Genomic DNA, 137548 nt, shown 5'->3' on the forward strand with positions numbered 1-137548 from the left:
AAACATCCACATGAATGACTGACTCTAAGCAAGGCCAATAGAAGAGTTGCCTGGTAAACCCAGCCCAAACTGCTTGCCCACAGAATCATGTGTAAATAAATGTTTGTAATCTTAAGCCATAAAAACAAAACAAAACAACACAACAACAACAAAACCCTCTGCTTTAAGTTAGAATGATTAGATTATTTGTGTAATAAAATTTTTAATATGATTGGGTTAAATCAACCATATATTCCCATAGATCTTTTGCTTTTCATGTTTTTTCCTGTCTTTTAAAAATGAATTGTGTATGTTCTTGCATTCCATTTTATCTTATTTATTAGCTTATTAGCTATACGACTTTGACTCATATTTTTAATAATTGTTATCACATTTTGGTTTCTCTAAGAAGCAGCCTCTGAGACAGAATTTAAAGTTTATTAGGGAGTACCTGTAAGATTAACACCTGTGATGGAGGAAGAAGGATGGGGCAGAGAAAGAAGCCAGATGTGATATAATAGACTTGATAACTTCCCCTGACCCCACAGAGAGTTATGGAACTGAAATAGTCCATCAGAATTGTCCTGTTTTGAGCTGAAATTCCCAGAAGTTTATAACTACACTGTGGTCAGCCATGCTAGACTATTTTACATATGCCACGAGGTCAATAATAAGGTTCTGTTTTGTTTTGTCTTCATTTTGGATAGTTTATTTTACTGTGTATTTTAGTTCACTGATATTTCCTTCTGCAATGACTAATCTACTTATAAGTCTACCAACTGAATCTTGCATTTTTAGATATTATATTTTTCATCTCTAGAAGTTCTTTTCAGTTCTTTTTTCCATGTGTTCTTTTCGCCCCTCACTCTGCTCCCAAAATATCTTTAAACATATTGAGCATACTTAAAACATATTCTTTAGCACTCTAGTCTGCTAATTTTATCATCTCTATTATTTCTGGGAGTTTTTATTGACTAAATCTGTATCCAAATGTGCTTAATATTTTTTTTATTGGATGTATGATATTTTGATCATTACATTTTGGGGTGTTGGGTTTTGTTTTCTTCCTTTAAAGAGTTTTGGGAGTTTAGATTTTGTTTTCTTTCTTACAAAGTTTTGAAGTTTACTTTTGTAGGTAATTAAGTTACTTGCAAATCAGGTTGATCTTTTGGAGGCTTATTTTTAAGCTTTTCCAGAGCAGATCTACAGCAGCCTTTATTCAGGAATAAATTAGCCTTAATAATAAGGATTGACCCTTCTTGGGGTTCTACTGATTGCTCTTTGAAAATTGTTCAAAGTGGTCTCCATACTAGCTGGACTTCAAACTTTTCCCAACTCTGCTGAAGACTGGGAATTGTTCATATTTATGAGTCCTGTCATCCCCTTTCCTTTATGAGGCTTTACCCATATATGAGGTATTCAGCTAAAGAGTCAATGGGACCCCTATTGTGATGTCTGGAGCTTTCTCCTCAAGGTGCCCTCTTTTCAGTGCTCTGCCCAGCAAATTCTGCCTGTAGCAGTTTTCCTGAACCTTGATCTCTATCCCCCTCAACTCAGCAAAGCATTGGCTCTGTCTTAGCTCCTTATCCCTGCATGATGATTCAGAAATTGTCTCTGAGCAGAAATCTGGAGCAATCACAAGGTTTGCCATGTTTGTTTCCCTTCTCCCAAGAATCAGTCCTACACTGCTTATTGTTCAATATGTGGCAACAAGTTTTATTATGTTTTGTCATATTTATTTTATTGTTTAAGGAGGGAAAACCTGGACCCCCCCAGGTCTAGGAGTAGAAGTGTTTACTAATTATTCTTTTTTCTTCCTGTTACCTCCTAAAAGAGGCATGCAATGTATCCCTCAGAGCACTATAGTGGGTTATTGGATTTCTTTTCTTTTTTTTCTTCCTTCTTTCCTTTTTCTTTCTTTCTTTCTTTCTTTCTTTCTTTTTCTTTTTCTTTCTCTCTCTTTCTTTTCTTTCTCTCTTTCTTTCTCTCTTTCTCTCTTTCTTTCTCTTTCTTTCTCTCTTTCTTTTTTTCTCTTTCTTTCTCTTCTCTTCTCTTCTCTTCTCTTCTCTTCTCTCTCTTCTTCTCTTTTCTTTTCTTTTCTTTCCTCAGAACCCTGAGATCAAGACCTGAGCTGAGATCAAGAGTCAGATGCTTAACCAGCTGAACCAATAGGCACCCCTATTTGGTTTCCTTTTATTCCACACATCTACATGTCTCCTTTCCCCAGTCACTAATATCTTCTTTCTTAATTTCAGTGATCAACTGCCCTACTGCTAGCCTAGGTCTTCATTAAGGTTTTTATCTCGGTTAGTTATTGTGGCATAATAAACCACCCTAAAATTCAGTGGCTTAAAAAGTGGCTTTTATAATTCTATAGGTTGACTAGGCTCGGCTAGAGAATTCTGTTCCAGATGATATCAGAAGTAGCCTCAGTAATCTGGAATTCCAAGTCTGCCTACATATGGGGATGTCTTGAAGGCTGAGCTAAGCAGAGATTCTGGTATTGAGTCTCTCTCTCCTTCTTGCCCATAGTTCCATATGGTCTCTCCAGCTGCGACTAATTATTTGAGACTCATGACTCCTAAAAGTGAAAAGAAGAATCTGACAGCCTTTCTTAAGGCTTAATCACAGAACTGGCAAAGTTCGCTTCCACCACGTTCAATTATTAAAGCCATCAGAGATATCAAGAATTACTATAGAGCTTCAATAATTAAAGCACTACACTATCAATGCAAAGGAGGAAAAATAAAGCAAATAAGCAGACCCCACTGCTGAAAAATCAACCATTTATTTTGGAATAATTTCAAATATAAGAAGAATTTGCAAAGATAATACAGAAAGTTTCCATATACCTTCACTTAGTTTCCTTTAATGTTAACACCTTACATTACTGTGTTACATTTGTCAAAACTAAGAAGCTAACATTGGTGCACTACTATTAACTAAACTCCAGATTTTATTGAAGAATCACCAGTTTTTCCACTAATGCCTGTTTTCTGTCCCAAGATCTATTCAATGCCTAAAAACCCACTTCTATATGGTTATCTGATTGGGATAACATACAACGACAACCCATAGGGCATAGAATTGTCTTTCAAAAAGTGACATTGAACCAATGGATATTGTAGAGAAACATGAACCTTGACCTTCCTTTATGCCTTATACAAAAGTTAATGTGAAATGGATCATATTGTTAAGTTTGACGTTAAATTATAAAGCTCTTAGAATAAAACATAGGATACTTTCTTCATAACCTTGGAGTGGGCAAAAGTATCTTAAACAGGGCACAAAAACATCAGACATAAAACCAAAAGATAAATAAATTGGATTTTATCAAATTAATAACTTCTGCTAAATAACAGGCAGCATTAAGAGATTGGAAATGCAAATCTCTCACTGAGAAATGATAATTCAATACATAGATGAAACAAATGACTCATATCCTAACTCTATAAAGGAGTCCTAAAAATTATCCAAATCCATAAGATATAGATCAAAATGGAAAGTAAGAGGGCAAAAGATTTGAACATATATATCATAAAGGGGATATCTAAATGGCCAGACTATGAAACATCAATACTCACCATTAAAATGCAAATTAAAACTATAACATACCACTACACATCCACACAAATGACTTAAACCAAAATGAAACCAGTGGTGGTGAGAATGTGAAGCAATTAGAATGGTAATATATTGCTGGTAGAACCATGATATGATAGAATAACTTTGAAAATTTATTTAGCAGAATCTATTAAAAACTGAACAAACTTCTTCCTTATGACCCATCAATTCTACTTCTATACATATTCTTAAGGGCAATGAGTGCATAACTTCATGAAAGGACAAGCTTTCATGCTTTATAGATAATAGCAGTTTTGTTCATAATATCCCCAAATTGGAAAAATTAAAACAAATGTCCACCAATGGTAGAACGAATTTTTTAAATGTCATATATCCATACAATGAAATACATTTGGCAATAAAAAGGAACAAATCATTCATACCCAAGAACATGGATCTATCTCAGAAAACATTATATTGAGCAAAAAACTTCAGAACAAATGTAAATGCTACATAAGTGTGATATCAACAAGATGGGGGCTTAGGAGGTCCCAAAGCTTGTCTTCTCAACAAAGACAATAAATAAACAACTGCAAAATGAGGAAAATAGCTCTAGGAAATCTCTGGACTCCAGTGAAGAAGCAGCAAAAACTCGTGGAAATGAAAATCCAAGGATGGTTGCATGGAAAATATAGGAAGCATTTTACCCGCAACACCCTATCCCCTGGTCCAGAGAAGCTTGGGGCCAAGAGAGATCCCCTCAGAGGTACTTCACTCCAAAGGGAAACGGAGAGTAGGAGAAACCCTAACAATTCTCACCACCACAGACTTTTGTAAACTTTGCTACTGAGGACCCCCACAGTCTTTACAAATATTGAACCCAGCTGATAGAGCTGCCTGGAGTCCCTGCCACTGTGTCTCTTTCCTAGGGCTGGAGATATCACTGGGGTGAGACTGACCTCCAGGACCCCATTAATTGCTGTGCCCTGCTCTCCGGGATCAGGATGCCATAGAACCTCATGATCTACAGGACTAGAACTACCCCTGCTCTGCAACTCACTCTCTGTGTCCTAAGTTGGGGTTCAGATCTGCCATAACCACACCTGAGCTACTGCTGTTCTGTGATTTTGTCCTAGGCCCACAGTCAGGACTTTCACCCACCATCCCCACGGCATGCTGCTACTGCACCTGTCTCTGGGCCCAAGCCACTGCTGCACCCTGTCAACCTAGGGTCCATACCACTGCTCTCCCTCAAAACTCCCAGAACCTGAGTCACTGTGGCAAACCCAAGAGACTCAAATCATGGTTCCGTGGGAGAGCTATACCACCCATACCTCAAATACCAGCACCACCACCACAGCAACTGTACCAATGCCCAAGACCCAAGTGCTACAATAGTTCCTGATGCACCTGATCCCAGAACCATAGCTCAACTGCTGCTCTAAGTGCCAACATACCAAAACTGGTGCCAAAGGGGATCTCCTTGGCTACAACTTCTTCCCACAGGCAAAAAGAGAGAACAAGAAGACCCCAGCCACCTTTGCCTCCAAGGACCCTAATAGCCCTGTTCACCAGTGCCACACACAGGACCTCTGCAGTCTTGGCCACAGAAGACCCCCAGAATTTTCACTGATGTTGCCCTCAGGTGATGGAGTTACATGGAGAGTACCATCACTATGCCCTTCTAGGAACCAGAGATGGTGCACCCCACCCAGCCAATATCCTTACAGCCACCCTTAAGGTAAAATCTTTCCCCACAAAAGCCAGTATAAAAAGGCTGGAAGATATGACTGCTTCCTCAAATGTGTGGACATCAACACAAAGCCATCAGAAACACACACAAAAAAGCAACATGACACCACCTAATGAAATAATAATTTTCCAGTAACTGACCCCAAAGAAATGAAGACCAATGAGTTACCTGAAAAAGAATTCAAAAAATCATTTTAAGGAAGGTCATGAGATTCAACAGAACACAGACAGACAAGTCAATGAACTCAGGAAAACAAAGCATAAAAAAATGAGAAGTACAACATGGATAGAAATTATAAATAAGAAGCAAATAAAAATTCTGGATCTGGAGAATACAATGAATGAAATGAAAAATGCAATAGAGAGCTTCAACACTGGGCTCAATCAAACAGAAGAAATAATCTGCAAACCTGAAGACAGATCTCTTCATATTATCCAGGTGAAGGAAAGAGAAGAAAAAAGAATTAAAAAAGTGAAGAAAGCTTATGCAAATTATGGGATTCATTAAGCAAAACAATATTTGCATTATGGAGTCTTAGAAGGAAGAGAGAAAAAGGGACAGGAAATTTGTTTAAAGAAATAATGGTTGAAAACTTCCCAAATCTAGGGAGAGATATGGCCATCCAGCTACCTGAAGTTCAAAGATCCCCAAGCATATTCAACCCTAAAAGATCTTCACCAAGACATGTTATAATCAAACTCTCAAAATCAAAGAAAATAGAATTTTGAAAGCAGCAAGAGAAAAAAGACTCATCACATACTAGGGCATCCTACTAATGCAATCAACACATGTAAGTACATGAAAATGTGCTTCACATCATTAATCATCAGGAAAGTGCAGATCAAAATCACAATGAGTTATCACCTCACACTTGTCAGAATGGCTGTCATCAAAAACACAAGAGATAACAAGTGTTGGTGAGAATGTGGAAAAAAGAAAATTCTCGTAAACTGTTGGTGGGAATGTAAATTGGTGCAGACACTATGGAAAATAGTATGGAGGTTCCTCAAAAAGTTAACAGTAGAACTACCATATGATCCAGCAATCCCACTTCTGGGTAGATATCCAATGGAAGTGACATCATTTCAAATCATATCTGCACTCCCCTGTTCACTGCAGCATTGTTCACAATAGCCAAGATATGGAAACAACCTAAATGTCTTTCAGTGGATGAATGAATAAAGAAAATGTGATATATATCTGTAGATATTTAGATATACATTATTATTTGGTCATAAAAAAGAAGGAAACCCTGTCATTTGCAAGGCCAATTTCATAGAAACAGAGAAAAGAATGGTGGTTGCCAGGGGCTGGGGCAAAGGGCAATGGGGAGCTACAAGGGTACAAACTTACAGTTTTGAGAAGAATAAGTTCTGAGCATGGTGACCTAGTTAATAATATGGTTCTATCTACTTGAATATCACTGAGAGTACATCTCAAGTGTTCTCACCACAAACACACAAAAAGTTAACTCTGTGAGGTGATGGGTATGTTAATTATCTTGATCTTCGTAATTATTCCACAATGTATATGTATAAAAATCATCATGTTGTACATTTTAAATATCTACAGTTATTATTGTCAATTATTCCTCAATAAAGTTGGGGGGGAGTACATTCTGCATGATTCCATTAATAAAGTTAACAGAAAAATCTGATCGGTAGAGATGGAATTCGTGATTAAAATCCACCAACTCATCCAGATCTTCCAAGATTGTTCCTAATTTTTGTACTAAAGTCTCACATCCAAAGAAACTCTCACTTCGTGGCAGACCAGGGCAGATGGTCAATCTGGGTGATAAACTCTGGGAAATCATATTAGTTACCTATCACTGTATAACAAATTATCTCAGAATTTCATGCTTAAAACAACAATGAACACTTATCTCACATGGTTATATGGGTCATAAATTGTGGAGCACTTTAGCAGGGTGGTTTTAACTTGGGGTCTCTCATGAGGTTGCAGCCATGCTATCAAGCAAGGCTGTAGTCATCTGAGGCTTGACTAGGGCTAGGGGATGTGTTTCCAAGAATGTTCACTCAGGTGGCTATCACTTTGGTGACCTCAGTTCCTTATCATGTGGACCTCTCTAGAGAACTGTTTGGATTTCCATGTGATCTGGCAGCTGGCTTCCCCAGAATGCATAATCCAGGAAAAACAAGAAAGAAGACCTAATGTCTTTTATGGACCTAGTCTCAAAGACAGCACACCATTTTATCTGCAATAAAATAATAATAATAATAATAATAAAACCTTCTTTTTGTGCAAGAGGACTAGACAAGGATAAGGATACCAGAGGCAGGGTTCACTGGAAAACATCTCGAGGCTGGCTGTCATCGGACCACTGACTGGGAAAGAACATGAAGGAATCTCCTGGAGTGCTGGAAATGTTTTGTATCTACATCTGGGTGGTGGTTACATGAATGTATTTAGATGAGAAAATCCATCAAGCTGTGCACTTAGGATTTGTGTACTTTATTCTATGTATGATATGCCACAATCTAAAAAATAGAGATAGAGAAAGAAAAAAAAGTGGAGCTATGTAAAAATGTACATATCTGCACATCTTGCTCTGCTGCTTAAAATCTTTGAATGACTTCATAATTACATAGAAATGGAGACCAAATCCTTACCATTGGCGGTAAAGCCACAATTAGGACTTCATCTCTTCTGACATGATTTTACTTTCCTCATCCAGCCCTTACTTCATTCTGCTGTTTACTTTTATGAACTATATCCTTTCTAAGTCTAGACTCTGAAATACTGTTCCTTCTGTCTGAAAAATTATTTTCTACTTCTTGTTCTTCCTTTTGGTCCTAGTTTAAAACTGTTGCATCAAATGAATTAGGAACTTAACTACTCATTTAGAGAATTGGTAATTATAGGGGAAAAAATAGGCATTTGTGATGCTTTGTCAGTAAAAATTGTGTTTCAAGTTTACCAAATATCCCCAATTGATATTGGAAAGGACTTCTTCAAAAATTAGCAGCTAACAAAAACTACTGAGTAATAGAAAACCACATTTTGCAACTGTAATGGTATAATTGGTAATTGCATAAAATCATTGGACACTACAACTGTATCAGTACCTGGACATTTGGCACAGGAGTTGAGTATTATCCCAGTTTACTTGCTAGGTTTGGATATATTTATAACCTCTTATTGAAGACATTTTGCCAGTTTTCTGTTAACCTGGAAATCAAGCTTAAAATAACTGATAATGAAAAAAACTACATTATGCATTATATACCTTTTGAAATGATACAATAAAAAGTACATATAATTATCTATGGAGTGAATCTTATTCATTCTGTAGACTTAATTTTAAATTTACATAAAATACAGGGTATAGGAAAACAAATTAAATATATGAAAAGGAAATGATTTAGACCTATCCAGAAGGTAGAATATTGCCCATGCCAATGTCACATGCATGCACACACATGAAGGGGGTGATATTATAGATTAAAACAGATCACTGCAATGCATGGCTTTGACTTTAGTCTGCATTTAAAAAAAAGAAAACAAAAAACCTTTAACCATTTAAAAAAACAATTTGAGAAAACTGAATATGACTGGGAATTATATGATATTAGGGAAATACTGGTACTTTCTTAGTTTTAATAATGACTTTTAAGATTATGTAGGAAACATGCTGATATTTTAGAGATATCTACTAAACTAAATAAAATAAAATAGTATATAAGTATTTGACTTTCAAAAACTCAGCAAAGGATGACATAAATATAGCAGAGTATAAACAATTTTTATAGCTAATGGAAACATTCAAAAATCACTTTATTGGATATATTCCTCTGTCCTCCACCTGAGTTGACTGAGTAAGAACCTATGAATACACAGTCACAATATTTTTTATAGCATTTGTCACAATTACAATTATTCATTTACTTAATTGTACTCAATGCTAGGCTGTAACCATTTTAAAGTAAGGACGATGCTATCTTATTCAACATTGTTTGTAAATACTCAATAAATATTTGTTAAATGAAAAAATGAAGCACACGGATGATTCCCAATTCTTTGATCATTTGTTTCTTAATTTTTTCATATTTTTTTCCTTTATGTTAGACAACCTACTCTCCTAATCTCAATTCTATCAGCTGAAATTATGTAAATCTCCACTCAAACACTACTGCTTCTGTGAAGTTTTCTCTTATTTTGCCAATCAAAATAATTTCTTCATCCTCTGCATGATTATTAGTCCATCATAACAAAACTAACATGCATAATTTCTATGTAACTAGCTGTTTATTTGTGTGTATTATACTGTATTTACATAACAACAAGGACTATGCATTTCAGTCTGTCTTTTTCTCTTAAACACTTTTTAGTTTGTAGGGATACAATAAATACCCTTTAAATTGGGTTGATATCAATATGTGCACTGTGTACCTTTTATTGTATTATTACTTTTTTAAGTTCTGGTATTCTTTTGTGACAAAATATTGAGGGTCTTTTCCCAGGTGTTTTGCACTTTCATAAGTATTCAATAATGTTAACTAACACAATAGGATTAATAACTTCCTTAGACAAATTCAATCTTTCATACTGATGCTCAGAACCAGGCTGGATCTGTGCCAGAGTCTAAGCCCACAGAGTACAGAAGCAGGGAAGCCAACAACAAGAAATTGAAAGAGAACTTTAAAGCATGGGACTTCATCTGCCACAGAGAACTCAACTGGATGTGTTATCCTAAAGATAATAGTAAATACTGGGATAACCCATTGGATGTGTTATCCCAAAGACAATAGTAAGAGATTGGGAAATTTTTGAGCCAAGGAATTCAAAAGCACATGAGATGAAAGGAAAACCTATAGAAATTGAAAGGCAATCACAGGCCAATACCCAACATGCACAGAGTTGGCAGCTAAGGGAAGGCTCTTCTATTTACCATCTCTGTGTTAATGCCTGGTAATCTGTATAATAGTGATCATGTGTGTGAGTGCACAAACATTAACACGTATTCTCCAGCTTTCCCCTGACTGCTCTCACCTACTCCTGCCTCCTACCCACCTCTAGAACAGGACATGGAGAAGAGAAGAGGGGTAAAAAAAAAAACCAAAACCTCTCAACTGGCTTTTCACAAAACAAGTGTCTAAAGGAAGGCAAAGCACACTCCCCTTGGTCTCTGCCTGCTGGGGGGCATGGCCCTTCTATCACACCTCGTTGTGAGGGGCCATCAGGCTGGGATTCACATCTGAGTGACCAGGGGAGGCCAGGGAAGCATGACTCGGAAGGTTTTTCAAGGAAGTGAATTATCCTTAAGTCAGTGCTTTACTAACAGGGGAGAGTCAACTGCTCCATTCTTATTCCTAAAATAGCCTTGCTTTTATCTTAAAATGAATAGAAACCTTTTCATTCTATAAGTATGGAAGCACCTGCATAATATACCTTTGTGCTTCTGGTTAGATATCACTATTCTATTATTTGGTTTCCCCAGGAGCATCTGATTTCTTGGTTTCTTTTTCTTGTCTTTTGTGTATCCTTAAAAACATACTTTCCTTACACTGTATTTTATACAATACCCCATTCAATGTTTTGGAAAAAAATGTGATGCACCACAATACTTATTAAGTAGTTTATAACATGATTGGTCTGGAAAGTGGAGACCAAGAAAGAAACTCGGAACCAAGCCTAAGCCACAGCTTTACACAGAATAGCTGCTTTACAAATGTTAACTCATATTGGAATGAGAATTTAACCAAAATGAAGACGCTGCACAACACTAATACCTTTCTTTGGATTATCCATGTTGCCCTCACTACAGAATTCACAATTATTTGGAATCCAAAAGTTTTTATGAATGTTAAATTAACTGGATGACTGATCATCTACAAATTATTTTTTTTTATTTTAAAGATTTTATTTTTTAAGAATAATTTCTATACCCAACATGGGGCTTGAATTCACAACCCCAAGATCAAGAATCACACCCTCTACAACTGAGCCAGCCAGGGGCCCCTGATCATAAGCAAATTAAAATATTAGAAGTACTTACACGCTATGACAAATCTAATTTTGTATTTAAAAGTCATGATGATAAGAACAAGATCCACAATGAATTTTATACCACTAAGATCTTAAGGAAATACTACTTTTTAGATAATATTTTCCCCTTTAAATTTCATTCTTTACTCAAAGCCGTATTAGATTGTAGTTTGGAATTTACCATGCTCTTTAAGTACAGATTTAAGCTAATCTCTTTATTGATTTGAAACAATTTTAATGAAATCTGATTGGTATATAACATTATATTAGTTTAGGTGTACAATGTAATGATTCCGTATATGTATAAATTGTGAAATGATCACCACAGTAACATCCATTCCCACACATAATTACAGATTTCTTTTTATTGTGATAAGAACTTTTAAAATCTACTCTTAGTGACTTTCAAATATACAATACAGTTATAAAACATAATCCAGTTAATGTATATTAACTATATAGTCACCATGCTGTACATTACATCCCCAGGACCTATTTACTTTACAACTGGAAGTTGGTACCTTTGATATTTTTCTTACTACTGATTATTAATTATGGTCAAATCTAACATGTACTTAGTATTTTGTGGTCATAAGGAGCTTTTACATTTTTTTTATTTGCATTTTAGGAAATCTCTTTAAGGACAATATCATTATTATTATATTCTTCTATTTTATTGGAGTTAAGTAATTAAGAAACTTGCCCAAGAATCTGGTCTGGCTGGTAAATATCAAAATCTTCATGCTCTGAAGTCCTTCTGATTGACATTATAGCATGCCTAACTCTTGGCACCAACTTACAAAGACACATCTTCACAAGCCCCCAAAATTGTAGGTTCCAAAGAATCTAATCATCATTTCAATATTCAAAAGAAACATATTATCACTTCTATACTTGATTCCCCTTCCTCAAACACGAAAACTGTACACAGCAAGAAGTTAGAGCCGAATTATTCAAACTTTGTGAGAAATTTAACCAATCTGACTTGCTAAAGAAAGATCTGTTCAGGTTATTTAAGCAGGTGAAAAAAAAAAAAATGATCTTCTGTCTGGTATCCTAAAAATATGTTCTGAGAATATTGTAGAGACACAAATGCTTAGCTATCTTCTGGTGTCAAAATAAATTTGCTCTTGATTTCTAGTGGAAACTTGGAAGGGAAATACAGAATTTTAGGAAACAAGGCCCTGAATCAGTATGTAGTTCAGATCCATAGTGTACCAGGGAGGGGCTGAGTCCAGTCACTAGTAAGACAAAGAGCAATGAAAAGAGGAGAATTTTAATAGGCCCATGATTTGACAACATGCCATATTTTGAGTTCTTCCTTCTCATCAGGTGAAGTATAATTTCAATCCAACTTTATACAGGAATGATGGTGTTCAACTACCACCCATATTGCTCTAGAACAGTAAATTCTTCTTCTTCTTTTTTTTTTTTTAAGATTTTATTTATTTATTTGAGAGAGAGAGCATGAGTAGGAGGGAAGGGCACAGAGAGTAGTAGACTCCCTGCTGAGTGGGGAGCCCAATGTGGGGCTCGATCCCAGAACCCTGAGATCATGACCTGAGCCGAAGGCAGACGCTTAACCGACCGAGCCACTCAGGTGCCCCTAGAACACTAAATTCTTATAAACTACAGCATGTAAAAAAAAAAAAATCTGTTCCATTATTTCATCCTAAAAATTTGGCAAAATAAAAGCTTCTTTGTCAAAAACAATAAAGATTAAAAAGAGCATTGTTGGCCTTAAAAGCTCTAACTGCCACCTCTCTGCGCCTGAAATCATTGAAATGAGGGATACATGCTTTCCCTCTTCAGAGAACATCCTTAAATCCATGGCCTGAGAAATCACGAATTGAACCCAAAACGTTAGTTCTTGCTTATCAATCTTTACAGAACCATGCATTGCCCCTAAGAGGAAAAGGGTGTTTTAATTAAAAGAACTTTGCTTCTATGGTGGGCATTGACTGCTAGCAATTTTAAAAGTTTCTATGCAAAATCTGAACCGTGAATGAATCATCATTATCATAATATACCTGCATAAGATAAAAGAGCACCTTAAGCATAACTTCTGAGATTTTTATTGAATTACCCACTCATTGTATTTAAAGTTAGATGAAGCACAACTATGCCACTTTGGGATATAATACGTTCGCTTACAGCAAAGCCATGTTCTACCGGAAACAATCAGAGGAGTTGGATAAAATACACCATTTGCTTGAATACATTGCAGAGTTGCTAAAGAAACTAGCCTTTTGAGAGGCCAAGATCTTGGAGAAAAGGGAACCCCAGAAATGTGAACATTTCTGCTCAGGATATTTGCTGATATGTAGCATAGAGCCAGAGGCTGATAAACCACTCCTAGGAATGAAGCAAAGATGCAGCAGACCAAGGCAAGATTTGACAATCTCCTAAGGGGAAGGGAGGCAAAAATTGGAGTTTGCTGCTGGCCAGGCATTCACGATTCAATGAGCCAAAATCTTGAGAAGGAAGGTGAAGGGAAGTAATGCCAAACTCAGGGGCTCTCCCCCTAACACCCCACCCCAGTGAATTTTTAACCAGGAAAGAGCAAGATGCTAAAAACTAAACATAAAGCCACCAAAAAGCCGAGGGAAGTTGTCCGTAGCCTCAAGCTGATTAAGAGATGAAAATGAAGTCATACTAAATAGCAAGGGTCCTATAAAACAGCTGGTATCCCTGGAAATCTATACCCTACAATATGGGGCAAAGCAAAGGTAGAAAAATCCATGCTGAAATTGCACCCAATTTTGAGTTAAGAACCTGATTGGATTAAGGTGCTCCCAGTGATTCCTTTTTTTCCATATTCAACACTTCTTATATTTTCTCTATTTTTATATTTCCTATATTCAACATTTCCTTCTCAACTGGCTCCTTCCCCATCAGCCTTTCAACATGCTCAATTATTACCCATTGTGGGTGGGGCACACGGGGGGCAGAGGGACTTTTCTTATCTTCCCACTCTTATTTCCCACTACAGCACTATCTTTGCTCCATCTCCAATTCTCACATTGTACTTACTCCTGCACCCAAGGTAACCTTCCTTCCGTGCCTGCCACGCCACTAAAATTGTTCTTGTCAAAGACTCCAATAACTCCATAACCCTCCATGTTCCTCATAATGAACATTTTCCATCTTTGTCTCAGTAGCTTTCCATATCATTCCAATTAAAAGATTTACTACTCTTTGTGTTCTGTTCATTTTTTTTTTTTCCTTTTCTGCCTCTTCTTTCTAATCTCTATCAGGCATTCTTCTTTCTGTTCCTCAAACTGCTACTATAATTTCTTTTCTTTCCAATTTCTACATGTTTTGGGCTAACTCTTACACTTACACAGTTTCAGATGTCATTTATATAAGATGTTGACTCCTAAATGTAAGCCTCTAGCCCAAGATACACTCACCATTTCCAATTATACACATCCAACTAGTGTTTTGAATCCCCATTTGGACAATTTAAATGCCCTTCAAACACAGTATAACACAAATACCCCCTTGCAGTAAACTGCTATCCTTCAAATTTTACTATCTCAACCCAGTACCTTATATGTTGTCCCCAAAATATCTTATAAGACTGACCTGTTTCACCATCTCTAGTCTGACCTACTACCAATTTTTCCTTGGTTATGGTAGTTCCCTGCTAATCGTCTTGCACATCTACTCTTGGGATGTTCTAGTCCATTTTCCACCCTGAAATCCCAGGGATGTTTTATACATCATAGATCTAATCATGCCACCCCTCCATTTAATACTTTAATAAATAACTTTCCTTAGCATTAAGGACCAAATCTCGTCACTGTCAAGCCCTGTGGCATCATGGTGTGCAAGTCTTCTTCTCTTCGTTCCATTAAATTGCCCAAATTTCAGTTCCTTAAAAGAACCATGCTCCCTTCTTCCCCAGAATTTTTTGAAATGCCATTCTTTCCTCCCAGAATGCCTTGTCTGTTGAGCTAATTAACTCCTACTCATCTTTCCAGTCTTCACTCAAATGTCATTGCCGTAGGAAAGCTTTTCTGGACATCCTCTGGCCATATTATGCTTGTCACACATTTTCTGTATGTTTTCCTGAAGGAGAATATATTTTTGTATTTGATTATTTCCTACTCATCACACATCCAACACCTCAAACCCAATCAGATTGATAATTCCATGAAGATAAGAACCATGTCTGTTTTATTCCTACTGTATCCCCAGTATCACATTAGTTCCTGGCAAATTGTAGATAATAAATACATGTAAAATAAATGAACACAAATGAATGAATGAATAGATGCCTAAGAAGATACAACATATAAGTTCTTTGGGTATCCCCAGTTAGCTAGCGTATTAAGGTATAGTTGTTTGCGCTAGGCTTACTTGGATAGGCAACTTTCCTCTACAAACACTAAATCCTCTCCTACACTTGCTCCACTATGATAGCACAATGGAAACAGAGTAAAGATCCGCCATCATATTTTTATGGATTTAATTAGTAAGTCAGATTTCTCCCCTTCATATTCCCAATGCACATGCATGTATGCACACACACACACACACACACACACACACACACACATACACCCAGAGTCAACTTCTGGGAAAAAGAAAATTGCATTATTGTACTTAGGGTATAATTTTCCCAGAATGCTGCAATTTCAAATTAGTCTAGAACCAACAAATGAGTTAAAATATAGACTATTATTAGAAACTTACACTGACTCATTAACTGACTGTTCAGTTTCTGGAAAGAACTAATCCAAATTATTTTGTTGTTGTTGTTGTTGTATTTTCTCACAATTCTTCCTCTTTCTCCTCTCAAAACTAAAATGTGTTTAAAATTAAGATAAAATGTTGAAAATGATAGGTTTGAAATATAGCACTCTTAAAATCCTCAATTTCTAAGTACTTCAGTCTTCTGAAAGGTTCCTAAGAAAATGCTTGGCTGTCATTCAATCTTCAAGTGACGTTAAGATTCCAGAGCAACTTATTTAATATGCTTACTTTCATGCAGTGAAAAATGGGTAATGGAACAGAGAAAACAAAACAGAGAAAGTTATTTTAATATTTTACATTGTACCGAGTGCATTTACTACTGTCCCAAATTATTTGGTGCAAAATGTTGAATATGTAAATATTCTTCATATTTGGCCTGATAAAATCAATATTTCTTTACAAATAATTGGCAACTGATGAGTTTCTTAATACAGTTAATCAAATTATGTTCTGGAAAGAGGATATTCAGAAAATATATTAATAAAACTGCCATTATTATCTGTAAGGACACCTATATTTTAATATCATAATTGCTACAAATAGAATATAATTTTGTCTCAGAAAGAAAAATCTGAAAGTGTCATGATTTAAAAGTGAAATATGTTTTCAGAGAAAAATAAGTCTTTCATTGAAGTACTTAGAAAAGGGAAAGGTTTTGATGATACTGAAAGCATTTTGGATGATTTATTCACATATACAGACAGTCCTTTGGAGGCAATCTTTGGAAGATTCAGAAAACATGCATATTTGCTTCTTTCGGAGGCAGTTGGCTTTTGTACTCTCTGATATCTTAACAACAAAGAACTGCTATTCAAATGTATTAGTGGCAGAAGGACCTGCTATTTGACTTTTTCTAAAAATCTTATTTCCTAAAAAATTAATTTAGTATATTTCCTTTTGTCTTTAAGACCATAAACCCCAATATAAAACAGTCTTTATTCAGAGTAGGTATAGAATTGATGTTATTTGAATGCATATTGATATTCCCTCCAAATCAGTTTATTTTCTCATTATCCACACAGTTTTCTTGTAATCATTGCTCATTTGTCTTACAATAACATCCAGCACTCCCAGTAATATTAGTGCCTTTTGTATTTGGATTCTTCTGGTTATTCCATCTATAGTATAATTTTAGGGCTGTTTAATGTATGTGAAAGACATTAAGAGTGACATTTATGTAAATATTTATTAGTATATCCAAAGTGGGTCACCTAACTTAGGAGCTCAGAGTTTAAACACTTGTTTGCCAACGTAAAAGCTGCTTTCACATCTTTACCTAATTGTGTGGTTCCTTACCCAAACACTATCCTTAGGGAACTACAAAATCAGCGAAGTGTGTTTTTAGTGCCCCCAGCAACTGGTTTTGGAACTTCTGCCCTCTTTCAAGGATCCCAGTGCCTGTCTGTTAGATACTACCAATAACAACCTTCAAACTCTACTAAAATTTTTATTTATCCTACCGGATAACTGACAGCTTAAACTGTTCCACTTCTTAGGCCTAATTATGTTTTATTAGCATTAGCAATAGTAATAACCAATTTTTATTCATTGCTTCTTATGTGCTAGACAATCTAAGTCCTTTCCAAGTAATAATAGAAATGTGAGCACTTTCCATATTTTCTTTCTATATTTCCCCAGCATAAGCTTCATGGACTGCAAAACTGTCAGTAAAATATTTTCAACATTTTAAAGAGGTACAACATTATATCTCTTCTGAACCACTGCGTTATAGAGCTGGTCGAAAGTATGTTATATTCTCTATTAGACTATGACTGTAGTTGATGCAGTTTTTTAGAAAGCTCTAGTTCGGTACCAAAGACATGGATTTTATTTTTCCTCATAAAAAATGCTGAAGAGAAAAAAAATGGTTTTATGTTGACACACATTAAAAAAAAAGAGAGACAAGAAAACAAAGCAAGAGTGAAGCAAATAAAGAATAAGAAATAGACTAACGGGAAGCCAAATTTATCTTGGAAAATTAACTTGGATGTACCCCCCCACTCCACCTACTCTCTTGTCAAACCTTACAAAAATATCGGTGGTAATAAGAAAAAATATCAAAGATGTGACATAATCCTAGAGCTAAAATTGTGCTTCAGATATAACCTTATCTAGCCTAAATCGCATCCAGAGGCCCACAGAGGATCAGTGGCCATAGTCACAGGCTAATTGTAAGAGGAACAGAGAGTGAACACAGGTATTCTGAATGCCAGGCCAAGGTTACTTTTTGGCCACAGCCACTGTCTTCTTTTTAACATTGAGTTCTTTGTAGGCATTTTATAGTAAACTAATTATGATTCAGAGTATAATAATTTGACTTCTGACTCTATTGCGTGCTAACTATATGACCAAGACAATGGCATTTATGTTGGGAAACAAATTTGCTTCTCTATAAATGTTAAAGATACTGACTTCAGAAGATTGTTTTGCTGATTAAATAAGTCTGCAAACGGCTTTTATGGGGCTTTGCCATAAAAATAAGAGCTGATATTTATTGAGGACTTACTATGTGCTAGACCCTGTTCTAATTTATTGATATGTATTAAATTATTTTATCCCAGCATCAGTTTGAAGCATATACCTCACAAAACTGGAAAGGATTATGCTGGAAATTGAAGATGCCAGGTAATCTGCCCAGAGTCTACATATATTAACACAATATACATGGAAAGGATTATATATAACAATAATGTCATAAGAAAGAGCAACCTTATATCCACCTCTGAGCTTAATATAAAGAATATTACCAATAGCCTTAAAGACTCCATTGTGCTTTCCCTCATTGTGACCTTTTTCCTTATGTCCAGAGCTGATCACTAACCTGAATTTGAGGTAATCATTCTTTTGTTTTAACTCATGGTTTCCCACATCTGTGAGAAAAGGAGAATTGGGGGCACATAGATTGTTTCCATTTGTAATTTACCTTTTTTTAAGGTGACCTTTGATTTTTAAAAATTTTAATTTTAAGATAGACACATTAACCAAAAATTTCCATTACGGTCAATGCCATTTTGGCAACCTACAAATACAAACAAACATTACACATTAACACCATGACACTCTCATTACTGGTCCATGCATAATCACTCTAGTTTCTTACCTAGTTTTTGAATTTATTATGTGTTATATTATATTAATTATATTTTATCATTATGTGTGAAATAATCACCCATAACCAAAGCTGGGACCTGAACCATAGCCTATATCTACCCACCTTGCTTTCACTATATCATCAACTTTAAGTTTGATAACATTAAAATAGCAGTAATACACATTTTTGTCCACAAGTGGATAACCCTTACTATAAAACTACAGTTTCAAAGACCTTATTAAATCAGTAGTAGCTTTTTCTACTCCTTAGCCTCTGAGTGATAGTTTAACAAGGAGTATTTTAATGATCCTGTAAGTCAAAACGAAGCTCCATTCTAACTAAACTCCATTCTAATACATAGCACTTTCTAGAAATTTTTTCAGAAAACTTTTTACTTAAATGATTCCATGAGTCCCCACTTATGTAAACACACACACACACACACACACACACACACACACACACACTTTTACAACACTGCTCTTGGTGTTAAAAAATGACACTTTCAGAAACAAGTTTCATTTTATTTATGAGAATGATGTTGCTGTGAAAAAGATGACATTTGAAGAATTGCTGGAAAAGAATGATGCACTTAACCATAAAATTTAAGTCAAGGAATTTGACTCCAACATCCCAATTATCTGTGCAGAATGTTCCCATTGTACAATATCCAATATGCTTTGTTTGCTATGTTTCTTCCAACTTTGTTTCTTTCCCTGTTTATCCAAGATTTGGCAATAGAGCTTTTCAGCCCTTATTACATGAAGCTTATAATTTCTGGGACAAAGACTTGGAAAGCATTAGGAACCATACTAAATCACACAATAACTCTCCAGTCAGAAGTATTAAAACGTAGGTTATTGCAATCATGTTTAGCTTTTTATTTTGTCATTTAGGGTAAATAGTTCACATATTTCTCTAAGGTAAATTCATGTCTCAGAGGTCTTTTGGCCTAATGGTAAATCATTTTGTTCTGAAAGCTGTATTACCTTAGGTAAGAGTAGGAAAACAGATTGAAAACTTTCCAGTATTTCAATGAAATAACAGAAGCTCATGAGTCAAGCATGCCTATACATTTTATTTGGGATTGAGTCATGGGAAAAATATACCTTACAAGTGGAATTAATTCATTTAACAATGGATCTACTATATTCAGGAAAATATGTTAGGCACTAAAGTCCAGACTTATTAAACTTCAAATAATCTTAAATTCTAAGAATAAAGACTATCTGGAAAGCTCTTTGATATCTACTAAAAGTGTTTAGAAACATGATAAGTGGATCAATGTAACATTATATTGAGATGGAGGAGAGCAGCCTATGATGTACAGGGGCTGGTCTGCCATGCACAGGGAGGCCATGGTGGCCACACTTTCATGGAACATCAACATCAGACAAGGCCACTCTGTGACCATGAGGAATTGAGACAAAAAGGATGAGCATTCTGTAATTATAAACACTGTTCAAGCTACAAGAATGACTGAATATGCCTCTATCCTGGATACTATGAATGACTACTGCCTCTTTACCAACTACAACTTTGTCTTGGTCTACACCTCCCATCTTCTGGCTGAGATTGATTAAGACACCCAGTCGTAAAATTACACACACTTCATGACAACATCCAATCGAGAGCAAATATCCACATCTATAAACCCTTCCCCATATCTGCTGATACAAACCCAAATCCTATAAGTCATTTTCAACACCATTTTACTCTGTGTGCCTTCTCCCTCCCTGAAATGTGTAATAAAAACAACGTATTCAACCACAGGTTTGTTTTTGGAGCTAATTCTCTATTTCTTCAAATGTAAGACATAATAAATTGCAAGACATATTCTGATTTCATGGGGATTAAAGTATAAAAATTGTGCATCTTAGAATTGATGGAAAAATGCATTTTTACTACATTTACTTTCTAGATGTAGGTATGCATTTAGCATATACATTAAACCTAAAAAGTAAAGAAAATCTTTCATGTTTAAGGCAAGGCACTCCCTCACAGAGTTTCCTAAAATATTCTCTAAGGAAAATGAATCTATGCATCATATGAAGTAGAAGCTCGGTAATTTTTTTTTTTAACTTAAGAATACACGAATACAGGGATGCCTGGGTGGCTCAGTCAGTTAAGCGTCTGCCTTCAGCTCAGGTAATGATCCCAGAGTCCTGGGATTGAGTCCCACATCAGGGTCCTTGCTCAGCAGGGAGTCTGTTTCTCCCTCTGCCTGCCCCTCCCCCTGCTTGTGCTCTCCCTCTCTCTCTCTGACAAATAAATAAATAAATAATCTAAAAAAAAAATACACGAACACATAACAGATTTTTAAAAATATTTTGGATCAGAAATTGGTAAATTATGGCCCATGGACCAAATCTGGCCCCCTTTCTATTTTATAAATAAAGTTTAATTGAAATATAGGTGCATCTATTCATTTATATATATTTTCAGTGGCAAAGTTTGTTAATTGTTACAGATCTGGTGGCCAGTTAAACTTGAAATATTTACTGTCTGAATCTTTAGAGAAAAAGTTTGCTGAACAACCATCTTCTAGAGTGAAATTTAAGCAATTACCTAAAATTAGGATTGAATATATTCCAGGTTCATAACACTTATGAAATACATTACCACTTACATGTAAACCACACTGATAATGTAATAAACAAAATACTGTGATCCAATCTCCTCATCTATAAAATCAGCATTATACTCATAGCACCTACTTTACATAGTTATTGTGAGGATTGTGTGTATTAATATATCTGAAGTGCTTGGACCAGTACTAGCATATAAGAACTGCTAACATAAGTGTTTTCTGATTTTTAGTTGTTTACAACCCTGTTTACAGTACTGTTTACAACAGTAGCAGCCCTTACCTTTAAACATTAAAGCTCATTTCTGGAAAATAAAAAACACTGATAAGCACAAAAATAGCCAAATGAAGGCAAGCTGATTTGTATCCTATCATTGGCCAAAAATCATCCAAAAATGGGGAAGAAAAAGGAGAGAGAGAGAAAGAGAAAGGAAAAAATAGCATTACATGAAAAGTAATGCAATGATTTTATTGAAAACTAGGAAACAATTAATAAAACTGATTAGAAACAACAACATACATGATAGCTTTTCTGGAGTGAATGTTCCACCATTGGATTATGAACAGATGTGAATATAATAGAGTTTTGAAACACCCACGTGCTAATTAAATAGGATAAACCTAAACATCCAGCCACACACCCGTCTTCTGCAGAAATACCAGTGTGGTAATTAGTCTGTCCTCAGACTGGGAGTTAATTTCTGTGTCTTCCATTCTTACTTCACAGTGTTCCTTGGAGGAGAAAACCCTCAAGTTGAGGCAAGCCAATTGAGCAAATTAAGGAAAATGTAGGGTAACTTCCTGTGAAATTTTATTATATCTATATAATATAATCTATCTATCTATCTATCTATCTATCTATCTATCTATCTATCTATCGATCTATCTATCTATCTATCTATCTATAGCTCCAGGTAGATTTTCTTGGAAATTCATGGGACTAAAGAGTCACACTACAACCAATGAATGTTTGTTTTCAAAGATGACATTTTTACACATTAAAGATTTGCTTCAGCATTTCTGTTTACCAGATATCGTTTTCTATTATTGAAGAGTGATTATTGGAAGGTGATATGTGATATTGGGAATTTAGTAGATTTCCTATTTCTAAAGACAAATATAATTTTTCCAGATCCAAGAAGAAAGTCTTGAAATAAACTAAGTGTCATCTTTCTCTACTTCATTTAACAGGAAGGTATATGAAACATGTGGCCAAACAAAGGTTTGGAGCCAAGAAATCAGATGAGCAAAAAAACGCAGTGATTCACAAGCAGGTTTCTGCATGCAATGAATCAACCAAGCATTCAAAGTGCAATGCTTCCTCTCTCCCCTTGTCATAGTTTCAAAGAGCTTTGACTCAAATATTTGACCCATAGAAATTTCTACATGTTCTTTTTATCACTAAGTGACACCAGCTCTGCATTTAGATTCACAATATCTAATAGTTCTGTTAGATTAATACAGTTATTGCCGTTTTCAGGTTTGACTTCATTGTGGTCATATGATTAAGCCTTTAGAAAGCTACAAATTAAGCTGAGAACACTGCCAATAATTTAATTCTCTCCACTAGGTTGAATCAAAGTTTGGGAGAAAAGACATAATAAATGACAAGTAACAAAGGGCTTGTCGCTTTTATTGCTATGTGGATTTTAGTCTGGAGAAGACCATAAGGATTTCTGAAAAACAGTTCTGTGGAGTAGAATAAATTCAGTAAAATATGTTCACTTGCATATTATAGAGTTATGAAGCCTATTCATAATAGATTTCATGCCTTTCATTTCCATTGAGTTTTCCTTTATAAAATAATACCAATCAAGGATATTATACATGGAAAGACTTATTTGTAGATAAAAATATTAAGAAGCCATTTTAAGAAAGAGATATATCTATATATATTTATATGAAAATGGTTGTCAAATTATATATTTGGTGGGAAGAAAATGATGGGGAAAATTTTGGCGGGCCAACTCTAAGATGTCCCCAAAGATTTTTGCCTCCAATATTCACATGCTTATGTAATCCCCACACCTTGACTGTGACTTGTTTGTAACAAATAGAATATGACAAAGGTGATGGGATATCACTAAAATTTAGGTTATATATGATTGTAACCTCCATCTTGCTAGTAGATTGTTTCCTTGGTTTGCATGCTTTGCTATAGTGAGTAGCCATGTTGGAGATATCCCCATAGGAAGGAATTGAGGACAGCCTTGGGCCAACAGTCAGCTAGGAACTGAAGACCTCAATCCAATGGCCCAGAAAGAGAGCTTGTATGTAGACTCTTTCCAAGTTGAGGGTTCAGAAGAGACCCCATGCTTTATTAATGCCTTTGAAAAGCCCAGAAATAGAGGACCCAGCTAGGCCATGTCTGAGCAAATGACCAAGAGAAACTAAGATACTGAATATGCATTGCTTTAAGCTGCTTACTATGTGATAATTTGTTACCCAGCAATCGATAACCAATATATATTTTGATACCTAGAAATGGGATGCTTCCAGAAAGTGTGGAAGTGGCTTTGCAACCAGACAGTAGTTGAAAGCTAAAAGGATCTGGAGAAGCATAATAGAGAAAGCCTACATTCCCTTAACCGGGCTGTTAGTAGAAATTTGAACATTGAGGACACTGCTGATGAGGACTCAAAAGAAATGAGGGATGTATTCCTGGAAACTGGAAACTTGAAGAAGGGGGATCCTTATTATGTAGTGGTAGAAAGCTTGGCAAATTTTTATCGCAGTTATGTGGAAAACAATATTTACATGATAAACTTGATTATCTAGTTAAGGAAATGTTTGAGCAAAGTATTGTATATGCCACCTGGTCCGTTTGTGCTATTTATAGTAAAATGCAAGAGGAGACAAACTGAAAATGAATTGTCAAACAAAAAAGGAACCAGAATTGATGATTTGCAAAGTCCTCAGCCTCTTCGGATGGCAAAGGCTGCTAACATTAAGAAATGACTTCCAGGCACTCTCAGAAAAATGTATTCTAGAGGTAAGGCCTGATTAGAGAAAAAGTTGAGTGTGTAACTGGACAAACCATGGTTAAAACTTCAAAAGATAAAATAAGAGAGTATTAAGTCACACACACAAAAAAGTCATTTAGAGAGATTAATGATATGCATAACAGAACCCATCAATCAAACCTTAGGGCATTTAGGACCTTTAGAGCATTGTTCCTCAGCCTCTACAGGAGCCCAAAATAGAAGAAAGCTTATCTAGAAGACATTTGGGGTGTGGTTTTTGTCTAATGGAGGGAATCTCAATGAAATCCATGGAAGGGTCACAATTTTTTTTTATTATGTTATGTTAGTCACCTTACAGTACATCATTAGTTTTTTTTTCTTTTTAAAAAAAATTTTAATTAACATATATTATTTGTTTCAGGGGTACAGGTCTGTGATTCATCAGTCTTACACAATTCACAGCACTCACCACAGTACCTACCCTCCCCAATGTCCATCACCCAGCCGCCCCATCCCTCCCACCCCCCTCCACTCCAGCAACCCTCAGTTTGTTTCCTGAGATTAAGAGTCTCTTATGGTTTATCTCCCTCTCTGCTTTTGTCTTGTTTCATTTTTCCCTCCTTTCCCTTATGATACTCTGTCTTGTTTCTCAAATTCCTATCAGTGAGATCATATAATACTTGTATTTCTCTGATTGACCTATTTCACTTAGCATAATACCCTCTAGTTCCATCCACATCACTGCAAAGGGCAAGATTTCATTTTTTTGATGGCTGCAAATATTCCATTGTGAATATATACTACATTTTCTTTATCTGTTCATCTGTTGATGGGCATCTTGGCTCCTTCCATAGTTTGGCTATTGTGGACATTGCTGCTAAAAACATTGGGGTACACGTGCCCCTTCGGATCACTATATTTGTATCTTTGGGGTAAATACCCAGCAGTGCAATTGCTGGGTCATAGGGTAGCTCTATTTTCAACTTTTTGAGGAACCTCCATAGTGTTTTCCAGAGTGGCTACACCAGCTTGCATTCTCACCAACAGTGTAGGAGGGTTCCCCTTTCTCCGCATCCTCGCCAACATCTGTCGTTTCCTGACTTGTTAATTTTAGCCATTCTGACTGGTGTGAGGTGGTATCTCATTGAGGTTTTGATTTGGATTTCCCTGATACTTTTTCATGTATCTGTTGGCATTTGGATGTCTTCTTTGCAGAAATGTCTGTTCTTGTCTTCTGCCCATTTCTTGATTAGATTATTTGTTCTTTGGGTGGTAAGTTTGATAAGTTCTTTATAGATTTTGGATACTAGCCCTTTATCTGATATGTCATTTGCAAATAACTTCTCCTATTCTGTTGGTTGACTTTTGGTTTTGTTGACTGTTTCCTTTGTTCTGCAAAAGTTTTTTATCTTGATGAAGTCCCAATAGTTCCTTTTTGCCCTTGCTTCCCTTGCCTTTGGAGATGTGTCTAGGAAGAAGTTGTTCCACCTGATCTCAAAGAGGTTGCTGCCTGTATTCTCCTCAATTCCTGTCTCACATTTAGGTCTTTCATCCATTTTGAGTCTATTTTTGTGTGTGGTGTAAGAAAATGGTCCAGTTTCATTCTTCTGCATGTGGCTATCCAATTTTCCCAACACCATTTGTTGAAGAGACTGTATTTTTTCCATTGGACATTCTTTCCTGCTTTGTCAAAGATTAATTGACCATAGAGTTGAGGGTCCATTTCTGGGCTCTCCATTCTGTTCTGTTCTGGGTTCTCCATTCTGTTCCATTGATCTATGTGTCTGTTTTTGTGCCAGTACCATACTGCCTTGATGATGACAGCTTTGTAATAGAGGTTGAAGTCCAGAATTGTGATGCCTCCAGCTTTGCTTTTCTTTTTCAACATTCCTCTGGCTATTTGGGGTCTTTTCTGGTTCCATACAAATTTTAGGATTATTTGTTCCATTTCTTTGAAAAAAGTGGATGTATTTTGATAGGAATTGCATTGAATGTGTAGTTTGCTTTAGGTAGCATAGACATTTTCACAATATTTCTTCTTCCAATCCATGAGCATGTAAGGTTTTTCCATTTCTTTGTGGCTTCCTCAACTTCTTTCATGAGTATTCTATAGTTTTCTGAGTACAGATCCTTTGCCTCTTTGGTTAGCTTTATTCCTAGGTATCTTACGGTTTTGAGTGCAGTTGTAAATGGAATCAACTCCTTAATTTCTCTTTCTTCTATCTCATTGTTGGTGTATAGAAATGCAACTAATCTCTGTGCATTGATTTTATATCCAGCCACTTTACTGAATTCCTGCATGAGTTCTAGCAGTTTGGGGGTGGAGTCTTTTGGGTTTTCCACATAAAGTATCATATCATCTACAAAAAGTGAGAGTTTCACTTCTTCTTTGGCGATTTGGATGTCTTTTATTTCTTTTTGTTGTCTGATTGCTGAGGCTAGGACTTCTAGTACTATGTTGAACAGCAGTGGTGATAGTGGACATCTCTGCCGTGTTCCTGACCTTAGGGGAAAAGCTCTCAGTATTTCCCCATTGAGTATGATATTCGCTGTGGGTATTTCATAGATGACTTATATGATACTGAGGTATGTACCCTCTCTCCTTACACTGTGAAGAGTTTTAATCAAGAAAGGATGCTGTACTTTATCAAATGCTTTTTCTGCAGCTATTGAGAGTATCATATGGTTCTTGTTCTTTCTTTTATTAATGTATTGTATCACATTAATTTATTTGCGATGTTGAACCAACCTTACAACCCAGGAATAAATCCCACTTGGTCGTGGTGAATAATCCTTTTAATGTACTGTTGGATCCTATTGGCTAGTAATTTGGTGAGAAATTTTGCATCCATATTCATTATGGATATTGGTCTGTAGTTCTCCTTTTTGATGGGGTCTTTGGTTTTGGGATCAAGGTAATGCTGGCCTCATAAAATGAGTTTGGAAATTTTCCTTCCATTTCTATTTTTTGGAACAGTTTCAGAAGAATAGGTATTAATTCTTCTTGAAATGTTTGGTAGAATTCCCCTGGGAAGCCATCTGGCCACGGGCTCTTGTTTGTTGGGAGATTTTTGATGACTGCTTCAATTTCCTTGGTGGTTATAGGTCTGTTCAGGTTTTCTATTTCTTCCTGGTTCAGTTTTGGTAGTTGATACATCTCTAGGAATGCATCCATTTCTTCCAGGTTATCTAATTTGCTGGCATAGAGTTGCTCGTAATATGTTCTTATAATTGTTTGTATTTCTTTGGTGTTGGTTGTGATCTCTCTTCTTTCATTCATGATTTTGTTGATTTGGGTCATTTCTCTTTTCTTTTTGATAAGTCTGGCCAGGGGTTTATCAATCTTGTTAATTCTTTCAAAGAACCAGCTCCTAGTTTCGTTGAACTGTTCTACTGTTCTTTTGGTTTCTATTTCATTGATTTCTGCTCTGATCTTTATTATATCTCTTCTCCTGCTGGGTTTAGGCTTTTTTCACTGTTCTTTCTCCAGCTCCTTTAGGTGTAGGGTTAGGTTGTGTATTTGAGACCTTTCTTGTTTCTTGAGAAAAGCTTGTATTGCTATATACTTTCCTCTTAGGACTGCCTTTGCTGCATCCCAAAGATTTTGAACAGTTGTGTTTTCATTTTCATTGGTTTCCATGAATTTTTTTAATTCTTCTTTAATTCTTCTTTCTTCTTCATTCTTTAGTAGGATGCTCTTTAGCCTCCATGTATTTGAGTTCTTTCCGACTTTCCTCTTGTGACTGAGTTCTAGTTTCAAAGCATTGTGGTCCTAAATAGGCAGGGGATGATCCCAATCTTTTGGTACCAGTTGAGACCTGATTTATGACCTAGGATGTGATTGATTCTGGAGAATGTTCCATGGGCACTAGAGAAGAATATGTATTCCATTGCTTTGGGATGGAATGTTCTGAATATGTCTGTGAAGTCCATTTGGTCCAGTGTGTCATTTAAAGTCTTTATTTCCTTGTTAATCTTTTGCTTAGATGATCTGTCCATTTCAGTGAGGGGGGTGTTAAAGTCCCCTACTATTATTGTATCATTGTTGATGTGTTTCATTGATTTTGTTATTAACTGGCTTATATAATTGGAAGCTCCCATGTTAGGAGTATAGATATTTAAAATTGTTACATCTTCCTGTTGATAGACTCTTTAAGTGTGATATAGTGTCCCTCCTCATCTCTTATTATAGTCTTTGGTTTAAAATCTAATTTGTCTGATATAAGGATTGCCACCCTAGCTTTCTTTTGATGTCCATTAGCATAGAAATGGTTTTCCACCCCCTCAGTTTAAATCTGGAGGTGTCTTTGCATCTAAAATGAGTCTCTTGCAGACAGCATATGGATGGGTCTTTTTTTTTTTTTTTTTATCCAATCTGATACCCTGTGTCTTTTGATTGGGGCATTTAGCCCATTTACATTCAGGGTAACTATTGAAAGATATGAATTTAGTGCCATTGTATTGCCTGTAAGGTGACTGTTCCTTTCTGGTCTATGTTACTTTTAGGCTCTTTCTTTCCTTAGAAGACTCCTTTCAATATTTCTTGTAGGGCTGGTTTGGTGTTTGCAAATTCTTTTAGTTTTTGTTTGTCCTGGAAGCTTATCATCTCTCCTTCTATTTTCAATGACAGCCTAGCTGGATATAGTATTCTTTGCTGCTTATTTTTCTCATTTAGTGCTGTAAATATATCATGCCAGTCCTTTCTGGCCTGTATATATATATATATATATACAAAAATAAGGGTAAATACAATGAAGGGATGGAATATGTCTGTAAAGATGAAAATTAAAAAGGATTTTAAAAAAGGAATTGATAAGATAAGAAGTTGAAAAAAGAATGAAAAAAAATTTAAAAAAGAGAATGTGATCAGGTGGGAGACTAGGACAACATCATATACTAGATTTAGGGTATATTTTGGTCTGTTAGAAGAAACAGTATCCCAAAATTTTAAAGAAAGAAGAAGTTATATATATACAAAAAATAAGGTTAAATACAATGAAGAGATAGAATATGACTGTAAAAATGAAAAATTAAAAAAAGATTTTGAAAGAGTCATTGATAAGATGTTGGTTGAAAAAAGAAAGAAGAAAAAATCAACCAAAAAATAGAAAAAGAGAAAAATAAAGAAAATTTTAAAAATTAACTTTGAAAGACTAAGGAATCATGGGGGAAAAAGCCATGAATTCTATGTGCTGTATTCCCCTAGCACTGGTGTTTTGCCATTCTCTTTGATCGGTAAACTTGGTCTTGGTTGGATGTTCTTGCTAATCTTCTGGGGGAGGGGCCTGTTGCAGTGATTCTCAAATGTCTTTGCCAGAGGCGGAATTGCACTGCCCTTGCCAGGGGCCAGGCTAAGTAATCTGCTCGGGTTTGCTCTTGGTAGCTTTTGTTCCCTGAAAGCTTTCCATACAGCTTTGGAGGACGAGAGTGAAAATGGCAGCCTCTCAATCTCTGGTCCCAGAGGAACCAAGAACTCGGGGCCCCACTCCTCAGTGAGCCCCCAGAGAAAAGCAGTCAATCACTCCTGTCTCCCTGGTCTCTGGCTGCACTCCATGCTCACCCAGCCTGTGACTGAGCATTTCTATCTCTGGCACATGACCCCATTTGGAGTCTCCAAAACCAGCAGATTCCTGCTGTGGGCTCCCACACTGCTCCTCCTGGGGGGAAGAAGGGAAGTCTCCCCAGATCTGCTGCTTGTTGGGTCCCTGCTCTTTGAGCAGTGGCCCGACTGTGCTGCAGATCACAGTTTATGGCAACACTGAGCTGAGAGCCCACTCCTCAGCTCTGTCTTTGCATCCGGCTTCCCTGCTCCGATACCTGGGAGCTCTGCTGCACTCAGGCACCCCCAGTTTTTCTGTGACCCCGAGGGTCCTGAGACCACGCTGTCTAAGCAAGGGTTCCACCTCCCACTTAGCCACTGGAGCAACGTCCCTCTGCGGAGCAGACTTCTAAAAGTTCCAATTTTGTGCTCTCCTGCTCTATTACTTGCCGGTAGCCGGCTGAGGAGGCTCCCTCCCCGCCTCGTTCTATCTTCCCAAATATCACCTTGGATTCATTTCTTCACATGTCGTACCTTCTAAACAGTGGTCGCTTTTCTGTTTAGAGGGTTGCTGCTATTCTTTTCTTCAATCTCCTGTTGAGTTTGTAGGTGTTCTGAATGGTTTGATAACTATCTAACTGAATGCCTGGGACCAGATAAAATTTAGGTCTCCTACTCCTCTGCCATCTTGCTCCTCCTCCCATCATTAGTTTTTGATGTAGTATTCCATGATTCATTGTTTGCATATAACACCAGTGTTCCATGCAATACATGCCCTCCTTAATACACATCACCAGGCTAACCCATCCCCCCACCCTCCTCCCCTCTAAAATGCTCAGTTTGTTTTTTGGAGTCCATAGTCTCATGGTTCGTCTCCCCCTCTGATTCCCACCCCCTTCATTTTTAAGAAAATCTTGTCACCAAAAACACTGACAGTTTTAACTAAAAGAAACAAAGAGAATAGAAAAGGAAATGACACTGTTGGTCTCCCCTAAATTTCTACTGGCAGTGGAGCACACTGAGAAAGCTATTCAGGTGCAAACACATGCTACTTTACATGAAAAAAAAAAAAAACGGGGAGACTCAGAGGACAAAACCAAGAGCACAGAACACAGAGCCAGGAGCTCTCAAGACTAAGACCAGAACAATGAAACAAACCAAGGGAAAACTTGTTTCCTGCACCTGCCCCATCTACCCATCTTTGTAAGGGGAATATTTTAACACCATGTTCCTCAAGTATATACTCAGCTAGTCTAGAATGAATGTAAAAGGATTAAAGAGGAAGGTGGCCTGTGTGGGACTGTCACTTCTCTTACCTCCACAGACAGACGTTGTTAGATGTAGAAATGAAGACTTTCTCTAGCTTCATAGCTGCAAAGGTATGTGTTCCATAAGCTGTCTTAACTTTTGGGATATGCCTTAACAGGTGGCAAATTGAATAGCCAGAAAACCATTCACTAGTAGTTAATTTTTTTTCCTTCTAAATTTGCTAGGTAAGGCCATTGGGATTTTGAAAGGTAGTAAATGTAGTAGAGCAATTAACACCTTTGAACAACTCCTGGAAAAAAAAATAAATTCTAAACTGGATGCATAAACTTACAAAAAACAACAACAACAAAACCAGTTTCAATGGTTACTCCCAAACCTTGAACATAATCAAGGACCTTCTAACATTTGCCCAGCTGGATTTCAAAATTGTTATAGATTCTTATTTACCTCTCATTTGCCCTCTTTTGAATAGGAATGTATGTGGCTACTGTCCTATGCCTCACTCATCACTGTATGCTGGGAAGACAGGCAGGAGGTAACTTGTCTCTTTAGTTTTGAATGTCAGATCAAGAGAAACTGTGTTCCAAGATTTCTACTTAACAAACTACACTTGTCTGCACCTGAACCTGATCCTGAAGATGAGATTTTGGACTTGGAGCAAAGTCTGTAATAGGTTAGTACTCATAAGGACTTTGGGGATGGGGAGGTTAATGTGTTTGGTATGGGAAACTGATATGAATACTTCAGAGTCAGGAACCAGACTTCGGTGGGCTTCAATGATGGCTGTTCACAGACTTTGGAAACCCCTCCCCTCAATAGGGTACCACAGAGTTGAGGGTTTATAACTTCTCTGATTAGAATTTCATAAGACTTTAACTTCTGTCTGACTGTCAGTCTCTCCTTATAAGTCTTTTCAGAGACGTCCATGTGCAAGAAACTGAGGATGGCCTCTGGAATACTACCAGTTAAAGATTGAGACTCTTCGTCCCATAGCCCATAAGAAACTAAATCCTACCAACAGATGTGAGGTTAAAAACATCCTTCACCATTTGAGCCTTCAGATGAGACCCCAGCCCTGACCAACACATTAACAGTAGCCTTGTGGGAAATCTTACAGCAGCAGGTGCAGCTAAGCCATCTTTAACTTCCTGATACACAGAAACTGTGAAATAATAAATGTGAGTTGTTTTCAGCTGCCAGTTAATTTGTTATATAATAATAGCTAATATAGTATTTCTATAAACGCATGCTTTAATATGTAGAACATTTCTGATATAAATACAATAAGTGGAAGAGGGTGGGTATCTCTGAAGAGAGAATAGGGCCTTTCTGAGGTGAGAAGTCATACTTTTCTTTGTATATCCTTTGTAGTTTTTGAATTTTTTTCCCAAATTTTGTGTTACTAAAGATACTATTTTTAAGAAAATGGGTCATTTTATACTTCATTTAAAAATTAACTAAGAATTCATCTTATACAACACTTACCCTATTAGTTCTATTTTAGCAAAATGAGACACCTTGAAATCTCAGATGATGAATTTTGAGTATAACAAACTTTCAAATCAGAGAGCAATCAAGGTGAGGCCATACCTCTGTTCAATCACTTGACAGTAAGTGTCTTGGAGCTAAGAAACCAAATCTGTGATAATTTCTGTATAATCCCTTTGTATCATGAACAGGTATCTGAATGTATGAGGTTTTAGTAAAGATATAAGTGGCATGTTGTAGAACCCTTGTGTTCTTGTTATGGCTTAGTACATATAATGGTGAAAAATCTTATTTACTTTTTCACTTCATAAGTTTATTAATAATTTTTATATCACTAGTAAAATTCTTAAATCTGAGGTAAAGTTAACCTGTACAATATTCTTTCCTTCTTACACACACTACATCAAGAATGAAATAGTCTCCTATAATTTAGTTCCTTATAAAACATATACTGTATACATATTGTGTACCAAGCACCAGTGATGAACAAGAGAGTTTCTACTCATAGGAAGAGAGTTTCTACTATTACATTCTAATAAAAGAAATAAATAAACCTTCAAGAACATGTCAGTGTGGTAGCTGTTATAATAGGTATGTGTATAGGAAGGCTAATGGGAAAAAAACAAAACAAAACAGGGAGACACCCGAGTCTATGAATGGGGAGACCTGAAAACTTTCCTAGAAGAGCAAATACACAAGCTAATGTTTTCTATCTCCTTCGTGACTAATAAAATTTAGAATTTTACTTTCATTTGGTTTGGAATTTTACTCTTTGCTCTTGCTTGCTGTTTTGCTTTTCTGCCTGATAATCCCATTTTATTTTCAACAACACACAAGCTTGTTGGTGTAGATATCAGATTATGCCAGTAGCAAGTCCTGAAAAGACTGGACATCTCTGCAATGTTGGGCGCGTGGGTTGGTGATACTAAGCCATGAAATAGGAGAAAAGAAGCACTGGGGAATAAAAAGGAGCTATGCCAAAGGATCTCAAAGAATGTCAGAGAGTTGGCATGGGGAGGACTTGCAGGAGCAGGGGAGGCACAGCAGGAAATGTTCTCACTGGACTAGAGCAGATGGCAGAAGGGAAAAAAAATTACATACACACGCACACGCACACACACACACACACACACACTCACATTTAAAAGCTGTAGAGAGCAGCCTGAGAAGATTGAGTAGGCTGACAATTACCATACCATATTATCTATTATTTTTAGTTTGCAGATCCCTATTTATTTCACTCAGGGAGTGTGCTGCAGTATACCACATATTTTGAAATGCAGGATTTTAGGGAAGAGTGGGTGAGTTCAGGAGAGATCAGAGTGAGTCAGTGGAAAGTGAGCACAGATGCTATGGCAGACTGCCATCCCATCTTCCTGGGAGTGCACATAGACTGACTAATGACATTTCCTTGGGGGCTCGCAGTTGCTCCAAACTCAACCCCATGGAGCCCGCATTAAGGCACATCAACTGCTTCACAGACTTCCTCCATCTCTGTGCACAAGAACAATCACAGCTGAAATTGTGACATCTCTGGGCACCCTCACTGGATTCTGTGAGCTTCAGTATGAACACAGTTATGTCATGATTCTTGCTCTCTAAATGAAAAAAGAAAAATTCGTCCTTAAAAACAAAACCGCATGCCACAAGATAGAAGGCATCTGCTCCCAGCTGGAAGAAAAATACTTCACAAATCATTAGTTCAACACACTTCTGGTAGTCCGGCATCTCATACAAGGGCCTGTTACAGGCTGGTATGATAAAAGAGGAAACACGCAGAACTTTATTGTTAAAACACATCACTTACTCATAACAAGCTAATGAGAGCAGAAACGGGAGATAAGTGAAACCAAGGGATGAACTGGGGCTTGGGCGAGTATTTTTGAATATTAGTCTTATCCTTATATGTACCTTTGGTCCTTCATGTGTTTGAACTAACCTCACCTCAGCTATCCCGCCTTCCCAAAACATTGAAACTAGTTTAGCAAAATTAAAAGCTCTTATGGAAATAATAAACAAAGTGTCAAAAATATGAAAAGTTTAAAGACATTGTCACCAACCCATCATCAAGCTTTGATTTAAATGACAGGCAGGAAAAGGTTATGTGATACAGATTGTTTTTGTTTTGTTTTATTTTCTGTTTTCCTGTTGCCTTAATCTTCCTCATTTTCCTTTGCCAGGTGAGTTATTTTTCTCAAAATCTCTCACAAGCCAGAATAAGAGTAGAGCACTGTAAATTAGTGAAATCATTCAAGCTATATTTTTTTGTCTGTGAACCCCAAATTATTATAAATCCGAACTAACCATTACAGAATACTCTTGATATGATACACAACTATCAGGAAAATCATTGACCTGTTCACAAGGATGCCAAAATGAGGGTGGAGTAAAGTTGAAATGTAAAGGTAGAGTGTGATCATAGTTACAGTTGAAATAAATACAAATGAAATTTATTTATTCATTTATTTCTCAGTCATGCAAATTTTGCATTTTATTCTATAATAATTACTGCTACTAATAATGGCAATAATTATAACTTAATATTTACTGACTATCTCACTTGTGGGCAATTACAAACTTAGTATTCATTATCGAATTTAAGCCTCAACACCCGAAAAATGAATAATCCAATTAAAAAATGGACAGAAGACATGAGTAGACATTTTTCCAAAAAAGACATACAGAGAGCCAACAGACACATGAAGATATTCAACATCACTTATCATTTTAGGGAAATACAAATCAAGACCACAATGAGATATCACCTCACACCTGTCAGAGTGCTTAAATCAACAACAAAAGAAACAGCAGGTGTTGGCGAGGATGCGGAGAAAAGGGAACCCTCGTGCACTGTTGGTGGGAATGCAAACTGGTGCAGCCACTCTGGAAAACAGTATGGACATTCCCGAAAAAGTTAAAAATAGAGCTACCCTATCATCCAGCAATTGCACTACTAGGTATTTACCCAAAGAATACAAAAATACTAATTCAAAGGGATAGATGTACAGCATCTATCCTTTGCAGCATTACTTACAATGCTTATAGCAGCATTATCTACAATAGCCAAATTATGGAAACAGCCCAAGTGTCCGTCGGACTGAAGAATGGATAAAGAGGGTGCGTGTGTGCATTAGAATATTACTCAGCCATCAAAAAGAATGAAATCTTGCCATTTGCAATGACACGGATGGCGCTAGAGAGTATAATGGTAAGTGAAATAAGCCTGTCAGAGAAAGACAAATACCATATGATTTCACTCATATGTGGAATTTAGCAAACAAAACAAACAAGCAAAGGGAGGAAAAAAGAGAGAGGGAGCCAAACCAAGAGACAGACTTTTAACTATAGAGAACACCACCAGAGGGGAGGTGGGTGGGAGGATGGAGGAAATAGGTAATGGGGATGAAGGAGTGCCCTTGTCGTGATGAGCACGGGATAAAGTATGGAAGTATTGAATTACTACATTGTACACCTGACACTAATATTACACTGCACGTAACTAACTGGAATTTAAATAAAAACTTTAAAAAATAAACCCTTAAAAAACTCTTTGAGATGCATGCTATTGATATCCTCATAATACAGGGGCGTCTGGGTGGCTCAGCAGTTAAACAACTGCCTTCGGCTCAGGTCATGATCCTGGAGTCCGGGATTGAGTCCCACATCCGGCTCCCTGCTCGGCGGGCGTCTGCTTCTCCCTCTGGCCCTCTACCCTCTCATGCTCTCTTTGACTCTCTCTCTCTCAAATAAATAAATAAAATCTTTAAAAAAAAATCCTCATAATACAGATATAGAGAAGATAACATGAGATTTTGAGAACTTCACCACACCTGATGCCTAGTAACTGAAAGATTTAAAATTAAAATTCAATTCCAAAGCTATACTTCTCTGGACCTTAATATACACACCATAATTTACTATAAATTTTAAGTGATATTTATATGCCTGTTAAATATATAAAGTTTTTTTTCACAACTCAGGATTAAATATTTTTCTTATATATACCTATATGTATGATGCATATTTCTATAAATATATGATATATATATGATGAACCACAATCCTCTTTAGTTACTGAAAACTCGTGCTTTTTTTCCCCATGTTCCAATTTTGTGTTAACATTTTTCAATAAGTCTGGTAGGAGTATTTTAACTTTTGGTCACAATGGTACTTAAACAAGATGTACCTTACTTGTAGGTCATTACCGTTACACCTGGTCAGGATGAAGTATAGTGGTGACTGGTACCCTAACATGAAAAGCTGCATCATAGATATCCAACATAGAATTGGTGCTTCAGCAGGGGGAGCAAGGTTATGATGCCAAGAAAGGAAACGAATCATTTTCACAGAAAAGAAAAAAAAGAAAAGCATGAGACTAGCATCAAATACTCACTGTCACTGAGTAATGATACTCATTGAACTATGCTATCAGAATATGGTTCTGATCCAGAAGTCAAATGTAATAAAATTTATTACCAAGAAAAATGAAACTCAACAAACAAAACCAGTATTGCTTGTTTGTCATTACTAGAAGTAAGCATCAAAACTACACTTCAAATACTTGAGAACAAATGAGCTCAACAATATTGCTGAGTGAGAAATTAAGCTGTTACAATTCAATAAATTTCTAATAAAAAGGCAAAATCAATTAGCACTCAGTCTTCAGATTAAAAAAAAAAAAACTCTATATATTGCCTGAAATGTATCAGTGGGTGACAGATTTTATTTTCAGAATAACAGTAATATAAGTAGGAACTGTCACCTACTTCCTATTTTATTCCTCCCTTAATTCTTTTTGAGAAGGAAAAACAAAATAAAAAACAAAAAACCCAAGTGCCCTCACTGGTATGTTTTCAAGGATTTTCAAGTAAAAGTTTAGAACTCTGATTTTAACACTGATAATGTCTGTGAGGACTCAGACTTGATAGAGAATCTGGGGTGGATTTGGGCTGGAGTGCAAATGAAAGACAAGCCATTGTTGAATCAAGAGTAAGTGACATGCACGGGGCACCTGTGTGGCTCAGTCAGTTGAGCATCTGACTCTTGATTTTGGCTCAGGTCAGGATGTCAGGGTGGTGAGACTGAGCCCTAAATGGGGCTCCACGCTCAGTGTGGAGTCTGCTTGTCCCTCTCCCTCTGCTCCTCCCCACCACTCTCTCTCTCTCTTTCTCAAATAAATAAATAAAATCTTTAAAAAAAGAGAGTAAATGACATGCATATTTGGAGAAAAATAAAGCTTATTAACAAGGCAAATTTATTTATTTATGAATTTTTTTTTACCAAAGCAATTTTAAAAGGCATCTGATAATTCATGTCTAAACTTTGAGTAGGTGCACAGAGAGACTAAGTTGTTCAGTCAAGGTCATAATTATAAAGATGCAACATCTCCGTGCAGATGAAAAAGGGAAAGGCCTATGTGGGATACCTTGGATTATCAGAAGGATTTGACGAGAAGAAAAATCTGGCACAAGAAGAAAACCTGGCATAGGTAAGAACTGGGGTAGTTCTCTTAGTCACACCTCCTGGGGATTTTTCTAACCAATTCCTTTTGAATATATATGTAAATCAACATAAGGAAAACTTATGTCAACATAAGGAAATCAACATAAGGAAAACATATATCACAAGGAAAACATACATCACAAGGGAAAACATTAAGTAATTATGTTACTATGCTATGGCAATCCATTAAAAATCAAATCTAGCAATAGACAGATCTTACAAGGGAAGAAACTTCAGTGAATGTAAATTTATTACTATGAAAAAAAGTCATCATTTCCTAAATAAATACAAAAAAAATATAAACCAATAAAATAATCATAAACTATTTCCTGAAAAAAAAAAAAACTATTCAAATGGCCTTCTTTTGGGGCACTTGGATGGCTCAGTTGGTTAAGTGCCCAACTCTTGATTTCAGCTCAGGTCATGATCTCAGGGTTGTGAGATCAGCCCCTAGTGGGTTCTGTGCTGAGCGGGGAGTCTGCTTGAGATTTTCTTTCTCCCTCTCCCTGTGCCCCTCCCCCTGTTTGTGCTCCCTCCTTCTCTCTCTCTCTCTCTCTCAAATAAATAAATAAATAAATAAATAAATAAATAATTAAAAAAATAAATGGCCTGTTTTACTTAAGTGATTATGTATTAATATATTAATTTTAAAATATAGAAACCAAGAATCATCCTTCTCACATAATCAAAAATAATTTGCTTAGGATATATATCATTTAAGGATGGATGGGTCCCTTCCAATAAACACTCAGTACAAGTGTAAATCCATTCAATTAATGGAACTACTTACCTAAGATGTGATATGAAAATGAACATTCTGCCAAGACCTCTGATCAGATCCAAACAGTATCTCAGGAATAGACAAAGTTTATTTTATTTTATATTTTACTTTATAGTATTGTTTTGTATTATAGCAAACAAGACAAAGCACCCACTTCCAGCTATTGGTCAAGAATCTAGAAGTAATCTTATTTAAAAATTTGTGAGCAACTATGTTCTCAAGGTATTTTTTGAGCCATATGCAGGTTTCATTTATTTTCATACTTCCTCAAACAATGCTCAAACGTTCCTACTTCCTGAAACAATGTTAGAACCTCAGAATATGTGTTTTTTTTGGTGTAAGCTTTATTACAAACTTGTGCTGGAATGTTATTTTTATGTCAGTGCTATAATGGCTTTCTAAAGTATACCCTTGTACACTATCAGCTTTATAAATTATGAGCCCAGGGATTCTGTCTCTCTCAGGAAAGTAACTTCTCAGAAATATGCTAATAAATAAGTTCATATTTGACAGAAAATTTGTTCTTTTTATTTATATGGAGCTATACATTCTACAAGATTCATCTTCCTGAAGTATTTCTCATTAAAAGGAAAGAAATATATTTGGCTTTTAAGAACAGCAAACCAGAGAGAAGATAATTTTTAGTGTGTGAAAAACTTTCCTTTGAAATAAAATTCTACAAAGGGAAAGGATCATTTTAGGAACTATTCTTTTTGTATTAATTTTTGAGTATTGGCTGATGTGCCAGAACCTATCAAATAGGAATTGTAAAATTTAATTCCACGTGAACAATCATTTAACCTAAACAGGAAGATACCAAAATTACTGGAGCTTCTTTTAATATTAAACTGTTCTACACAATTTGAATCCATCTCTGAGAATAATTAATACTATTATGTTGAGAATATTATAGAAGATATTTTTTTTTTAAAGATTTTATTTATTTATTTGAGAGAGAGAGAGAATGAGAGAGAGCACATGAGAGGGGGAGGGTCAGAGGGAGAAGCAGACTCCCTGCCGAGCAGAGAGCCCGATGCGGGACTCGATCCAGGGACTCCAGGATCATGACCTGAGCCGAAGGCAGTTGCTTAACCAACTGAGCCACCCAGGCGCCCCTATAGAAGATATTTTAAGGTGAAGAAGTCAAAGGATATTTCAAGGATATTTAAGGTGAAGAAGTCAAAGGGTATCTCATAGATGCCACACAACTTTATGATGTTATCTTATTCACTGACTTCATTTCAGATATGCCTCAGACTCCTGGCATAAGCATATTACTTGCTTTGTCAGCATCACAAGTGGTTGTAAAAATATGCATTTTCTATTTCTGTCCACTGTGAGGGACTGGACGTAATAGCACCCCAGTAGCCATGAATGCACCTGGCACACAGGTATTAATTTACAAATGCCATTCACTTAACATTAGCTTGGCTCCTTAGAGAAATTATTTCAGCACTGGAGCAGGAAATACATGATGAGCCTGGAACAGCTTCTTGTTCCAGAAAGTAAAGAGTTGCTCAGAGAATGACAGGAAAGCCTCATAAGTACACAGACATCAGCTTGAAGAAGCTCCCACTAACCAAGTCTGGGATAATTTCAGTGTAAAAGTAAGTAATTACATGAAAGGATTGTATCACCTTGATTAGAATCTACTGAATGAAATAGGAATAGACAAGTCTATACTGAAATAAATAAATGAACTGAAAGAAAGACATGCTCTTCCTTGTAATAGAATGCCAACTGATAAGTCTAGTAATAACAATGTGGTTAGAAAATTATTTGACGCATCCTAGTAAAAACTGACGATGGATCAGATATCTACCTCTTCTCAAATATGCTCCTGAAATATTAAAGTTAATGACATCAGCAGTGGGGTGAACCAACTACAGCTGGTTCCTGATACCATGCACTGAGGACACAATCACTTTTGCGCTATGTCTGCAAAAATGCAAAACCTCTATTGAATCCTGTAAAAACCTTAGGCAAACTCCAAATCAAGAACATTCTAAAAAAATAATAACTGGCCAGTGGTCTTCACAAATCTCAAGGTCATGCAATAAATATAGGGTGAGGAACTAAGGAACTCTTCCAAATTAAACTAGAAAGAGAGGACAACCAAATACGACATGTAACCTGAGAGTTTCTGTATTTATTTATTTATTTAAGATTTTATTTTTAAGTAATCCCTACACCCAATGTGGGGCTTGAATTCACAACTCCGAAATCAAGAATTGCACGCTCCACTGACTGAGCCAGAGAGCCAAGAGAGTTTCTGTTTTTATGAGGGAATTTTAAGGATAATTTATGAAATCTGAACCAAAGCTGTACATTTTATTAGCATGTGAATCATTAAATGACCTTATTTGAATTTAAAGTTGTTTAAAAGAATGTCCTATTCCTAGGACACATACATAATATTTACATGTAAAGGGCAGCATTATGTCCTGAAACCTCAACTTATTCTCAAATGGTTAAAATATATGTAAATTTTATTTTATAGATATATTTTATATGTAGGTGCGTGTATGTATAGAGAAAACACTATAAAGCAAATATAATTAATATTTTTAAAAAGGAATCCAGAAAATTGTATGTGGGAATTCTTTTCACTATTCTTGCAAATTTTCTGAAATCTGAAATTATTTCCAAAATAATTTGAAATAATAATTGAATTGAAATAACTGAAACTTACAAAAATATTTTTTATGCTACTTAGATTTGAGTACTCTGGAGTCATAGAAATTTAGTTAGCATCCACTCTAGGACACACTTCCTTTTTTTTTTTCCTCTAGAGCCACTCTTTTTTTTTTATTTAGGTATAATTGACATGTAACACTACATTAGTTTCAGATGTGCAACATAATGATTCAACATTTGTATATATTGCAAAATGATCATCATAAAAAGCCTAGTTAACAGCCATCACCATACATTACACAAACATTTTTTTTTCTTGTGATGAGAACTTTTAAGATCTACTCTCATAGCAACTTGTAAGCGTGCAAAACAGTGTTATTAACTGTGGCAGAACACAGGGCAGTTTTAGCTTGCACAAATGCTTTCTAAGTTTAGTTAGTTTAATGTCGCTTCATTTTGCTTCTGATGTACATAGCATGAGATAAAATAGAATTCATTTCAATCATTTAAAAGAGTAAAATTTCATATTTAAGTGCAATTTCCAGCTTCCTTAGAATATAAATATGGAAAATCAAGGCCCACAATTCCACAAGACAAGAATCAGCGATGAATAATAATTTCCCCTTTTGATTGTGCTCTCCTATTATCACTGTTGTGTTACTGACATTATGATGCTGATGAGACTGCCAAATGATCACCTTAAACACAATTTTTACTTACCCAGTAATGGAAGAAATTACTCCTTAGTGGATGTGTGTCCTAATGAATACTGAGAGAATCAAAACAATCTCTCCTCCCTGATCTTGGATTGCCATCACAATTTGTCTTCACCCAAATCTCAAAAATGTCTCTACAGCATAAAAATAATGGGCATAATATGTTCTGACTTGTTAGGTAAAAAAAGCAAATATTTTTATTTTAATTATCACTTATTTGGTTTTCTAATGAAGTTACCATTTGCATACCTTATCAAACAGGCTATGTCCTTTGTCAGGTTTCTAATAAAGCATTTGGCTCATTTTGTTCACTTATTTCTCTTTTCTTTGAATACAGAAGTATCACATAGAGTTTTAGAAAAGTGAAAAATATGAAAGCCAAATGAACTAGATTATGCACAGACACTATTTGCATTTAATGTGCATGCTTCTAGGTGTTTTGCTATATGCAAATATATATATATATATATATATATATATATATATATATAGCACCAATATGTATGTGTATATATATGTATATATGTATACATATATAGCACCAATATGTATATAGGAGGCACTTAAAAGTTTTAGTTTAAGGAATATGTAAGTAAAGGATTGATGACCCCATAAGAGATATGCAGAAGTGTGAGCAGAAGGAAAGTAAGTAAAGGAGCTAAGGTAGGATCCATGGTTCTGTAAGGCCTGCCCATGGGGCACAAGGACCCTGGAAACTGCAGATTTCCCAGCCAAGTGATACTGAGGTAGTAGTAGGTAGCAGCACACCTGAATGCTTGTAGAGGGCAGGAATGTTGGATCAGAGGCTGAATCTCATTTGCAGTAACAGAAGCAGTATAACCAATCCAAGCAGCCAAAGGGATTGCCCCTCCATGTTCGAAAGATCAAGTGGTAGATCAGTCTAGCTCCACAATAGTCCCAGGAAGATAAAGTGAACACTACAGGAATCCTTAGGATCTGGTCTTTTCTCAGCTGCCATGAGATCACATAAGCTAGATCCTTCCCCAATACATACCAATACTCTATTAAAGAAGAAAGGGAGGGGAAGAAGAGGTCTGGAACATTCACCTTCTAACAGCAAAACAGTTACCTAGAGAGTCTCTTTAAGTTCAGGAGTCAAAGTAACATAAAATTAGGCTATTTTTAATTTTGTGGCTGTTTTTCCTCCCATCATTGGATATACTGATCATATCATTAACAGAACATTTTAAAACTAATATGATTTTGTAATGAATAGTTACAAAAATTATCTGTCCTATATTCTCTTTAACATGCATAACCGGATGATCCATGTTAGCATATCATCACAGTCATACCACACTCTTCAGAACTTTCCTGAAAATGTGATAGCACATGTGATACTTCTTCTATCTCACAGATCAGTTAATTGACCCTATAACATGAATGACCACTCCATATAAATTAAAATCTTTAAAAAGAGTCTATTTATAAGACCCTCTCTGCATTCCAGTATGGAATCAACTCAAAAGCTCTTGAATTACAATTATAGGCCCTCGGAAAAATGAATCTTATTTGGAACTAAAGCTCTATTCTACAGACATCTGGGTCTTCTCTCTGAGGGGAAGCATTAAGCCTACTTATTATTTATATGAAAGATCTATTCCCAGAAGGAGAAAAGGCACTTTTCCAAAGTTTAAAACAAGTTCTTGGGTTTTAACAACCACAAGCAGTTTAATAAAGTCAAGTGTTTAACCAATAAAGCTCAGCTTTACATTTCTCATAAAGTACAATTTTGTTGCAACTCGTGATTATTAATATTTTATATTATAAATAGTACTTATCAAGCTCTAGCCTGCCCTTGCTTCCACTGATGGAAGATATTTCAATTTGGGGAAGTAATGCTCTGTGCAACAAGAGCCCTGGGTCAGGAATGCACCTGAGTTCTACAGTTATATATGACTCCACACCCATTTATTTAACACAATCAAATTTTACAGTAGAGTCTAGAGATACATTTCGAGAAAGAACAGGAACACAATCGTGAACTTCATGAAGATGATGTCCTAGAAAGACAGATATATATGTTTTCTAAAATATTTATTTATTTTATTTATTTATTTATTTAGAGAGTGTGAGCAGGGAAGGGCAGAGAGAGAATCTCAAGTTGGCTCCACGCTCTGTGGAGCGTGACACAGGGCTCAATCCCACGACCCTGAAATCATGACCTGAGCCAAAATCAAGAGTCAGATGCCTAACTCGCTGAGCCACGCAGGTGCCCCCTGATAGGTATGTTTTTAAATATAGAGTATTCTGCCTATATTGATGGCGTATTATGTAATGTGCACCAACCTTTTTACTAATAATGGTGAGAAATACTGGAAAATATGTTTTTAAAATGTCTTTGAAGACACAGGAATGCTGCTGCATAATGAAGAATATAAAGCAATGAAGTAAGAGAAGGAAACACAGGTAATTGAACATAGCATTGGGACATCGTTTCTACATGGGACATTTGCCATTTCCTGAATAGAGGAGAGGGTGAGATACTGAGCAATGATTGTAGCAGGCTCCAGGGGCTGGAGGACACAACTGAAATCCAGATCATGCCAAAGGGACAAAGCTTTATTGACCCCCATCCTTTGTGTAGACCATAAAGCACTGTATCCTAAAACAGAGCTCAGCAAGTATTTTCTGTAAAGGGCTGGGCACTAAATATTTTAGGCTTTGTGGGTTGCACTGTCTGTAGCAACTACTTCATTCTGCTTTTGTAGCACAAAGCAACCATTGACAATATAAATAGATGGACATCACTGTATTTCATAAAACCTCATTTATAAAAGCAAGCACCTGCCATATTTGACCCACAGTCTGTAATTTGCCAACCTCTGCCCTAAAGAAAGCATGAGGCAGAAATATACTAGACTTAAAAGGAAATGAAGCTTAACCTAAATCATATTATTCTTTATAACTGGGTTAAGGTAAGAATGCATTTCTAGCATCCCTGGCTACCTTCAAAAGTCAGACTTAAGTCATGTCAAGTGGAAGGTAGTAAGATCCTACAAATTACGATTATCCACAAATTATCTCTAAAGTTTTTTCATGTATCTCATAATCAAATAAAACAAAGTCCCACAAGAAAATAAGATAAATAATAAACAAACAAACAAATGCAATTACACAAAAATCTCAGTTTTTTCTTTTTTTTAGAACTTGGTGAATTCAGTCTACAATTTATGTGGAAATTTAAAAGACCAAAAAAGAGAAATGCTCCTGAAGAGGAAGTATAAGGTGGGAGCAGATTCTTTACTAAATATTCTTTTGAAAATAGAGTATTTAAGAGTGTCCTATTGAAGCAATGTTAGATAAACAGACCGACAGAACAGAATAAAAAGCCCAAAAACAGATCTGTAAAAATGGACACATGATTTATGACTGGGGTGACACTGGAGTGTATATGAAGATATCAAAAATGAATTTCAGATGAATTGTAGCACCAAGTGTAAATGCAAAGAAGGAACCCCCCCAAATACCATATGTGAGAATATCATGATGTGGAGGAGGGAAATATCTTTTAAAAATACATAACTATAGTTAATAATGCTGTGTTGTATATTTGAAAGTCAATAAGAGAGTAGATCTCATCACAAGAAAAAAAATTTGTAGTGATAATTTGTGATATATATAAATATCAAATCATTATGCTGTATACCTAAAACTAATATAATGTTTTATTTTTATATTTTATCAAATTTCCTAATATAATGTTATATATGTTCTATTAAAAAATAGAAGATTGGATAATTTTTTTTTTACATCAGTGAGGAAGAACTACTTACAAACTGATTAATTATGCAAAAATAACATTCAGTGTAAAAATAAACACAAAATAAAATAAACTATAAATTTGAAAAGTTCAAAACAATCATACCTACACTGTGATATAAAAAGAAAAGTGGGTAACCCAAATCACTGGGGAGGTAGTGATTAAGACAGGCATGTTGGGTGGATGTTCTGCCATGTCCTTTGGAATGCTGGGTGGATGTTCTGCCATGTCCTTTGGTATTCTCTTTCTTGAGAACTCTTGGAGGTTACATGAATGTTCCTTTTTGATAATCCTTTTTTTTTTTTTTTTTTTTTTTAAGTAAGCTCCACACCCAGTGTGGAGCCCAACATGGGGAAACTCACAACCGTGAGATCAAGACCTGAGCTGAGATCAAGAGTCGGACACTTAACCAACTGAACCACCCACTCACCCTACTTTTTGATAATCTTTTTAACTGTGCATTACTTTTTATTTCTTTTTGTTATGTGTGCTACAATGCAATAAAAATTTAGATTTAGGGTGCCTGGGTGGCTCTGTCGGTTAAGCGTCTGCCTTCAGCTCAGGTCATGATCCCGGGGTCCTGGGATCGAGTCCCGCATTGGGCTCCCTGCTCAGCGAGGAGTCTTCTTCTCCCTCTGACCCTCCCCCCTCTCATGCTCTCTCTCTCTCTCTCTCAAATAAATAAATAAAAATCTTTAAAAAAAGTTTAGATTTAATTATATGCTTCATCCAATGATTCAGCAAACTACAGTAATAAATCTATGTAGTTCTATGAAGTTCTATGACAGGCACAAAAATATCAGCATCTAAAACAAGAGACATTTACCTAATCCAAAAGGCAGAGAAGGCTGAATTCCTAAAGATTAACAAGATTAGAGAGGCTGAGTAGAAAGAGAGGGCAAGGGGGTAATTTAGAGACATGATAATAAGAAGCAGGACCAGTTGACTTACTTGCAGGGACACATGTGAGGCATAATAAGTTAGAGAGACACTTCTACCACATGGTTGGGAAAGTCAGGGGCCAGACATGCCAAGTATTGCAGACCATGGTCAAATTATTTTTAGGTATCATATTCTAAGTTGAAAATCAGTGAAAGTTTTTACACAGGAAAACATTATCAGATTTGCATCTTGAAAGATGATTGGCTGTTGTGTGTGGACCATTCCAGTAAGGTGAGAATGCAGGTGGAAAGACCCACAGAGGCTATCCTGACCATCCAATGACAGTTGGATCACTTTTGCTGGTGTGATGGCTGCAAACTTGGCAAGTATTAAGAGCTCTGAAATTAAGATGTACTTTAAAATTTAAGGTGTGCCATAGTTTATTTAGCAGCATTTTTTAATTTTAATCTGTCTTAAGGATACATATGATATTTGTGCTTCTTACATGAAGACATCTTATATTCAATGAACATAACATTTCAGAGGTCATGGACCAGAACTTCAGATTAGATTGGATAGGAATGATGATGGCAAGCCAGTTATCATAGACCCATCCCAGCCATTGGCAACTGTGCCAGTGTGATGGCATTTTTTTGAGGGGAGAATATTGAGGAGAAAAGCTTAAATTGAAAGTTAATTGGGGATCACATGTTACGTTTTGGACATGCTATGTTTGAGATGCCAGTGCTTCACAAGAGGATGATACCACAGAATCCACTGAGACCCAGTAGAGCTTAAGAGAATGATCCAGTTTATTATCTAAAAACATTTAACTCTCTGGGCAACAATGAAGGCCTAGCTGAGGTAATGATCTAGTTACATATTTGATACTTTGTTGAGGAATTCTCATAATCTGAATGCTGAAAGACGTGTTTTTATAAATCAGTATCTCAGTATATACTAATATATGTTGTGGCATGGTATACAATCATTCCATGTGCCCAAAAGTTCCATTTTGACAATTACTGATTGAATCCATATTATTTTGGTGTTTATCATATAATAATTTGTTTATTATTTATAAATTTCTAAATTGTAGCAACTCGAATTATTTACCTAATCTTGTTTCAGACTCTCTTTTCTGTCCCATGATATTGTTTATTCTTGTCAATAACACAAATGTTGATAATCTGGAGTTTGTAATTTCTTGCACTTTCTTTTTTAAAGATTTTATTTTTAAGTAATCTCTACACTCAACACGGGGCTTGAACTCACAATCCCGAGATCAAGAGTATGCTTTACCAACTAAGCTGGCCAGGTGCCCCTTTCTTGCAGTTTTATATTGGCTAATATTGTTCTAATTTTCTTCCCATGTCTACTTTTAAAAATAATTTATTTCATTTAAATTTTTTCCATCTTTATTGAAGTATGATTGAAAATTAAAAATTGTATATTTATACGTTGTACAATGTGATTTTTAAAGGTGTGCAATGTGATGATTTAATATACATATATATTGTAAATTAACATATCCATCACCTCACACACATACCACTTCTTTGTGTGTGGTGAGACCATTTAAGATTGACTCTTTCAGCAAATTTCAAGTATGCAATATAGTATTATTAACCATAATCACCATTTTGTACATTAGCTCCCCAGAACTTATTCATCTTTGTGAACGTTTATACTCTGACCAACATCTTCCCATTTCCTCCACCCCTCAGCCCCCTGGCAACCACCACTCTACTTTTAAAAGTCCCCATTATATTAGTCTTTTTATCATTCAGCATAGTATATATTTTCTTCATAGAGTCCTACACATTTCTTGTTTATTTTTTTTTTAGAAAATTTGAAATCTTTCTTGCTATCAAGGATGAACATTTTTATTTTTATCCTTTAAATTTATTTCTATAGGAATGTAGCTATTTATCAAATATGAGTTAAAGAGGAAACTACTGAAATTTGATAAGATTTTAATAACTGTATAAAAATGAATCTAAAAGCGCTTATATGATTTTCTGTGTTTATAAAATAGTTTATAAAAACCTGCTTCTGTTCTTTAAAATTGTGATGAATTTACCTACAACTTTTCTGGTTTGGATTCTGGAACTATTTATTAGATGTTATTCCTTGAAAACTTCTTGAATTTGTGTTAGATTCTGAGATTTGATTCTTCAGTAAGTTTTAATGATACATCTTCCTCTAAAGTAGTAAAGCCCATACTTTTGTCTATAGTCAGCTGTTGAGCTGGATACATACTAATCACCTGGAAAACTCACAAAAAGTACAGATTATCTGGAGCACCTGTGACTCAGTCAGTTAAGCACCAGACTCTTCATTTCAGCTTAGGTCATGATCTCAAGGTTGTGAGATGGAGACCGGTCTAAGGCTCCAGGCTCAGTGCGGGGTCTGCTTGATATTCTCTACCTCCCTCTGCCCCTCTTCCTGCTCACTCTCTCTTTCTCAAATAAATAGATCTTTTAAAAAATTACTGCATAGTTTGTCATGCATTAATCATTATTACTGATGTAATACTGTAAGTAAGGTGCTGCTAGGATGTACTTTGAGGGGCTCCAGGAAGATAAGCCAGGGGGCATGGTGTAAAGGATGACTATAATAACTCACCCACCTATAGTCACTGAAAAAAAGTACTATGATGGGAAACATTCTCTACTCTTTGGAAATACTTGGGAAAAATTCTTAGATGTCTTAACATATCTTAACATTATACACACACACACACGCCTACATACAGTATACACACGCCTTATATACAGTATAACATAGATAGAGACATATAAATGTTAATATACATACCTGTGCCTATGTAGATACACTTCAGTGATAGATAAAGTCATCTAGCCCAACAGACACAGTTTTCTTTTTTCCACCATGAGCCTAGCAACTCTTTATTTAGAACCTGATTTTAACTGGAAAACAGTTTATTTTTATTCTGGAAATCAAACAAGGAAATTCTAGAATAGTAAGCATTAGAAAGCCAACAACTTCAGGAAAATGAATCCAAATTGTCTGGTATGTGTGATTTTGCCTTAGAATCCTAATTTCCTCAGGCTTTTCTAAGAAATTGCATTACCTCCTTTAATCAATGATTTTAACTTAGAAAGGAAAATCAATACTAATTTAACCAATTAAAGTCAAATTAATTTACCTCAGTTGCTGGTATATTTTAGTGGTTTATGTTTGGATGACCAAGTTTTCCATATGGTCATTTAAATACTCCACTTTAGAACACAAAATTATTTTACAAGCATTTCAAAAAACAAAATGTAAAACATTACATAAATAACTCATGTTTAATTTTCCTTAAAGAGTAAAAGATAATTTGGTTTTAGAACTTAGAAAAGTACTCCCAAGACATTTCAAGGTTTCTGGTTTGTTTTTCATTGTGTCTCCCTGTCAGTTTTAATATAATCATTTTTAGCTGTCCTTGCCCTGTTGGATTGCTTTCCATGTCAGCTGACCCTAGCCTGAGTCTTTTAAGAACAAAAGCTTCAGAGAGTTCTGTGAATTGCATTTAGGTCAGAAATTAGGATTCACTGTGGAAAGTATTTACATTTTTGTTTGAGTTAGACCTTATGGAAAACTTTTACTGAAGAGTTTAGAAGGGTAGTAACTCAAATTTGAGCTCTGTAAACTCAATGTTTTAGCTCTGACAGTAACCAACTTTTCCCTATAAGGATTTATATTTTAAAGGGAGGAATTCCAAATGACATAGAACAAAAAAATGATATAAAAGCAAATGCAATTTTTAAATCTAACTAGGCATAACTGTCTTATTCTCCACTTTTTTGATGGGTCAAAACACCAAGATACTACTAGCTGTTACTTATTTCAGTTAGTTAAAGCATGGGACTGATGAAGCCAAGGTTTAAGTTTTTTTGGGATCCAGTTATTTTTCTACTTTGCTATAGTCTCCAATTTCAGCTGCCTACAGAGAAAATAGAATATTTAGTCATAAGGGACAGAGTGTTGGTGCATTTGCTCAAATATATTTTCTCTCCATCTATAAAAAATGTAATCTTTCATGACTTATAAAAGCTGGGAGCATCACCTTTATTGAGAAGCACCTACTACAATGGAAGGGGTCATTATTTCAGAGTCTAAAGACATTTGTTTGAGCACTAATGTCATCTCTAAACTAGCTGAGTTCCCTAGGATACATACAATTTGAGCCTATCTTTCATCATCTGAAAAATAGAGTGTTAGTCATGGTTCTCCAGAGAAACAGGAATATATATATATGATTTATAAATAGAAAGATATAGATATATAGGTAAGCAGGTAGATAGATAGATAGATAGATAGATAGATAGATAGATAGATGATAGACAGACAAACATAGCCATAGATATATAAAGAGATTTATTGTAAGGAATTAGTTCATGTGATTATGGAGGCTGAGAAGTCCCACGATCTATCACCTGCAAGTTGGAGACCCAGGAAAGCTAGTAGTATATTTCTAGTCCAAGTCTGAAGACCTAAGAACCAGGAGCACCTATGTTGTAAGCAGCTGTCCAAGGGTGCAATACCAATGTTCCAGCTCAGGCATTCAAGCAGAAAGACAGAATTCTACTTTCCCCCATCTATTTGTTCTATTCAGTCCCTCAGTGCATGATGCCCACCCACAGTGGGGAACAGTCTGCTTAAACTCAGTGTACAGATTCAAATGCTAATCTCTTCCAGAAACACACTCACAGAGACATACTGAAATAATACCTAACCATATATCTGAGCAACCTATGGCCACGTCAAGTTCACCTATAAAATTAACCATCACAAACAGGGTTGATAAAAATGGTAATAAGGGCCACTCTGGTTTTTTCAAGAGTAAGTCAAATGAGATAACGCATGTAATTTTATTTCTGTATGTTAAATTTTATAAAAAGGCTACTTACTTTGATTAAAGTACACAAGTACTCTATAAGATGGTTTCTTTATGGCAGATTCTAAGCTTGAGGCATGATGTCAATGTAACCAGCCAGGGAATGTGACGATTTCTGCCTTTCTGGTAAAATGTTCCATGTAGGTGAATGAATTATGCTAGATATAATTATAACAACTCATTATTTTCTGTGAACTAAATATAGATTCTGAAGTTTAACTGACATTTTGATAGATGTGTGGGAGAAAAGGGTGATATGTTTAAGAAGCTTTGATTCATTTATATCTATTTAATTGAGTACTATTGCATTATCAGTACACATTATAATGAAAGATCATCATCTTCCATTCTTTTAGAATATATTGTTGCTTTTACTACATGGTTATAACACATGTATTTATCCAGGTAATTTTTTTCCTCTGAAGAACTAAGAAAGCATTTATGAAAATATTTAAAATATAGTTAAAGGGGAAATACAAATCAATATTTTCTGTGATATGTGAAAAAAATTGTGTGGAGGTGGTCTGAATCCTACTACGTAATGTTTTAAAACAGAATGTAGTGAAATATGAGATGATTTTAAAAACAGAAAAACTATAATGGCATAAAATGACATACAAGAAATAAAAAGTAAAATCAATAGTGCCAAAATTTGGATCAATGATGAGGAGAATGGCATTGAGAAAATCTCACACATAGAGAGGAAAGTAAGAACAATGTGGAAGCCATTATGGAGAAGACATTAATGAAGGGTTACAGGCAATGAAAAGCTAATATACAGATACAAGTTTTCTTGAAGAAGAGGGAAGACCAGATTCACAATATAAAGAGCAATAGTAGAAATATAAATCTTCCTGGACTATAAGTTTGAAGGAGTTCATTGTATAAAATTAATCATCAACAGGTAGCACCTAGATTATAACTTAATAATTAATAAAGTATTTGGTTTCAAGAACTAACAGAATTATTGAGATATAGAGAAAATTCTGTTAAATGCAGAGGTTAAAAATAATAAAAGTATTTTTAGATTTCTTTACAAAAGTAGTTGCTAGTAGACCTATTCTAAATCAAATAGATATGACCTGGGTAGACATATGGTATAGTAATATATGTATGGAAAAACATCTACCAGTAGAAAGTGGGGTGTTTCTCAGAAAGATGGGAGGACTAAAGAAGGGACTCAATTATCCCCAAAATAAATCTAAAAATTTAAGATAATTCCAGTTATAATATCAATCTAATACTGATAGACCTTAAAAATACAGATTAAATTTATGCAAAAGAATAAAAGTGAAAGAAAGTCAGGAAATTTCTGAAATTTTAGCTTAAATAATAGGTGATAAGCTCTATCATTTATTTAAAGTAGAAAACTAATTAATCAAAAGAGTATGTTCTTGGCTCATAATATGAAAATAGATCAATAAATAAAGTCAAGAAGCAGATTCAAGAATATACAAATTTTAGTCTACAGTAAGTCATCATGTTAGATTAAAAGGAAATGATAACTTTGTCAATATATTTCATTAATAGTCTTTAGTTATGCTATTTTAGAAAATACATCTCCAACACCAAAATAATATCCAGATAGACTGAATATTTATATGTAAAATATGAAGACATAGAAGTAGAAGTAAATATGTGAAGATTTTTAAATATTATGATAAAAAGGTCTTCTTGAGCATAATTGAAAAGCTAGAAATGAATAAATAAGATTATGGTATTTATTCAGTGTAAAACCCCATAAATAAAACTGAAAGACAAGCTCCTGGTAAAAAGCATTTGTTATATGTGTCACAGATAAAAGCTAATAACCCCAATAAATCAAAAGATCATACAAATATGTAAGGAAAGAACAAGTGCCCAGTAGAAAAATAGGCAATTGGATAGATCTATCACAAAAGAAGAAATACAAGTGGTCAATAAACATAAAAAGGTATTTCCATAAACATGCATTGTAATAAATATAAAGAATGAGGTCATATTTTCAGCTTTCATGTTAGTATAAAATAAACATAATCTTAATGCATAAAGCTGGACATACATGAGCAAAGTATAATTTATTAATAAAGTTATCTTAGAGGGACAATATTTCATGTTGTTTCTTTTTCTTTCTTGCTTCCTTTATTATCTCTTTGTTCCTTAGGTTTGGGTCCATTTAATAAAAATTAAAGGCCTTACTTCAAGTTTTCTATGTAATGGGAATTGTAAAATATTGAATATTAACCAGCAAGTTTTCCAAGAAAACTTGAAAGAATATTTGGCATTTGTGATCCGGTATTTCCTGTCCTGTGCTACTGTTAACTGAAGGTACTTGATTACACTCCTTATAGCCTTTAATAACAATTTATCTAATTTCAGTTTGGCCCCTCTTGACTAAGAAAATGTTACATTCACACTTAGCAATACTCTGCAAGCTTTGGAAATAATAGAAGAACAGTGGTATTGTCCCACTTCATCATAGGTCCGTGGTAGCACAGTGTGAAAGGTCTGACACACATTTCCAATAAAAATATCAAAATCAAGTTTATATTTAATAACCCAAATCATCCCCAACATGCTGTTTTCAGTGATTCCTAGCCTGGATGATTCTGAAAGGCTCCCAATGTGCTAAGTGGCAGAGGTTAGCCCTCCGAGGTTAAAACATGAAAGCGGGTAAACCAACCATGTATAGCCTGTCGGAGGCATGCTACATCATGGCCAAGTTTTACTTAAAAGGACGGACAAATGGTAAGAAAAGGATGTTAGCAGTTCCTGCTGGATTATTTTCACATATATGATTCCCACCAAATTACAACATAAATTTATCACCTATCTTTGATTCCCTTAAGACTAAACATTGTAGGGGGCACCTGGGTGGCTCAGTTGGTTAAGAGACTGCCTTCGGCTCCGGTCATGATCCTGGGGTCCTGCGATCTAGCCCCGCATCGGGCTCCCTGCTCAGCCGAGATCCTGCTTCTCCCTCTCCCTCTGCTGCTCCCCCTGCATGTGCTCTCTTGCTCTCTCTCTCTCTGTCAAATAAATAAATAAAATCTTTAAAAAAAAGACTGAACACTGTAAAAATCTGTAGATTGTTTATCATTTTTCTATATTCAAATACTGCCCAGTGTTTTAAGTTACAACTTATGAAAAACATGTATCAAAAAAAATTTAGATTAATTGTTCCCTTCAGAGATTTTCAAACTTTTGTTTCTTTAGCAAAATTTATCTCAAAGAGAGATTTGCCATATAATCCCATCTCTTCTCTGGAAACCCACAAGTTTCTCAGAAGAACTCGAACCAGCTCTCAATGATGTGAATACAATCTGTTGAGTCAAGGATGTTCAGATCCCTATCTCTCCACATGTTTTGGTGCTAGCTCTTTTTCTGGCTACTTCAGTACTACCTTGCATTTCGAAGTGAGTCTCGGTGAACTATATTTTAGACTGATTCAATTGATCCTGTTAAATGTATAATATTAAAATTTAACTATTTTTATTGAAAATAATTACATATGGATATAACTTATTGAAATTCTTGGTCTCAGCACTAAAAATCTACAAATCTAACGGCTCAGTCAGTTAAGCATCTGCCTTTAGCTCAGGTCATGATCCCAGGGTCCTGGTTTCAAGCCCCATGCTAAGCAGGGAGCCTGCTTGTGTCCCTCCACCCCCGACTCATGCTCTCTCTCTCTCTCTGAAATAAATAAATAAAGTCTTTTGAAAAATTTATAAATCTAAGTACTTAAGTGGAAATATTAATAAAAATGATGGATTAAAGTTAAATACATATTCCTCAAAAAAAATTAATTGAGATAATTCACTGGCTCTATCACCAAATCTCCCAAGCCCTAAGAGAGTTCGGGTTGAGGCTAAGCTTTCTACTCCCATTCAAAAATCACAGATTATTTGGTAAGAAAAATCGCTGCCTGAAGATGTCCACACCTTAATCTCTGGAATCTGTAAATGGTTTCATTACAGTGCAAGAGGGGATTTGTAGATGTAATTAAGTATGTGGATCTCAAAATTGAGAGATCATCCTGGATTATCCAGGTGGGCCGAATCTAATCACATGACCTCTTCAAAGCAAAGAACTTTCTCTAGCTGCACGCAAGACATATGTAACAGAAGGGAAGTCAGAGAGTTTCAAAGTGTGAGAGGAACTTGAACCACCATTGTAGGAAATATAGAAAGCTTGAAAAGGAATATGGGCATCCTCCATAAGCAAAGCCTGGCTGAAAGCCAGCAAGGAAACGGGACCTTGGTCCTACAACTGCCAGGACCTGAGTTCCGCCAACACCCAGAATGAGCTTGCAAATGAATTCTTCCCCAGAGTCTTCAGTAAGGAATGCCTGATAGCACCTTGACTTCACCATTCAGAGACCCTAAGCAGGGAACCCAGTCAACCCACCAAGACTCTTGACTTATATAAACTGTGAGATAATAAATTTGTTGTTTTAAGCCACCACATTTGTGATAATATGGCACCAACAGAAAAAAATGCAAATTATCAAAGAGGCATTCCATCCTGGCAAGCAAGTTTTTGTGTATTTGATCTAAAGCCACTTATTTTGTCCTATCTTATTTTTACTGCAAAATAAGAAACAACTATTTACAATCTCATCTTGCTTTCTAAGAGTTTCATTTTTAAATAAGCTCCTTCGAATTCACTGATAAAGTGCATTTGAATTTTGTAAGCAAGATTTCATCCCACAGTTTCCGTCTCATACAAATATCTCATATGTCTGACCTTTCATCAAAATATAAAGCTTAACTTAAAGTAATAGTTACCTAGGGGATTTTACTATCAAAAATCATTTATGAATTTGGTAAGTGTTCTTCCCTATTGAACAAAGAGAGCATGTGCGAAAAAGGTATGACTTCAATGGTGTAGAATACTTGATGCAGTTCATGGGCCTCTATCATGAAAAATAGCCACTACTTAATTAAGAACATTCTGGGGCGTCTGGGTGGCTCAGTCCGTTAAGCATCTGACTCTTGATTTTGGCTCAGGTCATGATCTCAGGGTCATGAGATTGAGTCACGAGTTGTGCTCAGTGCTCAGTGGGGAGTCTGCTTGGGATTCTCTTCCTCTGCCCCTCCTCCTGCTTGTGCTTTCTCTTTAAATAAATAAATAAAATCTTTAAAAAAAAAAAAAAAAGAACATTCTTTCAGGTTTATATTCATTTTGGATATGTTTATGTTTTTATTACTAACGTTAGAAACATAGTATAAATTGAATATATATGCACAACTACAAAAATGTTAACTAAGTAAACTATACAATGTGAAATAATAACCTATCCACTGGAAATGATTTCTTGAGCATTTACTACATGGTCAACACTCTGCTAGGCACTGTCAAAGATACAAAAGGGATATAAGACATTATTTCTGGAGGCAGGCTCATAGTTAGGGAAAACAAACTCCTACTTAGAAGGACAAAGATATGAGTGATTTATTTTATTTATTTGTTGAATGATTAACCAGGTACTTAAATCATTTATTCAGTAAACATTTATCACGTGCTTGCTGTATGTTCGGCATCGTATAAACAGTAGGGTGACCACAAGCCTAAAGCCAAGTCCGTGCTCTCAAGAATCTCGCCAGGGAGTCAGATACTAATAAGAGGACTGCATGAAAGAGAAATAAATCAACAGACTTACATGCAACATCATATAGGCGGTCCAGAGATATCAGGGAATCAGGAGTCAAGAAGAGTTTTCTATAAGAGAAACCTCTGGAGGGAGTCCTTAAGGATGAGCTGAACTCTCTCTCTTAAGAGATCAGGGCATTCAAACCAAAAAGAGTTATTGCATTGAAAGGACCAGAGGCAAAGATGAAATGAAACATTTGTGGCAGTCTGTACATGTTTTAGTGAGGAAAAACACACATCTGTGAGTGGGGATGGGAGAGATGACAAAGGGCTGATCCCAAAGGGCCCTTGTGGCATTCTAATCAAGACAGACTTTATCATGAAGGTGACAGAAAGCAATTAAAGAGGTTGCAGTAGGACATCATGAGGGCAGAATTGCAGTTTAGAAAGTTCACCCCGGTGGCAGAGGAAAAAAAGAGTTGGAGAGTGGCAAGATTTTTCATAGGGAGATCTGACTGGAAGTTGTATAAAAATCAGATAGCAGTGGTGTTATAAAATTATTGTGAAATGTAAGTACATGGCATGCTGTCTGAAAAATCCTATTAAATCAGGAAAAATAGATTGCTCTTTGATATTTAAATTATGAAAGTAACACATAGTGGAAGAATTTGATCAAAACCCACTAGCTTGAATAATAACTTGAATATGACAAAATAATCACTCCTGAGTCTGCCAATAGGATGTAGAATTAGGCAGCCTGCCCTTACTAGCATGTTCAGCTTTGTTATGATATGAGTACATTATTAGAAATAATGTTATGAATACCCCTAAAGGGAAAAAATAAATAACAAAAGAAGATATCCAAAGAGTGCAAGGGGGAAAAGAGGCATAAGTATTTTCTCATTGTGAATTTATTAATGGTCCATCCCACTCCTTAGTTCCTCTTTTTGTCTAACCAAGTCAGTTTCTCGTGGTTTGCTGACTCTGATTACTGACAACGTCTCTGAGCCTTCAAAATGGAAAACTAGAGTCTTCAATGTGGTGAAGAACTTGAGATATTACCAGTAAATCTTTTCCTTCATGCAATTTCACATCCTTCTTCAAATGACTAAATTCAAGAAATGTTGAGATAGTAGAATCAAAAGGACTTCATACTTAGCAGGAGGGAAGTGTGTGGATAGCAAAGATAGGAGTAAAAGAGGAAAGTTATGAATGATTTCCAGCATTCTAGCTTGAGCTACTGGTGGGTAATGCTGCTATTCAATAAGGTGGACTAGAATCAGGTCTTGACTTGGATACAGAGGGAAAGGAAGATTGTGGATCATAAATTTAGAATATGCACATGTGAAGTGCCCCCTCTGTTTTGCAGCTGGAGATTTCTGGTATAAATTGGAAAGTTAGGTATGAAACTTAAAAGCTGATGACTGAAACATGAATTTTGGAGAGATCATTGTATGGCTGAAACCAAAAGAGTGGGTAAACTCACCCAGCGGAGGTAAAAGGATCAATTCAGGTAAGTGAAGAATTTGAGAGGAGATGGAGAATCAGGGGGTATAAGCAATAAGACTGCTGTAAAGAGGAGAATAAACAGGAAGTGCAATTTAGGTGAAAGTGATCAGGAATTAACCAAAGCACTAGGTTTGGTTTAAGGTATGTATTCCTTGTAGAGTAGACAGGGTTCAATTCAGGTTATATATCAGAATTTAAGCATCATCAATATTTGTTCTGGAAGAATACTTGATAGAGGAGGGACATAATTAGAGTAATGTTGCAGATTTGAGAAAAAGAATGGCTTGTTCTTACTGTAATATGTCAGTGGTCATAAGGATTCGGACATAAGTAATAGTAGCAAAACATTCTAAACAAAGGAATAACAATTCTTAAACTAATTTCACCTCCTGTTTAATTTCCACTTTCTCATATTTTGTTTCTTTTGCTTCACTGGGGAAAGAAGAAAACTAACATTTTTGAGTGTCCCGGCATGCTACCATTTGCTCTAACCTAACACTGAGATCTAATTTAAACCATATGACAGCCTGGGAGGAGAATGGCACTGCCAATATCACAGAACAAAAACTCAGTCTCAGTGAATTTAAATTGCTTGGGTCATCAAACCAATTCAGTGACAAAACTTGCATCCGATCCAACTGAACCCAATTCCCAAGTCCAGGCTCTTACTGCTACACCTGCTCCCTCTTCCTCAGCTGCTCCACCTCCCACAAAATTTATCTGGAATTGTCATCACCTCTCTCTTCCATCTCTTCCGATCTTCCTACCTTCTTAAGGCTTACCTGAAGTTCTGCTTTGTTTGGGAATTCCTGCTGAGGACTTTATCTCTAAAGTATTTTTCCATCCTCAGAATTCACATAGAATATTTTTCAAAGTGTTTTCTGAGAACACTGGTTTCCCAAAACTCTACAAAATTGGGTTCTGCAATCAAATAAATTAGAAATCCTGCAAGTTAAATCTATTCAGGGAGCAACCTAGTATTTTTTAAATCTTTTTTAATATGGAAAGAGTACCTTCCAGGCACTCCTATGGTTATATAGCATCAACCCAAGTCAACTGCTCATATATTATTTTATCTTTGTTCTGGTAAGTCATATTATAAAATAAATTGTAATCTTGAATGTCATGACCAAGCAGAGATTACTTTGCATGTTTAATTATGTGAGAAGTAATTAAAATATGTTAATTGATTTATTTGTGAGAAAAATAAATATATATAGACTATTCTTTCTGTCTAAAACAGTAAGAAAAATAAATTCTGGAGATTTAGAAGGTGGAAGGGGTTTGACAAGAAAAAAAATGTCTTTTCTGCAAGTTTGCGTCTATCTTTTGAAAATTTTGTCACGTTAAAACTGAGTAAACAGGTTTTTCTTATGATTCAAATGGAGAAGGGTACAAAAGACATTCACTCATGTGGTAACACCAAGAAAAATCCAGATAAAATAAAAAAACATTCTTATGAATAGGACTGTCAAAAGCAGTGGACACACACACAAAAACAATTCTTGATAAACTGGTTTCCAGAGAGAAGAGACTTTCATAGGTAATCAGCAACTTAAGGCAAACTTAGTGGGCAAACATGATGTCAGGTAAAAGAGAAGCCTTGCAAAAGACAAAGAGACACGTGAGCCACTGGCAAAGGAAAGGACAGGCAGTAATGGATTCGAGTCTGAAAGACTCCTAAATGCAATTTTTTTTGTACAGCATTACAATTATTCTCCCCTACAACCATGCCTGAATTTTGCTGAGGAAAAAAGCAAGTAACTTGAGATTATAAAGCAAAATGAACTCACAGAGTTTAGTGTCTTTAAAGCTGCTGCCAGGCCCCAAGAAAATAAAAATTTGGCAAAAATCTGTCAGATCATCCTCTCCCTTTATCTGGCACACATAAGAAAAAAAATCACATTCTTTGGAAAAAATAAAAGCAAGGTAGTAGTCTACTTCAAACTCCACTATTTTTTATACAAAGTACTATATGCTATCAAATATGATGAAGTATGCAAAGAACACAAATATGCTAAAAAAAAAAAAAGAATGCACACAAAAAATCACAAAACCAAACAACAAGTAACCTAGACACAGTAATATCTTCCATTATCATTTTCTATAACATGACCTTGACCCTCTTCCCATCCAAAGGTAGAATCTCTGTCCTTTCCCTTGAATGTTGGCAAGCCAGTGACTCATGTTTAATGGAATGTGATGGCAGTGATGCTGCATGACTTCTAAAGGTGGGACAGAAAAGGCAGGAGCTTCTGCCATGTTGCCTGAGACACTCATCTTTGGAACTCAAAGTCACTAAAGAAACAGTCTCACTACCCTGGGGCTTCTGTAGTGTCAGAAGTCCAAGCCTCCTAGAAAGTTCACATACTGGCATTTCATCAGCAACCCTGGTGTCTGGGATATCCCAAGCCCAGTGTAATAAATGGTCTGAATCCAACCTTTAGCTAACAAGTCACAGCAATATTTGAGTCTTCACAGATGAAAAGCCAGTCCCAGGGGAGCAGATGCAAGGTTCCTGACTTGATTTTCTCAAATTACTAACCCCCAGAATCCATAATCATAATAAAATGATAGTTTTAAACCATTTAAAATTTTAGGATAATTTGTTACACAGCAATAACAATTGAAACAGCTGCTATATATTGCATGGGACACAGATTTCACTGGCTCCTAGAACTGAAAACAATAATTGTCAAATAAGCAACACAAATTCCAGAAATTTCTGTAATATATCATTTACAATGTCTGGTTTTTACCTCCAAATCACAAGATATGGAAAAGGGAGGCAAATGTGAACCACATATAGGTAAGAAAAGCATTGGAATAGGAATAGACATTGAATAGTTCCAGATGATGGATTTAGTTGCCAAAGTTTTCAAAGCAGCCATTATTAGTATAAATTAAAGGAAAATATGTTTGGTATTCAAACAATGCCAAAAGAAAAATGAAAATATTTTGTAAAACATCAAAATGGATATTCAAGGACTTGAAAATATAGTATCTGAAATAAGAAATTCACTAGACAAGCTGAAGAGCAGACTTGAGATGGCAGAATAAAGAATCAATGATCTTGAAGACAGATCAGTAGGAATGATCTATTTCCTCTCCCAACCTGCCCGCCCCCCCCAAAAAAAACAGACAGAAAATAAGACTGAATGAAGAAGAATAAAGCTTAAAAGATCTGCAGTACAGGGGCGCCTGGGTGGCTCAGTCGTTAAGTGTCTGCCTTCGGCTCAGGTCATGATCCCAGGGTCCTGGGATCGAGCCCCGCATCGGGCTGCCTGCTCCGCAGGAAGCCTGCTTCTCCCTCTCCCACTCCCCCTGCTTGTGTTCCCTCTCTCGCTGTCTCTCTCTGTCAAATAAATAAATAAAATCTTTAAAAAATAAAAAAAAAAAAAAAAAAAAAAAAGATCTGCAGTACAATATCAAGTGGTCCAACTCATATGTCACTGGTTGGGTATACAATGCTACTTTGATTAACTATTTGGAAGTTTCTTACAAAATACACCTACTTATCTACCTGCAAGTCAGTGCTTACATATTAACCCAAAAGAAATTTAAACATATGCCCATAAAAAGATTTGCACAAGAATGTGCTTTGCAGCTATATTCATAATAACAAAATAATCGAAACTACAAGTCTCCATCAATGGAAGTGATAAATTGTGGTGCATTTATAGAATAAACTACTTAGATGTAAAAAAAAAAAAAAAATGAATTAATGATTCGTGCAAGATGATAGGTAAATCTCATAATCATTGTACTGAATAAAGGAATCTCCATATAAAAATGAATGTATTATGTAATTCCACCTATGAAGTTCTAGATAGCAGAAGAAGTCTACGTAGGTAAAAATTAGGATAACTGTTGGCTCTCAAGGTGAAAGGGGTTGTTTAGAATGAATCACAGGGGATTTCTGTGGTGATAAATGCTCTATATCTTGAAAAGAGTAAGGATAAAACAAGTGTAATTATTTGCTAAATTCATCAAATTATACACTTATGATCTCTGCATTTTATTCTATAATTTTGTGTGATTTTTTAATTCCAGAAATTAATGAACATTTGTCTATATTTCTTTTTGTTTATTTCTTCTTAGGAAAATTAAATTGAATGAACTGTTTTTTGGTTCCATAATTCACTTTCTTTAATTATTAAAACATTGAGATTGGAAACAGTATAGGAAATCAGAGTACTTTTGAATAATCTCATTATTAGTGAATCATTTTTTGTATTTGGCAAAATCTAAGTTGGAGACATTTTTATAGTTAATGTGCTTCACAAATCTTCAGTTTAAATAAGGAAGTAAACGGTCTCTGCTTGATAATGGTGTAATAGTCTATTTTAAGCCACTAATGTATTTGAAGGTAATGAAAGTAAATTTTCTTAAATAAAATCTGTATTTCTGTTTTCTATTAATTCAGATTATTGCATTAGTTCCATAGCTCAAGTTAACAAGGTAATGCTTTTTTGATTGGTATAACAAAGATTTATTATATTTTAATTCCTACCACATTTCACTACCTCGAACCTTTTTTAGACATGTTACATAGATCTAAATAAGTAGGCACTTGTCTTAATGCTGTTTCATTTGCCGATTCTTACATAACACAAAGTTAGGGACTGAATAAAAAGTGGAGGTAACACTAAATGTAAGATGACCAAAAATGTTGGTAATTTGAAGTACATGGAGAGGGATCTGTGTACTATGAAAGTGTAGCCCTCAACAATATTTTCTTTTCCACTCTCTTTCACTTTTAACTTGGAGATAACTTTTTTTAAAAAGAAAGAAACTCGAGGCCCCTGGGTGGCACAGTCAGTTAAGCATGCAACTCTTAATTTTGGTTCAGGTCATGATCTCGGGGTCTTGAGATCGAGCCCCACATGGGGGCTCCAAGCTCAGCAAGGCATCCGCTAGAGTTTCTCTCTCTCTCCCTCTGCCCCGTCCCCTGCATGAGGGCGCTCTCTCTCTCAAATAAATAAATAAATCTTTAAAAAAAAAAAAAAAAAGAAACTCAACTTAAAATTAGTTCTAGATACATCTAACTCATGAGATTTGGGTAATGATTTTATTATGTGCTATTTTCTTTTAGTTATGAAAAAGATGGTAAATATCTTTATCATGTCCAGACAGGTTGAAAACATAGAACTGCCTGTCACTTAATGCAGTTAAGGGGGGAAAAGTTCAGTTTTCTGAATCCTGAAAAGATTTTTTTGTTGAAAAGATTTTTGGGACACCTGGGTGGCTCAGTCACTTAAGCGTCTGCCTTCAGCTCAGGTCATGATCCCAGGGTCCTTGGGCTCCCTGCTTAGTGGGGAGCCTGCTTCTCGCTCTCCCTCTGCTGCTCCCCCTGCTTGTGCTCTCTTTCTGACAAATAAATAAAATCTTAAAAAAAAAAAGATTTTAACATTATAACTTTATAGAATGCATGAGAAATACTATATATAATACTCCTTACAAAGCAAATGCTTGTATATATATATGTAACTACATATATATAAAACTTTTCTTTCTTATTACTTTCACTGTTACTGCCCATCCAGAGAAGGACACAATACAGAGGGTCCCACACCTTCTCATTTTACGGCCCCCTGAGCATCTCAGAAGCCCTACAGCAAAGGAAGCATCTGTTTCTTCATTAAGTAGATGGCACTAAACAAGTTAATAATACTTCCGTCATAACAATTTAGTATTTTAAAATATAATACAGATGAGGGACGCCTGGGTGGCTCAGTCCCTTAAGCATCTGTCTTTGGTTCAGGTTGTGATCCCGGGGTCCTGGGATCAAGCCCTACCTCGGGCTCCCTGCTCTGCGGGAAGTCCGCTTCTCCCTCTCCCTCTGTCCCCCTCCCCCTGCCCCTGCTCGTGCTTGCTCTCTCGCTCTCAAATAAATAAAATCTTTAAAAATATATATAGTACAGATGAATTAAACACAAAATAGTATTTTACTTTCACTCTGAAAAAAATCCCAATTACTGAAATATGAGATGTGGGCATTCATAACTTCTCAAACCTCAGAATCAGACTGTACAACATTGTCCCCGTTTCCTAGTCCACATCAATTTGTGCATGGCCCTTGTTATTCATCAGAGCAACTGCCAAAATTCAGCTTTGTAAAGATATATTCTAACCAAAAGAATGTTTCATGGTCTAATGTTGAAATTTTGAACTAGCTCAATCTAGTAGCTTACAGAGTGTTCAACATGGCTGGTATCACTGTGATTCTTTATAATTTAAAAAGGTTCCACGGTGCCCCGTGAATTTGCCATGATGCCCCTCGGCACTTTGTCACACAGTTTGGGGGAATGTGCATATCAATAAAAATAAAATAATAGAAACTTCTGATTATAAAGTACAAATTGAAGGAACATTCTCTGGAATTAGTATGAGAAAATCTGTAACATATGAACAAGTATTAGACTGAGAAATTAGTAATTAATGAGTTAGTAATTGCCCTAAAGGGAGAATGAATAAAATATAGATTTTTTACTTTCATGAGACTTAGAGCAATTAGAAGAACTGCAAACCAGAAACAAGGCTGCCACACTGAAAAAAGTGTTTTAGAAACACAGAATGTTACTTTAAGATTTTGCCACATAATACAAGTGTTTGACAAGCAATAATCCTGAAAACTCCATGACTTACTCCCACATTTTGAAAAGAAATTTTAATGATTCTCTGAACTACCTTCAGCTCAAGAAATAGATTTAGTAACCCTTTAAGATAGTTCCCTTACAGATATATACAACAAGATTATAAAATACAATTGGGAGATGATTGGGAAATGTCATCAATTTTTTATAAATGCTTTCAGAGAAAAAATATATAGTTTACATAAAAATGAATAGGATATTTTCTTAGAGTGGAATTGATAACAAATGCACTTTGTACTGATCCTACAATGTAAAATTGTGATTATAGAAATAAATACATCAGAGCACAAGTATTCTCCAGCATGAGCTTGACTGTGCCTTAGGAATTTGTAGCCTATGCCTTAGACCAAGTGAAGACTACAGTGGTCCACAATCCTTCACTGACAATTCTAAAACAGAAGGGCTCTGGGGAAATTTCTTTATAAATTTGGTGCTAAAACTTGCTCAGGAAGGAATTTGTGTCAACAGTCAATATGGAATAACAGATACCAAGTTACCTTCCTGCCTAAAACAAACCAAAAGTTCTAACCAGAGTTGTTGTACCTTTTTTTCTTTGAAGCCTGTTCATTGTTGGGTTATATATATATTTTTAACATTCCATGACAATCTGACAACAATCTTTCATTGGTCTACTTACTTACATATTAAAATTGACAAAAAATCACCGTCATTCATCTAAATTTCTTGAAACACCTATGCCATTTTGAGAAATACATTCCCGTGATTCTATGTGCCAATTAATTCTTCTCAGATTTCTGCAATAGTCCATTCAGAATCAAAAGATGGTCAACTCCCTCATGATATCATCCTTACTGGCTTCTGGCTATTGATAATGAAGCAATGTTCCTAATGGTGACATCACGGATTTGAAATTCCACAATATGTGTTCTACCACATGCATTATGGAGGTCAGTAAGTGATTATTTTTTGGCCCATGGAACCCTCCTAGCAGCAATTTACTATGTACTGTGTAAGGCCCCATATTAGGGATGAGGGATAAAATGGTGAAAAGAACATAATGGGTCTCCTTTAGAACTTACAAGCTATCCCAACGAAAAAAAAAAAACAAACAAGTAAATAATCAAATGCACGTAATCAGAGCTTATAAATGTGGAGTCTGGGGTTAAAGAAGGGTGCCCTGAGGAGGTGACATTCACGCTGAATACAGAAAGGTGAGTCATACATAGCTTAACAAAAAAAGGAGAGAAAAATGAAAATTAATGGAATCAGGCATGACAAAATTAAGTAAAAATTATGAGTGTTTTGAGAGTTTTTAATTGAGTTGAAATATTATTTTTAGCTTTACTTTAATTACTATATAAGTACTTGTAGGTAGGATTGTCAATCCCAGAGTGAAAACAATGAAAAGAGGGGGGAGGGGAAAGATGGCGGAGGAGTAGGGGACCCTATTTCAACTGGTCCCCGGAATTGAGCTGGATATCTACCAGACCACTCTGAGCACCCACAAAACCAGCCTGAGATGTAAGAAGATCTGGATCTCTACAAACAGAATATCGCAGGCAGTTGGTTTTGAGGTACGAAGCGGAGAGCCGTGATCCTGCGGGCAGATATCAGAGGATAAACGGTGGCGGGAGGATGCCTGGCTGTGGGGATCCTACACCGCCGGTGAGTGACAGCCTCGCGCGCTGCGGTCGGGCACAGACTCCCAGACTGGTAGCGGCGGGAGAGAACTTTAGGGCAGCCCCCGGGGTGGAAAACCAGACCCATGGGGTCACGCGCACGCGAACTGCAGCACCCCCGGACAGAAACCGGAGCGACGGTCACGCGCACGTGAACTGCAGCCTCCGAGACGGAAACCTGGTGTGCCGGGGTCCTGCCGGGGAATTGCAACCCCCGGGGGTGGAAACCCCAAGCAGCGGAGTTGCGCGCGCGCGAATTGGGAGTGGCTGGTGGTTTTAGCAGCACAAAGGGCAGAGACGTGCCCCGACCTGGAGGCAGGACTGGGAGCACTGCGGAGGGGCGCACAACCCAGGCCACTGCAGTTTATAGCAGCACGGACAGAAACGGAGACGGTATGGCCTGGAGAGCTCACTGAAGAACAGACTGAGGTCTCTCTGCTCTGAGACAGAGGGTTGGAAACGGTCTCTTCCGCTCTGACTCGCGGAAGAGACACGGAAAGCCGCCAGGGAAAGGCGCCAGAGAACAAAAGCCCCAAAGACTGATTCCCACTGAGCCCATCCCCACCAGAGGGGCGCAGGGCAAACTCCGCCCAAACAGGGTTGCCTGAGTAACAGCGTGGCAGGCCCCTCCCGCAGAAGACAGGCTGGGAAAACAAGAGGCCAGCAACCCTAAGGTCCCAAAAAAACAGGTGCATCTTGCGTGGGTTCTGGTCAATAATTTCCACTCTATACATTCCCTCAAACACCCATCAACAGAATGACTAGGAGGAGGAGCCCCCCAAACAGAAAAGACTCAGAGATTATGACTTATGCTGCAGATTTACAAATGGATGCAGACATAACCAAGATGTCGGAGATGGAATTCAGGCTAGCAATTGTGAAGACAATGGCTAGAATGGAGAAATCAATTAATGGCAACATAGAGTCTCTAAGGGCAGAAATAAAAGGTGAATTGGCAGAACTTAAAAATGCTATCAGTGAGATCCAATCCAATCTAGATAATCTAACAGCTAGGGTAACTGAGACAGAAGAGAGAATAAGCGATCTGGAAGACAGTATAATAGATAAAAAGGGAAAAGAGGAGGCCAGGGAAAAACAACTCAGAATCCATGAAAATAGAATCAGAGAAATAAGTGACACCATGAGGCGTTCCAATGTCAGAATAATTGGAATCCCGGAGGGAGTGGAGAGAGAGAGAGGGCTAGAAGATGTATTTGAGCAAATCATAGCTGAGAACTTCCCTAATCTGGGGAATGAAACAAACATTCGAGTCCTAGAGGCAGAGAGGACCCCTCCTAAGATCAAGGAAAACAGGCCAACACCCCGGCATGTAATAGTAAAACTTGCAAATCTTAGAACCAAGGAAACCATCTTAAGGGCAGTTAGGGGGAAGAGATTCCTTACGTACAGAGGGAGGAACATCAGAATAAGGTCAGACCTATCCGCAGAGACCTGGCAAGCCAGAAAGGCCTGGCAAGACATATTCAGGGTACTAAATGAGAAGAACATGCAGCCAAGAATACTTTATCCGGCAAGGCTTTCATTTAGAATGGATGGAGAGATGCAGAGCTTCCACGACCAGCAGAAGTTGAAAGAATATGTGACCACTAAGCCGGCCCTGCAAGAAATATTAAGGGGGGTTCTATAAAAGGAGAAAGACCCCAAGAGTGATCTACAACAGAAATTTACAGGGACAATCTATAAAAACAACGTCTTCACAGGCAACATGATGACAATTAATTCATATCTTTCAATAATCACTCTCAACGTGAATGGCCTAAACGCTCCCATAAAATGGCACAGGGTTGCAGATTGGATAAAAAGACAGGACCCATCCATATGCTGTCTACAAGAGACTCATTTTGAACCTAAAGATACATCCAGAGTGAAAGTGAAGGGATGGAGATCCATCTTCCATGCCAGCAGACCTCAAAAGAAAGCTGGGGTAGCATTTCTTATATCAGACAAATTAGATTTTAAACTAAAGTCTGTAATAAGAGACACAGAAGGACACTATATCATTATTAAAGGGTCTATCCAACAAGAAGATCTAACAATTGTAAATATCTATGCCCCCAACATGGGAGCAGCCATCTACATAAGCCAACTGTTAACCAAAATAAAGAGTCATATTGATAACAATACGTTAATTGTAGGAGACCTCAATACTCCACTCTCAGCAATGGACAGATCATCTAAGCAGAGAATCAACAAGGAAACAAGAGCTTTGAATGATACATTGGACCAGATGGACCTCATAGATATTTACAGAACATTCCACCCTAAAACAACAGAATACTCATTCTTCTCGAGCGCACATGGAACTTTCTCCAGAATAGACCATATACTGGGTCACAAATCAGGTCTCAACTGATACCAAAAGATTGATTTTATTCCCTGCATATTCTCAGACCACAATGCTCTAAAACTGGAACTCAATCACAAGAAAAAATTTGGCAGAAATTCAAACACTTGGAAGCTAAAGACCACTCTGCTCAAGAATGTTTGGGTCAACCAAGAAATCAAAGAAGAACTTAAACAATTCATGGAAATCAATGAGAACGAAAACACATCAGTCCAAAACCTATGGGATACTGCAAAGGCGGTCCTAAGGGGGAAATAAATAGCCATCCAAGCCTCACTCAAAAAAATAGAAAAATCCCGAATTCACCAACTAACTCTACACCTTAAAGAACTAGAGAAAAAGCAACAAACGACGCCTAAGCCACGCAGTAGAAGAGAAATAATTAAAATTAGAGCAGAAATCAATGAATTAGAAACCAGAAACACAGTAGATCAGATCAACGAAACTAGAAGTTGGTTCTTTGAAAGAATTAATAAGATTGATAAACCACTGGCCAGACTTATCCAAAAGAAGAGAGAAAGGACCCAAATTAATAAAATTATGAATGAAAGGGGAGAGATCACGACTAACACCAAGGAAATAGAAACAATTATTAGAAATTATTATCAACAACTATATGCCAATAAACTGAGCAATCTGGATGAAATGGAGGCCTTCCTGGAAACCTATAAGCTGCCAAGACTGAAACAGGAAGAAATTGACAACCTGAATAGGCCAATAACCAGTAAAGAGATTGATTGAAGCAGTGATCAAAAACCTCCCCAAAAACAAGAGTCCAGGGCCTGATGGATTCCCTGGGGAATTCTACCAAACATTCAAAGAAGAAATAATACCTATTCTACTGAAGCTGTTTCAAAAAATAGAAACAGAAGGAAAACTTCCAAACTCATTCTATGAGGCCAGCATTACCTTAATCCCCAAACCAGGCAAAGACCCCATCAAAAAGGAGAATTTCAGACTGATGTCCCTGATGAATATGGATTCCAAAATCCTCAACAAAATCCTAGCTAATAGGATCCAACAATACATTAAAAGGATCATCCACCACGACCAAGTGGGATTTATCCCCGGGATGCAAGGGTGGTTCAACATTCGCAAATCAATCAATGTGATAGAACACATTAATAAGAGGAGGGAGAAGAACCATATGGTCCTCTCAATTGATGCAGAAAAAGCATTTGACAAAATACAACATCCTTTCCTGATTAAAACTCTCCAGAGTATAGGGATAGAGGGAACATTCCTCAAGCTCATAAAATCCATCTATGAAAAACCCACAGCGAATATCATCCTCAATGGGGAAAAGCTGAGAGCCTTTCCCTTAAGATCAGGAACACGTCAAGGGTGCCCACTCTCACCACTGTTGTTCAACATAGTACTAGAAGTTCTAGCAACAGCAATCAGACAAGAAAAAGAAAATGTATTCAAATTGGCAAAGAAGAAGTCAAACTCTCTCTTTTCGCAGACAACATGATACTTTATGTGGAAAACCCAAAAGACTCCACCCCCAAATTACTAGAACTCATCCAGCAATTCAGTAATGTGGCAGGATACAAAATCAATGCACAGAAATCAGTTGCTTTCTAATACACTAACAACGCAACTGTAGAAAGAGAAATTAAAGAAATGATTCCATTTACAATAGCACCAAAAACCATAAGATACCTCGGAATAAACCTAACCAAAGAGGTAAAGGATCTATACTCTAGGAACTACAAAACACTCATGAAAGAAATTGAAGAAGACACAAAAAAATGGAAAAATATTCCATGCTCATGGATTGGAAGAATAAACATTGTTAAAATGTCTATGCTACCCAGAGCAATCTATACCTTCAATGCCATCCCGATCAAAATTCCAATGACATTTTTCAAAGTGCTGGAACAAACAATCCTAAAATTTGTATGGAATCAGAAAAGACCCCAAATCTCCAAGGAGATGTTGAAAAAGAAAAACAAAGCTGGGGGCATCACGTTGCCTGATTTCAAGCTATATTACAAAGCAGTGATCACCAAGACAGCATGGTACTGGAACAAAAACAGACATACAGACCAATGGAACAGAATAGAGAACCCAGGTATGGACCCTCAACTCTATGGTCAAATAATCTTTGACAAAGCAGGAAAAAACATGGAATGGAAAAAAGACAGTCTCTTCAATAAATAGTGCTGGGAAAATTGGACAGCCACATGCAGAAGAATGAAACTCGACCATTCTCTAACACCACTCACAAAGATAAACTCAAAGTGGATGAAAGACCTCAATGTGAGACAGGAATCCATCCAAATCCTAGAGGAGAACTTAGGCAGTAAGCTCTTTGACATCGGCCACAGCAACTTCTTTCAAGATACATCTCCAAAAGCTAGTGAAACAAAAGCAAAAATGAACTTTTGGGACTTCATCAAGATAAAAAGCTTCTGCACAGCAAAGGAAACAGTCAACAAAACAAAGAGGCAACCCACAGGATGGGAGAAGATATTTGCAAATGACACCACAGATAAAGGGCTGGTATCCAAGATCTATAAAGAACTTCTCAAACTCAACACCCAAAAAACAAATAATCAAGTCAAAAAGTGGGCAGAAGAGATGAAAAGACACTTCTCTGAAGAAGACATACAAATGGCTAACAGACACATGAAAAAATGTTCATCATCATTAGCCATCAGGGAAATCCAAATCAAAACCACACTGAGATACCACCTTACACCAGTTAGAATGGCCAAAATGGACAGGGAAAGAAACAACAAATGTTGGAGAGGTTGTGGAGAAAGGGGAACCCTCTTACACTGTTGGTGGGAATGCAAGTTGGTACAGCCACTTTGGAAAACAGCGTGGAGGTTCCTCAAAAATTTAAAAATAGAGCTACCCTATGACCCAGCAATTGCACTCCTGGGTATTTACCCCAAAGACACAGATGTAGTGAAAAGAAGGGCCATATGCACCCCAATGTTCATAGCAGCAATGTCCGCAATAGCCAAACTGCCGAAAGAGCCGAGATGCCCTTCAACAGATGAATAGATAAAGAAGATGTGGTCCATATATACAATGGAATATTACTCAGCCATCAGAAAAGATGAATACCCAACTTTTACATCAACATGGTTGGGACTGGAGGAGATTATGCTAAGCGAAATAATTCAAGCAGAGAAAGTCAATTATCATATGGTTTCACTTATTTGTGGAACATAAGGAATAACATGGAGGACATTAGGAGAAGGAAGGGAAAAATGGGGGGCGGGAATTGGAGGGAGAGATGAACCATGAGAGACTATGGACCTGAGAAACAGACAGGGTTCTAGACGGGAGGGGGGAGGGGGGATTGGTTAGCCCCGTGATGGGTATTAAGGAGGGCACGTACTGCATGGAGCACTGGGTGTTATACGAAAACAATGGATCGTGGATCACTACATCAAAAACTAATGATGTATTGTATGGTGACTAACATAATATAATAAAATTAAAAACTACAAAAAAAAATAAAAAATAAAAAAAAAAAACAATGAAAAGACATAAAGTTTAACCAACACAAAGATATGTATAGACATTTGGTCACAAGAGATCAATGAAAAATATTACTAAAATTTTAAAATTTAGAAAATGTTCTTTCTTGCCCCTTCAAATTCCAATTAATAATTCATTGTGGTGGGTGCCTAGATGGCTCAGTCTGTTGAGCATCTGCTTTCAGCTCAGGTCGTGATCTCAGGGACCTGGGATCAAGCCCCATATCAGGCTCCCCGCTCAGAGGGGAGTCTGCTTCTCCCTCTCCCCCTGCCTCTCCCCACTGCTTGTGCTCTGTCTCTCTCTTTCTCTCAAATAAATAAATAAAATCTTTAAAAGAAATAATTAATTTGGGGAAAAGACTCTTTGTAATATCTTTGAAGAAAAAATAGTAAAAAGACTACATTATTTGCCTGTATTTTGAATAATATTCAGAAATCAGTCTTCAAGAAGCTCTAAGAAAAACAGTAATTAATGAAATGAGAACATTTTAAAATCTGGCATAAATATTAGAACAAAATAAATGGCTCTTAAAATTTTTCTTCTCTTAATTCAGTATAATCTTCAATATATCATCAGCAGGAAGTTAAATTTTGAAGAATGCAGCCATAAAACTGGCATAATAACTGAAGGAAATTATATTTTCTACCTAGCAATAATTCAGGTATATGTGTATAAATAGACGTATATAAAAAAGCAAACATATATGTGTGTGTATTCATTATATATATATTTACTTTATATATTCATATATATATGTACATGCACTTTAAGTACACTTGTTTTCTGTGTACTAACCAATTAATTTTCCTTTAAACTCTGAGTAAGCTTGCATGGAAACCAATAAAATGACCTCCTTTTGGTTTGCTTCTTGAGCACAGTTATGCAACCAGTTTTTAAATGTAAAAGTACAAAACCCTCAAAAACAAATGGCCTTTCACCGAGGAAAAACTAAATACCTCAGACCATGATCAGATTCATGCCCTATCTGAATATTGAAAGAGGCATAAAGAGGCACTTGGTCCAAAAAAAAAAGAGGCACTTGGTCTGGAAGACTCTTCAGTAGGGAACAGCAAATGACTGGAGTATGGAATAGAAAAAAGAGTGATAATAGATACCCAAATTCAGTTCCACACTCTTTTTAAATAAATTTCCCTAAATACTAAGGTACAAATGAGAAATTACCTTAAGTGCAAACACATCTGAAAAGCACTTCCTGAAGTACAGTGCATAGCTCAAAATTTTCTAAGACCAGTTGATCACAGTACAAAATTGTCTTTTGGAAGTAAAGATAGCTGCCCACCTTAACAAATTTACCACCACTCAATGCTCTGACAAGGAAAGATCGAAGAACAACTCATCGCCCGCTTTACATTTGGAAATGGAATACCGTGAGCCATGCTTATTGCCAAACATCGAGGAAAACTGAATGGAGCCAGCAGACATGCAAAGAAGGAGCCTACAATGATCAAGTATCAGGATTTTTGCAGCACTAAAAACAACAACAAGACTAGATAGCAAAAACCTTTCCATCCACAAAGAGAAAACTTATAAGGAAATGGTGATGTATAAAAATGATGACTACTGTTAAAACAGGCTCACCTAAAAAATTGTTGAAATATTTGAAACAGGTATTCTTCAACACTGAGTCTAAAAAAAGATCCAATAACAAAGGAAAGCATCGGTCAGTAACAGATAGTGAAATTATTAAAGTTCAATTCCTGAAAGAGGTGAGAAAAGATTCTTGACATTTGTAAGGTCAAAGTTCATAAGAGAAAAAAATTTGCCTCCCTCCCAACAGATAGACCATTTTGTTTTTTTAAGTAGGATGATTTAGAAATAACTCCAGGTGTGAGTTATGATGCCAAAACACTTGCAATAATTCTACAGCATAGGGTTCGAGTCCACTATCAGAGTACTGAGCTCATAGGCCCAATTCCCCAAGTCTACATTTCTTCGGTGTTAGAAATACTGTTAATACTACCATTCTTTTGGTAGGGTTTCCCCTAGAGGACACAACTATTTTTATAAAATGTTAATGCCTTCCTGTTAAAATGAAAAATTGTGTTATGGATTAAAGTCTGTGCACTGAGTTTAAATGAGAGAGGATAAGAGTGCTGTCCTTTAATGGATGGTACCTGTACAAGAATGTGAGGCACGCTCTGTACTGAAGGGTGATCTTCCTAGGGCGATAGAAAAATATATCGGGCTGACAGAAGCTCAGAGATAAGTAATAGATTCTGTTATGAAGAGAAGATACCTTTTCCCTGCGTACACTTCTAAACTAGGTTAGTGAATGTCGCATTAGTAAGAAAATAAAATAATTTGCTGTTCGATTCGGCTAGTGTGATTGTCAAATCCAGACAGGTAGAAGTCAGTCGGATTCATTAGAGCCCTTTCTAGAAAGCACATTAGCAAAACATTTCTGTAAAATAAAAAACTTTATCTTTACCTTATAAACACAGTAAGAGTAGTTTTCCTCTTCTGTGTACAGTTTGTTCAGGGAAAGGAAGTGAATAGCACATACGGAACATCTACTAAGAACCAAGAGCTGTTAGGTGCTTCATATTCTCTGTCACTTGACTCTCTAAACAAACCTTACAGGTAAATCTTATATTCTCTCCAGTTCAAAGATCAGGAAGTAGGCATCATTTATTCCACCTCTCACTGAGCCAGTTACCCAACAAGTCTTGTGTCCTGGGCATGGCGCTAACTTCTAAGGGTCTTGTGGTGAATAGTATGACTACAGTCTCTTGGCCCCATGGGGTTTACATCTGTCAGTGAAGAAATACATCGTACAGATTGTTGTTGTTTTAAATTTGTTGTTGTTTTTATAATGGCTTTGTATATTATGACTATGTTAATAGAAGATACAACAAAAACAGATATAAAGATGACCTGATCTGATTCAGGGAGTGTGGAAAATTCTCCCAGAGAAAATAACCTTATGACTCAGATGATTAACTCACCCTAAGTTGTGGAGCCACGTGTGGAAGAAACACCTTTTGAATGTCAGTCTGATACCCCAGTCTGCCTACTTCACTGTCATGTGTCATAATATTTAGTTAGTAAGATAGCCAATTAGTTGGCTGTTCAAAAAGAGTTTGTGTGCATTTGCTGCGTAAGTGTCTGTGCAGAATCTGTGTCCAGGAGTATATCATACGTGCCTTAACCACAAAGCAAATAACATGCACTGAGGGGTCCCGGCTCCATCACCCACTAATGGAGAATCTAGGGAGCACCTCAGGAGAAATCTAGACCGGGGGAATGCGCAACACCAGACAGCCCTCTTTCAAGTCAGGTCTGTTTGCGCTGATGTTGAGTGACCTCAAGCTACAGAGTTCAAAGCAGCAACCGACAGCTAGACTTCAGCTGCATACCTTCCTCCTCTGGGACCAAACAGTAGCCTGTCTTCCACTCACCCACGAGCTCAGCCAAGTCCCCCGATTTGTCAGATCTGAACTCAGTGTGATAACAGGTGTGGCTTGGTCCACTAATGCCGTAGATGTGTTTCCTATCTGACACCTGCAGCCTGCTGTCCTCACTGAGGAAATGGGGTTCACATCCTCCTCCTTACTCATTAGGCCCAGCCCAAATATCTGAGTGACCCAGAACAAACGTCCAGGTAGTAGCCCACATACGATAGTCCTAATATTTCAAGTATATATGTCTCAAGCCAATAAACCAAGTCAGCCAAATCCAAAGTCCATCTGTAACAGTTCTTTTTACTATGTGTTAAGTTCTATTTGTCTAAGTTTGAAGACTTTTTATTTTGCAACTAAATAAGTTTTGATGTGGGAAACAAAGGCAGAAGAAAATTTATCCAATTTCCTTACTGCCTACAGCCCACTGACAAGTCCTTGAAACAGGCCGAGTGACCTTCCTCTAGGGACTCAGCTGCCTCCATGTTAATACTTTGCTAAGGGCAAAAGGCAATCCTAGCCCAAATGCCCCTCCCCCTTCCAGGATCCTTTAAATTTACTTTAAGGTATAAAAATTCCTTTAGAAACTTCCTTTATCTCTAAACCCCCAAGATACATGCTGGCAATCATCCCCCAAGCATATGGCCCACCGATACACATTTGAAGGGTCTCATGATTCAGGTTTTATTAGACGGTAATAAATGACCTTTTCCCAACAACAGCTAGCCCCCCTCAAGATCCTGGAAACCTTGCTTCCAAAATTCCTTAGAGACCTACGCTCTCCCCGACCCCCTCCCAACTTGAAAGTATATAATGGGCCACTCCTCATGACCCCAGTGCAGCTCTGTCTACCCCCAGGTCCTGTCTCCATGCTTTAATAAAACCACATTTTTGCACCAAAGACAACTCAAGAATTCCTTCTTGGCCGTGGGCTTAGAACCCTAACATCTTTCCTACATCAGATTTCATCTAAAGGAAGTATTAGCTGACATTTTAGGTGACATTATTCATTAACACATTAGAAGACGAGTTTAACGTCACCTCAAACACAGTAACTGAATTCCATATAATTCCAGACAAGAGTAAAACCAAATGGCTATGGCCAAAATGATAGATGAATGTGCCATAGAATTTATGCTGCTCTTCGGTGGGGGAATCTTTTTTAGCTTTAACTCACCTTTGAGCTTACTTTTCTTACTAGAAGAGCAAATTTAAATATCACTCACTGCCAGGATCTGGGCACAGCCACAGCCAGAGACATGATGGGAAGGAGGAGAAAGGCCAGAGGGTGAGGCCCACAAGAGAAACACCTTCGGGCACTGAGCAGAAAGCATCAGGGATTTGACAAATGCCATGACTTTGAAATAACATAATTCAAGAGGAAGTAACGTTGAGAAATCTTAACTTTGAGTAATGACGTGTGCAGAGTGAGACATCTCTATAATCAGTAAATAATGCTGTTCTTACCAAGAAAAGACAGTACTGGCCAGTCTGATGAGGGCCCAAAACAACATACAACACCCTGAAGAGGAACTTTATGTGGGTGTCAAAATAAAACAGAAGCGGCACACTACAGAGTATCCCTTTAGCTACAGTGGGCCAATTATTAATAGGAAGCATTATGTTAAGATAGGCCTATCTCTATATTATTTTTAATGTTTGTACAGAATTACATTTAGCCATAAAATAAACCATATCCAAATTTCATTCCAATGGCAGCATTCGTGTGTATAGGAGTTTTCAATTTGTTTTATTTATGATGAGTATTCATGACTATGACTGAAAACTGGATTTAAATTAGCACAAATAGTTATTTCAATAAACATTCCCATGCATGGAGTGTGTCGACCAAATAAACACTTCTCTTTAAAGAATGTGAAATTAGCCAGGCTTCTTCCTGGCTGATTTGCTACACCTGACATTAGCATATCATACCACATTTTAACTAATTTATTCCGGAACCTCTTATGTGTGTGGACACGTTAATAATAATAGTAATAACCAATCTGAGAAATAAGACTGCTTTTTCAAACAGCCACTGAGAAGGTCCCATATAAGGAAATCATCACAAAAATTACAAATCCAAATGCTGAACAAGGTTGAAAGCCAGGCAGCATACACATTTTTTCAAAGAAAGCAATATGAAAAAAAAAAAAAAAGAAGAAGCAAAACTTGCCAAACAAAAGAACTTTGTTTCCTATTTCGATGCTAATTCAGAGGGTTTGCATAATAAAATAAAGAGCATCAACAGGGTGTTTCCTTCCTGAGAGCATAAAGACAGCCACCTCACTACCTACAGGAGACTACAGATGATAAAGACTTTTATCTTGCACAGATTTTGATAACAATAGCATTGTGTATTTTAACAATTTTTAAGTTCACAGTTGTGTCTTTAATGATTTTGCCAGTGACAATGTGCTACTCAAAGGTAATTAAAACCTGCTTCTCTGAATATTATTTTTTACACAACGATGCTACAGAGCCAGACAAAGCCATGGGATGGTTGTATTTCAGAGCTTTGGTTTCATAATAAAATAATTTTTGAAAAGGGAAAAGATAGAACATCCCAACATAATGAAATTCTCTGAAGGTAAATTCTGCAGAGAGACAGCTGATATTTAGTGAATCCTGATCATTGCTTACCTTTAAAGTCTGAACTGTAATTACAATACAGAAGACACAAATTGAAATCTTTTTTTTTAAACATTTTTTTAATTAATTAATTATTTATTTATTGGACAGAAAGAGACCCAGGGAGAGAGGGAACACAAGCAGGGGGAGTGGGAGAGGGAGAAGCAGGCTTCCCGCTGAGCAGGGAGCCCGATGCGGGGCTCGATCCCAGGACCCCGGGATCATGACCTGAGAGGAAGGCAGGCACTTAAGGACTGAGCCACCCAGGTGCTGCACTAATTGAAATTTTAAGCAACTGCCAAAGGGACAGTCATTGGCAGTTGCATTATTAAGTCTGATATCACCTTTGTTTCAACCAAGTAGAAATTTAAACAACTTAATCTTTACATGTTGGAATAAGATTATTTATATATAGTAAGTATCTAACTGTATATGTTTACCACCCAAGTTACCAGAATGTGGAAGTCAAAAATTGCTAGTCATTTGTATTTTTTTTTTTTAAAGTAGTCTCACCTTTCCACTGAAAAAACTGATAGCAATTTAAAAGAAGATTGCAGTTGGGGAAAAGCTGTCGAGTACAATTTGGTTCATAAATAGAAAACATGTCATTAGAGATACCCAGAGAGCAATGCTGACAGGTCATCTGTCTGTGTTAGGTTGATGGTCATACAGAGGAGTGAAACTTGCATGATACGGGCTGTTAGTAAGATGCTTTACATTGTTTGTGTTGGAACTAAATAAAAAGCAGAACAGACCACAGAAACCCAGACACAGGCGAACCTCCATATAGCATTATAGTCGTTCTTTAACACAGTAAGAAACAGTCAGGGTATGATTTCCAAACTGTTAACCTTATCACAATAACTGAATATGTTATATGTGGTGTGTGAAAGATAACTCCATATCAGGCCCGTTAATGGACTCTTCTCCCAATCCCATCACTTCTGTCCTAGTGCCTTGTTCTCACTCTTCTGGGATATCATACCTATAACGCTTTCAACTGCCATCGCTTGCTGTTGGCTCTCAGATCAAGATCCCCATCGCTGCTCAGTGCCCTGAGATCCGGGAGCGTACATCCAACCACTCGGTGCATGTTTCCATATGCTTGTGATACAAACACCTTAAGCCTTTCTTCCCCCCAAGTCAGTTCACCCTCCACCGTTTCCCAACCATTCCTGCCTTCAGTGCTCCTTTCCCACCACCTACTCATTTATCCTTTTTTTTATTTTTTTAAGATTTTATTTATTTATTTGACTGAGAGGGAGAGCGAGCGAGCACACAGCAGGGGGAGCAGAAGAGGGAGGGAGAGAAGCAGGCTCTCCACTGAGAAGGAAGCCCAATGCGGGGCTCAATCCCAGGACCCTAGGATCATGACCTGAGCTAAAGGCAGACGCTTAACCAACTGAGCCACCCAGGCGTGTGCCTACTCATTTATTCTTGAATCATCTTTGACATATCCCCCATATTTTCCCATCACATTTAATCTACTGCCGGAGTCTTTGGATCTACCTCCAGCATGTACCTCGATGACATTTTCTTCATACCACCTCCATGATCACATTCCTCGTCTGAGCTATTATCCATATTTGGCCACACAGGTGTGATGCAGCACTCCTGCTCCTTTCCAAGGCATTCTCCACAATTAAGCCAGAGCAATACCTCATGAAACAATGCCCTCAAGAGTGCTTGAAAACCTGAACTGCTCCTAATTCATCTTGAGTGAGATCTGGAGGATACAAGTCATTCTCTCAGAAAGTGGGTAACATAGTGGGTGACAAACAAAAGCAAAGGTGTCTAGCAGGCCTCAGATCACTCTCTCTTCTCTGTTTCACGTACATTTTAACCACCTTCTAACCCTACTGACCAAGAACAGCCCCAGGTTCTCTACCAGGCCCTTGGATGTGTACCTACAGGGGAAGCAGCTACACAGAGACAATGGGTTCCCATAGTCTTCCCTGCAATCTTCCTTTTTTTGTCCCATCTATAGTGGCTGGACCTGGTTGATTTCTCAGATTTTCGCATTATTCAACTACTGCAAGCCAAAATAATGGGCAAATCTTGAAATCAGCAAGGGAAAAATGAAAGATTATAAACAGGGGAACGATGAGCAAATTGGTAGCTTTTTTCTCGTAAGAAGCCATGGATATCTGAGTACAGATCCCTTGCCTCTTTGGTTATATTTATTCCTAGGTATCTTATGGTTTTTGGTGTAATTGTAAATGGGATCAGCTCCTTAATTTCTCTTTCTTCTGTCTCATTGTTAGGGTATAGAAACACTCATGAAAGAAACTGAGGGAGACACAAAGAAATAGAAAAATGTTCCATGCTCACGGATTGGAAAAACAAATATTGTTAAAATGTCTATGCTACCTAGAGCAATCTATACATTCAATGTAATCCCTATCAAAATGCTATCAACTTTTTTCACAGAGCTGGAACAAATAATACTAGAATTTGTATGGAACTAGAAAAGACACCAAATAGCCAAAGGAATGTTGAAAAGAAAACCAAAGTTGGTGGCATCACAATTCTGGACTTCAAGCTTTATTACAAAGCTGTAATCATCAAGACAGTATGATATTGGCCCAAAAACAGACACATAGATCAATAGAACAGAATAGAGAACCCAGAAAAGATCAATAGAACAGAATAGAGAACCCAGAAATGGACCCTCAACTCTACGGTCAACTAATCTTTGACAAAGCAGAAAAGAATACCCAGTGGAAAAAAGACAGCTTCTTCAACAAATGGTGTTGGGAAAATTGGAAGAATGAAAATGGACCATTTTCTTATACCATACACAAAAATAGACTCAAAATGGATGAAAGACCTAAATATGAAATAGGAATCCATCAAAATCCTAGAGGAGAACACAGGGCAGCAATCTCTGTGACCTCAGTCCCAGCAAATCTTGCTAGATACGTCTCCAAAGGCAAGAGAAACAAAGGTAAAACTGAACTATTGGGACTTCATCAAGATAAAAAGCTTTTGCACAGCAAAGAAAACAGTCAACAAAACCAAAAGACAACTGACAGAATGGGAGAAGATATTTGCAAATGACATATCAGATAAAGAGCTAGTATCCAAAATCTATAAAGAACTTATGAAACTCAACACCCAAAGAACAAATAATCCAATCAAGAGATGGGCAGAAGACGAGAACAGACATTTCTCCAGAGAAGACATACAAATGGCCAACAGACACATGAGAAAATACTCAACATCACTTGACATCAGGGAAATAAAAATCAAAACCACAATGAGATACCACCTCAGACCAGTCAGATTGGCTAAAATTAACAAGTCAGGAAATGACAGATGTTGGCGAGGATGTGGAGAAAGGGGAACCCTCCTACACTGTTGGTGGGAATGCAAGCTGGTACAGCCACTCTGGAAAAACAGTATGGAGGTTCCTCAAAAAGTTGAAAATAGAGCTACCCTATGACCCAGCAATTGCACTACTGGGTATTTCCCCAAAGATACAAATGTAGTGATCCAAAGGGGCACGTGCACCTCAATGTTTATAGCAGCAATGTCCACAATAGCCAAACTATGGAAGGAGCCTAGATGTCCATCAGCAGATGAATGGATAAAGAAGATGTAGTATATATATACAATGGAATATTATGTAGCCATCAAAAAAATGAAATCTTGCCCTTTGCAATGACGTGTATGGAACTAGAGGGTATTATGCTAAGTGAAATAAGTCAATCAGAGAAAGATAAGTATCATATGATCTCACTGATAGGAAGAATTTGAGAAATAAGACAGAGGATCTTAGGGGAAGGGAGGGAAAAATAAAACAAGATGAAATCAGAGAGCAAGACAAACCATAAGATACTCTTAATATCAGGAAACAAACTGAGGGTTGCTGGAGAGGAAGGGGTAGAGGGATCTGGTAACTGAGTGATGGACATTAAGGAGGGCAGGTGAAGTAATGAGCACTGGGTATTATATAAAACCGGTAATCACTGAACTCTACCTCTGAAACTAGTAATACACTATATGTTAAGTAATTGAATTTAAATTTTTTTAAAAAGCAGAAATTAAAAAAAAAAGAAAAAACAAAGAAACCATGGATATCAGCTTAGAGTAGAACAACTATAAAATGCTAAAAGAGGGGCACCTGGCTGGCTCAGCCAGTAGAGCATGCAACTCTTGATCTCAAGGTCGTGAGTTCAAGTCCCACATTGGGCATGGACCCTACTAAAATTAATTAATAAATTCATCTTTTTTTTAATGCTAAAAGAAATCTATCCAGAATTCTATATCTAAATGAAAACATTCTTCAAAAATGAAGGCAAAATAAAGAAATTTTCAGAGAAAAGAAAATTGACAGAATTCTTTGCCAGCGTATCCGCTTTATATGAGATGACAAAAGAAGTTCTTCAGGATTAATGGAAATTATATCAGACTCAGATCCACAGAATATGCCAAAGCATACTAAAAATGATAAAAGTCATAATAAATTTAAAAAGTGAAAGAAATGTTTTTTTCTTCATTTCTGTATAAATCACATAACTGTTTCAAGCAAAAATTATAACATCTCCTTTAGGGTTTATAATCTATGTGGATATGACACATATAATAATTACAACATGAAAAATTAGGAACAGTCATGGCAATACACAATTGCAAGGTTTGCTATGTTTTGCATGAACTGATACAGTATTAATAATAGTTAGACTTAAATGTTAAGGTTACATGTTTTATACGGGAGAGCAGCCTCTTTTTTAAAAAAGAATTTAGTTGAAGAGCCAATAGAAAAATTAAAATGAAATTCTGAAAATATTCAAATAATCTCACAAAAGTCAATAAAGGAAAAACTGAGGAATGAAAAAAAAAAAACAGAAGAGAGAAGTGGACAACAAATAATAAAATGGTAGCCCCAAAGTCAAACATATGAACAATTATATCAGATGTAATGGACAACGACTGAAAGAGGTTGTCAGAATGGAATTAAAAACTAGTCCAAACTATAGGATGTCTACAATAGTTACAAATGTCAAGAGAGGTGACATGGAAGGAAATCTGTGGAAAAACAAGGCATGCAAGCAGTAAGGACAAGAAGGCTGCAGTGACTAAATTAGTACCTGCTAAGGTCATCTGTGGGAGGCAGGTGAAACCAGAGCAGACCAGTAACAGGTCCAACAGTGCTCGGAATGGCCAGCAATCCCTGTGCCAACGGATGAAAGATGACTCCAAACTTTGCCGTGCAAGAGAAGAGAAGGCAAGGGGGTCAATGCGCAGAGACGAAGACCCTTTGCTCTTCTTTGCTCCCGCTTTTATTGGTCCTTCAGGATAATCACAAATCCTTTTCACTGTTTCTCAAGCACGTGATTGTGACAAGGGGTCTTACTGAAACTGGGAGGATTTATGAGAAAGATAAGATATGCTAGTCTGCGTGTTGTGCTAAACATAGCCTAAGGGACAGTGCATACTTTTCTTAGATCACCCAGTGGCTGTTTAGGCAAAGAGAGCTTCGGGGAAGGTGGAGTGGTCAGGGGCCGGCATTCCAAAGGCCCACGCCCTTCTCCGAAACCTTCCTTCGCCCCCAGCAGCTTCTGTGTTACATTTTAGCAAGCCTGGTATTATGGCTGATTTCATGCTCTACATTAACCCCAACACAACAGGGATGATCTGGGTCTTCACTGTAGTCAGGGGCTAGGGCTAGGGCTGGGGTGGGAGTCACTGAACTCAGGCAGCTCTTGTGAGCTTTCAGTTTCCCACCTGCACCAAGGAGGAAGCACTCAGGCTTGCTTTTCTCTAAGGAAAAAAAGAAAAATGGAACATTAATGATCTGCCACCCACTCTAAGGAATTAGAAAGAGAAGAGAAAGTATACCCAAAGTATGTTGAAGGAGGGGGAAAAACAAAGTTAAGAGCAGAATTCTGTCAAAGAGAAAATAGAAAAATAGAGAAAATCAATGAATGCAAAACTAGTTATTTGAGAAGTTTGCTAAAATTGATAAGCCTCTAGCAAGACAATCTAAAAAGAAAAAGAGAAAAAATGGCAATTTTAGGAATAAAAGGGGGACATAACTAGCTATCCTACATACATTAAAGTGATAATAAGGGAGTACTAGCAACAACATAATACCAATAAGTTTGACAGTGTAGATTCAATGAACATAATCCTCAAAAGGTAAAAATTATTGAAATTGATTTTAAAAAATAGAAAACTTATAAAGCTCTCTATCAATAAAAAATATTCAATTTGATATATAATACCTTCCTCAAAGAAGATTAGGATATGGGTACACTGGCGTGTTCTTTCAAATATTTTAGGCAGAGTTATTACTCTTTTAACACAAACTTGCAAAAAATAGAAGAGGGAATGCCTCACAGCTCACTTTATAAGGCCATTACTACCATGATACCAAACCAGTCAAAGATAGAAAAAAGAAAGCTACAGATAATTATTCCTCATGAACACAGATAAAAAACATTTAACAGAATTTTAGTAAAATGAATTCAACAATATGTAAAAAGAACAATATTTCATGACCATGTAAGGTTTGTTTCAGAAATTAAAGTTTTTATAACAATTAAAATCATCCCAGGGTTCTGGGATCGAGCCCTACGTCAGGCTCTCTGCTTAGTGGGAGCGTGCTTCTCTCTCTCTCCCTGCTGCTCCCCCTGCTTGTACTCACTCTCGATCTGTCAAATAAATAAATAAATAAAATCTTTTAAAAAACAAATAAAAATAAAATCATCAAAAGTAATTCTCCATGTTAATGGAATAAAGAAAAAAAGAATACATAAGCATTGCAAAAGATGCAAGGAAAAAAAGCACTTAACAAAATTCAACTCCCATTTATGATAAAACCTCTCAGGAAATGAGGAATAAAAGGGAACTTTCTTAACCAAATTAAAGGCATCTGTGATAAAATTTGCAGCTAGCATCAAAATACCAAGGCTTGGCTTTCCAGCTAAGACCAAGATCAAGGCAAGAACGTCTGCTTTCAACACTTCCATTCAGTATTCTACTGAAGGCCCTAACCAGTGCAGTAAGACAAGAAAAAGAAAGAAAAAGACATAAAAACTTGGAAGGGAAAAATAAAACTCTTAACTTGAAGTGACATGTTCAAACAAGTTCTTAATGACTCTACCAAAAAAAAAAAAAAAATTACTAGAATTAAAGAAAATAAGTTGGGCAAGTTCACAGGATACAAGATAAATGTACAAAGATAATTAGTATTCATGTACAGTAGCAATGAACAATTAGAAAATAAAATTATAAAACAATTCCATTTATAATAACATCAAAATACTTGAAATAAATTATTGAAAAATACAAGATAAATACACCGAAAAATATAAAATATTGCTTGCATGTTTTGGAAAACTCAAGGTAGTGAAAACGGTAATTCTTCCCAAACCAATCCACAGAGTCATGCAATTCCAATTAAAATACCAGCAGGATTTTATTTTTAAAGAAATAGACAAGTTGATTTTAAAATTTATATGCAAATACAAAGGACCTCAAAGAACTAAAAGGAAAAGAGGACCAGATTTGAAGAATTTGCACTCCTTAATTTCTAGGATTATTACAAAACTACATTAATCAAGTCAGTGGGGCATTAGCTTCATGAGAGAAATATAGATCAATGGAACAGAATAGGGTCAATAATAAATCCATACTTACATGATAAATTGTTTTTCTCAAAAAGCATAAGTGTAATTTAATAGGTAAAGGTAACTTTTACAACAAATGGTATCAGAACAATAGGATACCTACTTGGAAAATAATAATACTCCCTAATCTCACACCAGAAATAAAACGACTCAAAATGAATCATAAACCTAAATATGTTAGCTGAAACCATAAAAGTTCTAGAACACAACAAATAAAATCTTTGTCAAATTGGGTAAGGAGAGATTTCTTACACAGAACACACACAAAAAATCTATAAAAGAATAAACCAATTAACAAAATGAACTTTGTGAAAATAAACACCATGTCTTCTTTGTATTAGGGTTTTCCAGAGAAACAGAACCAACAGGATATGGATAGATAGATGACAGATATAGACTGATGATAGATAGATGATTAGATAGATTATAAATATAGATAGATGATAGGTAGAGGATAGATAGGTAGATGATGATAGTTAGATGATAGAGAAGAAAGAAAGAAGGGAGGGAGGCAGGGAGGAAGGGAGGGAAGAAGGAAGGAAGGAAGGAAGGAAGGAAGGAGGAAGGAAGGAGGAAGGAAGGAAGGAATTTTAAGAAATTGACTCACGTGATTGTGTGGAGACTTGGCAAGCCCAAAATCTGCAGGATAAGCCAGCAGACTGGAGACCCAGAGAAGTTGCAGTTCAAGTCTTTGGGCCACCAATTTAAATGTCAGTTCAATCCAAAAAACACCTTTACTGAAACATCCAGAATAACGTTTGACCAAATATCTGGGAAGCACAGCCTAGCCTAGCCAAGTTGACACATAAAATTAGCTATCACGTCTTCAAGTTAACAAAAGACAAGCTACATTTGGGAGAAAATATTTGCAGAACACGAGTCTGAAAAAGAGCTTGCATCCAGAATATTTACAACACAATATTAATATTAACACAATATTAATAAGACAAACAATCCAATAAAAAACAGGCAACATATTTGCTTGAAGCTGAAAGAACTGACATGTTGGCAAGAATGTGGAGCAATTGGAAGTATCACGCCCTGCTAATGGTAATGACAAATGGTACAACCACTTTAAAAAATACTATGTCAACATACTCTAAATTTAAACATAATTTTACCATTTGACCTAGTAATCCCATTCATGGCATCATGCAATACAATAGCCACTAACCACATGTGACTATTTAAATTTAAACGTAAGTTAATTAGAATTATATAATATCCAAATTTAGTTTTCTCAGTCACACTAGCCACATTTCAAGTGCCAAAGAGTCACATGTGGCTAGGGACTACTGTATCATACAGTGTGTCTATAGGAATATTTCCATTATCACAGAACATTGTATTACACCGTGCTTCACTAAAGATATTATCCAAGAGAAACCCAAGAAAACATATGTCTCCACAAAAACTTATCTAGTGATATTCACAGCAGCGTTATTCATAATAATATAAAATTAGAAGCAACCCAATTATTCATTAACTGATAAATGGATAAGCAAAATGTGGTATATTCGTATTATGGAATACCAGTCAACAATATAAAAGAACCAGATATTAATAGACGCAATAGTAGGGATGACTCTCAGAGATATGCTAGAGAAATAAGTCTAATATTTAATATGGTATGAACATATGTATATGAAATTCTTGAAAATGCAAAATTATAGTGACAGGAAGCAGATCAGTGGTTGAGCATGGCTGGTAGTCTGGAGGCAGCTGGCTGCAAAGGGGCCCAAGGAAACTTAGTAGAGTGACAGAACTTCTCTATACCTTGAATTTGATGGCGATCCTATGATTGTATATAATTAGTGAAATCCATATTTAATATCAGTAGATTTTTTCACATATAAAGTACATTTTAATAGAACTAAAACAAACATGCACACACATACACACACACTCCTGCGCACACACACCAAACCACTATATACTTCTTAGTTTACCTGAGTTTTATACTTTCAAAACAGAAAGCAACCACACACCTGCATGCATAGGTACTTTGACGAAGAAGTCACTGCAATGCAGGAAGGACTTTTTGTTAAATAAATATTGCTGTGTCAATAGGATATGCATTTGGAAAAAGTGACTCTTGATCCAAACCTCACACAACATATCAAAATTAATACCATGCTCATTGCAGATCTAACTGAAAAAGATAAAACAACATTTTCAGAAGAAAACATATAATATCTTCAGGACTTTGGAGGAGGCACAGATTCTTTCACAGGACATGAAAATAAATAATCACAAAAAATAACAAAAAATGTAATGACTCAGAACATATTATAATTAAGGACTATCATGAGTAGAGAGATAAAGGCGTGTCATAGAATGGGAGAGGATATTTGTGATATCTGACAAAAGACTCGTATCCATAATATAAAGAATTTACAAGGTGCTAAGAAGTCAAGATAAAATTTAAATACTGGCAAAAAGCTTGTTCAGGAAATTCATGCAAGTATAGTCCAATGGCCAAAAGGCATATAATGTGTGCTCAACCTTAGACATTAAGAAAATGCAAATATCAAGCCATACAATTATATTCCTATTAGAATGGATACAATTTGAAAAGAAGATGAAGGAAAAGGAGAAGAATTTAAAAATACATACTAAGTTTAGGTGAGAATGTAGTAAATAAACTATGGCTCTCATATATTGCTGATGGTGTTTATATTGATGTATTCACTTTGGAAAACTATGTGAGAGTGACTAATAAAGCTGAATATATGTGAGGCCTATGACCCAGGAATTCCACCCATAGATATATATCCGATAGGTATGCATTTGCATTTACCAGAAGACATGCAAAAAAATGTTCAGGTAAACACTATTTATAAAAACAAAAGAACTAGAAACTAAAAAAAAAAAAAAATGCTCATCAATAGTTGAGAGAGAAAATAGCCTTTACTGTAATCAGACAATGGACTTCTATAACAGTGCGAATGAATAATCTGCAACTATATGCAATGAAGTGGATGAATATCATAAACTCATTGTTGGGTGAAAGAACCCAGACAAGGGATGCCTGGGTGGCTCAGTGAGTTAAGTGTCTGCCTTCAGCTCAGGTCATCATCTCAGGGTCCTGGGTGCCTGGCTCCCTGCTGAGCGGGGAGTCTGTTTCTCTCTCTCCCTCTCCCCTCTGCTCATGCTCGCACTTTCTCTCTCAAATAAATAAGTAAAATCTTAAAAAAAAAGAAAAAGAATCTAGACAAAAAAGGAGTACATAGTGTATAATTCCAATTCCTAAAGATATCAAAAAACAGGCAAAATTATTCCATGCTATTAAGAGATCAGGACAGTCATTGATCTTGGCAGAGAAAGTCTCTAGACATTAAGGAGAGTTTGTGTTTTGTTTCTTTATCTCCATGCTCTTTATAAAGATGTGAGCAATTTGTGAGGATTTTATTAAACTGCACACTATTTGAATGTTTACTCTATTTTAAAGAAAAGTTGCTTTTAAAGACAGCAATCCAAGAAAAAGAAAGAAGTGGTTTATTATCAAAAGCACAACATCAAAAGCCCGAAGGGCTAAAGATGGGACGGAAAACAAGAATTTTCAAGCTACCCAGAGAAACATTATTTATGGAGGTATGAAAAGCAGTTTGCTAGATATTCATCTCAACTTCCTCAGAGAAGCATTATCTAGTTGAACACCATCACTAAAGCTTTCATTTTATTAAGTTGGTCCTAAAAAATAAAAAATCTCTGGATCTTCACACTGCAAATACTCAAGATGTCCACATTAGTATCAGATGGCTGACAAGTGAGATAGTACAGGAATGCTCTCCCTTGACAGCCAGTAGCATCATGTGAAATACAAACGAGTATTTGCTTATTTGTCTCTTTGTGCAAAGTGTTTTAAGTTCCTTATGACATTTTTTTAAATTGGAGTTTCCTTTCTGTAAGAGGCTGGCAAAACCTGGAGAAAAGGTCTGAAACAGTATGACTTTCAAATTCAGAAGCAGATAAAACACCCTATATAGTAAAGAAACAAAAAAAATCTGCCTTAGATTGAGTCATTTGCATGATGGTATGAAGAGAAAACTTGGAATCTTATTCATGAAAAGTGAAGGATCATTGCAAACAAATGAAAAGGGCATGTAAGTTATATGAGCTCGAAAAATCTAATGAAAACATATTAACTAAATACAATGGTTCCTACAAATAGAACAAAGCCAAATGGATTCTCCCCTTGTGAAACTGACATAGCAGATTTTCCACACAAATGGAATCACATAAATTTTTGTCTACTTTAAAGTTGATGAACAGGATAAAATATTAAAATGTAGGCAATCCATAGTAAAAATCAAATGGCAATGCTATTTCTGTCAAAGTAAAATGTCTTCCAATTTGCATGTGAATTACTGGTGGTAAAGAAAGGGAGATTCACACACACACAAAAGAAAAGTTGCCCTGATATCCATTATCTGCACAATCAAGTTCCCAGTTTATTTGTAACCATCCTTTCTGTTAAGTCATTCAAACACTTGCCAGATGATACAAAGTTTAATTTGAACACATGCCAAGCACCTACAATTCCTATACTAATGTCTTTGGCAAACATGCTAAGATTATTCCCTCACCCATTAAAAGTTTTTCCCCATCAGAAATTTAGCAATTAAATCTTCAGAAATTAATGTTAAGTCTACTGAAAATGAATTTCACAAAACCAAGGAACAGTGCTTGAGATCCTTGAAGGAAAAAAAAAAAAAGCATATAATAAAAGGAATCCCTGAAGGAAAAAAAATCAGAGTTAAATTTCAAGGAACACACACAAGGGTTTTTAAAGTATTTTATACTATTTTTTTTTCCATCATGGTGACAGAATTTTTGAGAGCTTAAAATTCAAGGTAAGCCCCCTCAGTTCAACTTCATCAGTTTAAACAAGTGGGAAATGGATGACCAGCAGAGTTAAATCAAGTTATCAAATCATAAAATAAACCTGTTTCAGAGGCAGCCCTGGCCCCCAGCCTCCCAGTTGTCTCATCCATGATTCATTGACTCTTCTACACCTCTTCTCTTTAGGAGTGCTCCTTCCAGTTGTGAGTTATAGTGGCTTGCTATGCATTGCTACAAGAAAATGAATGTAATTTTCCCAAAACTCCCAGTGCCCTGGATCAAACCTTGCCGGCTGTAAAAATTAAATTATTCTCCCCAGGCTTTGCCTTCATGACATTAACTAGAATCACTGTGTGTTTTTTCACTGTGATTCTTGGAAGGTCAGTCTCCTTTCTTGTAAATAATTCTTTAAACACGAGAGTTCTATATCTGTAGTTTGTCAACCCACTCTATCATGCCTTCAGTAGTATATTTGTGAGTGCCTATGAAATCCTGTTTTTATTCCCTAAGAAGTAGCCCTACACTAAGCTGAGTACAAAAGCTGACAGGAGGGTAGAGGTTAACTGCCAGTGTTTGAGTTTAGGCTAATTGAACAAGAAAGCCATCTACTGGAAGAAACATTGCATTTGAGATCTATTCCCTTCTTGCCAGTGAGTGACGGTCCCCTGCAGCAGCTCTTTTTCCCTCTTTTCTTCCCCAGGTAAATGAGATACGGTAAAAACATTGGAGAGCAGAATGGCAAGGATTAAAGAAGCAAGCAGTTCCTTTCACGTACTTCCCATTTATCAAAGATACACGGAAGCTGGCATAAATAGTACAATTTCTGGATTCCCTCCCCCTGAATTGAGCAGGAAGAAATAACAAATAGATTCTGTGTTTACCCTCAACTCTTTAATCTCTTCTCTAGACACCTGGAACACCCCAGAAGTATGTCTCAAACTCTCAAACTACCTTTCTGTTGATGGTGACTATGACTTCACTCACCTAAGTGTAGATACTGTTCACCATTCTCTCCTAAACAGTCCCATGTTGTAAGGACCAATAGAACAAAGTCATCGGCATGGCGTCCAAAGCCATCTACCAACTGGTCCCAACGTCTTTTTGACTGCCAGTGTACCCTCAACCTACCATGGAAACTCACATTATTCTACATGTATTTCAAACACCTCTATAACACTATCCTTCTATTGAATTCTTTTTTTTTTTTTTTTAAAGAAGCCTCTATGCCCAGTATGGACCCCAACACGGGGCTTGAACTCATGATCCTGAGATCGAGACCTGAGCTGAGATCAAGAGTCAGGTGCTCAACCAATTGAGCCACCCAGGTGCCCCCTTCCTTTTCTTGAATTCTAACTGTATCCCTTTGTCAGCTTTTTAACAAACAAATTCCATGTTCCTTATGAAACCTTCCCAAATGTCCCTCATTCAAGTATTTTTAATTTCTCTTTGTATTCCCGCTATTCTGCCTCTCAGATCACGTCACAGTCTGTCTTATATAAGCTGTGTGCTTTTTCTCTCCCAGCGTGTGTTCTTTGAGCTCCTGAATCTTACTTGTCTTCATGCTTGATCAGAACCACAGGCCATGCTCCTCACAAATGGTGTAGGCACACTATGGCCACTCAAGAAGTGTGTGTGTCACACTGAACTGACCAGTGAATACAATGAGGCCTCGTCTGGCTTGGCAAACATAGAAGGATTTACTCTGGAGTGAAATTTGAGATCAGTTTTTTGCAGAAAATTAGTGTATTAGTGTTTCATTAGGGAAACAGACATTATAGCAGCTATTCCGAGAAGGAAGGTATTCGATACAGAAAATAGCAGCTCTCAAAACCATTTGGAGTCCCAGCAAGCAAGGTCAGGAAAAATCTACTGATGTTCAAGAAATCAGGACCTGCAGGAGACAACAGACAGTGAGCTCAGCTACCAGCCACCTTGCACGAGTGACTGACTCGCAGGGGGTTGCCAAGAATCACTGGAAATGCCTCCCAGCTTCCAAGGCCAAGGCCCACACTCCTGCCCCAACCTGCCAAGAGGCATCACGCCTTCTGTTTGTTTTCCACCTCCCAAATTTCATACAAGTGTCTCTAATTGTTGCTTCCGAGTGCTGGCAGAGGTTCTGAGAAATGTAGTTAAGGATTCTCGGCCCTACTATATAAGAGGCAATATTGAAAAAGAAAAAGATTGTTAAATATTTAATGGTTAATTGGGCACACAAAGACCTGGAGGTCATCATGAGTCAGGACTGTTTTTCTGAGCTATGGAATTTAGATACAAACATACATGACTAAGTAAGAGAATTATCTGCAACGGCCCAGAACTTTAACCCAGTTGAGCTAAATGAGTTGACCCAGGATGTCACGGTGTAGTTACTTAGCTGACAGAGACCCAATTACAGACTCAAAAAACAATAAATTATGTATTTCTTGAAATGTATCTCACTGCAAATTCTAAGTGATACCATTAAAAAGAGGGGAAATAAGATTAATTGATATAGAAGAAAAAAAACTTTAAATTTTTGTTATTTTCATGTGAGAGATTGTTTTAAACATAACAGGGATCTCAATATTTTAAGAGGCTGAAAAAGTTGCCAAATCAGTAGTAAAAACTATTACTTCCATATGGAAGAAAAAAATAGAGCTCCTGACATGAACTCCTCCAGAAAGCTACCAAAGTTCCATAATTGGCAAAAGGAAACCAACATTTTCCACGCTTCTTTCTCTCACGTAACCACATTTATATTTTTAAAGCAGCAACTTCTGGAACATTAAAATTCTGTCAATTTTCACTCATTTCTTTAGCCTGCCTTTTCATTTCTCTGTTCTTCAATATTTGCATATGAGTGTGCTTTAGAACAAATAAGACCTGGATTATAAGAAGTGCATGAAACCCACAGCTGTGAAGTTAGGCATGAGTAACACTTGAAGCAAATATTGTCAACACATAGGATAGCTCATTTTTAGGAAAATTGCCCCCTTGCCAAATAGGATGGCGACTATAGGGGTGTAGAAGAGAGAAAAAGTGAGAAAATAAACACGGTGTACATAAATCTGTAAAGCATTCTGAGACGTTATCGCTAAGAGTTGTGTGACATTCGACAAATTGTATAATCTCTCTGTTCCTCCATTTTGTTTGTTCTTTAACCATATCAGTGATGTAAAAACTGTGTTGCCCATAGCCCACTCAGGCGTTTCTCTGAGGGGAGCACCCCAAACTGTGAGGCTTGTGGCCCTCACTCTGCTTTAACCTGAGCAATCATTCTCTCTGGGGAGTCTGCGTCAGATTCCACTGGAACCGAGGGTTGCTAAGTCAAAGAACAATTTGAGAAACACTAGTTTAGTGAACTACAAAAGGTGATGCCGTAGGAATGTGATGTTTTCTTTTTGTCGGGTGGCATTAGATGAAACCTCTCAAGGGATATAAACATCTGTCTATTTTAAAAGGTGTCCAGGAAAGAAGACTTCATTATGGCTTTTTATATTCCTCAGCCTTACTTTCATCCTGAATTGCTCTTTGGGGGATTTAGTTCGGCTTCACCAATAATCAAAGAAATAAATTAATGCCCATATAAAAGACCATTTTTTGTCTATCAGATGAGAAAAAAAAACTCAAAAGGAGAAATTTTTTAAAGGATGTGTATAGGCAACAATTTCTTCTATTTCCAAAGAGGTTCTAAATTGGGACGGACTTCTGGAAAAGAAAGCAAATTGGCAATATATGTCAAAAGCATAACATGTTTCTGCACTTTGAATCCATACAAATGAAGACTAAAAAACAGTCCAATGAATAAAATTATTTGTCAATACAGATATTCTTTTCTGCACTATTCTCTAGCAAGTATATCAGAACCAATACAGATTAAGGGTATCATATTAACTGGGCTACATACATGCATATATAGTATATGTAGACAATAAATACAGGCTTCTGAGAATTGTTAATGACACAGGAAACTCTTATGATATATTGTTAATTGTAAGAAAACAGAAAATGCATAGCAGAAATGCTACAATATAGTAACAGTGGCTAAAGGTGGTGAATATATGTAAGATTTTCCATTTATAATATGCTCTGTATTTACCAAAGGGTAAATATGAAGTTCATCAGAAACAAAAGACTATTTACATAGAAGTTGAGCAATTTTATATGCAGTGAAGTTGCAGAAAAAAAAAATGTTTGCTCTCTCAGAGATAACATTTTATGTAATGAACGTATTTTAGACTGTGTCTATCCTTGCAAGTCAAAGTGGAGAACATTGCTGGTCTACTTTATATTATCTCAATTTCGATATGGTGCAAATCATTCTTCCCTTCAGCAATCTATTATTTTACATGAGAGTTGACATTTCACCTCAGAGGACTGACTCATCTAGATTTGTTTCCCAATAGCTAAATTTAAATTCCCAGTACCTAAACTATTGTCAAAGATAAACAAAGCTGGACACCAGTTAAAGTGATAAGGACAGACTTTATCAGCAATAACTATTGCAATGCGGAAAAGAATGCATCTTGCACTGAACCCAACTTTGATTTGTAGAGATGACTGGACGGTTTGAAGGAAGAATGATGGAGTAGAAATGGGGGCTCAGTAGACTCTGGGAAGTGAAAAATCACCAAGGGTTGGTCAGTGTAGATGCGATTCGGCCAGCCGTGTCTGCTAGCTGGCAATTATCGAGGTTAGGATTCTGTCCTCCCACAGAGATCAGGAAACAGTGGCTATGTCCTTCCCGATGATTACATTTGAAAAGACGGTTTTCAGAACCTTGAGAAAGGCACTCCTACGTGGTAGTAGATACACATACATCTCAAACAGTCAAATGAACTATTCCCACTGGCAAGTCCTTTTGAATACATGCTTCAAGAAAACATGGTCAGGGGCACATTCTCAGGTGTTGGCTAGAAGAGTCAGTTCTTCTGCTGGTCTGGTGCTTTCTCAGACAGACCCTTCAAGGGGGCTGGGGTCAGTCTAGGGATGTGACCTCGAGCTATTGGAAACTATGTTTGTGTTTGTTCAAGTCATTGTATGGCAGAGTTCAGACCTGGCAGAGAAGCCTGCCTAGAATTTGGTCAAAGAAAGCATCTTTGTCAGTACCAACATCTTCCAAGTAGAATCCGACTGCCTCAAGTACATCACACGAGAAAGAAGAAAGTTCTTGCAATTTAGAAAGTCCATCCATGTATTTATCCCCTTATCCTTATGTTTAGCAGCAGTTTTGTTTTTTTTGTTTTTTTTCTTAGCTCCCAATGATCTGGCATACATACCAGTTGAGTAATATTGAGTGCTTGAGTATGATCTATTTAGGTAATTATTACTCTTTGTTTTTACTAGAGAAGCCCAGATAAAGTACTTAAAGCAATCAATAATACATATTAATTAAGTTTATACTACAAATTCAACAATGTAAAGGCAATATTTATATATAGAAAGTGATTTGGGGAAAATGGCAAAATTTTTAACTTACATACCTGCGCATAATTCATCCATTACATTCAATTCAACAATAATTTATTGAGAGTCTGCTTATAGCAAGCAATGTGTTTCATAATTCATTCACTACTCCTCTCAACAAGCTCTTCTTGGCGGCTAAGACGTAATTGAAAATGAATGTTTTTGTGTAAGATTTTTCAGGAATCTTTTAGAAATAAAGTTAGTAGTAGAGCAGGCTTCATCCTGATCTCTAGTGTGAATATTCCCATACTAAGCTGGGATACCATAGCTGTATTTTCAAATACAGCTGTATTTCAAGCTGTATTTTTCAAGCTGTATATATCTGTACTTTCAAGAAAGATATATTAGAACAAAAAAAAAAAGAAAGATATATTAGAAACTGACCAAAGGCATGTATAATTTAATAACTCTCCAGAAGTAAGATCATCTTAAAGGAAACATCTAATATCGTGTTTAGAAGAAAGGTCTTTGGAGTCAGGTAAACCAGGAATTGATTCCTCAATTGTTCTCTAGCTATGTGACCTTAGACAAGTCACTAGGCTTCTCTGGGACTTCATTTCATCTGTAAATTAAGGATAATTCTTACCACATAGAATGTTACTCTAAGGTTAGATGAGATAATGTAAATACAACTCCTGATACATAATAAAGTCTCAGTAATAACTGTTATGTAGGTTCTTTTTTTTTTTTTTTTTCATTACAGACACACCTTGGAGATATGCCCGGTTCAATTCCAGACCACCCACAATAAACCAAATACTGCAATTAAGTGAGTCAAATGAATTTTTTGGTTTCTTGGTACAAATAAAAGTTATGTTTAGGGGCACCACGGTGGCTCAATGGGTTAAATGTCTGCCTTCAGCTTAGGTCGTGGGATTGAGCCCTGCTTTAGGCTCCCGGCTCAGCAGGGAGTCTGCTTCTCCCTCTCCCTATGCTCCTCATCCCCCCCTCCCCCTGCTCTCAAATAAATAAATAAAACCTTTTTAAAAAGTTATGTTTAAACTATACTGTATAGTCTATTAAGTGTGCCATAACATTATGTCTAAAAAAGCAATGTGCATACCTTTGTTTTTAAAAAAGCACTTCATTGCTAAAAAAATGTTGAACGTCATCTGAGCTTTCAGGGAGTTGTAATGTTTTTACTGGTGGAGGGTCTTGCCCTGATGTTGATGGCTGCTACTGATCAGGGCGGTGGTAGCTGAGGGTTGGGGTAGCTGCGGCAATTTCATCAAATCAGACAACAAGGAAGTTTGCCATATCCATCGACTCTGTCTTTCATGAACGATTTCTCTGTAGCATGGGATGCTGTTTAACAGCATTTTACTCACAGTAGAACTTCTTTCAAAATCGGAGTCAATCCTCTCAAACCCTGCCGCTGCTTTATCAATTAAGTTTATGTCATATTCTAGATCTTTTGTTGTCATTTCAACAATCTTCTCAGCACCTTGACCAGGAGTAGTTTCCGTCTCAAGAAATCACTTTCTTTGCTCATCCATAAGAAGCAACTCCTCATCTGTTACAGTTTTATCATGACATTGCAGCAGTTCAAATATAATAATGTGAAAAAATTGAAATATTGTGGGAATTACCGAAGTGTGAGACGGAGACACAAAGGGAGCAAATGGTGTTGGAAAAATGGTGCCGATAGACCCGCTTGACACAGGGTTGCTACAGACCTTCAATGTGTAGAAAACACGGTATCTGCAAACTGTAATAAAGTGAAGCACAATAAAACAAGGTATGCCTGCAACTGGATTTCCTTTAAAAAAAAAAAAAAAAATATATATATATATATATATGATCATATATATATATATATATATATATATGATCCATGCCCAGCATAGAGCCCAATGCGGGGCTTGAACTTGAACTCATGACCCTGAGATCAAAGTCTGCATTGAGATCAAGAGTCAGACCCTTACTTAACAGACTGAGCCACCCAGGCACCCTTGTAATTGGATTTCTCTGGGATCCCTGAATTAGAAACATATAATGAAGTAGAATAGACAGACCAACTAAACGATTAATATCAATATATGAAAACATAAATGTGCTAAGTGTTCAAATGGACAACAAAATATGACAGGATAATAGTTGATTTAAATCTAACACTGCCTAAAGAAATTCCAGAAAGATCAGAGAAAACATAATACTTCAATTTAGTCTCAAAGAATAAATACATGTTTTCTAGGTAGATCAGAAGAAAAAATTTATATGTAAGAAGCATCGTGTCCAAAACCTGAAGGATAAGGAGGGTGATCTGGGGAAAGATGAAATTAGTGTCATTGGGGTAAAGACTTGGTTGGGGGGGGTGCAGCAGGTTGGGGAGGTTAAAGCTTCGGTTGGGACCCATTATGTGAGTGTTGAGCTGGAGTTGTCTCTTTTAGATAGCATGTGCCCAAATGAAGAATTATTATATGCACATCTGTGTTTTAGGATAATGGCTTGGGCTCTGCTCCATAAAGTATGCAAATTCTACTTTTTCTCTCAATAGACATACATTTTGAACAAGTTCATGAGTTACAGAAAGGCAGGGAGAACTTTCATTCTGCAAATTAGTAATAACAAATGATAATTTTTTAATTTGTTTGCCTTGATGTTTACAATACCCAGCCTTAATTTTGGGCCTAGAAAAAGTGCAAGTCCCCTCTCTTCAGTGCCCCGCCATAGAATCCACAACAGATTGGCAGCTGAGGGTCTCTGCCACATGTTCAGTTGCGCCTGTAGAGAAAGAGTCAACACACACAAAAAGCAGTGGTCAGCGCTAAGAGAATTTATTGCACATTAGGAAGGCACGAAACTGTGCCATCGGTACACAAGTGTGCTTAAATTGGAGAAGAGCTTTCCATGTCTGTCTGAGCCATATTGCTGCTCTGTTAGACATTTGTGATAATATCTGAAGAACATTTCTCCATTTAAATCGTCCTTTTGTTAAAGATTATTTATTTATTTATTTTAGAGAGAGAGAGAGCCATGAGGGGGGCAGAGGGAGAGGAGGAGAGAATCTCAAGCAGACTCCCCGCTGAGGGTGGAGCCCAATGTGGGCCTCCATCTCACGACCCCGAGATTGTGACCTAGCTGAAATCAAGAGTCAGAAGCTTACCCAACTGGGCCACCCAGGTGCCTCTAAATTGCCCTTTCATTATTGCACCAAAATAAGCTGTTGAGTATCCAGCAGTGCTGCACCTCGTTTCTAGGCTACCAAGTTTATCTCCTAACATAAATACAGGGTTTTTCCACCTTTCAGAGTTTAAAAATTCATGAGGATAAATGGCTTTTCAAACTTATTGTATAGTGCAGATTGCCTTGATGGTCATCAAAACACAAAATTTACAAAATTTATTTTAAAATTAAAAACTGTGAGAACATAATGAATGCTACACACACTTCAGGCCTAATAGTCATTTCACAAATGTAGGTTCATCAAAAGGACTGATTTAATATTTAGTAATATGATCATTGAGAACGAGTGACCAAGATGACAGTCTCATGATGTTCAACATCAAATCCTTCATATATCTGCCAACCACACCAAACCTAATTGTATTCCTGTTGCTCTTATTTCTGTTAATAGGACCATTATCCTTCTAGATATCCAAGCTTTAAACCTCAAAATTGTGTTTAAATTCCTCTCTCCCTTATCCCTTCAAAATCTGGTTGGTTGCAAAGCCCTAAAGGTTGAAATACACTACTAAGATATCTGTGATTATATACATATATACACACATATACATATATATGTGTGTGTGTGTGTGTGTGTGTGTGTATATATGTTTGCCACCTCGCCACCCCTTTTTAAGTAGTTTTTACTGCTTTTTTTTAAAAGTTTGGATCCTTGTTTCTAAGTTTAAGAGATGTCCTACCCTGACCTCCTAAATATCCATATTGACAGGAGATCTAACACAGAATCTCTTGGGATTCTCCAGAATCAGACTTCATCTGAAGGAGGTAGCTGTCCCAAGAACTTCAAATCTAGCATCGAAGGAAATCTTTAGACTGAGACCCCCACACTCCAGGCCTCTGGCTGCCAGCCTATTTAGTCTTTCCACCATTTTCTTTCCACTGTCATTTCCCACCTCTCTCTTGCATTAACGTTTTTGGTTGCTAGAATGAAGTTCTGAAAGTTTCTTCTCCTAACCCTGGTTGTCTGGGCAAATCTCGAGAATGAACACAGAGGTATGGGTATCAAACTTGCCTTACCTAAAAATTCCAGAAAGGGTGGGATCTATTTTCCTGGCTGATTCCAGCTGGGGCAGAATTTGTTCTAAGAGACATGGTCCCAAGCATTCTGATACTTGTCCGGTCCTTGCTTGTTTTTTTTTTTATCACAGTTCACTGTGTTTTCTCCTGATTCTTAGATGCTTATGCACCGTTACTCACTCAACCCATGACCAAAATCCAACCTACAAAGACAGAAGTCGCAACAAGCTCTGACAGCAGTCATGCCCAGCTAGTCTGAGATTGCATTGGATGGAAGTGAGGTAGCTATTTCAGAGGTCAGATTAGAGCAACAGTTTCCCTGCTGACCAAGAGGACAGCCCAGAAGAGAACCTGAAGGATTAAAAATTTCTACTGTGGTACTAGCATTACTTTGACTCCTGGAGCTCTCTTCCCACCATTTTTACAAATGACTTTAGCCCTGCTACATTTCCTATTCCACCTTCTTGCTAAACCTAAACTGTCCAACCAGCACCAGCCAACTGCAAGAGTAATGCCTGCCTTTTCCAAAAACCATTTGACCTACTCTTCCTTAAACTAGCTGAATTACACTCAGGACTTCTGCCGACCAGCCCACTCCTCTTAGTGATATAGGACATTGACTCACAATCACAACTGTCACATGAACACAAAGAAGAGAGAGATTATTTCCTGGTGATATGTGATGGGGCAGATGCTTAGGAAAATACAAAAATCAAGTCTGACGCTCTGGACACGAACATGTAATGAAATATCCTTCTTGAATGTGTGTATGAAACTAATACTGAGCAAGCTCTGAAAATTTCACAACAGCCTACTCCTACTTACACTCATGGAAGAGCAACACTATCCTTTACTGAAGTCCCTCATTTAAGAATTCTGCTTCTTTGTTTTTTCACTTGTAGAGATCAGGAAGAATCTTGCCTTTAGTGTCTAAAATAAGCCAAAAAATGTTGACATTTCATTTCTTCAGGGATCAACAATTTATGCTCAAAGCAATGGAAATAATGGTTAGAACACTCTTGTCGTTTGCTGGAATGGTCACTGGCTACTCTGAGTAGGAGCTCACGGGAAGCTGCTGTCTAGAATCCTCTGTTGTCTGACCCCTTCCTTATCACCCCCACCACAATCAAGTAACAAAAAATACCAACTGTAGAGCTTAGGAGGGTGAGGACAATTAAAGTCTTCCACCCTCAGGAAGCAGGGCAGGATAAACATGAGTGTGATGGAATAGGCGCTCTTTATATTGACTGATGCATTGCTTTTAGTGCAGAAAGACCTTTGACTGATTCTCTGGCTTTTGGTCCCCTTGTGTTGTAATTAAAGAACCAAAGCACAGCACAGTTCAGAGAAGTAGAAAGTACTAAATTCAACAGACTATACGAGATGGGGTTAGAAAGAAAGTATATACAGAGATGAGAATGATGCGGAGCCTTGAAGAACAGTAAGGAACAGTTAAGCAGGGCAGTTTTTCACAGTTGGATAGAGAGTAACATCTCTGGAATAAGGAGACACCCAAAAGGTTAAATACTATTTATCACCTCTGCTTGAAACTACGAGTCAATGAACAGCTGTATTGGCTGTTAGGCTATCTGGATCCCCTCCTCAGGACCAAGATGCTCATTCCCCAGTTGGTGAGTCCCTCTGTAGGTAAGGTCTTCAGGCCAAAGAGAGCTGCCTCGATCAAGTTTATAACTCCATCCAAGGACACCCAGCATCCCTTGATTGGTGGATATGGAGTGTGAGGACCACATCTGATCTCCAATTAGAGCAGTTCTGACATTGCTGGGAACTTTGCTCTCATTTTATAATAGGTCAGCTTCTCCATCAGCCCAGTCCTATGTCCTTTACTGCCTTGCAGGTGTTAAAGCACCCACAGAATACCCCACAATAAACCTCCTGCACACACTACTCAGGAAACCTGGCCTAAGACAACAGCTTTCTCAAATGACCAATTCCTTCATAGATGTTATAAAACCACCAGCAATAAAACCTTTGATTAAAAAAAAAAAAAGACAATTGGATGAATCATCAGAATACATTTAACTCCAATAGAAAAATTTGTATCGTGTGCTTAATTTTCCTGATCTTACTTGGGACATTCTGGGTTCTATTTTTAGAGCCCACTGGTTTAGACAAATGTGTGTAATTTGGAGAGGTTTCAAAGGCAAGTCAAATGATTAAATAATGAGAATGAAATTAGTATAAAAAGTGCTAGGAATATTTAGCTTTTTGAAAGAAAGAGGAAGGGGCTATCTTAACAATAGCCTTCAAATAATGTCTATTTACTCAAGTGAGTTGAGGATAGAGGGTTGTGAGGTCAAACTGGAGGGACAGACAAGGATGGGGATTACCATGGACCCAGGTTCCTGCCCTGGCCTCTGGACGAGTCACCAGGTCTCCAGTCTTGACCCCTTATATTTCATTCTCTTTACAGCATCCAGAGCGATCCTCTAAAAAGCATCATGATAAATCGTGTTGTTCTTCCTTGCAAATCTGTCTCTTTGCTTCCCATCACACATAGAATAAAATTCTAGGTCCTTATCATGACTTAGAGATGTTCAGGGATCAGGCTCTGGCTATGTTTTGTGGCCTGTCTCTTCCCATTGGCCCTGCACTGGGGTTCGTGGGGGCCTCCAACAGGCCAGCCACGGTTGAGCTCAGGGATCTCCCCATGGCTGTGCTGGTAGACCAGTGACCATACACCCACCACCCTGTCACTTGCCCCCTGCTCAGTGGCTCCTACGAAGGAATTTAAAGGACTACTACTTACACTTTATTCTCTTACCCCACTTTACAATTCCTCAGAGAATGTATTAGTTCTCTAATAAACTCAGAGTATTTATTACTTCTCAATCTTCTAATATAGGTATTTACACATTGTTCTTTATATATCATTATAGATTAATGCATATATAATTTAACTATATTTAATGCACATATATATATTAAATGCATATATATTATAGATTAATGCATATATATTTATATTTAACAAATATAAATAGATAATGCATATATATACATTCTTTTTTTTTAATGTAGACTAATTCATTTAGGCTCATTTAGACTCGTTTGGTACCCCCACCAAAATGTAAGCTTTTTAAGAGTAGAGCCTCCAACTCTTAACTTAACTGCTGTATGACCAGTGTCTAGAAACATGTCACATATTTTGGTAGATAATAAATAGTTGGTAGCTGGATGAATGCATGATTGTGATTGTTATACTCTGTATCCTCACTGTACCAGCTCCCTTAAGTATCCAGTAGATAAATAACCCAAACTCTTTTTATTTCCTCAAGTTGGGTGTAGGCCTGGTCTTCCCCTCCTGCTCAACCTAGTACTATGGATAGCCACACAGCCGTTCTACACCGCCAGCCTCCTTTTTCTGTTTGCTGGACTAGAAAGAGGATTATTTATAAAAAATGATCTAGCCCTAATATCTTTTTGAACGGTGTAGTAATAAGGGTGAGGTTTTGGAAAATTTAAAGCTACATTCGATCTAGAGTTACGAACACTTTATCATGTGTTTGTGTGTTTAGTTGTGCTGTTTTCCCCCTTCCTTCGTTAGAATTTTTATTTATCAGGGAGCCTGGGTGGCTCAGCGGGTTAAGCGTCTGACTCTTGGTTTTGGCTCAGGTCATGATCTCGGGGTCCTGAGATCGAGCCCTGAATTAGGCCCCACTCTCAGCTGCGAGTTGACTTGAGATTCTCTCTCTCTGCCCCTTCCCCCCACTCATGCTCACTCTCCCTCTCTCTCTCTCAAATAAATAAATAAATCTTCAAAAACAAAAGAATTTTTAATTATTGTTTATACTGTTTTAGATTTTTTTCTTTAAAAGATTTTATTTATTTGAGAGAGAAAGAGAGAGAGAAAACATGAGAAGGGAAGGGGCAAAGGGAGAGGGAGAGAGAGAATCTCAAGCAGACTACCCGCAGAGCATGGAGCCTGACTTGGGTCTCAATCCCAGGACTCTGAGATCATGACCTGAGCCAAAATCAGGAGTCTGCCACTTAATGGACTGAGCCACCCAGGAACCCCTGGTTTTGTTTTTCATTTATGTCCTTTCCTTTCTCATTTCCATTCTAGTGTAGGGTTTATTTTTGGCTTTCTAACTTCTTGAATGGAACACTTCATTAATATGTATATATATGTGCTCTCATATATATTATACATACTTATATTATATGAGAGTATATTCATTATTTAATATATATAATATATATTATCTTAGATGACAGATAAAGATATATATTTCATATATCTTGGTAACTCTTAATATAATTAATTTTTTAAATGTCTTGTATTTCTTGAAAAGGATATACAGTTTCTTTTTTTTTTAAGGATTTTATTTATTTGAGAGAGAGAAAAAGAGAGAGAGCATGAGCAGGAGGAGGGGCAGAGGGAGAGGGAGAAGCAGACTCCCCGTTGAGCGGGGAGCCCGAGGTGGGGCTCGATCCCAGGACCCTGAGATCATGACCTGAGCTGAAGGCAGACACTTAACCGACTAAGCCACCCAAGCACCCCAAGAATATACAGTTTTTATTTATTGGGTACAATGTTCTGTGTATAGCTATTAGGACAAGCTTTTTAATTGTGTTTTTCAGTTCAATTCTGTGCTTAACCTTTTGTATTTACTTCATCAGTCTCCAGTAGACTAACATTAAAATCAATAAATTTCTGTAAGAAAATATGTTCTCAAAAGTCTGCAAAGTTGATTATTTTTAAAATAATTTACTTATACAGTATTTATTATGGCCCAGACCCTCTTCCAGAACTTTGCAAATATTAATTCACTTAAGGCCATGATCATCGCCTTTTCTCAAATAATTTTTCCAGCTGTTATAAAGTTCTTTTCCTATCAGGATTGAAATTGTTAGATTTTCTTTTATATGATGCTTAAAATGTACAATTATTATCTCACACGTGATGCCTTTATTTTAGCAGTAGCTGTAGTTTTAATGTGAAGGTGTTTGGGCATGTTGGTCTCTTTTGCTCTGCCTGCATTATTAAATGGTATTTTACCTGGTATACATTTCTAGATTAAAGATATAATTCTGTTGCTTTTTAATGTCAAGTCTACTAACACTATAATTGCTGTGGATCTGAAGATAATCCTTTTTTCTGGTAGCTTTTAAGAATCTTCTTTTTTTATCCTTGATATTGTAAAATTTCACTGCATTATATCTATGTGTGGGTTTATTTTATCTATCTTTCAGGACACTTGTATTACTCAGTTACCATTGTATAAAAACGACTCAGTGGTTTTAAAACATCACTCATTGATAATCATGCAGCTACTGCTAGTCTTGCAATCAGCTAACCTAATGGGACTTGGCAACATGCAGCACCCAGCTTCAGGCTGGGCCCGAACAGAACACGCTCGCTGCTGCTCACATGTGATTGGCTGAAGCCAGACACATGACCAAACGCAGAGTCAAGAGGTAGGGAAGGGGAGGTACTGTCCCGCATGACAAAGGGAGGTTTCATAGGGGACTAAAAATCATTCCACCGTAATCCTGGAAGTTAGTCCCACGCTGAAAACTCTCCTACAAACTTATAAATATTCTCAGACTTCACCCTTTAGAATATTGTTTCCAACTACTCCCTCTGTTTTTATCCCCTGTAGCTTTCTTCAGAAAATGCGCTGCAGGCTGATAAACTATTCTCTACATTTCAATTTTATTTTTCATTAATTTTTTCTATTGACTGTATATCTCTTTTCTATTCTGGACAAGAAAATGACATTCTATCAAGTATTTTTTTCTACATTTTGGATATCTAAAAATAAGTTTTATTTCGATTACATTAATCACACAATAATATATGCTCATTCTACAGAAATCTTATGATGTATATAATATTAAATCTTCAAACTTCTCCTGCCTCTACTCAGACTCTGAATGTTAATTCCTAACTCCAAAAATAAACATTTTTGTGCATTTATTTTTTTTTTAAAGATTTATTTATTTGACAGAGAGAGAGATAGCGAGAGCAGGAACACAAGCAGGGGGAGCAGGAGAGGGAGAAGCAGGCTTCTTGCCGAGCAGGGAGCCCGATGTGGGACTCGATCCCAGGACCCTGGGATCATGACCTGAGCCGAAGGCAGACGCTTAACAACTGAGCCACCCAGGCGCCCCATTTTTGTGCATTTAGAGTATATTTGGAATTCTTAATCAGTTTGTTAGAAAATGTATCTATACATGAACATATAAAAATACTTCTTTGTTTTATGAAACCTTTTTTTTTTTACACATGTGATATTATAAAGTACATATTTTCGGGGGCAGATCCAAGAATTGGACAGGCCCCATGCAAGTGAAGTGCTCTGCATCTTATGCTTCCTTAGCTTTGTGGTAAATCTGCCCATCCACATATACAGCTACTTGCTTTTTTTCATGGAAACATTTACATTGGATACATTTTCATTGCACAATAATATATAGCTCACATAGTCTATTTTAAATATTGCATTTAATGTTTGTACTAAATCATCATATTGTAGTTTTAATCAAAATGTTTGCCAGTGTTGTTGTTAATGGATAAATATTTCTCTGGGATGCACAGAAAGAACCGTAGTCTTTGTATAAAAGATATACATATTTTTAACCTGAGCATATACTGTAAAATTATCCTCCAAAGAAACTGTTATACACTTTTTCAATAAGTGGTATTATTAATCATTTTCCCCATTTTTAAGCATTGTGCTCATTGGTATGTCTTAATGCTTTGTATTCTATATTGATGAATTTGAATTTTTAAAATGTGTGTTTTTCTTTGTTAAAGAGGATGAAACTCTTGAGGGATGAGATGGAGAATAAAAATAAAATATATACCATTTAATGAACTTAAAAAACAAAACACCAAAAGAGACAAGCCCCATTCTACTCCATCAAAGAGAACATGAAACAATGGAAACACTTACACATACACTTTGGAATAATAATCTGGCATTATCTACTGACCTGATGATGCATGTAATCATAGTTTCCCCCAAATAGTCCTAATTTACCTGTTGTTCCAGCATCCTGTTCCATTTAGTACTAATGGTTAGGGTACCATTGTGGCCCTGGGCAGCCACTTGGCTTACCAGCCAGCTATTCCTATACCAGCATGCAGTCTGCAAGATGTGAAAGCTTCCAGGCCACCAATTAGGGGGTCAGTGGAAATGTAAGAAATTATAGTTAAAATAGACGTGAAATATATGTTTTTTTAAAAAAGGCTGAGCCATCTGCCATAAAATTTCTTTTTTTTTTTTTTTAAGGCGTATTTATTTTAGAGAGAGAGAGAGTATGCATGCAAGCAGGGTGAGGGGCAGAGAGAGAGAGAGAGAATCTCAAGCAGACTCCCTGCTGAGCGCCAAGCCCGACATGGGGCTCAATCTCATGACCCTGAGATCATGACCTGAGCCGAAATCAAGAATTGGATGCTTAACTGACTGAGTCACCCAGGTGCCCCAGGAATTTCTAAATAATAATCTGAATACTTTTGCTACAGTACTTTAGGTATTTATCATAAGCTGTACATCTATAGCTATTTTATTTATTCTGATGTTTGATAATATTCTTTTCATTTTGTAATAACCCGTTTCAGAATAAATGGTTCAAAAGTGAAAAGTTACATATAAAATGCAAGTAATATAAACTGAAAAAATGAATTATGGGATTTTCATTTATTAGAAAACTGAAATGCACAAACATTTTGCAAAATGTTTACGATATTTATGATTTTCTTACATGTTAGAGTGATATTGTTATCAATATTTTTTAAAAAATAAATAAGACACAATCCTGTGGAAGGATACTCAGCATCCACTTTAGAAGTTAGTAAATTTAACACAACTACCCCAAAAATGGTGATTTAGCAAACAAAACTGAAGAAGATACTTTTTTTTTTTTTTTGAGAGAGCACACGTATGTGGGTGGGGGCAGGGAACTGCAGAGGGGGAGAGAGAATCTTAAGCAGGCTCCTCATCCAGCATGAAGCCCAGCCTTGGGCTCGATCTCACCACCCTGAGATCACGACCTGAGCTGAAATCAAGTTGGTTGCTTAACAAACTGAGCCACCCAGGCACCCCAGAAAATGCATTTATACATGAAACATGTAAGCCTGTGAAACATGACTTTTCATTTAGATCAGATGGCTAATCTCTTAAATAATTTTTTCTCATATCAATGAGTTACTGTAAATAATTATAAAATGAATTGATACCTGTTAATGTGGTGACTCCAATAGTTTCATCAGATGCTTTAAGCAGAAATCAGTTAATTCCAATAGAATTTTTTCATTGAAATTAAAGAGTCAAAATAAAGTGTTTAGAAATTCATTCTGACAAAGGTAAAGCATACAATTTTATAATAAATGCTTTTGTGAATTTATTAAAAAGTTTAACACTAAAGATAAAATTGCTTGGTTTTTTGGTGATAATAGAAATACAAATTTTTATGGACCATAGCACCATGGTGAACACAAAGTTCTCACAAAATTAACAAATCTTACAGAAATGAACTTGGATCTGTGGTGCATACAAAAATTCATAACTGCATCTAAACAAATTGTAATATTTCAATGACCTAGACAGAAGCTGTAGTTGTCAAGTTTTACAATATACATGATTTGAGTAAACAAACTATGAAGTTTTCATAATAAAGTTGATGTTGAAAACAAACAAACAAACAAAAATCCTTCAGCACCTTAGTATGCACCACACTTTGGATTTTAGAAATGTCTGAGTCTTTTCGAAAGAGTCTTCTTTAGAAATGTTGGCTCAGTCAATTAAGTGTTCTGACTCTTGATTTTGGCTCAGGTCATGATCTCAGGGTTGTGAGATCAAGCCCCGCATCCACTGAGTGTGGAAATTGCTTAAGATTCTCTCTCTTCCTCACCTTCTGTCCGTCCCCTCACTCTGTCTCCCTCCCTTTCTAAAAACATAAATAAATAAAAGAAAAAGAAAAAAAATGAGTCTTTGAAGAATTATTTGGTAAATCGATCTAAGTGTACTACAATTGTACAGAACTTTTGTTTTTTGTAAATGGGTCCTCTGAAGTTAGAGAACCTTTGTTTTTCTAACACCAGTACAAATATGCAAATTATTTAATAAATTTAGTATCAAAGATCTTTGAAGCTTTCACTGAATTAGTTATTGAAAATAAAGTATACAGATCATCCCCAACTTAGGATAGTTGGACTTAGGATATTTTGACTCTACAATGGTGTGAAAGTGACATGCATTCCGTAGAAGACATTCTTCAAATTTTGAATTTTGATCTTTTCTGAGGTGAGTGACATGCAGCACGATACTGTCTCAGGATGCTGAATGGTGGCAGCTCCCGGGAGCAGCGCCATCATGAGGGCAAACAACGGATACACCTAACCGTTCTGTACCCATACAACCATTCTGTTTTTCACTTGCAGTACAGTATTTAATCCTGTGTATCAGCTTTGTGTTCAATAATTTGCCCGACTGTAGACTAATGTAAGTGTTCTAAACATGTTTAAGGTAGGCTAGGATAAGGTGTGATATTTAGTAAGTTAAGTGTATTAAATGCATTTTCGACTTAACGATATTTTCAACTTATGGGTTTATCGGGACATAACCCCATCATAAACCAAGGAAGATTTACACAAAAAAAATACATTACAAGATCAAGAGACAAACTGAATAAATTAAATAAAGAGCATCAACCTGTTCATAAAATTTCATTTTTAGATTATATAAATTATATAATCCCTTTCTATAGAATCTTGTCTTGCAGGAGGAAATTTTTCAGGGACTTTCTATTTTTTTTAGGATAACTGTTTTTTTTTTTAATAGAATGGAATGAAATTAAAAAGATCTATAATTTTGCAACATAAACAATTTGAGAGGGTTTTCTCCTAATGAAACTATTTGGAAAAAGAAAAAGATTCTTAGTAGAGTCTAAAAGATAGTATCTGTGAAAATAGTGTAAAATAATGAAAATTTTCAACAAAAATATTCTCCAGTGAGCAAATTTTTTTCTGAGTTTAGATTTATGTTAGCCCTTTCAGATAGAATATCTTTCTCAATTACAGGGAAGAGTGGGAAATTCAGATTTATTAACCCACTAAATAAAATTTCAAGGGACACATGGCAATTGTGGAAGAAATTTGAAAATATTAAGACTACATTAAAAAAATGCATTCAACATACAAATAATGACCGATTAATGAACTGGTTAATAAAAGTTATTTTATCTAAATCTAAGATTATTCTGCTTATTGACTTAAATGCTTAAATAATAAGCATAAACTTTTTTTCAATTTTATATTCATAGTACACAGATATTATCCTTATTTTTCAGAACCAGTTTGATTTCTAAAAACTGTTTTAGGACAGGACTATTTAATTAGCCAACCAATGTATTATAACCTATTTGTCAGTCAATAAATATAAAAAAAAAACCTTAAAATTATACAGTGTTGTTTGTTTTAGAACACCTTTAACTCTCCAAGTGTCCCAGTGTCTATAATAACTTATATGGTGACCCTGCCTATGACTGAGTAATACCTTTCTTATTATTTACCCAAAAGAATTCGTGCACAGGAAACCGAAGTGACAGATTCAAAAATGTTCACAGCTCTAGTTTGAGGTTAAAATAAAAAAACAATCTAATTGCTTTAATTGTGTGATATACAGAAAAGTCATGAAGAGAATAAATCCTAAGAGTTCCCATTACAAGGAGAAATTTTTTTTTTCCTTTTTTCTTTTCTTCTTTTTTTTAAATTGTAAGCATATGAGATGATGAATGTTGGCTGAACTTACTGTGGTAATCATCTCACAATATATGTAAATTAAACCATCACACTGTATGCCTTAAACTTATACAGTGATATATGTCGATTATTTCTCAATAAAATTGAGGGAAAATCCAATTGCTCAAAACCAGAGGATGAATAAATATAGTTTGTTATAGATTACTATATTACTAATGAAAATAAAACAATGTAACACACAGATGAATCATAACAACCTAAAACTAGGGATAAGGAGACATACATAAGGAGATACATACTCTATGAGTATACTCACAAAACATCAGAAACAGATTAAACTATCATTATTAGCCAGATATTCACAGGAGACAAAACTATAAAGAAATTTCAAGAGGGGCGCCTGGGTGGCTCAGTCATTAAGCGTCTGCCTTTGGCTCGGGTCATGATCCCGGAGTCCTGGGATCGAGCCCCGCATCGGGCTCCCTACTCAGCAGGAAGCCTGCTTCTCCCTCTCCCACTCCCCCTGCTTGTGTTCCCTCTCTCGCTGTGTCTCCCTCTGTCAAATAAATAAATAAAATCTAAAAAAAAAAAGAAATTTCAAGAGTGTTGTTACTTATAAAGAGAAGATAGAATCAAGGTTTTGGGGATTCTGGAAATATTCTATTTCTTGACCTTGATGAGTTTAGACAAATGTCTCCCTTATAATAATTCATAAAGCCTATATTCGGATTTCATTTGTTTTACTGTATATGTGTGAAATTTTTATTTTAAAAAGGAATAGTGATAAACATTCTGAAAAATATTTTGAAAATTTTTATTCTAAAATCCTCCTTTTGGGGCGCCTGGGTGGCTCAGTTGGTTAAGCGACTGCCTTCGGCTCAGGTCATGATCCTGGAGTCCCAGGATCGAGTCCCACATCGGGCTCCCTGCTCAGCAGGGAGTCTGCTTCTCCCTCTGACCCTCCCCCCTCTCATGTGCTCTCTCTCTCTCTCTCATTCTCTCTCTCAAATAAATAAATACAATCTTTAAAAAATAAAAATAAAAAAAATAAAATCCTCCTTTTGTCATTTGCCAGAATAGTTGATACTTTTGAAATATAAAGCTGTTAAAAAAATTATAAAATAGGGGCATCTGGGTGACTCAGTCATTAAGCATCTGCCTTCTGCTCAGGTCATGATCCCAGGGTCCTGGGACCGAGCCCCGCCATCGGGCTCCCTGCTCAGCGGGAAGTCTGCTTCTCCCTCTCCCACTCCCCCTACTTGTGTTCCCTCTCTCGCTGCCTCTCTTTCTGTCACATAAATAAATAAAATCTTTTAAAAAATTATAAAATATATTTTTTATCAAAATGATTTTCCTAATCTCGGTGAGCATGTGTGTGTGCGTATGACTTGTGCTTACGTGTATGTTTCTGTGTGTATATATGTGCACCTCTGCGTGTTTGTCTGCATGAGTGCGTGTGTGTGTGTGTCTACATATGCATTTGTGTGTGAGAGTGGTTTGTATGCTTTGGGGTAAGGTAAGGATACATTTCTTGGCATGGAAAAATATGATGATCACAGAAAGATTAAGATGAACTTGGAATTTGAAAATGAAAAGCCCAAAACAGAAAGAAAATTTCAAGTAAAGGAAATAAGAGAAATAAGTATATTGTTTTCATCAACTTTGGTGTTTTAAAATACATACTTTAATATTAGCTTATTCCCAGATTTTTGTTTTCTCAGTGTGTGGTTCATGCAACTATAACGACTTTGTGAAAATAGAGCCCTTAGCTAGGAGAGGAAGAGCTCCACCTGCTATTCTCAGATTACTCTCATTTCATACTTCTTTTCACTACCTCCTTATGAGTATTATGCCCAAACAAAAACAAGAAACACCTGCTGTAATTTACACAACTTTCAATCAATTCATCAGTAGCTTTAGTGTAAAAGAAAGAAATCAAGCAAATTATTAATCTGTTTGGGAACTGTGTGAACAGATTTAAAGAATGTGGGTATTTTCATTTCAAAGTAAATTGGTTTCTTCGCCTTTTGTAATTATGGAGCACCAAATTCTTTTTGCCTTGCCACTTACAATTTTCATCATTGCCTTTTATAATATTTATTGAAAAAGTCTATGAATATCAGGCACCACCAAATACAAAGACACACACATACACACACACACCAATTCCACAAACACAGATAACATGGTCCAGCATTTTCTAAGAGATTCAAGTTTCATTATAATCATTCTGCCATTCCCTCAAATTCTGAATTCACTCCTTTAATCCTCTCAGCCTTTACTGTGGTACTTTGATTCTCAGGTAGCAAATTCACTTAAACTAAACAAAGATTTATTGATTGACTGTTACATAATATATTGGATAAGTGCGCAAACTCTGAAGCTTACAGATCTGGTTTTGAATAGTAGCTCAAATGATAATTAACTGTGTACATATGGGGCACATTAGTTAAACCTCCATACAATTCTACCTCCTCACCTGTAAAATGGTCATTATATCCTGAGATAAAACTTTAGTAACGTAGAAACTAGCTATCAAAATCAAGAAAAATGAAGTCATTATTAGAAAGGTAGTCCATTAAGATTATTGAGCAATTGTCAATTCCCCAGGTTTGTCTAGTAATACAAATATTTGGTGAACACTTTTTTTAAAAGATTTTATTTATTTATTTGACAGAGAGAGACACAGCGAGAGAGGGAACACAAGCAGGGGGAGTGGGAGAGGGAGAAGCAGGCTTCCCGCGGAGTCGGGAGCCTGATGCGGGGCTCGATCCTGAGCGGAAGGCAGACGCTTAACAACTGAGCCACCCAGGCACCCCTCGTGAACACTTTCTTTTGTTGCTTGGTTTCACCTTAAATAAATGGAATGTAAACGAAAATATTTCTAGGGTTATATCAAATTTTGTGTATCTACTGCAAAAGTTGAAAAAATAATAAATAATTGGAATTTATCACCAAAACAAGTCATTTGTATGGCATTTTTGCATAATCAAATGCACATACAAGTGCCCACCATCTGCTAATATTAGTAAATACAGTACAGCAAATAACCTCACTGCTCCTCATCAATCTCCAGGTTGGAAAGCCTAGGGAAAACATACAACCCATTTTCATTCTATAGGATTGGCTGAGTGAAGAAAGAAAGAAAGAAAGAAAGAAAGAAAGAAAGAAAGAAAGAAAGAAAGAAAGAAAGAGAGAAAGAAAGAAAAAGAAAGAAAGAAGAAAGAAAGAAAGAAAGGAGGGAAGAAAGGAAAGAAGGAAAGAAAGAAGGAAAGAAAACTAAATGTTTTCATTTACCATCATTAAGTACTACTTTTTTAATTTTAAAAAAATCTTTGGAGGTTCATTTTCAAAATACATGGTATGATCTCTCCACAGGATAGTAAAGTTAAAATAAAATAATTATTTGGCCGTGAATTATACTACCATGTTCAAGGTACATTTTGAGCACAGTATCTTTCCATTTTCTGTGTCATCTTCAATTTCTTTCTATGGTTACAGGGTACAGGTCCTTCACCTCCTTACTTAAATTTATTCCTAGGTATCTTATTCTTTTTGATGCAATTGTAAAAGGGGTTGTTTATTTAATTTCTCTTTCTGCTAGGTCATTATTAGTGATAGAAATGCATCTGATTTCTGTATATTAATTTTGTATCCTGCAACTTTACTGAATTCATTGGTTAGCTCTAATAGTTTTTTGGTTGAGTGAAAACAAGTTTTAGTTTGAATGTTACTAATTTTTCAAAGCTTCTCTTAATTTTTTTATGCTTCTTTATTTGGTTTAGAGAATCCCTCACTAGCCCAAGATTAATTTTCTGCTAAAATTTTTAAATTTTGTCTTTCACATTTGTCTTTAACCTATCTGGAATTTATTTTTGTGTATTATATGAAATAAAGATCCCATTAATTATTTCAAAGTCTTATTCTTTTTTTTTTTAAGATTTTATTTATTCATCTGACAGAGAGAGACACAGCGAGAGAGGGAACACAAGCAGGGGGAGTAAGAGAGGCAGAAGCAGGCTTCCCGCTGAGCAGGGAGCCCGATGCGGGGCTCGATTCCAGGACCCCGGGATCATGACCTGAGTCGAAGGCAGACACTTAACTGACTGAGCCACCCAGACATCCCTCAAAGTCCTATTCTTGAACAGTCTGCCCAATCACTATTAATCCGAAATACCAGTTCATTCATATACATGCATGGATCTGATCTTGGGTTTTTTTCTCTGTTCCATTTTTTTTTTTTCTTTTTGGAGAGAGAGGTGGGGGAGGGGTAGTAGGAGAAGGAGAAAGAGAATCTCAAGCAGGCTCCATGCTCAGCGTGGAGCCCGATGCTGGGCTCAATCTCATGACCCTGAGATCATGACCTGAAATCAAGAGTTGGACACTTAACTGACTGAGACACCCAGATGTCCCTGTTTCATTTTTCACTTTTCCTATCATTTAACCAAAAGAACATACCCTTAGTTGCTACAAATATATATATTTGCATATACACACACACCACGTACAAATGTTCCCCCTACTCATTCTTACATATACATTTTAGAATCAGCTTTTCAAATTGAAAATAAATATTATTGGCATTCTCGTTGGAAATATATAAAATAGATCTAATGTTTTCAGAAAAATTGACAATGTTATGACACCTAATGAGCATTTTATATCTCTCTAGTCAATTTCAATCTTGTTTAACATCTTTCATTAAAGTTTTCCAGTTTTCATCATAAAGGTTTACATAAATTTGTCATATATATTCATAGGTACTTATTATTGTTGCTTTGCAAAATAGAATTTTTTGTTGAAGAACGTTCACATGCTTTTAATAGCATTCAGACATAATCTTTGGTACTTTATTTTTTTAAAGATTTTATTTATCTATTTGAGAGAGAGAGCACATGAGCAGGGGTAGTGGCAGAGGGAGAAGCAGACTCTCCGCTGAGCAGGGAGCCCGATGGGGGGCTCAATCCCAGGACCCTAGGATCATGACCTAAGCTGAAGGCAGATGCTTAACTGACTGAGCCACCCAGGCACCTCAGTCTTTGGTACTTTAGTATTCTATTGTCATTGCTATGCTAGGTAAAATTTTTCTTCAGATAACATAAGGAGAAATGAACTTCATTATCTAATCCTGCTCTTACTTTCAATAAATTTGCTATTTTATTAATGCCAGTAATTTCTAAGTCCTGTAGAATTTCTCTTGGAAGTGTTCTCACATCTGTCCCTTCGTCATGTCCATCCAGCTTACACACAATAACACTTTCTTACCCCAGCCCCCCATCACATCAAGCCTGAATTTCCAGAATAGCTTCTCAGATCGATCCATTGTCTAGTGTTCCACCAAACCCCAATCTAGCCTACAGAAAATCTCTTAATGAATGAAATGGACCTTATTCCCTAATAAAAATGTACAATGTCTAAAATTCATATCCTATTAGATTTTCCCCGCTTCTCATTTAACTTCCTCTAGAAGAGCTTTTGTAATATATACTTACAGTCTGTTTTTCCATCTTGGTATCTTTCTCTCCCATCAAACCAGCAGGCATCTTTGCCATCTCTCTTATCCCTTATTCCAACATGCCACGTTCACTCATATCTCTGAAAGCTTCTGTCATATCTGTCCCTGTTTTCCAATGTTTTCCATACCTCCCACATAAAAAACAATACTCTCACCTTTGAAATCCAAGTTAAGCCCCACTTTGATTTTAGGTTTTCTCTTGTTACTCAACCCACATTCATAACTCACAATCCTAAATTCCTTAATAATTACTCTTTGCATGTTCATGTTGTTAGAATACCATATAATGTGCTGTGTTCCCGTTTTTATATTTCATCTGTTGGCAATAATGGATTGAGTTTGTAATATGGTCAGACACTGTTTCTGCAACCAAACCTCTTTGATATGTTTCAAATGGGACTTTTTGCATCCCCAAAATGAAATGCGTTGACCTAAAAAGTAATAGCTGCTCAATCAATATTTGTTTATTAATTTCCCTTATTTACTCTTCAATTCCCGTAACAGAGCAGTTGTGCACACATTAAACACTGAATGTACATATTTATGCCCATTATGTACCTCTCCTGAAGGTAAAGTTTGTAGTATTTTTTTCTCTTTCTAACTTAGGAAGTTTTTATAAAAATGATAGAGTTTCTATGGAAAAATCTGTATATAGTGTGATGAAAATGCCAGAATTTTAATATAGGTTTTGTCTGATTTGCCTAATTTTTATTATTATAGTTTGCCTTATTCCAAATCAACTTAACAGAATAAGAATTCAGAATAAATTCAGAATAAAGCATCAGCACTTTGGTGTTAACATTAAGTGGGCTATGTTAACACTTCATTATGAGCATATATTACTTATTTCTCTCTCATAACCCTATCAGTAATGAGTATATATGATTGTCAAACACCTTATTTATAAAAGAGGATATTTTAGCTTAATATCTTACAGGTAACTAACCTTTTATAAGGTACAATTTCTACAGCCCACCTATTTACTTAGGACTCAATTAATTTGCTTCCAACCACCTCTTTTAAAGACGGCAGCATTTCTAACTTCATCTACAGTTTAATCTGTTTGAACTTTAAGTTGTAAAAAACTGTCCTGACTGAAGCCATTTTAAAATAGAGTTGGAGAAAGCCATTTCAGAGAAACTGCCTTACCCACCTTTGTTTGATCTGGGCGCAAACCTTTGGAGTGGGCAAAATGGCAATTGTTTTAAGCAATTACCTGAGGAATCAGTAGGAGAATGAACATTTTGGTCACAAGATTGATAGATGTGGGGTTTCTGAAGATAAAATCAGTCGTCAATTGATGTCTAACCAAGTTAGACACTTGTTAACACCCAGAGAAAAACTTTTATTTTTCTTTTTTTCAAGTTATGTAATTAACCCCCTTCCTCCTCCTCATAAAAAAACCTTTGCCTTCACCTTAGAAGCAGGAACACTATTTGGGTAACCACCTGAATCTGTGCTCCCCAAAGTGCAATGCTTTAACCCCAAATAAACACTCATTTGCCTCTCATTGTGGCTCTTTCTCTCCAGGTTGACAAAGTAAAGACAGGAAGCAGCCATTAATGATATAACACTTAGAATAAACTCCCTAAATGGAAACAGATTTTGTAATTCCAAATATAGAAGTTTGTAATTTAATTGAATGGCAAATATTTTTAAAGATTTGTTTATTTATTTGAGAGAGAAAGCAGGGGGGTGGAGGGAATAGGGCAGAGGGAGATAGAAAGAATGCCAAGAAGGGTCCACACTCATCACAGAGCCCAATGCCAGGCTCAATCCCTGGACCCTGAGATCATGACCTGAGATCACGACCCGAGCTGAAACCAAGAGACGGACACTTAACCGACTGAGCCACCCAGGTGCCCCTTGAATGACAAGTATTTGAACAAGTGAAGGAAAAATAATCCATTTCTTCTGTCCATTTTATTTCAGGGAAGTAGTAGATGCTTAAAAAAATGGAAGTATATTTCCAATTATAGGTCCTATTATTCTAGGAAATATGGATATAGATAACTAAGTAAGCTCTATATAATACCCTTATGAGTAGCAAAAACATAAAAACTATCAGTTTATACTCTCTTAATAGCTTCTTATAATCTAAGCTTATTTTCTTCTAGACTGTATTGACTATGATATTTCATCATGTTCTTTATCAGTGATATAATTTCTTTTACTATTATGGATATTAAACATTTCCTGCTATTTTCCTCCCACCCTTCAAAAATATGCCATCTAAAAAAGAATTAAAGGGGCACCTGGGTGGCTCAGTCGGTTAAGCGTCTGCCTTCAGCTCAGGTCATGATCTCAGAGTTGTGGGATCCAGCCCTATGTGGGGCTCCCTGCTCAGTGGGAGCCTGCTTCTCCCTCTCTCTCTCTCTCTACCCCTCTCCCCCACTTGTGCTCTCTCTCTCTCACTCTCTCTCAAATAAATAAAATCTTAAAAAAAAAGACATAAAAACTTCAATAAACCACCTTTGAGAAATTCCAACAAAAACAAAGTTCAAACAATTGCTTAACTTAAAATTTTATCAGAGCTTTCTGACTGTGGACACCACCGTGTAAGCATCCCTAAAGTCTCCCTGCCCACCACTGTCATATCTAAGTTAGAGTCTCCTAAAAAGCTTGAATAGCTGCAGAAGTTCTTCATCAGAGGTTTGAGCTTTGAAGAAACTGATAACAGTCTAAGGAGCCATTATGAGCGATGGGGAACATTTATGAACTTTGTGGTAATGAGAGATCCAAAAACCAATGCCTCAGAGGTTTTGGGTTTGTCAGGTTTGCCACCGTAGGGGAGGTGGATACAGCCATGAATGCAAGGTCACACAAGGTGAATGGAAGAGTTGTGGAACCAAACAGGGTTGTCTCAAGAGAAGATTCTCAAAGACTTGGTGCCCACTTAACTGAGAAAAGGATTTTTATTGGTGGCATTAAAAAAGACACTGAAGAACATTATTTTTAACAGTATAGGAAAACTGAAGTGATTGAGATCATGACGGACTGAGGCAGTGGCAAGAAAAGAGGATCTGCTTTTGTAATATTTGATGACCAGGACTCTGTACACAAGATTGTCATTCAAGGGCGCCTGGGTGGCTCAGTTGGTTAAGCGACTGCCTTCGGCTCAGGTCATGATCCTGGAGTCCCTGGATCGAGTCCCACATTGGGCTCCCTGCTCGGCAGGGAGTCTTCTTCTCCCTCTGACCCTCCCCCCTCTCATGTGTTCTCTCTCATTCTCTCTCTCTCAAATAAATAAATAAAATCTTTAAAAAAAAAAAAAAAAGATTGTCATTCAAAAATATCAGGCTGTGAATGGACACAACTGGGAAGTAAGAAAAGCCCTATCTAAGCAAGAGATGGCTAGTGTTTCATCCAACCAAAGAGGTGGAAGTGCTTCTGGAAATTTTGGTGGTGGTCTTGGAGGTGGTTTTGGTGGGAATGACAACTTTGTGGAGGAGACTTCAGTGGGCGAGGTGGCTTTGGTGGCAGTCAAGGTGGCAGTGGATATGGTGGCCGTGGGGATGGCTATAACAGATTTGGTAATGAAGGAAGCAGTTTTAGAAATGATGGGAGCTATAATGATTTTGGCAATTACAACAGTCAATCTTCAAATTTTGGACCCATTAAAGGAGGGAATTTTGAAGGCAGAAGCTTTGGCCTCTATGGTGGTGGAGGGCTATACCTCGCCAAACCATGAAACCAAGGCAGCTATGGTGGTTCCAGCAGCAGCAGTAGCTAGGACAACAGCAGAAGGTTTTAATTATTGCCAGGAAACAGAGCTCAGCAGGAGAGAAGAGCCAGAGAAATGACAAGAAAGCTAGAGGTTACAACAGATTTGTGAACTCAGCCAAGCACAGTGGTGGCAGGGACTAGCTGCTACAAAGAAGACATATCTTAGACAATACTCATGTGTATGGGCAAAAAATTCAAGGAGTGTATTTGTGACTAATTGTATAAAAGGTTATTTTAGTTTTTGTTCTGTGGAAAGTTTAAAGGATTCCAACAAAGGATTTTAATGCAGATTTTTTTTTTTTTTTTGCACCCATGCTACTGATTGCTAAATGTAATAGTCTGACCATGATGCTACATAAATTGTGTCTAAATAAATAAATGTTGTATCAGAGATTTTAATATTTTAATATGCTGTATGAAATGTCAGGAAGGACAACACTCTGTACAGGATTTCCTGAAAATCTGTAACCATGGAACTGAAGGACAGAAAATTCTTCCACCCCAAGATATGGCTCTTCTCATATTGATTATTTTAAGCTGTTTTTTTCTTTTAAGATTTATTTATTTATTTTAGAGAGAGAGAGATAGCATGAGCAGGAGGGAGAGAGAGAATCTCAAGCAGACTCCATGCTGAGCATGAAGCCCAACACAGGGTTCGGTCCCAAGACTCTAGATCATGACCTGAGCTGAAACCAAGAGTCAGAGCCTTAACTGACTGCACCAACCAGGCGCCCCTGGTTATTTTTTTAAGTAAGCTCTACACCCAGTGTGGGGCTTGAACTCATGACCCCGAGATCAAGAGTTGCATCTTCTACCAACTGAGCCAGCTAGGCACCCCTTAAGATGGTTATTTTTAAGAAACTGCAGACACAAGAGAAGCTCTGAAAACTGAGTAGAAGTTACTCCTTTGTAAGAAACTTTTACATTTATAATGGAAATCTCCATTCATAAGGGTGTCTCATTACACCTCACTATACCTGGAAGAGGGAATGGCTCAATCTCTAGAAATTTATTTATGGAGAAGACAGTGAGTGAAATCTGTGTAACAACCTTATTTTTGTTGACTGTGCTTTTCTTGGCAACCTCCCATAATAAACACCCCATCTCCAATGTCTTCTTTTGTCTTTAGCTGAAGATGGTATTTAAAGTGATGGGTTCAGTCATTCTGAGGTGTTACTCAGTTCTTGGGTCTTTCCCATGTATTCATGTTATTAAACTTTTGTTTTCCTCTTGTTGATCTGCCTCATGTCAGTTTAATTATTAGATCAGCCAAAGAACTTAGAAAGGTAGAAGAAAATTTTTTTCCCCAACAGAACTGTTCCTTTTTCAACTTTACCATAGGATTGAAGACATTTTGAAAAATCTTGTTATAGTGTAAACTGTGGGTTTTTGGATTCCTGGAAACTACATTTAAATCCCAACCCCTTCCAGCTCTCCCTCTGTTAATTAAGTATTTGAGCCTTGATATAGTCATATGTAAACAGGAAATACTACTGACCTAACAGGCCATTGTATAAATGGCATAAGCTAATTCAGATAACTCATTTCAACATTTACTTAGGTCCTAGGCAAAGACCAGCACTTGGTTAGGAGCTAGAGATAAAGAGATAATTAAGACATGACTCCTAAGCTCAAAGAGTTCACTATTTTCAAACTTACTGGCCAGTTTTTAATACGGGAATTCCCTCTGGCCACATTCTTCTTATTTTCTACATTCTTCTCTGTATCTTTCAATCACTCTTTTGTGGCTGTCAGCTCCAAACTATCACATTCCTAACCAGAGCATTTTAGCTCTCCATTTCCCCAAACCAACTATCCTTGAACATCTAAAGCCCATAGATGGAAAACAAAAGGTCATATATTCTGGATATCTCTCCTTACAGGTACAAAGGATGGAAAAATATTTGAAAGCAGAGATTTTCTTAAACAGACTTCAAGTCAGATTTGTCACAATTATCTCATCCAGTCTTGACATAGATAAAGTGAAGCAATGTCACTGTCTTTTCTTGAAGGACCCTGAGATCATCTGGAGGGGTTTGTTACTATTATTTTGTCCATCTTCACTTGGTTAGTCCTATTTAAAATAGATTTTTCAAAAAAATTAAATAAAAACACAAATAAAAGCTTTTTCAGCCAAATAATACACATACAAACAGTAGGTCTCTTATATTTAAAAATCAGCAGTTGTTCTGATGAATATAGCAGTGCATTTAAATGAGGAAAGAAAAAATAGATATAAAACTACAAATTCACAAAAAGAACATATTCATATGAATATTAAATGTTTCTTTTAAGAGTTTTTAAATTTATTTATTTACTTATTTATTTATTTAAAGAGTGCATGAGTGCGTGGAGAGACAGAGGAAGAGGAGAGAGAGACTCTCATGCAGACTCTACATTGAGTGCAGAGCCCAATTCAGGGCTTGGGGCTTGATCTCATGGCCCTGAGCTGAAATCCAGAGTTGGACACTTAACTGACTGAGCCATCCAGGTGCCCCAAATATTAAATGTTTCTTAAGTAATAGATTAGACTGTGCTTAGCTAAAAAAAAGAAATCATAATTTATTCCAATTCAAAATAAATGTTTGAGTAACCAGTATATCAAAGCAATAAAGGCAGTTGTAAAAAAAAAAAAAAAAAGGTACAACCTCAGCATTAAAATAATTTAAATTTTATACTAATGACAAACAATTAAGCATTTATTGAACTTGCTGTGTTTTAGCATTGTTATGAGTCTTTCTGTTTTTGTTTTGTTTTGGATGTGAGGGAAAAGATTAAAAGCTGAAGCTTCAGATTAAAATTTGCAGGAAGGAAAAAAGTATCTTGTAATTTTGGGCAGGCAATGCTTACTTTTACCCATTAGATAGCAATAATCATAGAACACTTCAGATACATATCCTCAGGAAAAAAATTCATTCAGGTAGTGTGTAAGTTTGGGTTGATTTTTGTTTTCAAAGTTTGTTATTGTAATTGACCATAATAGAGGCAAATCTTTTTTAAATTATGTTTGCCAAAAAACAATAAAATAAGGTAAAGTGAAACACACCAAATAATGAGTATAAAAGTTAAATTTTTAAATCTGGTCTGAGTTGCCACAAAAATATTTCCAATAGTGTTTTCCTTCTACTCCCTAGCCTGCTTTGGATTTGGATAACAGAATAAGCCTTGGGCACCCATGTTTTTATCCCAATCCATACAAATCCAGAAAAGAGAATATATGGTAGAGTAAAGATTATAAGGGCAAGATTGGATTCTTGAACCAACTAAGGATTTAGAAAATAAGGAATTTTTTTTTACATTTCTTGAATAATTTTATTCCCCAACTCTATAAAAATGTTGGGACATCATCTTGTCTTATAATTTTTCATCTTGCAAAAGGAAAATATTATTACTCACTTCTTCCTACAGAGATAATATATGGAAGGAAAGCCTCTCCTCCACCCTGTTAACTGTAATGACTAGGGCCCTTAGAATTAAATTGACAAAAGACAGATTAACCGGAGAAAGGGTATACACATTTCATTGATGTTAATATTCTTTCATTTGTGGGAATTTCACAGAAAGGAAGTGAAAATCCGAAGAAGTGGTTAGACCTGAGAGCTTATGTACAATTTTAACAAAGGGGGATAAATTCTGGAGAAGTAACTAGATAAGAGAAAAGGGACTTGGGACTCCTAAGGACAATAAATTGTGGGAAGATAAGTATATGGAGAAACTAGTGGGAAATGAGGGTGCCTTTGTTTGTGCAGAATTATTTCACTGTTTTCTGTCTTCTCCATGGCCATAAAATTCCCCTAGAGAGGGGATTTGTGGCAGTCTTCACTTCTTAGAAATTTCTGCTTTTCATCAGATAAGGGAAGCTCTAAGAAGACCTTTCTGAATCTGTTAATTCTCAATTTGTGTCAGCACAAAACAATCTATATTTCAAAGTGGCATATTTTGAGGTGGCATATTCAGATCCCCTTCAGTAGCAGTTTCAAATGGCAGCCTCAAACAGAAGCATTGTCACTATACTTTTACAGTTTCTGTTACTGGAAACTAAAGTCAATTAACTCTTGATCATGAACAGTTAGTTGTCAGCAGGCATCCCCAGTCAGGATTCCAGCTGTAGTTTCATTTCCTGGAAGAGCTTCAGCTCAAGGTAAAGAGCCAGATTCTCTCCAGCACTTGGAAGATTCTGACTACCTTAGGCAATTTTAGAGGTTCCTTCCCTCACGAGTTTCACTTATATTTTCAAAGATCTTACAATGAACAAATGTACCTACCTATTCAGAACATAAGGTCCCAATTTCTGAAAATGTATTATGTCTGTAATGTAAATATCCAGGAAAAGGAGCCTACTCTCTCTCGTTTCACACATCCTACATGATGCTGTGGATTCCAGAATAAGATCCATTAATCGAATCAGTTACCACGTAAAAATCAGAAATTAATAGCTTCCCTTTGTCTTTCATCTTTACATCTTGCTCAAACGCCAAATGCCTCTTGTTAACAAAATTCCGGTAGAATACTGCTGGCAAGTAAGTCAGAGAAAAACAGTTTCCAGAGTTTACTTTCTTACCTATAGGTATGATTTAGAGTTATCTGAACAATTCACAAATATTATCAAGTAGCTCCCTTAACAGTTTTTGTTCTACTCAACAAAACATTAGAGTTGTTTTCCTTCAGATTATTTTATCTGCTATGGAACCTTTTATTTTTTTTAATGTACAATCACCAAAATAAGTTTTCCAGAGTTAAGTTCTTACTAATAAGATTAGTGAAATGACTGAAGCATTCTCTACATTTACCCCAAAAGAGTACTATATCTTTTGACCAAGGAAATAAGGCTTACATGCCATAGCAATTACATGCAGGTTTCAGATTTGGGTAAATACAGCAAGTAACTAAGTACTAAATCCAATGTCCTCTACTTTAAGCAATAAGTAAACCAAAGGATGGTGTTCTTCCAGGTGGTCCTCAAAACTTTCCCTAATCTTAGCATTAAGAAGCATGTTAAATATCACCTATACCTCCAAAATATTCATGTCCACATTTGCTAAAACACTATTTTCTATTAGACTATAAATTTAAAAAGTAAGAATAATTCCATGCAAGATTATATCCTGTCACATTGGGCTATCTCTTGTGTGTCCTATCAGCAAATGTGAAAACTGAAAGACAGTGTGTGAGTCCAATTCTCTATCATCTTCAGGTCAAAGGAGTCTTTCTCAGGCGGCACTCTCAAACTAAAAAAGGGTAAAAGAGCAAACTCCACTCATTTCTTTTTTGTGTATAGGAACGGAAAGTAAACTACAGCTCCCAAACCAGGCCAGAGTATATATTTTACTCATATGTCTAGATAAGTGCACTGTACAAGCTATATGATATGACACAGAATCTATAGCAGTATACACTTTTTAAAAATGCCATTTCTGTTACTTTAAATCAAAAGGTAAGGGAGCAGATGGGCAATTGCCTTGGATGAGAGAGAAGATCAAGTGCAGGATGAATTATCAGAGCCTGACTACAGGGGCAACACTGCAAAACAGTTGCAAAATTTAGTTTTGGGCAATGACTTTCCTATTCAACCTACACTTTTGAGTTTAGGTTATATAATATTTTTGAGGTTAGGTTACTGCTTACAATTTAAGAATGGAACATTGAATCAGATTTCCAACGAATTCAGTTGGGTAATAAAAATGTTGCTAAGTGAATTGAGTATAAATATGAATAAGAACATAGGCATTTATTTAGCACAGAGGGTGTATGATGTGTTGGTTGGAAGTTACAACTTATTTTATCAAAGCTGCCCTTAGCAACTTCTACTGTGCAGTATTTGGCCGTCAAGGTTACCAGCTCTTCTTCACAACCAGCCAGGTTAATAATTTTTTCTCTGTTGTATAACAACAGAAACTGAGATAGGTTTTATAAACCTTGGAACAAATACAGAATAGAGAGTGTGTTATTTTAAATATTTTGAAAGCTATATATATGCATGTAGTATAAAGTATCAAATGAAGCTAAGTAATTATCCTCTTAATTTGGAAGATCCATTTAATCAAACTAGAAATTTTGAGCAGTATCAGAATATCAGTATTTGAGATTTGGAGATTAACTTAGCTGAAGTAGTTGTGTGGGTTCTACAAATTCATTTTACTACATTGATGTGATTGCATGAAAATATATAACTTTAAAGTAAAATTATAATCATGAATAAGGTAAATATTGTCTATGTTGTTCTTCCAACCCAAATATGATGGTTATTTAATAAATCTATTATCAGTATTTCGGGTTGCAGATCAGTCATATAAAGAGCTTGAGAGGCATCAGTCCCATTTTTACAAAAAGAAGAAAGCTAAACTAAGTGAAAACCAATGACTTTTCTTAGATCCATCAGAGAATTGAGGTCACATGGCAAACAGCCTCCCAGGATTCCAGAATAGCAGGTATATTCCTTATGTGACACAGATCAGAGAATTACATACCAGATCAGCTTACCTGGAGCAGAAATCACTGGATCCAGACACAGGTAGAAACATTGAAATAGTAATTTTCACGAACTACCAAAGGCTGAACATGGACTAGCTCAAAAGCAAAAAAATCCTGAAGGCTTTAGTTTTATGAGAACCCCACACTTCTATGAGTTATGCCTCTGGAAGCCCCACAAAATTCTCATGGTGAAGAGCCAGGAATGATCCCCTCATGGCTCTGTTAGGGAGAAGTAGGCATTTTCCATGATGAAGGATTGTTGTCCAATTAAAAAAAAAAAAAACCTTAGTTACACCTAGAAGTAGGGGAAACTTACCCACCTGATGGCCCCTCTAGGCTTCCTGTGTCACCTAGGGTGGGAAAGGAAAAAAAAAAAAAAGCCAAGATACACTTACGAAGGTCATATCCCAGGCACACAAGCCACTAAGAAAATGAGATTTAATCAAAAGATTACGGAATACTTCCCATCCCCTACTCCTTACCACCATCAAAGGCTCTGGGATAATAACAATAGATGCAGCTGAATGAGCTGCAAAGCAAAACTCTAAGATTTTCTAGGGGGAAATCAGAGACAACATGAGAGACAAAGATACCAGAGGAATTTGAAGACCCTGGAAACTGCACCAATAGCAAATATTACACAGCATCCAACTCTTAGTGCAATTAATGTAAAACTTCACATTCATTGACTTCATTCTTATCACTCAATATCTTCTGTCCATTTTCAATAAAATTACAAGACATGTTAATGAGCAAGAAAAAATACAATCTAAAGAGACAAAGCAAGCATTAGTAGCAGACTCAGATATGACACAGAAGTTGGAATTATCATTTTAAAATAACTGTAATTACTATAAGAATTCTAAAGGCAAAAGTAGACAACATACAATAATAGATGGGTAATAAAAGCAGAAAGACAGAAAGTCTAAGAAAGAATAAACAGAAGTGCTAAAAGTAAAAAACACTAAAAGAAATGAAGAATGCCTTTGATGGACTCATCAAGAGTATTGGTGAACTTAAAGTTATAGAAACTTGACAAACTGGGATACAAAGAGAAAACAAATGAAAAAAAAGAAAGAAAGAAATAGAACATCCAAGAACTTTGAGAAAATTTCAAAAGGTATAATATCCATGTAATTGGAATACCAGAAGGAGAAAAGATAAAGCAGAAGAAATATTTGAAGTAATAATAGCTTTAAAATTTCCAAAAATTAGTGACATACACCAAGTCAGATCTAGGAAGCTCAGAATACAAAACAGGATACCAAAAAACAAACAAACAAAAAACAAGTCTACACCTAGTCACATCATATTCAAAGTATAGAAAACCAAATGGGAAGAGAAAGTTTTGAAAGAAGCTAAAGGCAAAACATACCTTACCTACAAGAAAAAAGAATAAGAAATACTGCCCACTTCTCATCAGAAACCGTGCAAACAAGAACAAAGTGGAGCAACATATTGAGTGTTCAAAGCAAAATCTACCAACCTAGAATTCTAGATATCCAAAAAATTATCCTTCAAATATGAAAGAAAAATAAAGACTTTCTCAGGAAAACAAAAAGTGAGGGAATTTATTGCAAGCGAACTAGCACTGCAAGATGAAATCAAAAGAAGTTCTACACAAAGGAAAATGGTAAGGTCAGAATCTTTGATCTCTGTAAATAAAGAAAAATAGAAAAAGGATAAAAGAAGGTAAAAGAAATATTTTTGCATTCTTAATTGATGTAGTAGGCACTTTGTGTTCAAAGTAATGATAATAACAATGTGTTGTGTGGATAAGTGAAATGAATCATAGCAATATTACAAGAAAAGGGAGGGAAGAATTGGAAATACTGTGTTATAAGTGACCTGCACTATAAAGTAGTACAATGGAATTTGAAAGTGGATTTAGATTAGTTGTTAGTATAAACTGCAAGCTGTAAAGCAATGCATAATTTAAAAAATCAAAAAGAGATCTAATATGCAAGAAGAGAAGAGAAAATAAAGTCATATAAAATGCTCTGCTAAAGCCAGAGAAGGCATGAAAAGATTTTTTTAAAAAAGAAACAAAGAAGGGCACCTGGCTGGCTCAGTCCTTAGATCATGTGACTCTTGATCTTAAAAAACAAAAACATAATCAAAGAAGGCAATGGATAGAAAACAGTTACAAATATGGTATAAATATACATATGATAAACACATGATATAAATAAGTAATTGAATACATAAATAGAAGGAAGAGAAAAGACAAATTTCCATTGTAGAATTCTGCATAATTTATATAGATACTCTCCCTTCAGAGGGAGAGCACAACCATTCCCCTGCCTTGTTAAGTATTAGTTAAAAAACAAAATTCAACTGAATACATTTTAAAGATCTTATTGGTTTTATTCAATGATTCATGAATTGGGCAACATCCCATCTAGTAGACAGAAAAAAGCTCCAAAGAGTTGTACAAAATGAGAGACATTTATAGGCAGAAGGACGCTGGATTAAAGAAGTAACTAGCAAAGCAAAAATAAAATATTGGGACTACATCAAAATAAAAAGATTCTGCACAGCAAAGGAAACAATCAACAAAACTAAAAGGCAACCTATGGAAATGGGAGAAAATATTTGCAAATGACTTACCTGATAAAGAGCTAGTATCCAAAATATATAAAGAACTTATAAAACTCAACACCCCCAAAACAAATAATCCAATTAAAAATGGGCCGAAGACATGAACAGACATTTCTCCAAAGAAGATGTGAAAAGATGCTCATCATCACTTCTCATCAGGGAAATGAAATTAAAGGTACAATGAAATACCACTTTCAGAATGGCTAAATTCAAAAACACAAAAAACACCAGATGTTGGCAAGGTTATGGAGAAAAAGGAACCCTCATGCATTGCAAACTGGTGCAGCCACTCTGGAAAACAGTATGGAGGTTCCTCAAAAAGTTAAAAATAGAACTACCTTATGATCCAGCAATCACACTACTATTTACCCAAAGAATACAAGAACACTAACTTGAAGGAATATATGCACCCCTATATTTATAGCAGCGTTATTTACAATAGACAAGATACGGAAATAGCTTAAGTGTCCATCAATTGATGAATGGATAAAGAAGATGGGGCAGATAGATAGATCTATAAATGTGGTATATATCCATATCTACATATCTATATATATCTATAGATGTGGCATATATATATACATATATATGCATATATATTATTCAGTCATAAAAAAGAATGAAATCTTGCCATTTGCAACAACATGGATGGAGCTAAAGAGTATTATGCTAAGTAAAATAAGTCAGTCAGAGAAACACAATGCCATATTATTTCACTCATATGAGAATTTAAGAAACAAAGCAAATGAGCAAAGAGGAAAAAAGAGAGAGAGAGAAACCAAGAAACAGACTCTTAACTATAGAGAACAAACTGATGGTAACCAGAGGGGAGGTGGGTAGGGGGATGGGTGAAGTAGACAATGGGGATTAAGAAGTGCACTTGTTGTGATGACCGCTGGGTGATTAAAATTAAAACTTAAAAAAAATAAAAATTAAAAAGAAGTTACTAGCAAAGAGCTAATTGTTTCAGGCAAGGTCACCTTCCTTTGAGGGACAGCAGGGGTCTATCAGGCAGATTACCCTATTAGTTTTGACCAGGTAATTCTAGAATGACTAGGTAAGATTACCTTCCTGGAAGAAGCTAAACTGTAATTATATTAGGTATTAAGTCTTGGTTTGGGACATGGGCTTAGCATAAATCACTCCATTTTGGGTCTGTTTTCTCTTTTTTAACAGTATGAATCACACATAGTAACTTCCTTCTTACATACAAAAGTGTATTTGAAAAAGGGAAGAAAAATATTAACTTTACAGTGGAGAAAACTGATAAAAACTATGTGAGCCAGATGGCCAAGGTCAACATCAAGAGTGACATGTCACATTGATAGTATGTACCCTTGATATGATGTTAACATGGTACTTGACTTCTGTGGTCTTTCTCTTAAAAACCCATAATCTCAGTCTAATCGTGAGGAAATATCAGGCAAATTCCAATATAAGGGAATCCTACAAAATACCTGACTAGTACTCCTTAAAACTATCAAGGTTGAAAAACAAGAAAATTTTGAGAAACTATCCCAGCCAAGAAGAGACTAAGGAGAGAAGACAACTAAATATAGTGCTTTATCTGAGATGGGATTCTGGAACAGAAAATGACATTAGATAAAAATAAGGAAATCTGAATAAACTATGGTTAATAATAAATGTATCAATATCTGCCCATTAATGATAACAAATGTACCACACAAACATAAGATGCTAGTTGTAAAGGAAACTGGATGCAGGGCATATGGGTATATGGGAATTCTAATACTATCTTATCAATTTTTCAGTACATTTAAAATTAAAAATGCAAATGTTCTAAAAAATGAAATCTATTACTTAAAAATGTTTTCATTATGTACTAGTAGTTTAATACAATGTCCTTATTGGCACTCTTAAAGAATATATGCCTATAATATTTCCTTCTGAAAGCATACACTGGAATTATATTTTAATATTAATTTAATGCGATTAATAGTGCCTATAGTGCCTATAATTAAATAAACATAAAAGTTTACTTAAGAAATAAAATAATTACTGTTTTTATATGTTGCCCAATGGTCTAATACGTAGATTCAGTGTATATTAGTGAAAGAGTTCACATTATGAACCTAAGAACTATTGTTGAAATCCGAGTGAGCAGGAAAACACATGAACTGGTTTAAGAAGGACCAGTCTTCGTGTCCTTCAAAACACAGTCCACTGGACTTTAGAACAGAAAGTTAAAGGAGTTAACCCTGGAAAGATAGAAACAAAGCATAGTGGTCTGATTTAGATTCTCCCTTTCATATAAAGGTGGACATAAAACTCTAAAAACTCTTCCTGAGACAGAATCTGGTTTTCTCCACACCAGAAACAGTGCACGCATCAAATTACAATCTGGTGTCCTTGCTGGCACTGAACGCTCTCAAGGAATGCTTCTTTAATGCCTGGTTATTCGAAAAGATGAACTTTTTCTTAGTAGCAACCACAAGAAACATGAAAACACGGGGCAGAAAACAGACCTTCTGAGTAGGGCAGAAGAGCCCAATGCTGCATCAAGGCTTGGTGGCGAGAATCCGCATTACGGAGGAGGACGGGAACCCATGGGTCTTTTCAGATTGTATTAGAAGAATAAGACGCTACCAGAGAGTGAATCCCATCATGAGGAGATTCGTTATAGGTCCAGGTAGGAGAAATGCCTCGTGGGGAGCTGGCTTCCTGCTGGAGGACATGCTCAATAGTAAGACGTTCTACCTTCTGTGGTGTGCCTCAGTTAGAGAGGATTAACTTACCAGCCAAACTTCCACACAAGGGTCTGTACTATAACCAGGAGAAGGGGAGGAGAGTAAAACACCTCAGGACAGAGATCGTGTTTATGATTTTTATTCTATTAGGAGGCTGAGACATTGGAAAAGAAAGAAGTGTTTGGAAAGAGAACAGGAAGTGGTTTGGGGCCTTGGAAGGACGTCCGCACATTTGCAAGTCCAGCTTCCTCGTAACCAACCCCCTCTCCACTGCCAGCTACAGCAGCAACAACAAGGTAGGTGCTCACCAAGGCCTGCGTATTCAGTATCTGTCATAGCATAAGCCACTAATACTGTACCTGTCTTACTAGGCTGTCATAGAAGATAGCGATCATGACTCACTGTGGTATTCCCCAGACTTGACCTAATAGGTCAAGCTTTCATGAAGCATGCACCATGAAGGGAGAGGAGAGGTGCATCTGGAAAAAGGGAGGAGTGAGCTGAATGGAACAACAAGGAAGAGGGCAGTTTCCGTATCTCAATATAAACTCAGCATCTGGCGCCATGCCTGGCATAGAGTAAGGTCTCAGTAAATTTCTGTTTAATTAAACATTTATCTAATTCATTATTGGGATGTGGTGGTGTGCATTTTGGAAGGAGAGAAACCACTGGGTTCAAGTGGACATGGATTTAAAACCTTATTTACTAACACTGTGACCTACAGAAAGTTATTTGAACCTTGGTTTCTATACGTATACAAGAATAATAATAATTATTATTTTATAGTGCTTTACACAGGATAACAGTATATATATATATATATATATATATATATATATATTGCCTTGTATGTTATCAAGGATAGAGGAAATCTCTGATCTGTTCTGTCTGTTGCAATGGCCTAGCTAAATATGCAAATGCTTCTATTTAGCCAAACCTATGTAACTGAATAAAACTATTTTTACTACAATGTAGAGTTGTATTCAAAACATGCAAAAACAGCATGATGCCATAAAGTATGTGTATATCTCCTAATGATATAGGGAGGACACATATCAATACTCCACTTAAACATTCATAAACAGTATAACTATGCATTCCAGAGCTCGTCTACTTCATTTGCTAACCTGCTGTAATCAAGGGAAGAGGTTCAACCAGTTATTTAAATTAAAATTTTGTCATCTTCCAACTATCACTCTGAGGATTTTTGTTAGTTATGATTTCTAGAAACAGAACCAGCAGTTTCTATGTCTCCCTCAATAAATAAAGTACCCCTCTAATAAACAAAGTGCCCATCTAATAAACAAAGGTTCATTTAGTCATCATTTTCTGCCCATGTTAAAGCAAAACCTTTGAAAATTCACTTATTCCTACCCACCAGTGAGGGATGACACCAGCTATCTACTTAATACAATATTATCTTTCTATGATTACTAGTGGTAAAAATAATCCACTTTCACTTTTAAAGTTTGTTCTGTAATAAAATATGTAAAGAATAGTAGCAAATTTTATATTAGCTTCAGGTAGGCAATTTTTAAAAATATTTATTATTGTGCTTGCATTTAAAGAAAAATCAGGGATTTAAAGAAAACCTAGCAGGTGTCTTCTCTTGCCCTCTCACTCACTCATCATTTTGAATGGCTTGTGGCATCTTCTGAATGTTTATTACCAATTTTGAAAAGAAAATAAATAACCCTAAGGAATATCTATCCCTTTTTGAACAGCTGCTTTCTCTCAAATTCACAAAAGAATGAAACAAACAAACAAACAAACAAATCTCCTTGCCAATGGGGCCACCTGTTAACAAAGGAAAACTGTTGAATTTGCTCAGTCCTTGCCTGAAAACATCCTTTCTCTCTGCTCCTTCCAATCGCTGTAAAGATACAATAACAGAGTGTGGGGGCGGAGCAAGATGGCAGAGGAGTAGGAGACCTGGATTTCGTCTGGTCTCAGGAATTCAGCTGGATAGGGATCAAACCATTCTGAACACCTACAAACTCAACAGGAGATCAAAGAAAAGAATAGCAACAACTCTCTGAACAGAAAAGCGACCACTTTCTGGAAGGTAGGATGTGGGGAGAAGTGAATCCGAGGTGATATTCGGGAGGATAGACGGCGGGGAAGGGGGCCTCCGTCAGGCGCTTCTGGCAAGTGATAGAGCCGCGGAGCACAAAATCGGAACTTTTAGAAGTCTGCTCCGCTGAGGGACGTCGCTCCAGTGGCTAAGCGGGGGGTGGAACCCTCGTGCGACAGTGTGGTCTCAGGACCCTTGGGGTCACAGAAAGACTGGGGGTGCCTGAGTGCGGCAGAGCTCCCAGGTATCGGAGCAGGGAAGCCAGCTGCAGAGACGGAGCCCAGGCGCAGGCTCTCAGCTCGGGGTTGCCATAAACCGTGATCCGTGGCACAGTCAGGCCACTGCTCCTCCAGCAGGGACCCAACAAGCGGCAGATCTGGGGAGACTCACCTTCTTCCCCCGGGAGGAGCAGCACGGGAGCGCACCGCGGGGATCTGCTGGGTTTGGAGACTCCACACCGAGTGGGGTGCCAGAGATAGAAATGCTCGGTCACAGGCCGGGTGAGCACGGAGTGCGGCCGGAGACCGGGGAGACGGGAGTGACTGATTGCTTTTCTCTGGGGGCTCACTGAGGAGTGGGGTCCCGAGTTCTCGGCTCCTCCAGGGCGGAGATTGGGAGGCTGCCATTTTCACTCTCGGCCTCCAAAGCTGTACGGAAAGCTTGCAGGGAACAAAAGCTCCCGAGAGCAAACCCGAGCAGATTACTTAGCCCAGACTGGGCAAGGGCGGGGCAACTCCGCCTCTGGCAAAGACTTTTGGAAACCATGGCAACAGGCCCCTCCCCCAGAAGATCAGTGAGAACAGCCAGCCAAGACCAAGTTTACCGATCAATGAGAACGGCAGAACTCCAGCGCTAGGGGAATACTACACATAGAATTCATGGCTTTTTTTACCATGATTCTTTAGTCTTTCAAAGTTCATTTTTTTTTTAACTATCTTTTTTTTGAATTTTTCTTTTTCCCTTTTTCAACCAACATCTTATCAATCCCTTTTTTAAAAAACATTTTTATTTTTCATTTTTAGAGTCATAGTCTATCCCTTCATAGTAGTTACCTGTATTTTTGGCATATATATATAAGTTGTTCTCTCTTTAAAATTTTGAGATAGTTTCTTCTAACACATCAAAATATACCCTAAATCTCTAGTGTATGGTTTTTTTCTACTCTCCTGCCTGATCACATTCTCTCCCTTTTTTTTTCTTTTCTTTTTAAATCCTCTTCTTTCTTTTTTCAAACAACTTCTTATCAATTTATTTTATAAAATTTTTTATAATTTTCATCTATACAGTCATATTCCATCCCTTCATCATAGCAACCCTTATTTTTTGTACATATGTAAGTTTTTCTTTCTTTAAAATTTTGGGAGGCACTTTCTTCTAACAGACCAAAATACACCCAAAATCTAGTGTGTGGCACTGATCTATACACCAGCCTCATGATATTTGATCATACTCTGGTTTTTTTTTGTTTTGTTCTGTTTTGTTTGTTTTTATCTTTATCTTTATCTTTTTCTTTTTTCTCTCTTTCCCTTTCTTTTCCCCCTCTTCAGGTCTTTTCTGATTTGTTTAGAGTATATTTTCTGGGGACGTTGTTACCCTGTTAGCATTTTGTTCTCTCATTAATCTATTCTCCTCTGGACAAAATGACAAGGTGGAAAAAATCACCTCAACAAAAAGAACAAGAGGTAGTACCAACTGCCAGGGATCTACTCAATATGGACATTAGTACGATGTCGGATCTAGAGTTCAGAATCATCACTTTAAAGATACTAGCTGGGCTTGAAAAAAGCATAAAAGTTATTAGAGAAACCCTTTCTGGAGAAATAAAAGAACTAAAATCTACCCAAGTTGAAATCAAAAAGGCTATTAATGAGGTGCAATCAAATATGGGGGCGCTAACTGCTAGGATAAATGAGGCAGAAGAAAGAATCAGTGAGATAGAAGACCAAATGATGGAAAATAAAGAAGCTGAGAAAAAGAGAGATAAACAACTACTGGATCACGAGGGCAGAACTCATGAGATAAGCGATACCATAAGATGAAACAACATTAGAATAATTGGGATCCCAGAAGAAGAAGAAAGAGAGAGAG

At 36.5% G+C, this 137548-nt stretch overlaps 1 pseudogene; it reads left to right on the plus strand.

Annotated features, from left to right (window-relative positions):
• The first annotated feature begins 54853 nt into the window (after positions 1–54853).
• On the plus strand, positions 54854–121634 carry LOC116648349 (annotated as a pseudogene).
• The last annotated feature ends 15914 nt before the right edge of the window (positions 121635–137548 follow it).

This window comes from Phoca vitulina, unplaced genomic scaffold (assembly GCF_004348235.1).
Source record: "Phoca vitulina isolate PV1807 unplaced genomic scaffold, GSC_HSeal_1.0 scaffold43, whole genome shotgun sequence".
NCBI classification, from domain to species: domain Eukaryota; kingdom Metazoa; phylum Chordata; class Mammalia; order Carnivora; family Phocidae; genus Phoca; species Phoca vitulina.